Here is a 142,067-nt window from a genome sequence, read left to right as displayed (position 1 = left end):
TCCCTCCACCCCTGGCTTTAGCCAGCTCGGCTGCTTAAGCAAAAAACTACTAGCAGTGGTTCCAATGCCAGAAGTCAAAGCGCTGATACGGCCGGGTTCTGGTGAGCCCCTTGGTCCTGGCTGGGCAGCCACTGCAGTCTCACCACCAGTAGCTAGATCGGCCTCTCGGGGCACCTGTCCTTCATGACGGCCTCGTCCTCCTGACCATTCCCCAAGCCCCCACCTCCAAGCAGCCTCACACCAGGGTTAAGGCTTCAGTCCACAGCAGCCCCCCTGCCCTCTCCTCCAACCCCAGGCCTTGGGGCACTTACGGGTGTGTTTCCCAAAGGGAGGTGCGCCCAGTCCATGTCTTAATGGCCTGGATTCCAGTTCCAGCTCTGCCATATCATGCTTGAGGGACCTCGAGACAGTTGCTTAGTCTCTCTGTGCCCAACACTCTCAAATGCAAACCCGGGCTGAGGACAGCATCTCCCACCCAAGGTCACTTGGAGCCAAGTCAGGTGTGTGTGTGTGTGTGTGTGTGTGTGTGTGTACAGTGCTTAGAGCAGCGAGGGGTGTGTGAGCTGAGACATGGATGGGTCAGTCGGAGCTATATAACCTGCCGGGTACCCACCTCCTCACCTGCAAACACTGCCTGGGACCCACAGTGAAGGGCTCCGTAGTGGCGGAGCACTGAACAAAGGCAGGTATTTGCATGCCAAGGGGTGTACATGTGGGAAACGTCATTTGCAGGTGTACGGGTGTTTTGTGCATGCATCACTTGCCTGCGTGCCAGTAACAAGTGGCAGATAAGCGTGCTGGGGTCCCTGTGGTGTTTGTGTTCATCAGTGTCAGATCACCAAGGTGCACACGTGTTACTGGGAGGTGGACACACCAGGAACTGGACATGGTGCTCACATGAGTGCATGGTTCACAGTGTGGACACACATGTGGCAGTGTTATGTGCATACATGGAGCAACACTGGATGCATAGACCTGTGTGTGCATGTATGTGACATTGTGTGCACATCTTGTCAGGATGGGTCATGTGTGTGTCAGGGCTGTGTCTGTGGAGATGTGTGTCCAGAGCAGTCATGTGTGTGTCATGTGACTGTGTATCTATTGTGAGCAGTGTGTATGTGTCAACTTTGCATGAGAGTCCACAACAGTGTTGTGTGTTGTGTGTTGTGTGTTGGTAGGTGTGTGTATGTGTGAGTCCCTTCTGAGTAGATGAGTGTGCCCAGGAGGGCATGTGCGTGTTTCAGAGTTGAATGTGTGGATCTTGTGTGGATCTGTCAGTAATGTGTGTTTGTGTGCTCTAGCAATGCATACACATGTGTGTCACGGATGCAGGCACCCATGTCCATGTTGGGCATACTACATATTGAAGTTGGATTGTGTGTGGGTGTTGTGTGTGTGCTGCCTCATAAGCATGAGGTGAGAGTGTGTGTCAGTGTTATGTGTGTATGTCAGTGAAGGGAGTATATCTGTGTGTCAGGGGTGATTGTGTCAGTGTTGTGTGTGTGATGTGTGTCGTGTATCAGTGTTGTGTGTCTGCATATGTCAGTGCTGAGTGCCTATGTGTGTTAGTGTTGAGTGTGTGAATGTTGTACATCTGTTTCATGTGTTTTTACCAGTGTTGTGTGTGTCAGTGTTGTGTCTATTCATGTGTCAGTGTTGTGTGTGCGTGTCAGTATTGGAGTGTGCGTGTCAGTGTTGTGTGTCTCTATACATATGGTGTCCTCAATGTGTGTCCCTGTGTGTCAGTGTGAGTGCGTATATCGATATTGGGTGTGTGTATGTCAGTATTGGAGTGTGCGTGTCAGTGTTGTGTGTCTCTATACATATGGTGTCCACAGTGGGTTCAGATATGCACAGGTGAGGGTTCAATGTTCCCATGTACCGGCAAACTTGTGTTTATCTGTGTCAGCACTTTGCACATGCGCACAGGATTGTTCAAGTGTGTGTGCTGATGAGTGAGGGTGTGTGCCAGTGTGTGTACAGACATCACTGCCCCCTGCCAACTCCTGGGTCTGCCTTGAAGGAGGAGCCATGGCCCACACCGCCCAGCCCCCTTCTTCCCCATCGCCTCTCTCTGACTGGCACCCAGGTTAATAAGTGTTGCTTTTGTGCTATTCTGCTCAGGTCTGTGATGGAAAATCCTCGGGCTGGAAGTGAGCCCCGAATCAATAGTCCATTCCATTTAACAGGGTGCCTGTCACCATAACGAGATAAAAGTGGATTAGCTTCTGTGCTGCTGCCGCGTCCTCAGGGAGCCCACCTGCTCCCTGAAAGGCTGGCTGGGTTCAGAGCAGCCACACGGCCCAGCAAGACCTGACCCTGGGGGCTCCTGCCAAACCCCAGAATGGGCAGCCTGGGGTGTCAAACATGGCTCAAGACTGGGATCCACATGGCCACCATGAAGGGACTCAGAACAAGGTGGGGGGATCGGGTGTGCTCAGGATGGCACGGGGGACAGGGAGGGGCACAGCACAAGGTCAGGGACAGCAGTGGACCCGTGTGTTCAGGCCATTGGCTCCTGAGTCCTCTACAGAAGGCGGCACCCTCCTGGGTCCCCACACATTGGCTGACGCATGCACACACACCAGCACCTCCAGGCCTGGATGCCTGGGAGTCACCATAAGAGAAGGCCTTCGCCACTGCCCCGCAGACTAAAAGAAAAGAGACCCCCATAGCGGCAAGAGGAATGCAGGTAGGACTTAAGGCAGAACTTCCTTACTCCTGAAAGAGAGTGTGTTCACCATCAGGTGACCAGATGCTCGCATTGCCGGGATTTGTTCTGGCTTCCATGGACTTTTTAAGTCTATAACGCATTTGGTGTCAGGTACAAACTGAAGTGGAGGTTGATTCAGCTAAACCCACTCCATTTATTTTTCTTGTAGTGCAAGCTAATATATTTCCCAAATGGTCTGCCGGTTTTTAGGTTTATCTTAACTCTGGAATTCCCTATTTTTATTTTGCCATTCTCACCATTTTGTCTGTGGTTTCCTTGGGAAGCCCAGGTCATGCTGTGATGAACACCTGGCTTCTTCCGGATCTTTCATGATTTTGATTTCTACGTGGCCATTGTGATCCACCTGCACATGGCTGATGTAGGAGTCTTCTTCCCATTTGAATAGTTGACTGATTGGCCAAATCATTGCATCACTAACACACACGCTCATCCTCTCCATGCTAATCTGAAATGCCACTTTAATCAGATCTGAGGGTCTTTTCTCAGACCTGTGTGTCCATTTGCTTATTCTTTTTTTTTAAGATTTATTTTATTTTTATTGGAAAAGCAGATATACAGAGAGGAGGAGATAAAGAGAGAAAAATCTTCTGTCCGATGGTTCATTCCCCAAGCGGACACAATAGCCAGAGCTGCGCTGATCCGAAGCCAGGAGCCCAGAGCCTCCTCCAGGTCTCCCACATGGGTGCAGGGTCCCAAGGCTTTGGGCCGTCCTCCACTGCTTTCCCAGTCCACAAGCAGGGAGCTGGATGGGAAGCAGGGCTGCCAGGATTAGAACCAGCACACATGTGGGATCCCAGCACTTACAAGGTGAGCACTATAGTCACTAGGCTAACACACCAGGCCCCCATTTGTTTACTTTTGTGTTATCGCTTCTCAACCTTTTGGCTAAGATCAAGTGTTTATTCTTGTGTTAACCAATGCAAGCTGTGTTTAGCAGTTTGTGATATATGTTGATATCTGAAAGTATTTCCTTTTTAAAGATTTGCTTATTTTATTTGAAAGAACTACAGAGAGAGAGAGAGAGAGAGACAGAAAAGAGAAATCTTCCATCTACTGATTCACTCCCCAGATGGCAGCTATGGCCAGAAATAAAACCGAAGTTGAGAGCTGGGAACATCTTCCAGGTCTCCCATGTGGGCGCAGGGGCCCACAGATCTGGACCATCTTCTGCTGCCTTGCCAGAACATTAGGGAGCTGGATCAGAAGCAGAGTAGCTAGGTCACAACTGGGCACCTAAATGGGACGCCAGCGCTGCGGAAGGAGGATTGGTCTTGTGTGCCACTGCACCAGCTCCAAGTTTGTTTGTCTTTAGCATGGGTGTCTGTATCCCCAGTAATTGGCAGCTGTTTGTATACATACAGTGCAACACTTCATAAAAGCACACTCCATGCGCCCTGAGGTGACTGCCTTTGACATGTGCACGTCCGTCTCAGAATCGTGTCTGTGTGGCAGGTTGCCTAGTGCAGTGCTGAGAGCCCGGAGACCATCTGAGAAATGTCAGAGGGAGGCTGCTGTGTGTGCCCCAGGCTTGCCCTGACTGCAGGTGCGAGAGGAAACAGAGCAGTGCCTGCTTTCTCTGGGGTTCCCCTAGAGGCAGACTCCCGGACAAGGAGGGGAGGGGGTAGTGAGGCAGGGAGAAGAAGGGAGCAGGAGAAGGTGTCTTGGCCAAGGCGGTTGCTGCAACAAGGAGCTGGACGTCACCCACTGGGACCTCTGGGGGTCAGGATAGACCAGGACCTCAGAGAAAGAAGGAGGTGGGACACTGCGGCACCAGCTCCCATCAGTAGTGGCTCGAGAGGGGAGCCATCCAGCCCTTCCCATCTGCCTGGGCAGAGGGGGCAGCTACAGCCTTGGGAAAAGGGCAGGTGTGCCAGGCAGGGCACTACCCAATGAGGTAACAGATGTGGAGGCCCAGTGAGAGCAGAGGAACTGAAGAGGAGGACAAGGGAGAGAGGGGATAGCAGGGAGGGGAGGAGAGGGCAGGGAATGGAGGGTCAACAGGCTTTTTGGAAGCAGAATGGGTGGTACCCAGGCACCAAAGATTGCGAGAGTGTGCGAAGAGGGGCAGCAGGTGATCCTTGTAGTTCCAGTCTGGGCAAGGAAATGGACAATGATGCCATGGGGCACAGGTGGGAGATCAGAAGCACAGCCAAGGGCTGGTGCAAAGGAACGAGTTTGCTTGGGGTTGTGCGGGGTGAGGCGTACTTGGAACACCTCAGAGATGTCCCGGAGACAAGCAGGTGCAGAGGGCAGGGGCAGGAGATGGGCACAGAGCAGAAGTCATCACAGACACTGGGTAAAGTTGGAGATCAGCCCCCCAGGGGGACCCCAGGAACCTCCCACAGAGGTGCAGGTGCCTTGAAGAGTGAGTGAGAGGCTACTCCCACGCTCCTGGCCTGAGGAGAGTTCCAGCAAGGAGGATGAGCAGGAAGGGAGGAGCTGGGTACTGCACGTGCTAAAGGAGCTGACAGCTGTCAAATACCATAAATCCTCACATGTTAATAATTCTTACCGTTTTGCCAAAGACTTCATGGCTGGCTTGTCAAGAGCAGTGACAGAAGCTATTATGGAAGCAAGATGGAGATATTCTGGAAGCAGCACAGGCTAGGGTCAGGCCTCCTGCCCAACACTCCTAAGAAGCCCTCGTGCTGAGCCAGAGAGGAGCTGGGCCAGTGCAGATTCCAGCCACTGGCTGTGGATTGATCACCTCAAAGGACATTTTAATTAACCGCTGGTTCCCACAGCTGCCTCCTCCTGTCTGCCCTCAACCCTCACCCTGCTCTACAGCCGCGGCTGGCCCTAAGACCCAAACAGGACAAGATTCCTAGAGAGTTTTTGTTGGAGAAGGAGCAGGAAAGAGGGGCCAGGAATACGATTGGATAGATCTTAGAGATCACTTGCCAATTTTTGGGCACAGACTCAGGACCTGCCAATGAGACCCAGGCCTAAAGTTGATTGGCTGCAAGCGCTGGATCAACCTTCCCCTGCCCGATTCCTAAACACTTAGGACAGCCATGCTCAGGAGCAAAGATAAGGTCCCAGAAGCTGGGTAGCTGCACACCAAACACAAGTCTGTGGGCAAACAGGACAAAGTCACAGACCTACAAAGCAGAGGAGCTAAGGCTGTCACATCTGTGTTGACTCAAAATGGCCCATGGTAGCCAAGTGTAGCAAAGGCACCTGGCGTAAGGCAGGCGTTTGCCCACAAATGATGCCAGGGAAACCAACATGCTCTAGATTGCCCATCAGGGTCAGGAAGCAGGGAAGGCAAACCATGGTTGGGACCCCCCCAGCTTAAGCCTCCCTCGCATACCCCTGTCCCCTCACTACCCCAGGCTCCCATGGTGACTGTTCCCAGGCCACTGGGCTGTGCCAAGGCCGCGCTGTCTGCAGTTGCCTGCCCAGGAGCATTAATTGAAAATTAATCTGCTCAGTGCGTGCGGACGTGCAAATCAAAGCTAAGTGTCTCAATTAGGAAGAGGAATGGAGCTGGGCGCTCTTGTGGGGCGCCGGCTTATTTATGGGGATCATATCATTTGTAATGAGAGGTGCTACTAAAAGGCACAACAAATGCAACATTTAATAGGAAAGATATTACAGCATTCCATCAGCACAATGCAGCTGGTGGGGAGCGGGGCTGGGGAGGATGTTCCAGGGACACGTGACCCCAGTGTGTCTCCATGGTGGTGTGGAGAGGAGCCTGCACACACACATACACATACACACACACACGCACACACACACATCTACACATGTGTCTGCAGGAACATCTGTGTCTGGATACGCATGTGTGTCTGCATGTGTGTCCACAGCTGGACAACTGAATAGTATGTGTGTTAAGTCTGGGGCTGGTTTAAAGGAGGGGTGAAGTGTGCCTGTATTTTTTTTTTTTTTTTTTTTTGCTATAAAAGATACATTTCCCACTCACTGGGAAAAGTGTCCAATCCAGACTGGCCAGGTAAGAGTCAGGGTTTTTCCAAAACCAAGGGCAACCTGGTCTATTCTGCCCCTGGAGAAGCAAGTTGAATCAGATCCCTTGGCCCCAGCTTGGCCCCAGCTAGTCAGAACCAGACAAGACCCCTTGGCGCTTGGGTCCAGCCTCTCCCTTGAGCCTTGGCCTCACACTCGAGAGCCAAGGCCTTGGTTTGACATGCATGCCCAAGTTGCCGCAATGGTCCCCTCTCATGTCCATGTGCGACACAGCCTCAAGGCCAGGCCCTGTAGTCCCAGCGGCTGTGGAATGGAGAAGTTGCAGAGGTGAACAGTTCCAAATCGAGCCTGTCCACACCCAGTGGCCTCCTTTACATACCATGCCTGCCCTGCCTCGCCCTGCACACCTGTGCCACCACAGCGACAACCTGCCTGAATACAGGTCCCACGTCCTGCCCTATGGAAGCTTTGCTGACCATCCTCCACTGTCCCTAGCACCCCAAGGCTCAGAGGAGCTCTGGGCAACAACTGGCTTTGTCTGGGCCCGAAACAATAGCATAGTGGTTAAAGTCCTCGCCTTGTATATCTGGCTTTCAAATAAAAATAAATAAATCTTTTTTTAAAAGCTGGCTTTGTCACATTGCAGAGGCTGAGATGTGCACTCTGTCAACCCTCCACCCCCTACAAGGACTGTGGGGGACACAGAGGGGACTTTGACCTCCCTTTCTCCAAAGAGGCAGCTGCAGCTCAGGCTGTGGAGCAAGGAAGCAGGCAGAGGCCTGTGGAGGCTCCTAAGGGTGCCTGGATCAAGACTCGGCTCACCCCTCTAGGCGGAGTCTGAGGACCCCACACCAGGGGCCTCCGGGGAAACCCTGCTCCACCCTCCATCAGTTGAGCGATTTGGGACTTGCTGCATCACCTCTCTGTGGCTGTTTCTCATGAACAGAATGGAGGTGACAACAGCTCTGGCTCGGAGGTGGGGGAAGGTCAGAGATCAATGAGCCAGTACCCACAATGCACCTAGGCCTGGCACTTGAGGTATGTCCAGGAGGTATTGGGATGTAGTTACCAATATGAAGCCACTCTAACCCCAACTGTTTCTCCCCCAAGTGAAGCAGCAGTGAGCCTCCACCACTCAGTCTAGGGGGATGCCCAAGGCCAGCCTCTTCTCCCACAACGTCCAGCCTCGGGGGGAGCAGGGGAGGTGGCAGTCACCATATGACATCCATCTACTAACCCAAGGAGCAGATCTTCTCCTCTACCATGTCACCTGCAGTGCTGCTTGCTTGCTTCGCACACCTCTCTAGATGTGTGCTATAGCCTGAACTTACGTAAAATCACCATGAAATGGGGTAGGGACGGGGAGTGGTTAGTGCCGGCAGAAGGACATTAACTGGGTGGTGCTGCCGGTAACTACTCATTTCCTGTCTGCCTCTGTACATGACCTTACACACCAACACGCCACATGGCCACGAAGGTTGTCTGGCTCCTCCCACTCCCACTATGCAGCATCCCAGCACCTGGAGAAATTGTCTAAGACGTGGTCGATGATGAATTCTCATTAGAGAGCGAGCCACCGATGGCGATGGGAGCAGGGAGGGGAACCTAGGAGACCCTGGGCTAGGGAGTGATGAGTCTCTCCCCTAGGGTGGGGGGGGCGGCGGTGACTGGCATCTGTAGGGCCTCAATCTCAGGAGTGGAAATCTTTCCCCATATACATAACACATACACACACACACAAACATCCCACCAGGCCCCAGGGCATTCTCTCTCTCTCTCAGTATCCAGGTATCGCCAGATTGACCACACCTGACAGTAACATCCCACAAAAGTCACTCTCTGGGATTAATAGTTACTTCTTATGAAATTTAAATTTTTCAGTGTAATGAAATTTTTATTCACCATGAGTTATAGATAAAAATATTTATAACTTTCTCTTTCGTACCACTGAAGGCAAATCTTGGATGGAGCCAATTACCTTCTTCTGGGACCAGGGAAAAGGGGAGGGGGAGAGGTAGCCATCCCCTCCCCCAGTGCCAGGGCAGTGCCTAGGATCCAGGCAGGGGAGCCGAGGCTAGGAGGGGAGGGCCTCAGACCTCCACCACCCCAGGGCCTTAGCCCATTTGTGCAGTTGTAACAAAAACACCATAAACTGGACCAACAACAGATGTATATTTTGTATGGTTCTAGAAGCAGGAAGTCCAAGAGTCAAGGTGCCAGTACATCCAGTTCCTGGTCCACAGTCACAGGAAGAAATCCTCACTCCCAGTATGGTCAGTCCAGTTGTAATCTCCTCTGAACACCCCAACATCTGAGCCCTGCTTGCCTGAACCCTTCAAAAGTTTGTACAAGTCATGTGGAAATACCAAACCCAGAGACAGAGAGGAGAGAGATCTTCCATCCACTTGTTCAGTTCCCAAATGGTGACTGTGGCCAGGCCTGGCTCAAGCCTAAGCCAGGTGCCTGGAACTTCATCCAGATCTCCCACATGGGTGCAGGGCCCAAGATTTGGGCCATCTTTCTGCTGCATTCCCACGGCATTAACAGGACCTGGATTGGAAGTAGAGTAGCTGGGACTCAAACCAACACTGCAACCCCAAACATGCTTTCAACATGACTTCTGCCCAAAAACTTGCTGGCTTCCTAGGAGAACACTGACAATCCCCAGGATCCCCAATAACACCCCTTCCTTGAGAACACAAAGCGATCTAATGCTAGTTCTCCTTGTCGCTCCTACCAGGAACCAAAGAGTCCCAAAGCCTGGGATGCAGCAGCCCCCTTGCGCCACCAGGGCAAGAACCGAGCTTGTCCTCCTCACCTTGCTCCGAGCTGCACTTCGTGCTCACCAATTAGACCTGTCGCCAGCCCTGAATCATTTCCAGGCCGGGTTGGGGAGGCCATTAAGCCAGAGATGGATAAGTGCTAAGCCAGCCCCACTCTGGAGATTTACAAGGCTCAGGCTGGGGAGGATTTATAAGGTTTGTTAAATTTCTAATTGAGTTTAGAGTGCAGTGCCATAGTCTCGGTGACCAAGCCACATGGATGAGAATGAAAAAACAAGTGCGCCCACCTCTCATGCTCCGGGTATACTGTGGCCTCCCCCTCCCGTTCCAGCCTGGCTGCACCTGCTTAGCACAGCCAAATGCCATTCAAGCCCCTTGTCCTGCCAGTTCCAGACCCACAGACCACCCTGGCAAAGAGCCAGGTCCAAGGGTGCCTAGTAGCTTGGCCACTTTTTCACCTGGACTCATTGTTTATGTGTCCATTGTCTGGAAAAATTAAGTGGTTCAAAGTACAACACGTATAAAACGAGGGCCAGAGAAACTCTCCTGCTTTGTCTCCCAACCTGGAAGAAACCAATGATGTTACACATTTCTGGAAGATCCTTCCAGATTCAGGCACACAAACAGATGTGCACATGTGGTTTTTCTTACACGTAGTGTGTACTCAGATTCTTCTTTCCCTTGATGTGCACCATGACGCACCTTGCTTGATCATTTAATTCCCAATCTTAGGAATCAAGAACACATGCTTGCTGCTTCGTTAGCACCCAACAGGCTTGGGTCTTCCCCCACCCCCATTACATACTGCAGCTGGCTCATGGCCTGTCCCAACAGCGGATAATGAGCATCCCTCCCCAACCCCAAGTTCAGCAATCTCACGTCGGTAACTTGACATTCTATGAGCACTTACACCACAAACATGGCCGACACTGCACATTTGTTTCAAGAACTGGCTGTTCTACTCTTACCAGCCTTGCTAGCTATAATCTGTACAATACCAGGCAAGTCTTTATCTCTCTGAGCCTCGGTCTGCCCATGTCTAAAGTGAGTATGAAAACAGCTTCATGGGCCCGGCGGCGTGGCCTAGCAGCTAAAGTCCTCACCTTGAACGCCCCGGGATCCCATATGGGCGCCGGTTCTAATCCCGGCAGCTCCACTTCCCATCCAGCTCCCTGCTTGTGGCCTGGGAAAGCAGTGGAGGACGGCCCAATGCCTTGGGACCCTGCACCCGTGTGGGAGACCCAGAAGAAGTTCCTGGTTCCTGGCATCGGATCGGCGCGCACCGGCCCATTGCAGCTCACTTGGGGAGTGAATCATCAGACGGAAGATCTTCCTCTCTGTCCCTCCTCCTCTCTCTGTATATCTGACTTTGTAATAAAGATAAATCTTTAAAAAAAAAAAGAAAACAGCTTCATGGCTGAGCTGTGAGGATCAATTGACATAGCAAGTGTGTCTAATACTACGCAAAGCTCATGACAAGTCAGGTGCTGCTGTGAATGTCTCATTCTGGGCAGTCCTACTGGGGAGGTAGGTGGAGGAGGATGAGAACTGTGGGAGGAAGGGTCAGCCTGAGGCTTGAGATCACTGGAATTACCAATCAAACCATGCTAGACTCAAGGGTTGCTGGAATGGACAAGCCTTGTGGGCTTGCCCACAAGGAGACTCCAGTCCAATGAGAGAGGACAGACTTTCAAGAAAGAGTGTCAACATGTTGCAGACACAGGCTGACCTCCCTTGGGGGAGGAGCCCTGCTCCCCCCATGGCATGGAAAGGAGGAGTCACTTCCCAAGGGTGGTACCCTGCAGGCTGAATATTGGAAAGTAACCAGGAAGCCCAGAAGGATAGGCTGAGCCTGGGGATCCAGCTCTGGAGCCCCATCCTGAGACAGCACACTGCCCAGAGTTCACTCCTTGCCTCAGAGAGAGGAGACGGCTTGTCCAAGTCAACAAGAAAACTCCTTGTCCTGCTCCATCCATTGCCCACTCTCCACTCATTCTCCACATGGTCCTATTACTGGTCAGCACTCTTGGCACTGGGAGGGCTCAATAGAGCCTTTGGGGCTCACACACAGGACGCCCTCTGCATGTTCAGAGGGGTGAGCCCAGGTACTCACAAAGGTGATGGTCCCCATGCAACCCACACACATGCTTAGGAGAGTGAAAGCATCCCGTACCTCAGGCCTGTCCCCCAGCAGGGAGCTTCTCCCCACAGAACACTAAGGCCACCTGGCATCCTGGTCCTGGCTCTTCTTAAACTGAACAACCGAGGGCTTTCTGTGAGCAGGGTGGAAGGCTAAGAAGCCCTGAGCAGGTTGAGCCGCCTTTCAAGATGCCCAGTACCTTATCATAGGACGTGGTTCAAATCCCGGCTACTCCACACTGCTGATCCTGCTCCCTGCTGATGGGCCTGGGAGGCAGCAGATGAGGACCCCAACACTTGTGTTCCTGCCACTCACATAAGAAACCTGGATGGAGTTCCTGGCTCCCGGTTTCAGCCTGGCCAGCCCCAGCTGTTGCAGGTACTTGGGGAATGAGCTTCCAAAAGGAAAATATCCCTGTCACTCTGCTTTTGAAATAAGTAAATCTTAAATTTAATTTAAAAAAAAAAAACACAGGAAAAAGAAGCAACAACCCTTGGCCTCCAAGAAAGGGCCTGACCAACCCTGTGCTGTGGGGACCGCCCCCTTACTCTGCTGACCCACATGATTGACAGGTCACTTGTCATCCCCCTCACTCACTCATGGGTAACAGCCACAAGCCACAGGCACCACGGGACCCATCTGGGAACAAGAAGACCGGAGTCAGATAATATAGAACTTACTTTTCTTTTCTTAAAAATTTATCTGTTTGCTTGTTTGAAAGGCAGAGTTACAGAGAGTGGGAGACATAGAGAGGGCTTCTATCCACTGGTTCACTCCCCAGATGACCATAGTGGCCAGCACTGGAACAGGTCAAAGTCAGGAGCCAGGAGCACCTTCCAGGTCTCCCACGTGGATGGCAGGTGACTCAGCTCTTGGACCATCTCCCGCTTCTTTCCCAGGTGCATCAACAGGGAGCTGGACCAGAAGCAGAGCAGCCAGGACATGAACCAGCGCCTCTGTAGGATGCCAGGGTCACAGCTGACAGCTTTACCCAGCCGTCACAACATCGCCCCGGAGCTCTCCTTCTGACAGGGGAGACACAGCAGAAACCGGAAGCCAGGAAGCTGCCTTATTTCCTCTGGTGGTAAGCACCGGAGCTGAAATAAAGCAAGCTGGTGGGACAGCTTGTGGCCAGTGATGACATCTCTGAAAAGATGGTATCAGGCACACAAAAAAACAGCCCAGTGAAGAGCTCAGGAAAAGACACTCCTGCCAGAAAGCACAGCAAGGACAGAGGCTCAGAGGCTGCCCCTGAGCTGGAGTAAGGGTACTCAGGGAAGCAGGCCCTGAGCCCACCCAGCAGAGGCTGCAGAGGAGCCAAACAGACCCAGGCCAATCTGTCCCCTCAAGCTGCTTTCCTGGTCTTGGGAAACTCGGTTTCCCCAGCAACCTGTAAACTCACTGCAAAGTCACCCAGCTGGCCGAGAGAAACCCCAAGCTTGCTCCTGTGCCATGTGCCCCATGCTAACCCACGGCCTCCCTGTCGCAGCCCTTACGGGAGCCTTGAGGGCCTGGGCGAAATAGAACAACCTGCAGTGAAGGGGAACGGTGGCCTTCCCAGCCCCAGGGGACGCAATCAAGGGCCCCACCCTCTAGGGTCCAGTTTGCAAAGGCTGCCTCCTAGGAGGGGCCCGCCCTTATGTTGATGACAGAGGCTTAACTTGTCTTCTCCAGACCCACAGATTTGGCAGGTTTCCAGGGCCGGGGCAGGGGAAAAAGTCACTGAGCATCCCAAAAGAGTTCCTGTTCCGGTGGGTCCACTTCCTCCCCAACCCAGGAAACACAAGCGAAAACTTGCCCCCTCCTGGTCTGTCTCTGGATGGGGACAGACACAGGCCAATTTACTTCAAGCTGCTTGAGAGTTCGTGAGGATGTGCAACAAGAACCAAGATGGGGGGGGCCCCAAGCGGCTTGGCCCCGGGCCGCCATGCGGCCCGGGTGCTCGGGTCCCTGCCAAGATTCCAGCCTAACACAGCCAAGCTTTCCACCACGTACGTGCGTACATGGGGTGCGAGGCTCTCGGGCGGCCTGTGCGCCATTTGGAGCCAGGCTTCGCCTGCTGGCCGCCCGGCCAGGAAGTTCTGGAATTTGGTTTCTCTGATATGCTGCATGAGACGCTCCGTGCTGAACCCACAGTACTCTGAGAATGTGTATTAGTCCTTAAGCTTTTCAAAGGCATTTAATCTTCCTCTGAAGAACCTGTAGTCACTTTATAGTGCCGATCGCCAACATCAGCTCACTTAAAAGGCAAAATTCCGGGCTTGTCCAGCAGGATGCCCCATTACCTGATAGGATGAGGGATCAGCAGAGGGGTCACAGAAGGCAGGACTATGACATTGACTGGCATTCAAGAACCATACTCGGGGCTAGAATGTGTGAGGCATGCGTGGACCAATCCCCTGACACTCTGACCCCATTGGACGGTTTAGAAGGGCCGGTGGAGTCTATGCAGGAGGCATGACAGTCTATAGGGCGCTCTGGGCTGACCAGAGCAACCTCTGGCATACTTAACACTGGCTGGCAACAGGCCTGGTTGGAGAGCGTGGGGGAGGCCTTGGCTGCGTGGAGCCTACCACTAAGGGGCACAGGAACTGGAGGGAGGCTGAGTTCTGGTCGGGTCACAGTTGTAATCCCTTGGCACAAATATCAATTCGGCTTTGACGCACCATGCCGGATTAGACCACAGCACAGTTTGGTGCTCCGGAGGACCAGGATAGATGTTGGACGGGCTCGGCTAGGCCTCAACCCCATCTGAGCCATATATGAGATATACGTGGGTATGGACGAGCCGTGGCTGGGCTGAAACTCTCAACAGCAGGAACCAGAATGGATTGAAGAGCGGAGCTGGCCGAAGGACCTGCTGGAATGCGTGAAGCCAGACACCAGGAAGGAGTCGGAGGGAGGAACCTGAACAGATCCTCTGACAGGAAGCTGACTCTACAAATAAACGCAGGAAGCATGGAGGCAAATAACCCAGAAGAGGCTTTGGAATGTGACCCACTGGCACACACTTGGCTCGGGTTGGGGCAGACCAGGCTGAGTCGGTTCACGTCATCCACTGGCAAGCCCAAGTGCTGAAACTGTGTGGGGGCCTGGCCGGGTTTGGTTGCGATTAAAACAAACAAACAAACAAAAAAAAAAAACAGTACAAAACACAAAATGCCAAGGTGAAATGGCCTGTGCTAGTAGGGAATGCAACACCCGACCAGCACTCCTGCCACTGGTTTAGGTGAGGGACGAGAGTATGATGGGCAGAGCCGGGGAGAGATGCGATACTCATTGGTTCCAATAGAGGTCGGGGCTCAGAAGAGAACCAACCCAGGGGTTAAAACCATCAGCTGATCGGAGTGATGGACGGTGGCGGGCACTGTGCTTACTAGTAGTACATGTAGGAGCCTGGACTGGGAATGCCTCAAAGTTATTTTTTTAGGGGGATTCCCCTGAACAAAATGGAGGAATCAAAGCATTAACCAAGAAAAGATGGAAAATGGAGTAGATCAATCAACCACCTCAGCTTTATGCTTCCAGCGGAAAACTGGACAAGGGGAAACCCTAAGATGGACTATGTCAATCAGTGGACTCTGCACCAGCCTCATCATACCTGGACTGTTGCTGATGATATGTTGGAGCTTCTAATTGATCGAGGTGACGCTCTGCTGGCTCTGCCTACAAACCTGAGAGGGCCTCCCTAAGAGGCCGTTGAACTTGAACTGGACAAGTGGGATGCTGGACTCTGTATGGTGTAAACTTTTAATTAGGGAATCTCAACGGAACTTGAGCTGTGGTTATGCATCAAGGTGAAGGAATTCATGATGGGGGAAGGGTTTGGGGTGAAGGGGGGGAATCCCAGTACCTATGAAATTGTGTCATGTAATGCAATGTAATTAATGAATAAATGAATATAAAAAAAAATAACCAAGATTCCAGAACCTCCTAGAAGTGCCTCCCCATTGCCCACACACATTCTTAACACCAACACAGAGACTTCCCACCAACCTGAGAAGGGCCAGGTCACAGCCCCTTGGTCCATAACCCAGGCACTGAGTGCCCTCTGGTGGTTGTCACGACATCCAAACCCGGGAGTCACACCGCTGTAGGAGTGGGGGCAAGTGGGGAGGTCTCTGGACCATCCTCTTGCACTGAGGAGTGGGGTGAAGTTAACGGCTAAGACTACGTTCTTCCGGCACAGCATACAGTGTGAGAACACTGCCCGCTAGAGGACATGTTCTGAGCTGGCACAGGACTTGTCCAGAGCCACACGGTCAGTCCACCTGGACCCAGCCGCAGAGAAACACCGTCATTCATTCATTCACTTACCCGGTATACTTCACCAAGCATCTGATATATGTAAGGCATTGCCCTATACCCAGTGACCAACCAAAGGCCCTGTCCAGAACCTAGTTCTACTAGGGGAAAGAAACAGCAAACCCCCAAGCAAGTGCCGAAGTAGGGTGTCAGTTAAAGGCCTAAGCTGAAACATAGAACACAGTAATGGATAAGGAGTAGCAGAGACACCGTCTTGTAGCTCAGACTCTTTCGGGAAGGTCTCTGAAGAAGTGGCTTTTCAGCTGAGACCCAGTGGAAGTGGGGCCTCTGTGACAAAACAGGGCAGACACTGGGGAGAAGCATTCCTGGATGCAGGAAGATGCTTGGCATATGCAAGATCCTGCAAGAAGGCATGGGCAGCTACAGGGATGTGAGCAGGGATGAGAGGGGTGACAGAGCTGTACCACAGTGGGTTCTGTGCACCAACGGAAGACCTTGGAATTGATTCTCAGACATGTTAGAAGGCTGTGGAAGGGTTTTGAATGATCACGATAGAGCTACAAGTTTGAAGCTCCCTGGCTTCTGGAGAGAAAACAGACTGCAGAATGGAATAAGGAATGAAGGCAGCCAGGGAGGAACCAGGGAGCCACTGCAAGGCCCCAGGCGAGTGATGGCCACACCCTTAACTAGTGATTGTGGCAACAAGAGGGTCTTAGGGGTGAAAGACATTTTGGAGGTTTTGAAACTCCCTGAATTAAGGAGATTGAGTTTAGAGTTCAGTGAGATCAAGCAGGTAGAATCTTCAGGACAGAGTACTAGAGAGGAGAGACCTACACCAAGAAGACCTCAGAGACCTACAAAGGATCCCCTCCAAATAGTCATCAGAGTACCGGTCAGCCCATGCGCTTAAGGAGAATGCCAAGGCAGGGCGAGTAGCCATCCGGAGGTATTAAAGGGAGCAGCACAAGCACTCGCTAAGACTAGAAAACCTCATACTTCATGCAGCACTGGAAGGAATGTTCAATAGAGTCTTGCTTCAGTAGTGAAGCATAATTAGCCCTGGATTAAACACTGCTCTGGTCCCACTTCACAAATTGTAAGAAGCAAAACCTTAAAGGGCCAAAGCCTTCCTACAAATAAATAAATTGCATTCCAGAGCAAAGTTCAGAATGCTTATCAGAATGTAAAAACAACCCAGGAATAGAAAAACATCTAATGTATGGATAATTGGAGTACCCAACGGAATGCAAAAATACGCAAAAGGGTAAAGATCGCAATGTCTAGCATCTAATCAAAGATTACTAGGTTTGAAAGGAAGCAGGAAAATGGAATCCATAATGAAGAAAACAATCAATTAATGGAAACTCATCCAGAACTCACACAGATGCTAAGGTTAGCAGACAAGACCATTAACAATTAGCTACTGCAATTGCATTCCATATGTCCAAATAACTAAACAAAAACATTTAAGATACAGGGTTTTGGGGCCCGGCGCGGTGGCCTAGCAGTTAATAAATAAGTAAATAAATCTTTTTAAAAATACAGGATTTTTCAAAAATTTATTTATTTATTTATTTATTTATTTAAAAGGCAGAGTTACAGAGAGGCAGAGAGAGAGAAAGAGAAAGAGATTCTCTGTCTGGTGCTTCACTCCCCAAAGGGCCACAATGGCTAGAGTTAGGCCTGCCTGAAGCCAGGAGTCAGGAGCTTCCTCCAGATTTCCCATGAGTACAGGGGCCCAAGAACTTGTCCATTTTCTGCTTCTTTCCCAGGTACATTAGCAGGGAGCTGATTGGAATTGGAACAGCTGCAGTTCAAACCAACATCCATATGGGATGCCAGCTTGGCAGGTGGTGGTTTCACCCACTATGGCACAACATCAGCCCAAAGATAGAGTGTTACAGATATAAGTCAAACTTACAGAGAATCTGAAGTGCATGACACACTAGATAAAATTAATGGAAGACTGGATATTGCAGAAGAAAAGATGAGTGACCTTGAAGTTAGAGTAACAAAAATACTCAAAATGAAACAGAGAGAAAAATGGATTTTTTTTTTAACACTGATTTGAAAGAGTTACAGAAAGAAGGAGAGACAGAGACAGATCTTCCATCTGCTGGTTCACCTCCGAAATGGCCACAACACTCAGAGCTACACCAGGTCGAAGCCAAGAGCCAGAAGTTTTATCCGGGTTTTCTACATGGGTGACAGGGGCCCATACGGGAAGCCAGTATTGGAAGTAAGGAGTTTTACCCACTCTGCTACCATGCCAACTGCAACTTTATTTTAAGGAAGCATCACTAACGCGTGGGACAACTGTAAGAGTCTAATGCATGTGAGCCTGAAGTACCCAGGAAAATCAATCCACTGCTACAACTGAAAGCCCAGAAACAAAGATAGCAAAGACTATCTCAGATGGATAATTTAAAAATTCATCACCAGCAGACTTCCAATATAAAAAAAATATTCAAAAGGATAAGCAACTGCCTCACAGTTAAGATGTTGGCTAAGACTCTCACATGTCATATCAGAGTGCGTGGGTTCAAGTCCCAGTCCAGATCCCAATTCCAGTTTCTTGCTAACACAGCCCCTGTGGGGTAGCAGGAGGTGGCTCAGACACCTGAGTCCAGGTAAGCCACATAGGACAACTCAATTGAATTTCCATCTCCCAGATTCAGCCTGGTCTACTTTGGTCATTATAGACATTTGGAGTGTAAGCCAATCAATGGTGGGACTATTTACCTATCTTTCCGTCTGTTACTTAAAAGAAAAAAAATCTTGGGGGTCCCAGTGTGGTAGCCTAGTGGCTAAATCCCTCGTCTTGCATGCAGCAGATCCCATGCGTGTGACCTGGGAAAGCAATCGAGGACGGCTCAAAGCCGTGGGACCCTGTATCCATGTGACAGAGCAGGAAAAAGTTCCTGCCTTCCAGCCTTGAATTGGCTCAGCTCTGGCCAGTGTGACCACTTGGGGAGTGAACCAGCACATGAAAGATCTTTCTCACTGTCTCTCCTTCTCTCTGTATATCTGCATTTCCCATAAAAATAAATGAATCTCCTATTAAAATGCTAAAGGAAATTCTTCAGGCAGAAGCCAAATGATACCAGCTGTAGGTGTGGCTCTAAGAATGAAAATATCAGAAGTGGTAAACAGGTGAGGAAATACACATTTCACTATTATTTAAGCCACTTTAAAACATACTGATTATCCCCAACTGCAGGAAACTGTAACTCAGCAAGTGTTACGCTGCTGGGAGAAAAACAGCCAATGGTTGGCTGCCATTCTAGGCCCGGTTAATGCCAAAAATGTGTTAACTATGTCAGTGTGCCAGCACAGTTGCCTACTCCTTGCATTTTTTTTCTTTTTCAAAGATTTATTTATTTTTATTGGAAACTGAGATATACAGAGAGGCGAGGAAACAGAGAGGAAGATGTTCCATCCACTCATTCACTCTCCAAGTGGCCACAATGGCCAGAACTGAGCTGATCTGAAGCCAGGAGCCAGGAGCTTCTTCCAGGTCCCAAGGCTTTGGGCCATGCTCAGGACATTTTCCACCAACCACCACCCCGCACACACAGGGGTGTCTAAGGTGACATCAAATGTCTAACTCTGCCCCCTGGTACTGATGCAGTCTGGCAGCAAGGGGAGGTACATTTCTCCACCCCCACCTTGTGGACACAGAAGGAAAAATGGAAACATTTACCTCACCCATCTTCTCCCCAGCTCTGACCCTCTCCATTTTAACCAGAGGCCCACATGGCTCTGTAATCCTCCTCTCACATTTGTTTTAAAAAAAAAAAAAAACAGTGAAGTTAATTTTAAAAACATACTGGCAAGCAGTTATAATGCATATTGTAGAATTCATAGCATCTGGGCCCTGTGCCATGGCCTAGTGGTAAAGTCCTCACCTTGCATGCACCGGGATCCCATATGGGCACTGGTTCAAATCCTAGCAGCCCCACTTCCCCATCCAGCTCCCTGCTTGTGCCCTGGGAAAGCAGTCGAGGGCAGCCCAAACCTCTGGGACCCTGCCCCCACGTGGGAGACCCAGAAGAAGCTCCTGGTTCCTGGCTTCAGTTCGGCTCAGCTGCAGCCACTGCCGCTACTTGAGGAATGAATCAGCGGATGGAAGATCTTCTCTGTCTCTCCTCTTCTCTGTGTATCTGACTTTCCAACAAAAATAAAATAACTCTTTAAAAAAAAAAGAATCTATAACATGTATATAGAAAAGGGAATGAATGAGGCTAGTACAATAATGGCTGACAAAGTATGACAAAGTGCACTTTTGTAAGATTCTTACACCACAGATGCAATAATATAGTGTCATTTGAAAGTAGACTGATTCCTACTATGAGCCCTTGACATAGCCACTAAAATAAATTGTTATAGTGACCCAACAATGAAAATAAGCTAAAAACAAAAAATATTTCATTCAAAAGGAGGTTAAAAATGAGCAAGGACTAAAAGAGACTAAATAGAACAAATGTAAAACTGGATAGCTGACTCAAGCATAAACAAGACAGTGATCATACTAAGTGTAAATGATCTAAACACCCAAGTAAGAGGCAGAGATTGTCATAGTAGATGCGAAATCAAGACCCAGGTGGATGCTGCTTGAAAGATACGTGAAATATAGAAACATAAAAAGGTTAAAACTGAAGAGATATAAAAAAGATGCTCCCTACTATCTCTAAATAAAAAGAGAGATTGAATTGCTATAATTATATAACACAAAAGCTATTTCAGATCATAAAATTGCTAATAGCAATAAAGAAGCTGATTTCTCATCATCAAGGGATTAGTTAATCAAGAGGACATAACCTTTCAAAAATTTTCTGCATCTGATTACAGCTTCAAAGTGCAGAAGTGGATAAAACCGGAAGAACAAATAGATAATCACACAATTACAGTTGGAAATGTCCTTGTTTTTAAAGATTTACTTAGTTTCATTGGAAAGTCAGATAGAGAGAGAGGAGCCAAGACAGAGAGGAAGATCTTCTGTCCACTGATTCACTCCCCTAGTGGCCATTACGACTAGAGCTGAGCCAACCCGAAGCCAGGAGCCAGGAGCCAGGAGCTTCTTCCGGTCCCCCATGCACCCATATGGGATCCCAGTGTATTCAGGGCAAGGACTTTAGCCACTCGGCTATCGTGCCAGGCCCTGCAGTTGGAAATTTCTATACTCCTCCTGCAATAATTGATAAAAGAAGCAGACAGAAAATCACCAGGGATTTGGAAGATTTGAACAATACGATAAAGCAACTTGGTCTAATTGATGTTTTCAGAACACTCCATTCAACAGCATCAGAATACAGATTATTTTTAAGTAACCATGGAATATTTTAAAAGACAAATCATATTCTCAACCATAAAAATCTCTAAATAAGTTTAAAATAATTCAACTCATACAGATACTGTTTTCTGACCACAGTGGAATTGAATTAGAAAACAGTAATAAAGATATGTGCAAATCATCAACTTGGAAACTAAAAAATACACTTTTAGTAATCCCTTGTCAGAGAAGAAACCAAGTATTTTGAATAGAATGAAAATGAAAATGCAAAAATATTGGGTGCCTCTTCAACAGTACTTAGGTCACAGTGTTGAATGCCAGTATTGGAAAAGAAAAATGCTCTCTAATCAATGACCCTAGCATCTACCTGAAGAAATTCAGGAGGAGAGAATTAAAAAGAAGTAGGCAGAAGCAATCAACAAACAGAACAGGAAGTCAAGAAATAGGGAACACAAAATGATAGATGGAATCAAGAAGGAAATACTTGGTTCTTGAGGAAATCAATAAAATTGATAAGCCTCCAACTGAACTGATCAGAGAGACACAGAAAAGACATGTACTGCCCATCTCTGGACTGACTGCCCTCTGGTCACTGTAGATCCACAGACATTAACACACAATGAGAGTCTCTCAACAGCCAGGAGTCCGCAGCTGAAACCTTCCTGCAACAGTGACTTCTGAACCAAATGACCTCCCCTGGGAATGTGGAAAACCGGTAAGGAGGCTCGGAAGTGTGTACTTTGTCTTCATCTCCTTTGATGGCACACCGCGCCTGAAACTCTTGCAGTCTCCAGAGTGGTAAGCGTGTCTTTTATACGCTGGCTCATCTGTTTGGATTGCTGTAACAGAATACTTTAGGCATGGTGATTTATTTCCATAAGAAACATGTAAGATATCCACTGACTAAGGTGTCTGGAGAGGCTCTCTCGCTCCAGCGCTCGCTCGCTCTCTCTCTCTCTCTCTCTCTCTCTCTCTCCAGCTCTCACTTGCTCCAGCTCCCACTTGCTCCAGCTCTCTGAGCAACATAGATGCTGCCTCATTGCTACATCCCCACATAATAGAAGGGGTGAAGGGACCAGTTGGCTTCTTCAGCACTTTGATAAGGCCTCTAATCCCACCTAATCACATTCCCCCAAAGACCCCAGTGTTGGGAGCACTGCACAAGTGCCCTGCTCTAAAATAATGACTGGTTCAAGGCCAGGAGGCAGCAGGAAGACAGGAGGTCACAGGTGAGGCAGATCTGCCTCCTTTCCAGGGCCTGGCCAGTCAGGTAGCACCCAGTGGACCCACAGGAATGCAAGTGATGGGAGTGAGAGCTGAAATTGCTATGGCAATAAGTATAGTTATTGTTATTTTATAGGCTAGCCTGTTTTTGCAATTTTTTGGAGCATAGACAATGTAGCTGTTTTAGGATGCTTTTATTAAAGAAAAATGTTTTTGATTATTGTTTTATTTATGGGGTTGTAGAGCTTATAGTTGTAGGGGGATTTAATATTTGTAATTTTTGTTTTTAGATTTATATTTTTTCCCTTGTAAACTATTTTCCCATTGAATAATGGGCAAGTTGTAGAAATAGAAATGTGGTAGGAATGTACTACTGATTAGCAGGTAATCGCATGTGCCTTGGCCTTGGAGTCCTGGCTGCCACTCCATGGCTACTGTTGAAGAATGAATAATGGCTTGCTTTGAAGAATATGAATACAGTGTTTTAAAGAATTATCTCTGGAGACACCTGCTTAGCCCTGAAGTGCAGACGGAATGACCGAATGTCTGTACATGCCCCCTTAGTCTTGAAGTAAAAAAATAGAACAATTAGTTGCTTGTGCAGAAGCTTGTGAGGTTTTGAGTAAATAAAAAGGACAGTTTTTTCTTGGGCTGTTGTGAGAACGCACCAAGTGTCAGTGTTTGTGTCTTTCTTTATCGCCGACTCCACGCACCCTTCCCGAGCTCCGAACTCTCTGCTGGAGCTGGACTCCGGCACCCCAGCTCCTGATACCATCATCCTGGAGATCAGAAGGCCACAGATAGGTTGGAGAGGGGGACATCAATAGTAAACCAAGATAAGTTGGGGAAGGGGACAGCCTCTTCACAGCTTCAGGATACAGCTGGTTGCTAGAAAGAACCACACATGGTTAGAGCCCAATGCAGTAGCCTAGTGGCTAAAGTCCTTACCTTGCACACCCCAGGATCCCATATGGGTGCCGGTTCTAATCCCAGCAGCCCCACTTCCCATCCAGTTCCCTGCTCGTGGCCTGGGAAAGCAATCGAGGACAGCCCAAAACCTTGGGACCCTGCACCCGCATGGGAGACCAGGAAGAGTCTCCTGGCTACAGATCGGCTCAGCTCTGGCCATTTCAGCCACTTGGAGAGTGAACCAGCAGATGGAAGATCTTTCTGTCTTCCAGCAGATGGAAGATCTATCTGACTTTCCAATAAAAAAATAATAATAATAAAATAGGTCTTAGAAAAAAAGAAGAAGAACCACACATGGTCAAAAGAAAGGCTGAGAATTCAGGCTCAGACCCCAGCCTCCCAGGGAGTAGGGCGAGCAGCAGCTAAAACAGTTGCTCACCAGCAGTCAGTCATGTCATCAGTTGTGCCCCCACAGCGAAGTCTCCCATGGAGCCCCCAGGGACAGAGCTGGGCTACGAGCTCACGCAGGTGCCTGGAGGCTGGTGCAGGCAGGGAGGGCACAGACACCCTACCTCTTTCTCGGGTTCTTTCTTTTTCTCTCCGTTTCTCCCTACCTCTTTCAACGAAATGCAAAGATTTTACTTATTTAAAGTCAGAGTTAGAGACAGAGAGAAGTTTTCCATCCCCTGTTTCATTCCCCAGACAGAGGTTGCAACTGCCAGGGCTGGGCCAAACTAAAGCTAGGAACCTCAAACTCCATCCAGGTCTCCCCCCACATGGGTGCAGGGACTCAGATGCCTGGGCCATCACCCACTATTTTTCCCAGGTGCATTAGCAGGGAGCTGGATTGACAGTGGAACTGCCAAGATGCCAAGCAGCACCCATGTGAGATGGGCCCTAATTGGAATCTAGGCCTCACACTTCCTAGCTGGGAGACCCCGGTTGGGTTGTCACTTCCCATCCCAGCTTCCTGTCACACAGTAGTATCAGCTTCACAGAGCTGCCTGCAGAAGGAATCCATGAAATAACGCATGAAGGTGCTCTGCCAGCACCCACCATGGGGACTATCCAGTCTTTCCTGCCATTATGTGCTGGGCTATTTGCTGTCTGTCAGCTCAGTAGGATGCTGATGCCACCCACCCACCTGGAGCCTGATTTCCACAACAGCCAGCTCTGGGTTCAGAAAAACAGGAAAGGCCACAACAGCAAGCTGCTGTCTCCTCCAACTCCTGTATCCCCTAGCCCAGCCAGCACTTCAGAACAGTGGACATTCCCCCACCACACGATGATCAGCTCACTGGCAGGTATCTGGGCTGCTCAGAGACTGCCCACCCAGCTGCTGCCCCTCTCCCCTCAGGCCTGCTGCTCCCAGTTTGGGAATGAGATCAGACCTGAAGGGAGACAGACCCCCCCACTGTCTTCCTCAGGCCACATGGTCCAACAGCTTTGAGTGTGGACTGCCCGGCTCTGCCTCCTCCTGGCTGTGTGACTTGAGCCAGGTCACTTGGCCTGCATGTGCTTTACTTTCATCATCTATGAAACACAGCGTAGAACAGTCCCCAGTCTTAGTGCTACTAAGCTGATTAAGCTGTTAATAAATGCAAAGTGCTCCCAATGATGCTTGCCACCACTAATCACTACATAGGTATTTGTTGCTCCTTTTAAATTTGCTTCTTTTCATTTCATTTGAAAGGCAGAGGTACAAAGAGAGAAAGATTGGGTTTGTTGTTTTGTTTTTTGTTTGTTTTTTTTTTTACCTGCTAGTTCACTCCCCAAGTGCCATCAAAACCAGAGCTGGGCCTGGCCAAAGTCAGGAGCGCAGAGCCCAGCCTGGGTCTCCACGTGGGTGAGAAAGGCCTAAACACTTGGTCTATCACCTGCTGCCTCCCAAGATGCAAATTAGCAGGAAGCTGCAACAGCAGCGTTTTGACTTTGGATGCTGGCCGTCCCAAGCAACATACTAACTCATGGACCAAATGCCACTCCTGGTATTTGCCATTCTTAGCACCATTGTTACATTTAACCAGTACATGCTGCACTGTAGGTTTCCAGACTTCTTAAATTTTATTTTTAATATATTTGAAAGGCAGAGTTATAGATAGAAAGAGAGCTCTTCCATCCACTGATTCACTCCACAGTTGATTGGAATGGCCAGGACTATGTCAAGCCAAAGCCAGGAGTCAAAAGCTTCCTCTGGGTTTCCCACATGGATCCAGGTGCACTAGCAGGCAGATGGATAGGAAGCAGAGTATCCGAGACTCGAACTGGCACCCATATGAGATGCCAGTATCCCAGGCTGAAGCTTTACTTGCTATGTCACAGCTTCAGCCACCAAGCCTTGTTATTAAAGGTAACAGATGTATAGATCAATTAATGAATGAACCAACCAACCTCTAAGCCTCAAGAGTTGATGATTGTGGGGCGGATTACAAGTAAGTCTGGGCTGGAGGAACAGGTGCTTTCTCTCCCAGCTGCATGGTTGCAGTCAGGGGACTCAGGCTGGGTGGCCCGGGTGCCAGTGGTGCTGGGCAAAGCCCTTAGGCTGCCTGGCAGTGTGCTCTGGGAACTTAGGGGTGTGGGGTTGCGTGGAGTCTGAGAGATGGCACAGGTAGGGACAAGCAAGGACCTGAGGGTTCATGCCCTGGTGAGGAATGACTTCTCTGGGACATCCACGGACAAGGCCACTCTACTTGAAGGGCTAGAACATGGAAACCCCCAGTGAGTGTCAGAAAAGGGAACAGGTACTGTGAGGCTGCACCATGAAGCCAACAAATGCATGAGTGAATCAGGTCTGGGGGGTAGAATCTGCAGGGAAGTATGTGGGCTTACCCATGTGGAACAACAATCTCCATCGGCATGAGCAAGAACTGTGGCTTGGAATAGGCCTGGTTGGAGAGCTAAGAAGACGCTCCGACTATACTGGAATTTCTACAGGTGAGTGTGAGAGCCGGAATCAAGGCATTGTGCTGGGCTGGACATGGCTGCAATCTCCCTTGGCATGAGTATGAACTGGGTCTGGGGTGTGCCACACTGGGCTAGACTCTAGCACTCACTGGTACTTGTGAGAGTCAGAGTGGGTGTAGAACAGGCTGGGCTAGGTCTCGGCACCCGCTGAACCATGTTAGAACTGTGTCTAGGCAGACGAAACGTGGTTGGGCTGCAACAACCAACAGTAAGAACCTGAAAGGGTCTGCACCATTGTGCAAGAACTTCGTTCCTGCCAGGACAAAAGGTGGACAAAGTCAACTGGTATGCACCAGATCTGCCACTGGAAGGAGACTGGATAGAGGAACTCGGTGAACTCCTTTGTCTTATTGTATTCCTTACAGGTACGTGTAAGACCAAGGCAAGGAGCAGCCCAGACCAGGCGAGGTCAGAGTACCTGCCAGCATAGATGTAAGTCAGGTCTGAGGGTGGACCAGGCTGGACCAGTTCATAACAACCACTGACAGATCTGAGAACCATGCTGAGGTGCTGGAGGGACTGGGTTGGGCTGCATCACCAGCCAGTTTACACTGGGACCAGGATGAAGGGGGCTGAAGCACCCGTTAGTGGATGCTGAAGTGAGATGAGCTATGCCAGTCTGAGGACAGTAGGTGTCGGGTCCATAAGTCCCAGGAACAGAGGGGCCTTCAACCCACCTGCTAGGTGGTTGCTAGATCCATTAGCCCCAGGGATGGGGAGTCTGGTGGGGCTTGGGTCACCTGGTCTAGCTCCTGGGTCCCATCTACATGGTGGGTGTCAATTCCGTGAGCCCTAGTGGTAGAGGGTTTGGCAGGGCCTGGGTCATAAGGCCTAGGACTTTCAGCCCACCTGTGAGATGGGTGCTGGATCTGCTAGGAAGAGCCTATTAGATTCCTCATCTATAGATCGCTGAGATCAACAGCATTTCAGAACTATCACATCCACCTGGGCAGAACCCTTGGAGCATGCGTCACATTGGGACCATGGGTTGACATCAGATGGCCTTTCCCTGTCCTCGGGTACAGGGATGGTTGGGAGGCTGGGTATGTCCTATCTCCTTATCTCCCCTCTCCCCCCAGAAATAAGAAGAACCACACCCACTTCTCCCTAACCTTAGATCCTTCCCACCTTGATCAACTATGTAAACATCATCTAAATAATATTTTTAAAAGTTGATGATTGCCAACTACAGTTGTGGGTTTGAATCTAATAGGCTCTTCCTAGCAGCAATCAGGCCCCTAACGGGATCCCCACCACCACCCAGCGAAGCCAATGTCACTATGCTGTGTTTACAGAGAGGGAAATCGTCAGACTTAGAGGTTTACTTGTCCAAGACCACACAGCCATTTTTTTTCCTCCTTAATTATACACATGATGCAAAATCACTGGGGAAAAATATTTTAAATCTAAAGTGACAAAATAAGAAACAATTGATAGGCCCAATGTTGCAGCATAGCACGTTAAGCCACCATGCACAATGTCGGCAAGTTCCCAGCTACTCCACTTCCAATCCAGCTCCCTGCTAATGCACCCAGGAAAGCAGTAGAAGATGACCTAAGTGCTTGGGCCTCTGTGCCTACAGAGGTGACAGATGAAGCTCCTGGCTCCTTGGCTCGGCCTGGAACATCCCAAGCAATTGCAGCCACTTAGGGAATAAACCAGCAAATAAGAGATCTCTCAGTCTCTCTCTACCTGACTTTCTGTAACTCTGCCTCAATCTTTAAAAAAAAAAATCCATGCCAAATCACCTGAGATTTCACCCAAAACTGATCCTTGTGAAGTGTTTTCTGCCTACCCTTTATCCGGTCTTCAAACAAACACATTTTTTTTTATAACAAAGACAGCTGGCATTATGCAGACACTGCATTGCAATGGAGTATGACTCTTTCAATATCAATAAATATGTATCACTAGCAGCAGCTAGCCTCCCATTGTAGAGCCAAATCACAATTTATTTCACCAATTTGTTGTTGTGGGATATTTAGGCTGATCCAATTTCTCACCATTTTATCTGATGAATATCCTCTTAATCCATACAACTTCTAGAACTTGTCCAATTATTTCCTGGGGATGAATTCCTAGAAGTAAAATTTCTGAGTCAAAGACAATACACTTACACAAGGCTTTTCCTATTACACACGCTGCCAAATGGACTCCCTGAAAAGGTTGTACCAATTTACACTCCCACGGGTGGTGGCATGGAAGATGCTAGCCACTGACAATGATATACAAACCAAAGCCAAAAAGGGGCATTAGTCAGCAGAGGCTAAACCATGCTGCAATAACACATTAATCCCCAGCACCCAAGGGCACAGCACAGCAGAGATGAGTTCCTGGATAGGCAGAAAGGGGTCTGCCTTGCAGAGTGAATTTCAGGGTCACGGACAGAGTGCCTGTTTATGGCTGCACCATCTGGAACACTAAATCTCCAGGGTTGTTTTCCCTTGGGAGGCTGAACCTCCAGCCTCCTAAAGACCTTGATTCAGAAGTGGTGCACATCACTTCCACTCCTGTTTGACTGACTGGAGCCATCACACTACCCAAGAGCTGGAAAGGGTGGTGTCCTGAGCACCCAAGAAGAGAGAAAACCAGGGCAGACACTACACAGTGCTGTAATGTTGCAAGTCACAGCACAAGAAATAGACCTGAACCCTCTCACAATGCATATGGGCTCCAACTCACCTGGCTTGACTCAGCCTAATTAGGACAAAGGGGAGGGCCACACAGGGCGTAGAGCAGTGAATGACAATACCTCTCTTACCGGCAAGGCAGGCCACCCACGGACCCTCATGGATCCCAGGAAGGTTAGGATAAGGTACCCTATTTATGAAAGGCTGGGGGCAGCAAGGACACAAGAGAGAGAGAGAGAGATCCCTGAGAAGTCCTGCCCCTAAGGGCCTCACTGGGCCAGTCCTGACTCATCAGCAAGAGAGCAATGGGGGGTGTGTCCATCCCCACAAATAGAGCCCCAGGTGCAAATATTAGCCAGAACACAAGAGTGGCATGGCTGGGCTTGTGAATCCGTTAAGCATCTTACTCTTAGCATTTCTGTGAACCTGATTGAGTTGCTGTACTTTTCTGTGTCTCTATTTCCTGAACTCAAAATAGAACCCCTTGTAGCCAGGGGAGGTGCAGAGATGAGCAAAAACAGCCCCTACCCTAAGGGGTGTGCAGTCACTGGAGGAGATAAGCCACTATCTGGGCTGAGATTCAAATGAGACAAAGGGGAGAGACATGTAGGTGTTGAGAAGAGATGCTCAGGCAGAAGGGAGAATGATACAAAGGCCCTGGGGCAGGAGTATCCTCATGAGTATGAAGGCCGGCAAAAGGCTAGGATGGCTAGGATGGCAGGTGATCAAGGCCAACAGATGACTGAGCCAGAGAGGGGACTATGGGCGTCTTTCTCTCTCTCTCTCTCAATTCTACATTTCACGTAGATAAAATAAATCTTTTTAAAAGATAGACAGAAATCCAGGGAAGCACAAGAACAGACACATTTCCATGAAATCCATCTTTCCCCTGTCCACCTGCTGCCCTGCGTCCTAGTCTCATACCACTGAAGAAAGCCTTGGGAAGGAGGGAAACAAGGATTTGTCCTCCCGATTAAAGACTGTTCACCTTGGGAATTAAATGATACCAACAGTGAAGAACAACTTGAACACAGAACCACACACAAACCAAAGGCAAGTTGCTGATGGCTTTAACTGCCAGCTTCCCCAAGCCTTCCTTAGGGTATTGAAGGTGAGGGCAAGAGGGGAGGTGGAAAGGGCAGGCATTGGGCCCAGCAGTTACAATGCAGCCTGGGACACCCACTTCCCGTATTGGAGTGCCTGGGCTCACGTCCCAACTCTGCTCCCAATTCCAGCTTCCTATGAATGCACTTCCTGGGAGGCAGCAGGTGATGGTTCTTGAGTCCCTGCCCCCAGGTAGCACACCTGGCTTCTGCCTGGCCCAGTCTCAGGCTGTCACAACTGGGGAATAAACGATCAAGAGGCATGATCTCTATCTACAGCTCAAAAATAAATAAATCAATAAAAATGTTTACAACAGGAAGAAGGGGAGTGGAGAGTTTGCCGTGGTCCAGGGAAAGAAAGCCCAGAAGCCAGGAGGCTGATGTTCCCCAGGCCCAAAGGGGCAAGGCTGTGAGACTTTGCACTGACCTGAGCCCAGTGTCGGCCCTGCCCCCACCATAGCTCTCAGTATATGTGGGAGGAGGAATCACTGACACCTACCAACATCTAAACCAACATCTAAACAGAGATGGAGACCGGGAGCTCCTGAGAAGTTGACGGGGTAGGCTCTGCCCCCTGCTAAGGGTCCCAGCTCTGCTCTATCCCCACCTCTGATCAGCACACACATGCACATGCATGCACATGCGCGCGCACACACACACCAACATGCTTATGCCTGAGACACAGCAGCACCTGTCAGTAAAGAGCAAAACTTCAGAACTTCCCAGGGGCCGTGAAAACCCAGGACCTTGTCCACACATCCCCAAGAAGGTGGGACTTAGGGAGACATGCTCTCTAGGGGCAGTCAGAATTCCCCAGGTCAGCCCACAGGGCCCAGCGCCTTCACCTCCCCAGCAGGTGCCAACCCTAGGCCCACCCTCTGACTTCCCTTCAGCAGGCAGAATGGCCCCAGCCCACACTCCACAGGCAGATGGAAGGATGAGAGCTGACTGGTAGACCCAGAAACAGCAAGGGCAGCTTCCTTTCCTGATTCCACCACCACCACCACCTCCTCTCTCCCAGCATTGGAGACCCCAGATCACGCCCACCCCTCCCACTGAGCAGATCCCCGTTGTGACCCCGGCCCCTGACTGTCCAGAAGCTTCCAGGGGCTCCCAAGAGTGCGAGAGATTGAAAGTCACATCTGTACCCTGGTACTAAGGGCCTTAGGTCAGATTCCAGTCTGCTCGCCAGACTGTGTCTTCCCAGGCATTGCCATGGCCGGCATGGACTCCTCCTGGCTCCTATTCCCTCTGCCTTCCATCCCTGTCATTTCCCCACCCACCAACCCCTGAAGACCACGTTCAAATTCCACCTGTGCGGTAGAGCTCTCTGTAAGTCCTGTGGCTTACAGGACTTACAGAGAGCTTACATCACATCCCTCAGCATACCTCCACCACCTTCTCTTTGCTCACCTGCCCAGGTGCCTCGCTTACTCCTCCATGGCCCCTGCCTGCCATTGGGCTGCGTGCCCAAGGGGACATGAACCTGCTGCTTTGTGCTCCCAGATCTGCTGGTGGCAGAAAGTGCAACCTCACTTCTGGCTGCCTGGGGAAGAAAAGAAGGAAGACAGGGGAAGAAAAACACAGTTTCTGGGCACCATCAGAGCTGGCTCAGCCTCTGGGAATACCAGCCACCACCCACCGAGATCTTACGTGCCAGGCATGGTTTCCACTGTCTGTCCAGAGCAGTGGATGCTGATGGTCCTCTGGTATACAGAACAGGAAACAGACCCATGGTGGGTGCCTGGGCCCCTTAGCTAGGGAGAGGCCAGGCAAGGCCCACGCTGGGGAAATTGGGCCGGATCCTGCATATACCATCAATCTTGATTGCTTCTTGAAAGGTAGCTTCTTCTAGAAAACTCAACTGACTTGGGACAGGAAGAAGGCAGCAGGTTTATCTGCTTGGAAGTCACTCTAAGCTGAGCTAATAACCCCAAGGGATACACCACTGGGGCTGTGGAATGTGAGGGCCTGGACAGGACAGGGAAGCTGACAAAAGGGACTGTGGCAACTGACCAGGTCCTGCAGTTGCCACACAGAGCATCTGCCACTCTGCCTCCATCTGGCTCATACTCCACAGCACCATTAACAAGGGAAGGTATGTGGGGAGGGGGCAGACAGGAATGTTAGAAAGCCCCCAGAATCAGGAATCTGCTTCAGCGACTTTCAATAGCGTACAAGACTCCACCATCTGACTGGGAAGAGAGAAGGATCTCTCCCGGTATCTGGGTACCAGACTCTGTGAAGGATCCCCACCTGAGAGATCCTCCCTTTCCAGCTCGGGGGTCAGTGTGGTATACAGAGGCATGGGAGCGAAGATCAGAAAACAAGATGGAAGGTTCCAACCCAGTGGCCTGTGTTTGGTTCCTCTATAGCTACTCCCACTCCAAGGCTACTTAGAAGTCCCCCTCCCCTCAGTCAGTCATTAAAATACTAAAGGTACCTGGTGCTTAATCTCATTTAAATCTGAATCAGGAAGACAGATACTAAATATCCATCTCAAAGCATCACACTGAATAAATATGTTACCTCCAAGTGTCGGTGGGCCCAAAAAACTGCTGTCCCTCTCCAAGTTCCAAGGAAAGCTCTGTCTGAGCTTGAACTTTGAGCCAGAGTGTGGGTCTTGCTCTGTGCCTCAAGCCACCTCTGACGGGAGCCACATCAGGGCTCTCCAGCAGTTTCTGCTTGCCAGCTGCAGTTCTTGGGACTTCTTAGCCTCCATAATCACATAAGCCAATTATTCCTGCTAAATCTCCTCATACATAGAGAGATTTGGTGTAAGTAATTGGTTCTATTTGTGTAAGCAACTACAATGTTGGTTCTGTCTCTCCGGAGGGCCCTAGGAAAACACCCACAGGCGATTACAAGATAGTACAGATCTGGAGGGCAGGCCCCACGCAGTGTCTCCATCCAGGGCCCAGGGCCGAGACATAGGTGTCAGATTAAACCAAGAACTTGGGCCCAGTGTGATGGTTCAGTGACTAAATCCTCGTCTTGTAAGCACTGGGATCCCATAGGGGCACCGGTTCATGTCCCTGACTGCTCTGCTTCCCATCCAGCTCCATGTTTGTGGCCTGGGAAAGCAGTAGAGAATGACCCAAAGCCTTGGGACTCTACACCCATGTGGGAGACCCCAGAAAGCTCCTGGCTCTTGGCTTTAGATGGGTTCAGCTCTGCTCATTGCAGCCATTTAGGAAGTGAACCAGTGGATGGAAGATCTTTCTCTCTGTCTCTCCTTCTCTCTGCAAATCTGCTTTTCCAAGTTAAAAAAAACAATACGTCTTAAAAATAAAGAAAAAGAGACCAAGAACTTTCTCTTGGGCTCTGCATTATCACGTAGCAGGTAAAGCTGCCACCTGCCACACCAGCATCCCATATGAGCTGAGCTCTGGCTCATGTCCTGCCTGTTCCATTTCCCATCTGATCTTCCTGTTAACGCACCTGGGAAAGCAGTGGAGCACGGTCCAAGTTTTGGATCCCTGTACTGACATAGGATACCTAGATGAAGCTCCTGGCTCCTGGCTTAAGCCTGGTCCAGCCCTGGCCATTGCAGCCATGTGAGGGGTGAACCAGCAGATGGAAGATCTCTCTGTCTTCCCTGCTGTATGTAACGCTGCCTTCCAAATAAATAAATAATCTTCTTTTATAAGTAAATAAACAAACCAAGAACTTCTCTCCAGCACATGGAACTAAAGCCTTCTCCGCCCAGGACTTTCTGGAATGCTGAAGCCAGGAATCAGTCAGAAGGAACCGAGCCATCTGTTCTTCCAGACGTGGCCATGGGGAGCCACGTCCAAGTCTCTGCGGCCTCCTTAGTGCCTGCCCAGATGCCAAACATCTGAAGGGCACCTGTCCTCACTCTGAGCAGGACCATGTCCCACCTGCACCGCCCCCATCTTGCTCCGCTGTGGCTGTAACTGCCTGAGACTGGCCAGCGAGTACAGAGGCTTGTTTACTTAGCCCACAGTTCTGGAAGCAAGCAGCACAAGCAGCACAAGCATCACTGTAGGGCAGATGGTGTCACATGGGGGGAGCATGTGGGACAGAGGAAAGCAGGTGCATGTGGCAAAGCGGTTGATCCCCTTTAGAATCATCCCAGCCTCACCAGGAAGGCCTGGATCCCCTGAAAAGTCCTCCACTGCTTGTCAGCACCCACATCTCACTTTGAATACTATGGGCACAAGCCACATCTGAATAACAGCAGCCCCTCCTCCTGCACCAGCACCCCATCCTCCACTGCTGGTCTAGTACTTCCGGCAGGCAGGGCCGGTGGCTTGGGGATTCTGTCAGGAAATGGCCTGGCTCTTTCAGGGGCTCCAGAAGAGATCCAAAGGACTGCAGGGCTGGGGAAGCCCCCTGCTCCCTCCTAACAAGAATATCCCCTGGTCAGACTCAACTGCAGAGACCTGCAGGGGCGGAGATTGGGAGGGCAGGCAGGTGGTGCCCTTTGCAGAGGGCAGGCTTCTGGAGGCAGCAGGACAGGGGGCTCTGGAGGAAACCAAAGTATGTAGAGTTGCCGGTACCCGCCCCCCTACTGTATGCCCAGCACTTCCTGTATTTTTGTGGTTTCCAGGGCTGGGTCAGGGACTGGGCAAGAAAAGGGACTCTGTCCAGCCTGAAGGGGCTGGCAAGGACTGCATATGGAGACACTCCCAATCCTGACACCCCCAGGAGGTCGGAACCCTGCAGCTATGTACACCCCACTTCCTCTTCCACCCTTCTGATAGACCCCCATCTCCATGGACCCCTGCCTTACTCCATCCCTGGCTCCTCCCTCCCTGCCTTAATGAAGTTCTAGGGCTGACACCACCTAATTCCCCAGTGATTTACTTCCAGCAGATTAGAACCAGGACAGCTCTCTAATTAACATGCATGTTTGAGATTACTCAGCATTCATTAGGACTCCATGATTGACTTGTTCACACGTAAGAATTCAATTACAGGCCTGGCACTCAACCCCTGGCCTAGCGGCAATGTCCCATTTCAGTCTGAAGGAAGAGGTAGCCCTATCCCAGAAGAGCCCCTAGCCTGAGAGAGGAGACTCAACAAGCCCTGGGAAAACCTCAGAGGCTCCCAAGGAAGAAGACACAGCCCTGGTCCCCGAGGAGTCCCAGCCTGGGGGACAAAGGCACCTGCTCTGGCTTAGGGCAAATGTATCCAGACATTCCCCCCAACTCTTCCCCCAGGATCTTGCTGGGAAAAACCCAGCTTCTCTTTGTTGGTCAGGACAGAAGGACACACAGCCCTTCTCTTTGTGTTTTTATTGAGATTTTATTTGAAAGACAGAAAGAGAGGGGCAGGTAGGAAGAGACCTTCATCTGCTGATTTGTCCCCCAAATACCTGCACCAGCTAGGGCTGAGCCAGGCTGAAACACGGAGCCTGGCGTTTCATCTTGGTCCCCCTCCTGTGTGGCAGGAGCTTCAGTACTTGAGCCTTCGCCTGCTGCTTCACACAGCACGCACTAAAGGCAGCTGGAATTCCAAAGTAGAGCTGAGATTCAGATCCAGACACAATGACATGGGATGGCATGTCCCAAGCAGCGTCCTCACCGCAACATCAAGCATCAGCCCTGCCCCCATCTTTGGATGCAGGGATAGACTCAACCCAGCCCTGGAAGGCATCACACCTTGCCTCCCTCCCCAGGGACAGCCTGACCCAAGAAGGGGCTGGAAAAAAAAGCCATTGTCTACATATGGATAAGATAAGACATCCAGCTGGACTGCACACATGCAGGGCGGGACAGGGCTGTGTCTGGGAGCCATGTCCTCCCTTGAGAAAGAGAAGTCCAGAAGTTAGTGGAGAGAGGACCAGCAGAGGGAGGGAAAGCCCCTGAGAGGCCCCATCCAGACTGTGTCCCTCCAGGCTCAGCTGCTCTGCCCTCAATGCCTGGTCCCTCACTGCCTCGTTGCACCTGCCCACGCCCGGACACTCCAGGGTTGGGACCAAAACTGACATCCACAACTCCTGGGTCACCCACACCACCCAGCCCAGGATCTGAAATGTGTCACTGGAGAGAGACTCATTGAGAGACAAAGGGCCATCCAATGAGGTCAGGGCAAAACATATCCTTGACATGGAGCATTTCCCATTCATTCTCTTGACATAACAGGCCTGACAAGAGGGATTCCATGTTGAGCTGGGCTCCTTTTCAGGGGAGGTGCCAACCTCCGACACCCATGTGACCACAACCCAGCTTTGGCAAGAATGTGTGAAACCCCGGATAGGATGTTCAAACATGGCTAGGATAACAATGTATTTCACCTAGTACAGCAACAAAGGCTTGTGAAGTTAATAATTAGTAATTTGGCATTCCTAAGATAGTTCTGCATTAGCTCAGTTCCTCTGAATCCCCACCCCACCCCAGTTTGTGGTTTATAAAGATAAACCCCACAGTTCTGTAATTTGGGGTCGAGAGGTCTTTGGGGTATGAGACCCCTCTCCACCACCAACAATTAAAGACTTTCAGATCTCAGTGAGTGATGCGCCTGTGTATCAGTTCGCTTGGGTACAACACTTTCCTTTGTTCTCCCCAGTTAGAGATGAAGGAATTGAGGCCCAGAAAGGCTAAGGGCTTTGTCCAAGGATGCACAGCAGTAAGGGCTAGGACCTGGCTGGTAGTCCCGTTGCCTCAGTTCCAACCCTTGACTATGCTAGCCCCACTGTGCCCTGGGTCCTGCTCTCCATGATGTCAGGATGCACCCTGCCACTGGATTAAAATGCCACTGTGAGGGAAGTTACAAGGGAGGTGCAAGCATCATCTCACCCCCCCGCCCCAGCAAGGAGAGCTGCAGCAAGGGCTGTACCACTGCGCCACGTGGTGACCAGGAAGGGGCAGGGACTCTGTCCCAATCCCTGCAGGTGAGTAACGCACAGCTGTGTGGCCTCCAACAGGTTAACACACCTCTCTGAGATGGTTCCCTCACCTGCAAATTGAAGATGGTAATAGTATCTCTTTGTAAGGTTGTTGGAGGGCATGAACACTCTCAGGCATAGAAAGATCTCAAAACCATGCCTGGCAGGTGGAAGACGTACACCAGCATAGCCATCTGATGTCACAGCCAGGATCATTGGTTAACATCTCAGGAAAAATGACAGTCACCAGGAGCCAACAATGGTTTGCTTTTCAGAGGCAGGTTAAGCCATCACCTGCAATGCCAGCATCCCACATGGAGCACCACTTCAAGTCCCAGCAGCTCCACTTCCCATCCAGATTCCTGTTAATGCATCTGGGAAAACAGTAGATGAAAGCTCAAATACTTGGGTACCTGCACCCATTTGAAAGGCCCCAATGAAGTTCCAGGTTCCCAACTTCTGTCTGAACCAGACCCAGCTGTTGTGGCTATTTAGGAGCTGGAAAACACCTCTCTCTCTCTCTCTCTCTCTCTCTCTCTCTCTGTAAATTTGACTTTAAAATAAATAAAATAAATATCTATTTATGAAAGAAAGTTGTACCCTTCTAACATCTGAATCGAAGAACCTTGTTGAACCTTGCTGCATTGAGAAAGCCATGTAGACACAGCAGCATGAAGGCTGTCCTCAGGCATCAGGATCAACTTCTGCAGGGCGTCAACAGGGCCAAAAGCTGTCAAATGTTGCCAGAAGTCATCACAGGCATGTTCTGGAAGAGGGTCTCCACAGATTTGCACGATAAATGTATCTGAAGATGATCTTGGGTCAGGCTGGAGGGCAAACAGGAGCTTCCACCCTACCAGCCACACACAGTGTGGCTGATCCAGGAATTTCAGCCCGCCAGATGCTTAGATGTAGCTGGTGCCACCTTGGGTTGGGTGGCGCCAGTGGTGCCAGGTGAAGCCCTCTGGCTGCCCAGCAACAAGCTCTGGGGACTTGAGAGTGTGGGCCTCTAAGGGGCCTTGTTATTGGTACAAGTGGAAGCATGTAGAACCTGAGATTCCATGTCCAAGTGATGAATGACTTCCAAGAAACTCCCATGGACATTGCCACTGTTCTAGCAGGTGAGCAAGGGTACTAGACTGAGTTGTTTGGAGCAGGGAATGGGAGGAACTTTAAGGGTCAGACCAAAGTACCAGTTCACCTAGAAAGCCTAAGCTGGAGCAGTTAGCATCAACCATCACCAAATATCACTCATAGGCACATACTGAGGCTGCAATAGGGGCCCTTCTGTTAGGGTTGGATCAAAGTGCCCAGTGAGAGTTGAAACAGTGAATGGGTAATGCGTGGCTGAGCCATGACACTGAGCAGCACGTGAGTGAATCAGAACTGAAGACAGAATTTGTGGGGATATATGGGTTCTCACTCCTGTGGACTAGCAATCTCCATTGGCAGGTGCAAGCGCTGTGGCTGAGAATAGACCTGGTTAGGGTACTAAGGGGACATTCTAGTTGGGTTGGGGTTCCCACTGCTGAGTGCAAGGGCCAAAATAAGGGTAATGGTCTAGGCTGGACATGGCTGCGGTCTCCCTCAGCATGGGTGTGTACTGGGTCTGAGGTGTGCCAGACTGGGTTAGACTCCAGCACCCACTAGCACACATGAAAGCCAGCATGGATGTAGAACTGGCTGTGCTAGATAGCGGCACCTGCTAAACTACACAAGAGCTGTGTCTGGGTGTGGATCAATTATGGCTGAGCTGTAGCACCCAACAGTGATAACCAGAATGGTTGTGGGCTGGTTAGGCAAAAACATTATTTCCACCAGGACAAAAGGTAGACAAAGTCTACCTGGACCAAAGACCATCAGTGTGTGCAACATCTACCCTTTGAAGGAGACCTGATAGAGGAGCTTGGGAAACTCCTTTGTCAGAACACAGTGCTTACAGATGAGTGCAAGAACCAAGGCAAGGAGCAGTCCCATCCAGGCCAGGTCACAACACCCATTGGCATACTTGTAAGTCAGGCCCAGGAGCTGGCTAGGCTGGGCCAGTTTAGAAACATCCACTGGTAGACCTAAGAACCAGGACAAGATGCAGGAGGGGTCAGACCACAACACCAGCCAGTTCACATCAGGGCCAGGACTGGGGGCAAGCTGGACTGAGCCAGGATGCAGCACCCACTGGTGGATGCCAAGGTGAGAGGAGCCATGACAATCAGGGAAAGGTGGGTGCCAGGTCCATGAGCCTCTGGGGAGAAGGACATGGTGAGGCCCTGGTTGTCTAGCCCAGGTCCTTGGCCCGCTTGTGTGCTGGGGGGCGGATCTATAAGCCCCAGCAGTGGGTGTTCAGCAGGGCCCTGGTCACCTGGCCCAGGCCCTTGGCCCACTTATGTGGTAGATACCAGGCCCTTGAGCCTCAAGGATGTGGATCTGATGGGAACCAGGTTGCCTGGCCTGATTTTTTAGCCTATTTGTTTGCATGGGGGCAAGAGGGACCGGTCTGTGAGCTCCCGGGGTCAGTGGGCCCAGCAGGGCCCAGGTCACCTAGCCTGGGTCCTTGGCCTGCCTGTAGTTGGAGGGGAGGAGGGCCGGGTCTGTGAGCCCCAGGGGCTAAGGATCTGGTGGTGCCCGTGTCACCTGACCCAGGTTCTTGGCCTGCACTGCACTGCAGGTGCCTGATCTTTGATCCCTGGAGACAGAGAATCCAGCAGGACCCAGATCCCAAGCCCAGGTCCTTGACCTGCCTGAACGGTGGGGACCAGGTCCATGAGTCCCAGGGGCTGGGGGTCCAGCAGGGCCAGGTTGCCAGGTTGCCAGGTTGCCTGGCACAGGTCTTGGCCCACCTGCCTGGTGGGTGCCAGGTCTGTGAGCCCCGGAGATGGAGTCTCCAGTGGGGCCCTGGTTGTCTGGCTCGGGTCCTTAGCCCACCTATGTGGGGGGCGGGTCCATTAGCTTTAGGGGCAGTGAGTCCAGCGGAGCCCAGGTCGCCTGGTTAGGACCCTTGGCCCACCTACGACAACTGGTCATCCTCAATAGAAAAGATGGAGTAGTAGACAGCTAGCCCAGATCCACATGGAAGATATGACAGCACATTGAGCCCTGCAGAGGACATCCGTACCATCCTAAGGAAGGAGGACAGTACAAATTGGACAACTACCCCAGCCAAATGATGACAGCAATATCTGGGTGAATGGAGACTCTGGGGTTGACATTGTCATCCAATGGGCATTGGAAGCTTTCTATCATCGGATCAACGAGATTGGCAACATTTCAGAACTATTGGGACCACCTGGGCAGAACCCTCGGAATATTGGGACCCCAGCTTGATACCAAGTGGTCATTCTCCATGTCTGGGTTCTGGAGCGGTTGGGAGACTGGGTATGACTTCTCCCCTTAACCCTTCTCCCCCTCCCCAAAACAAGGAGAAACAGAAAATTTGGAAACAATAATGACCACACATACTTTTCCCTAAACCTTGATCCATCCCACTCAGATCAACTATGTTAACATTATCTAAAATTAGAAAGAATTTTTTTAAAAAAAATGTATCTGAAGATGGCAAGATGTCACCAAGCCCTCTACCCCCACTCTGCAAAGACCCCAGAGCAGTGCATTGGAACAACCAGAAGCCAGAGTGGTCTGCCCTTGGCAAATGGATGGGGAAAGCAGCCCACCATCTGTTGTTGAACAAACCACACAGCACACAAAGCAGCAAGGGGGAAGCATTTGCATCTTAAGATATCCTGGAAAAAATCCTTTCAAATGGCCTTTTAAAAAAGTCTTAAAATTGTAACTCGTACAGTGACATATCATGCTAATCCTCCGCCTGCAACACCAGCATCCCACATGGGTATCAGTTCTAGTCCCGGCTGCTCCATTTCAGATCCCTGATAGTGGCCTGGGAAAACAGCAGAGGATGGCCCCATGGCCGTGAGTCCCTGTACCTGGGAGAAAGTCCCTGGCTCCCAGCATCAGACTGACCCAACTCTGCAAAGGAAACCATCTGGGGAGTAAACCAGCACATGGAAGATCTCTATCACTCTCTAACTCTCTCAAGTAAAATGAATAAATATTTTAAAAAAAACTTAAAATAGCCTGATAGAACTTAAAATGCCCCCTGGAACTATATTAGGAAGTTAATGACTTTTTTTTAAATCTATGGGGAGCGAACCAAGGTTGGAGGTAGAGATGTGGGAGGGAAAATTTTCACAGAATGCTCTATTATAATTTTTAATTTTGAGCCTCACGAATGTACTGCCTATTCAAAAATTAAATTAAAGGATGTTAACACTAGTTATCTCCGCTGGCTGAGGTGATGAGTGGTTGTACTTTCTTGTTCGTATTTTCCTGTATGGCCTGAATTCTTTTCATGACCATGCACCACACTTTTAAATCAAGAAAAAGAATAGAGCAATTAACATCTTCTCCAAACAGGCTGCTAACTTGCAAAAACTCAGGACCTGCCTGTACCACAACTCCTATGGCGGAAGAGCTGCCAGGGCTGCAATCAAAGGGAAGCCATGTAGAAACAGGGGCAGGAGTGTCACATGGTTGCAGAGACACAAGAAGGGACTGTGGGCAGGATGACACAGGCATTTCAAGGGAGCACTCGGAAAGAAGTGTCAATCAAGGGAGCTGTGGGCGGGGATGAGCTCCCCATCATGGGAGACATGCAAATAAAACCCTGCAAGTGTTCCCCAGGAGTGGCTCAGCAGGAGTGGTTGAAGAGTCTTGGAACTCTGGGGGGGTTCAAGGTTGCGTCCGTGGGTGCACCTGCAGGTGTATTGTTTCTAACTTCACAGAGCTAAGCAGGAAACCTACCTCAGAGACTTGAACCTCACTCACCGTCCCTGCTTGCCCAGATCTCACTGGGTTCCTTAAGGTGCAGACTCTGGGATTCAGGCTTAAGCAACCATAAAGCTCTTAATCCTACATCATAATCAACGATGGCCTAAACAACCACCATTACCGAACATTTACTGGGTACCCTGCACTACCCTGAGGGATAGCACAGATAAGCAGATGTGACTTTCAAAGTAACTGTAGGAGGCAGGTGCAGTGGTTTATCCCCATTGTCCAGATGAAGAAATTGTAGCTGAATGGAGCCAGGGTCTTCTCCCCAGAGAGCTGGGTGCCAGGGGGTCTCTGTTCCCTGCATACCCTCTAGAAACTTTGATATCTACATTGTAATCTCCACCTTACAACGTGCTATATTTGGAGATGGAAGCTTTTCCTCGAGATGTATTTATTTATTTGGAAAGCAGAACAACAGAGAGAGTGAATATCTTCCGTGTGCTGCTTCATTTCCCAAATATTTATAACAGCCAGGAACTGGAACCCCATTTGGGCCTCCCACATGGGTGACAGGGACCCAAGACCTTGAGCCATCACCTGTTGTCTCCCAGGATACATGAACAGGAAGATGGAACAGAAGCAGAGGAGCTGGGAAGGCACCCAGGCACTGTGATGCAAGGTATGTGTGTCCCAAACAGCTGATGAATCCATTGCACCCTGACATATGCCCCTGGACAGTCATAAAAGGGGTGATGAAAACAGAGGCATTGCAGAGCGCCCTCTTCTGGTAGATAGGTGTTTCTAGAAGAAAGAGAAACAGAGGCAGTACCATGTGGAGATAGAGGAAAGCCATTTGCCAGCTGCAGAGGCAGGGCTCAGGGAAACCAGCCCCGGTTTGATCTCGACACTTTGATCTTGAACTCGCAGCCTTTAGGCCTGTGAGGGATCACATTTCCAGAGTTTAAGCCCCAATCTGCACTCTGTTATGGCAACCCCTGCAAATTAACACGCCGGTTAGCTAGAAATGGTCCTCCAGGGAACCGCACGTTCTCCAGGGTCTGTCCTTTGTAAGAGTGTGTCCAGTGTGCAAGCAGGCGTGAGTGTGTGGAGGGAACAGAGCTAGTGCCAGGCTGTGTGCATGTGCATATGTGTGTGCACACACCTGCATGAAGCCGTGTCACATGGGGCAGGTGTGAGCACATGAGTGAATGAACCTAAGTGTGACCATCCAGATGAGTGAGCTGTGTGCACATTCAGCCCAGTCTTGAACAGAATTAGAGACACAGCTGAGCAATGCACACACGCACACACACACACACACACACACACACACCCCACAATAGGCTCCCCTGGTTGTGTAAAGCCCTTGTGCCTCCCTTCGGGTCAGGGTGAAGTCTGATGACCGTAACACATAGTGAGCACTCATTACACCATCCCATTTATCACAATTTCACAAATAAGAAAACACAGAATGGCCTGCTCAATGTCACATCTGTAGTATCCTGTGAAAGAGGGGGCCCAGCTCACTGCAATGGTTCCCAGCAGACTCATTTTCATACATCCTGCTCTCTCGTACATGCTCCTCTACTTGCACGGGGCTCCAACACACACACACACACACACACACACACAGGGCTCTGTCACACACACACACCCCTGCCACACACACACACACACACACACTTCTGACACACACACAGGGCTCTGCCACACACACACACCTGCCACACACACACACACACACACACACCTGCCACACACACAGGGCTCTGCCACACACACACACACGCCCACACCTGCCACACACACAGGGCTCTGTCACACACACACACACACACCTGCCACACACACACACACACCTCTGCCACACACACAGGGCTCTGCCACACACACACACACACACACGCCCACACCTGCCACACACACAGGGCTCTGCCACACACACACACACACACGCCCACACCTGCCACACACACAGGGCTCTGTCACACACACACACCTGCAACACACACAGGGCTCTGCCACACACACACACCTGCCACACACACACACCTCTGCCACACACACAGGGCTCTGTCACACACACACACACACACACACGGTCTACACCTGCCACACACATGGGGCCCCAACACACACACACTTGTCCACACCTGCTACACATACACACAGGGCTCTGGCATACACAAACACACAGGGGTCCACACCTGCCCCCCACACACAGGGCTCTGTCACACACACACACACACACACACACGGTTCCACACCTGCCACACACTCACACACAGGGCTCTGTCACACACACACTTGTCAACACCTGCCACACACAGGACTCTGTCACACATACACACACACACACACACACACAGGGGTCCACACCTGCCCCACACAAGCACCCATCACACTCACACACACAGGTGTCTGCACCTGCCACACACACACAGAGCTGCATCGCATACACACACATAGGTTTCCATCACAAACACAGGCATTCACCAATACACATGCTCACATAGTCCCCATCACACATACACAAAAATGGTCACACACATGTACATGCAAACAGACACCCAAACATAACAATACAATCCTGGCTCATATTTTGCTGGACTTAGCACTTTAAATTCATATGCATAATCTCACTTCCCATGCACAAAATCCCTGGAGAAAAAATGCCTTTCTCGACTCACAGAAAGGGAAACTGAGGCAGGAGTGGCTAGGTAGCATCCAGGAGGTCTCCCTGCTACTAAGCAGAAACGCCAGGGCCCTGGGCTTTGGACCGCTCCGTGCCACACCTCCCTGCCCCGCATGCACTTTCACTGCCATTCATTCACTCCCTGGAGGTCTATAATTACTCATCACAGAATGATCTACTATTAAAATGAAATTAGCAGCGACCCAGCCATGGGTAGACACTTTCAAACTTGGCACCCTCCCCCACTCTCTCCCCAGGAAAGCCAGAGCAGTTTTAACAGATGAGACAATTGTGTAATGGCTTCCTTTTGCTCCCGCTAAATTGACCAGAATGTTTATCCCCGTTAAGCCTGGGGGCCTCCAGACAGGGCTCTCCCTTTTACACACCTCTGTCTATAAGCAAGGATCATTTTCCTTCTGTCTGGTGCACACAGTCTGGAATCTGCGCATTTTCAAGTTTTCCTTGGGGGCCCAATGGGTCACTAGATAGCCTACCTGAGGATTATTTGGTAGACGGATTGATATGAAAATCAGAGCTACAGAGAGAGACGAAGAGAGGTCTTCCAGCCATCACTCACCCTTGGCTAGAGCAACCATCTGCACATGCGCTCCCTAAATCCTGCAGTCAGACTCACACCCCTGACCATGCAAATATTTGATTTGGTCCAACTAGGCAACTCACCAAGTCTGCACAAGCTGGAAGTCCCGGTAAGTTCCCACTGTCACACTGTCCCTCGACCTGTCAATCAGAATTCCTAGGATGCACCGGCTTCATTTGGGACGCCATGAAAACATGGAAAAGGAGCTCCACATGGAAGCTATGGTGGTGTCAGAAAATTCCCAAAGCACTATCCCCCATGCACCACCCCGCCGTGCAAAACAGGCCAGCACTGGGAGCTCTCCCTCTCCCTCTCTAACTGGAGGTGCTACACAAGTCCCCAGTCCCTCCCTTTGGGCAACCCTCTGGCCCACTCATGATGAATATTTCTCAGTGTGTGTGTGTGTGCGCGCACTCACCTTTTGGGTAAATCCTGTTACCATGTTGTGCACCTGACACGCATCGGCACTTTGAGGTCTTACCTTTGTGGGAGACAAGAGCCCAAAGAAAAATCACAGTGCTGCCGCCCACTTCCCATCCAGGCACCAGGCTGGAGCCTCAGCATGCACCCTGTCTCAAGGGGAGTCTGGACATGCTCACGTAACAAACCCCTGCCCACAAGGGAGTGACAGTCAGAGGGAAGTGGAGCTGTGCCCTCAGGAGCTTTGGTCTCTAAAGGAGGAGGCGTGGTTCTGACCTCAGGGAACCTGGTCCAAGTGTATGAACTAGGGACCCACACAGCATGCTCGGCAGCTCCCCCTCCTGAAGGTCATGATGGATGAACAGGAAGGGTGGGGGCTCTGCTGAGTCATCTCCACCCTCTCCCCTTCAACAGGCTGTAGAAACAGGAGTCCCGGCTCTCCCAGCTGTGGGTCAGCCCAAGCGGACAGAGCCAGGCGGGCCGAGAAGCAGAGGCAGGCCCATGCTGTCACTCAGCACGGATCCCCAGGGACCATTTTACAACTTCACCTATTCTGCGTCGCCTGCTTGACAGAGCATCCAAAGCAATTCCAGGGCTATATTTCATTGTCACATTTATTTGCCAGGGGTGTCAGTCAGGCCCCAGACGCAAGCTGCCCTGCTGCTCCTTCCATTTTGCTGCACACACAGACACACACACTCATGGGCAGGAACACCTGCAGATGCACAGAGATGCTTGGAAATGCAGGCATGTGGAGTTACACACGCATGGACTCCAGGTCCACGTGTCAGGTTCCTTGCACAGTTCTAGTCACTTCATGATGGAGAGTGTCTCCTGCACACGGACAGTAACAGAGAGGCAGCCATAGCTGGAGGCCTAGTGCGCCACAGTCCCCGGGCACCAACAGCTGGCCTTTCCAGGCAGGCTAGCAGGAGACAAAGAAGAGAAGAGCAAGGAGCCATCTGAACGCTGTCCTATACTCTTCCCTTCCCCATGAATTTCTGGAAATGAGAAGGCCTTGCTACATACCCACTGCCACACACACTCACACACACACAGCAGGAGCCTCTTCAGCTGCCAAGTGGAAGCCAAACCATTAGTACTAATTACCACACTTGTTGGGAAAGAGATCTAATTAACTCTCCTCGGGGGCTCGGAGGGGAGCCAGAGCCCAGGGCAGGCCTGCCAAGGCTGGGCCTCTTCCTCACTCCTGTGGCTTTTCAGGTATAGGGGGTAGAGGGAGGAGTCTAGCGAGACATACACACGCATACACTGACAGTCGTGATGTATGTTCAGATGCACTCATGCATGTGCAGGTGCACACACATTCCTGTGAGCCACGAGAGACAGAGAGAGCTGGTGAGCAGATAAGTGCCTGGAGAGAGGTGGTGATGATGATGATGATGATGATGATGATGATGATAGATAGATAGATAGATAATAAATAGGTAGGTAGAGACAAGAATGGGTGGATGTGATAGATGAGTAGATGTAGAGATGGATGAGTGGGTAGACAGAAGATAATAAGATAAGTGGTGGGTGGGTAGGTGGAGGGATGGAAAGATGGATGACTAGGTAGATCAATAGATGGACAAAAAAGCGTGGATGGGTAGATCTATGAATGGATCAAAAGATGATAGACAATGTGGTAAATTGGTAGATGAATGAGTGGGTGGGTGGAAGGAAGAAAGAATGGATGGATGAATGAGTAGATGGATAAATGGATAGATGATAGATAATGTGATGCATAGTATGAGTGGGTGGATGAGTGCGTAGAAGATAATAAGGTAAGATAAGAGGGTGGGTGAAAGGGGAGAGATGTAGGAAGGGATGAGAGGGTGGGTGGGTGGGGAGGAGGGAGGAAGGGATGAGTGGGTGGGTGGGTGGGGAGGAGGGAGGAAGGGATGAGTGGGTGGGTGGGTGGGGAGGAGGGAGGAAGGGATGAGTGGGTGGGTGGGTGGACAGGAGGGAGGAAGGGATGAGTGGGTGGGTGGGTGGACAGGAGGGAGGAAGGGATGAGTGGGTGGGTGGGTGGACAGGAGGGAGGAAGGGATGAGTGGGTGGGTGGGTGGGTGGACAGGAGGGAGGAAGGGATGAGTGGGTGGGTGGATGGTTGTATAAGTAGAGAGATGATGATAGATGTAGACTTATGATTGGTTGATAGATAAACAGATGGTAACTAGAGAGGTTGAATATGGTAAGTGGGTGGGTAAATGAATACCCAGGGGATTACACATGGCTGTGTGCTATACCTAACTCCACACAGCGGTGTACCCACGGTCACTCACACCCCTGCCTGCTTCCCTTTCTCTTCTATATAGCACCCATGGCTCACTCGCTCGCTCTCTCTCTCTCACACACACACATACACACACACACACATACAGACACACACACCCTGCAGACCAGCCCTGGAGTGGGCAGGCAGATGTCCTGGGGATGGCTCAAGGCAGATGATCAGGCAAAGAAACCAAATGCGCAAGGGCAGTGGACCCCCCGCCCTGAGCAGTCAGCCTGGAGAATCAACCCCCAGGGTCCCCAAGCTCCCAGCCCCAAACAGTGATAGATACTTCCAATTTTCTCAAAGATTCTATATTTTCTGTCCCAGGCATGTGTCTTGTGCTTTTTGACCAGGATAAACTGAGAGATAATAGAATCCAGAGATGGGAAAGAGATACTGATTTGTCCTGCACTGAATGAACATGGGCTCGCCCCAGTGCCCCTCCCTTGGGGCCAAGCCACTGTGGGAAGGGGGGTGGAGCAGGCAGCCAGAGGCCCCCAGGGGCCTCCTCACAGTCCCACACAGGTGTCAATCTCCCTGTGTGGGCGCTTGCACTCTTGCTTTCCTCCCCTGCAACACGGGGCTGCTAATGCTCGGTGTCCAGCCCACAGGGTACGCACACCATATCCAGGAGCTTCACCTGGGAGGGCTAGGAGCTGGCACCACCACCCAAGGGGACAGCACCATGGAAGCTGGTGCAGGGGACCCACACCTGAGGGGTCCTGGCTCCCCACAGCCATGCGTCCAGGCAGGGCTGAGTCTCCCAAATGAGTGTCTGCTCCTCTCTGCAGATGACCTTGTCAAGTGGCCCTGACCTTGAATATCCCAGACCCAGACCCCTCAAGTAAACAGGTGCTTAAGAAGACAGCCACGTTGGCGCCCCTTGTGCTGAAAACTCATGAAAGAATAAATAGCACAGGCTTTAGAGTCCAGAGTCCACGCCTTTTGGGAAGTCCCTCCTGAAAGCTAACTCAAGTCTGCTCAGTTACAATGTCCTTGCCAGTTCTTCTGTGGGCTCCCTGAGACCCAGGCCTGGTTGAAGGGTGTTGTCATCTACTGGCGGCCCAAACCTTCCTTTTCCAACATTCTTCATGCAGAGAGGAGAATGGACAGTGACCTAATGCATAAAAACTGCGCTGAAGTTTACAACCAGGTATCAGCTCTGTCACTGGCTGGCTGTGTGGCCTTGGGTGGATCGCCTAACTCCTCTGAGCTTTGCTCTCCACAGAGCTCAGAATCCTGCCTTGCAGGGAGCCATGGGAGCCCTTGGGCAGAAATGAAGGTCCCTACAGCCTAGAAGGACACTTCACACACACACACACACACACACACACACACACCCCTGCCACAGCTTCCCCCATGACGGGACATTTAATCTCCCAGCAGCAGGAGGGAGGTGATTTGAAGGAGAGGAGAGCAGTGGTCTGCCCTGCACCCAGGGTAATTGGTGGTAATCCCGCACTCGGCTGGGCCTACCGCCCCATTCCTGGCAGCAGGGCACAGTGGCCTCATCATCTGTCATTAGCCAGCGCTCTCCTGGCGGCTCAATTGTAGAACACGATTTTAATAACCCTGGCAGGGGGCGATCATTTTTCTTTTGTCACTTAACTCCGATTCCATTTCTCCATGGGAGAAAGAGAGACAGAGACACAGAAAGAGAGAACGATGGGCTAATGGTGTGGCAGAGACAAAGGGAAAGGGGGGGACCACGGGAAAGCGTCAGGGACAAAAGACACCTGGACAGCCAAGAGAGGCTGGGCAGGTGGAAAAGAAGGAGCAGCAAGACACAGGGGGCAGGAGAGCAGAGTGGAGCCCCAGGACGGGGGCGAGGCAGAGAGAGGGGCCGGCAGCTCTTTCTTTTCTTTTTAAGGATTCATTTATTTTTATTGGAAAGGCAGATTTACAGAGAGAAAGAGAGACAAAGAGGAACATCTTCCATCTGCTGGTTCACTCCCCAAGTGGCCGCAATGGCCAGAGCTGAGCCTGTCCAAAGCCAGGAGCCAGGAGCTTCTTCCAGGTCTCCCACATGGATGCAGGGTCCCCAGGACTTGGATCATCCTCGACTGCTTTCCCAGGCCCCAAGCAGGGAGCTGGACAGAAAGTGGACCAGCCAGGACAGGAGCTGGTGCCCATATGGGATGCCTGTGCTTTGAGGTGAAGGATCAGCCTGCTGAGCCCTTTTTGCCCTGGCCTTTCCCACCGGGGCTCTCGCATCCCCACCCGCAGCAGACATGAGATGGTCAGGTTCCAACAGCCTCCCTTAGCTGTCCTGGTGTTTCTACTGAGAACCCTGAGTGATGGATGGGTAAAGCACCCCCATGTCATGAGGCAGGGAGGATGGATGGGGAGGGGGCAGGATTCTGGGTTTGAGGCTCTGCCCAAACTGGGATGCCTCCAAGACGAATCACAGTCCAGCACGGGTGCGAGTCACTGCTGTAAAGCACCGGTCAGCCATGCCGCACGCTGGCTGAGGGTTTTTGTTGGCTGGCTCTGAACTTGGTGCATCCACCTGCACCATGGAAGCAAATATGTGGTGAATCCTTGAGCTGCGGGATGGGTTGTGCCCACACAGAAATGAGAGGGATGGATCTGGACCGCCCAGACCTGGCAGCCAAAAGGGCCGTCAAGATACCAACTGGCAACGGTTAGGAACAAGGTAGGAACTTGGGTTCAGAATTCTCAAGATCTGGCTCAGCCACCCCCACCAAATATCACCGGCAAAGGCTGAAAGAAGGCCCTAAGCTACCTCGGCGTGAGCAGAGCGCCCGGCCGAGCCCCAGGGCCTGCGAAGCTGGGAGCACAGCGCCACCTACTGGCCATTGTGAGAAAGCGCCACGAGACCTTCTGGGGAGGAGAAAAGTAGCGGTTTTCAGAAGGAAAGCCCCCGCAGCGACCAGGCTGGGGTCCCTGGTCCCTCTGCCTGGCTCTGAGCTTGCCAAAGTCTCCAGAGCAGGTCCTGGTGACGGCGCATCACACTGTGCCCCACTCACAGGCCAGGAGTGATCGCGACGGCCGCTGTCTCCCATCCAAGTCTGTGGATTTCCAGGCGCCAAACGCTGAAGAAGGAACCTTCCTTGGATTCAAGGCTTGCCTGTGCACAGAGCCTGGGGAGTGCAGCCCTTGGACAAGACCAGGTCACTGAGTTTCTAACGAAGAGATAGGGATGAGGTGCCACAGCTGGGCAAGGCCCACAGCCCGCAGGGACTTCTGCCAAGAGCCCCACTGTGACTGTCACCAGCTCAGACGTCCTGAGCACCTAGCACATGAACAGGTGTATTTCCAGCTCTGATGGTAGCTGTAAATATCACCCCTCTGACCTCGATGTTCCCCATCCATGAAATGCGTGTGAGGGGACATGGTGTAGCCCCAGGTCTGAGTCCTGGATCCAGGACTTAGGCCAATGGCACCCCAGTGGTTTCTGCTCACTCGTGTCCAGGTGGAAACCACACTGTTCTCAGACCTTCCTCTTTCACAAGAACAGCAACGCAAGCCCAGCTGTGAGCTCAAACCTTGGGCAGTGCGTGAAGGTGGTCGCCAGAGGAGGGGACACGGTGACCAGCACAGCAGGATCTGGGCAGGGATGGCAACAGGGGAAGGGGTCAGCACAGCCTTGGGTAGGGAAGCAAAGGCTCTGGGGTTTGCAGCCCCAAAGGCCCCAATTCTCCAGGCTAAGACAGTTGGGCCAAGAGGTCCTAGGACCCTGGAGGACTTCACAGCCCAGTCTGAGAACAGGCCCATGGCCAACGGAGGCCTTGCCCGCATCACACTGTGCCCCACACTGCATAGCCCCACCCACATCCTTCCGCCGGAAGTGGGGCTCCTCTGGGCAGCTCCTCCCCTGGCCCGCTCTAAACCAGGGCCCAGTGTGGAAGAGCCTCCTGGAGAGTATGGTTGCTTAAGTCAGAGTCACTTCCTGTTCTGCTTGAACAAACTGTCTTATGCCATATGCCCTGGTCATGTCCAACACAGTGTCCGAATCCTGTGGGCTCTCCATCCTGGAATCCTCTCTCATCCATGGCACTCTCTTGTCCCCGTAGCCTGGACCACCTGCAACAGCCTGTGCCTCCCTCCACATCACAGCTTGACAGATGTGGCCCCCCCACCTCCAGCACAAGGGACAGCTCCTCTGCCACCTCCCCGGGCCCACCAGGTCCCCAAAGCCTGGGCAGGGTTAGGGCCTCACTCGTAGTGCCTGAGGACTCAGCATCCAACATTCTGATCATCGCCTAGCAGGAAGCCCAGCACCGCCAGCAAGGCAGGCTGGACCCTGGCCGAGGTTGCTGGCTGGACCCAGGTACTGGCAGGTCCTCCAGCAGCCCAACAGCAAAGGAGCCTACAAAACCGCTGGTGGGAGTCCGGCCCAGGCCTTGTCTGCCAGCCTCTTCTCCCAGAAGCACATTCTAGTTTTTCTCCCACTTTAGTCTCAGATCTGTTTGCCACCCCCACCCAGAGCTCACCCATGTTCTGCCCTTGCTACGCAGCAGGGCTGGCCACTGCACACTGCACCTGCTGGCTGGCTGTAGCTGGTAAGCGGCATTGGTGGCAAACAGCGGGGGAGGGAAGGAGGAGCCACGGCATTTCTTGGGCTCCTTTCCATGTCAGGGAACATCTGGTGACAAACACGTTCTACCCCATTAGACATTCTGCAGGATAACCCAGTGCCCCACAAGGACCGCCTCTGAAGAGGAGATTGACATGAGTGGCCCAGCCCGGACAGCTCCTAGACAGCTGACCTCCACAGACAGCTCCTGCCACCTGACAGAGAAGCCCTCCAAGGAGTGACAAGGAATTGGATCCTTGTCTGACCCAGAGTCTGACGGGTATTCCTTACTCCTCCAGGACCCCTCTGAAGCTGGTGGCTTGCTGACCCCACCCACGGATGAGGGAAGAGCAGCTGTGACTTCCTCAGCAGCAGTGCCCTGTGGGTGATGAGATGCCGTGGGAGCTGCGAGCACAGACCCGAGAGTTGAGCTCCCTGGATGCTCAGCCTGGTGCAGTCCCTGACCGACCAGCTGGCCATGACCCCTCCAGTCAGTCGTACACATCCCATGTACACCAACCCCTTGGAGCTGTCTCACAGACCGTTTTCTAAACAATTGATGAGGCGGGCAGCATTGGAGCGCCCGGGGTTCAATCCCCAGCTCAGGTGCTTGCTACAGTTTCTGCCAATGCAGATTCTGGGAGGCAGTGGTGAGGGCTGAAATACCGGGTCCTGCCACCCATGAGGGAGGGTCGAGTGCCAGGCTCCCTCTGGCTGTTGCACAAATCTGGGCAACGAACTGACACAGGGAAGCTCTCTTCCTTCTTCTCAAATAAACAACTGAACAAGTGGGAGGAGGGAGCTCCTTCCAACAGCCGGAGCAAGCTGAGAGCCGCCCTCCGCCACGTCACGCCTGCTCACTGCCCTCCTGAGACACGCTTGGGAGGAGAGGCCAGCTCATTTCTTTTTCTCCTTTCCACTTCCAGTCTCGAGACTTTGGTTTTCACGGGGTCTGTCCTCGTCATGTCTTCCTTGCAGCTGCTGAGTTTGGCTCTTGGCTTAGACAGGTCTTCTCCACACCCCGAAGTATGCCGTTTTCACAGTGTGACTCCAAGGCCAGATGAGGCACCTGCCTATGTCACAAGGGGACCCACAAAGCACTACCCAGGACATGCTGGGGGCCAGGCAGGACAACTTAGACATTGCAACAGAGTAATGATGCAATATGTAGTTCCAAGGGCTTGTTTGAAGGCTCTGGGCACTTCCCGCTGCCCCCACAGTTCCACTTGCCACGCACGCACACACACTCCATGTGCAGTTTGCCTTTCCGCTCAGCTCTGCTCTTACTCCAAGCTCTTCTTCCTCTCCCCTGGGCTTTGCCCTGCAGCAGCCCAGCCCCTGAGCTGGCACAGACCTCTGGGATTGTTTAGTTCTCCCGCATTACCAGCCCACCCTCCCCATCCTCCGATGTGCCACTGGTCAGAGCAGTTGGCCGCTACTCCTTCTGGATGCCCATCCACCATCATACTGTAAAGAGCTTGCAGCCACAGGGACTGACCGGAAAGCCCACACAGCAGCAGGCGAGGGCTGAGAACCGTTGAGACAGAAGCAAGCGGCGTGGCCCCGGCTCTCTCTCAGCCCTAGTTTCCATCCTCCAAACACCCAGCCATCCTAGGGGAACCAGCTGCAGTGCCTGCCAGCCAGGCAGGAGACCCACTCTGGGCCACACACACACACCTCCCCAACCAAGGATCCCTGTCACCTACCCACCACCAGCCCCCAGTGGCTTTTCTCTCTCCTACTCCCCCACACACTGTCCAACAGGAAGCCTACTTGGCATGGGTGCTGTTCTACCCCCAGGTGCCCAGGACATGAAGGAACTCAGCCAACAGGCCTCAAGCTTGTTTCCTCCTGTGCCAAGGGCCTGGGTCACCCTGTGAGCAGCATCCAGCATGGCCTCAGCCAACTACACTCTCTCAGGGTTTTGAAACTCAAACATGCTTCATTTTTTTTTCACAAAGGGGCATGAAATGGCTTTGCAACAGGAAAGATGAATTCATTCAACATGTTCTTATTACTCAAGAGGGAAAAAAAAAAGCAATAATCTTAAGGATTGCCATACATGCTGTGCTTCATCCTGAAATTCAGCTTTGAACTTCCTGGCAGTCAAAGCACAAACAAAACCAAAAAACCAACACAAAATTTAAAAACCAACACTGAGTTGCCGCCCTCTTGTTATCAGAAAAGAGGAAAGAGGTCATTTCCTCCACAGGGATCAGAGTTTCCAGAAAGACGTTTCCCAAACAGGCCCCACAGGAGGGACGGGATAGGACGTAGCAACACCTTCTAAGCACATGGGCGACTCTCTGTGTAAACAGAAGGGCACTCACTCACGCCTTCTTGGAAACAAGTCTCGCGGTCCTTGGCGTGTGGATTGTCTGTCAGCTGCAGCTCGGAAAGGCTGAAGGTTTCCCACATGTCTCAGCTTCAGGTGGAGTTCTGTCCTTTGAGAGCAGACACCTGCACTGTAGTTGGTTTTCTGACAAGTCCCAAAGTCCTACCAGGTGAGCCTGGGTGAGCCCCGCTCTCTGGGAACCAGGGACGCCCTGCGGAGGGCAAGCCTGCTCATGCACCTGTTCGCCTGTCAGATCTCGCTCAAGTGGAGCAGGAACCAGCAAAATGAATAATTCTCAATTCATGAGCAGGAAAAACAGTATTTTTGAGCACCTACTAGGGTGCATCTCATTTAATAATTCTTTTAAAAAAAAGATTTATTGACTTATATTTTGTTTTTATCAAAAAGGCAGATCAGATTTATTCAGCACAAGAGAGACAGAGAGGAAGATCTCCCATCCATTGGTTCACTTCCCAAATGGCCACCAAAGTCTGGAGCTGAGCTGATCCGAAGCCAGGAGCCCTGAGCCGCCTCCAGGTCTCCCACACAGGTGCAGGGTCCCAAGGCTTTGAGTCATCCTCTACTACTTCCCCAGGCCACAAGCAGGGAGCTGGATGGGAAGTGGAGTAGCCAGGACACTAACAGGCACCCATATGGGATCCCAGCACCTGCAAGATGAGGATTTAGCGATTGAACCATCATGCCAGACCCCTTGCTTAATATTTCTTAAGAATCTGTATAGTTAATATGGGGAGAGGTTTGCTGCTTAGTTAAGATATCACTTGGGAGGCCCAGCACAGTGGCTCAACAGGCTAATCCTCCACCTGCAATGCTGACATCCTGTAAGGGCACTGGTTCTAGTCCTGGCTGCTCCACTTCTGATCCAACTCTCTACTTATGGACTGGGATAATAATTAAGATGGCCCAAGCCCTGGGCCCCTGCATCCTTGTGGGAGACCTGGAAGAAGCTCCTGGCTCCTGGCTTCAGCTCAGCTCTGACCATTGCAGCCATTCGGGGAGTGAATTAGGTGATGTAAACTATCCCTGTCTCTCTTTCTCTCTGTAAAACTGCCTTTCAAATTAAAATAAGTAAATCTTTAAGAAAAAAAAAAAGGATACCACTGGGATGCCCACATGCCACATCAAAACTCTCAGCTCCCCTTTCAATACTAACTACCTACAGATACTCCAGCAGGCAATAGATGATGATGCGAGTGTTTAAGTTCATGATGCCCTCATGGGAGACACACACTGAGGTCCAGGCTTTGGACCAGATCAGCCCCAGTTATCACAGGCGTTTGGGGACTGAATCAGCAAGTGGAAGATCTTACTGTCTCTCCAATAAAATAACCAAACCTGATTATCACTCACCATAGCATAGGACCAGATGACAAATGAATTGAATCCACCCTGAAAGGCAGCATTCCCAACTTTGACACTCAAAATTTCCAAAAATTATACATACATATACACTTAGAAGCAATCACCAGGGGCCTGGTGCAGCAGCCTAGTGGCTAAAGTCCTCGCTTCGCACATGCCAGGATCCCATATGGGCGCCGGTTCTAATCCCGGTGGCCGTGCTTCCCTGCTTGTGACCTGGGAAGGCAGTTGAGGAAAACCCAAAGCCTTGGGATCCTGCATCCACGTAGGAGGCCTGAAAGAGGCTCCAGGCTCCTGGCTTCAGATCGGCACAGCTCCGGCCATTGTAGCTGCTTGGGGAGTGAATCATCGTATGGAAGATGTTTCTGTCTCTCCTCCTCTCTGTATATCTGACTTTCAAATAAAAATAAGTATTTTTAAAAAAGCAATCACCAAACACATGAGGTGGCAACTACTAGCAGAAACAACAATAAATTTACCTGATGAGTGACAGAAATTATAAAAGTTTTTAAAGAAATATGAAATTGTAAAAATAATAAAGGAATAAGATTTTAAAAGAAAGGATGTCAGATCTAGGAAAAAACCACAATGGAGAAAGGAAAATGGTAACTGATTATGAAACTGAATATTCAGGAAGTGGGTCAAACAGCATCTTAAGTAGATGCATTTAATGAATTGTGATCCAGAAGACAGAGCTGGAAAAATTACACAGAAAACAAAACATAAAGAAATTAAAAACAGGCAAAGAGTAGGTAGAAAGTTAATTCCAGAAAGAATAGGAAGAAAGATAAAAGTGATCCTGGAAGAGTCACCAGCTGGGAATTTTCCAGAATTAATGGTAAATATGACGTCACAGATATTGGAGCCTAATGCAGACCTAGTAAGGTAAAGAACAAGAAATCCACAACTGATGGCAGTGAGGTAGAACTGCCTACTAGCCACGGAGGGAAAGACGCAGCAGCTGCAAGGAGAGGATCATTGGAGAACCCCAGACCCCTCAGACAGCAGAGGGAGAGACCCTGGCGTCCCAGCACAGCAGGTTACGCCAACACCTGTGACACCACATCACATATGACAGCACTGGCTCAAGTTCTGGCTGCTCTTCTCCTGATCCAGCTCCCTGCTAATACACCTGGGGAAGCAGCAGAGGATGGTCCAAGTGCTTGGGCCCCGTGTGGAGACCCAGAAGTGGCTCCTGGCTGCAGATCAGCCCAACTCCAGCTATTGCAGCCATTTGGGGAGCTAACCAGTGGAAGAAAGGGCTTTCCTTCTCTCTCCTTCTCTCTCCTTTTCTCTCTCTAACTTTGCCTTTCAAGCAAATAAATGAATCTTTTTAAAAACCTCCTCAGAAGAAAAATAGCTTTCAGCCTACCATTGTGAATTTAGCAAAACTGTTTTCCAAGGCTGATAGCGAAATGGAGATATCTGGATGTGTTGTTCCGATAAAGAAAAACAGAGTTAGCCAACAGCAATTTTTGACAAAAGCAAATCCCTGAATGATGTGCTATAAGAAAAAGGAAAATTATCCCAGAGGAAAGGATTGGTGTGTATGCAAGAAAGAAAGATAAGCAAAGAAATTGATACGCCTGGAGATGAAATCTATGCAGACATTGTATAAAATAACAACATGAAAGAATAGGAAGAAAAAGCTAAAAAAAAAACTGAATAATATATATACACACACATATGTAAATCTGTGGGAAAAAAATCAAAGTCGAAAGTATTTGTATTGTTCAGGCAGGAGTTTCAGAAACCAATTACATTAGATTTGTTAGGTCCCTAAAAACAAACACTTTGTCAGAATTGCAAAGCAACTGCTAGAAACAAAGAGCATATAAATTCCAGATCAATAGGAAAGGATAGAATGAGAAGAAAAGTCAATACACCCCAATGGAAGAGAAGCAAGAATGTTGGAAGAGAAAGAAGAGGGGGGAAAAAATAGGAGAACAAAGATCGTAAACATCACACAAATCTATAAGCAATCACAATAATTTATACAAAGGTGGATAGCAATTTTGGATTTTTTTTTAATCCAGCTCTCGGCTGTATACAGTGTCACAAATGAAGTATGAGAAGAAAGATGTTCTAAGATGAGCCAAATGTGAATCCAACAACTTCCGGCAGGTGTACAGAGCAATGGCTGGCATGCTGTCTGAGACTCTAAAGAGTACAGGGTTCAAGTCCTGGCCACTCCACTTCCATCCAGCTTCCTATTTTGTTTTGGTTTATTTACATTTAAGACTATTTGATTTTTTTATGATATAGTCCCATAGGTTCTGGGGTTGCCTGCGCCCTTTTCCAGGTTCCCTCCCCCACCGATTTCCCCTCTAGTTTTACAAAGGATGTCCTCCATCGTGCTGTTATGCGAAGACAGCAGATAATGCCTCAAGTACTTGAGTTTTTGCCACCCATCTGGTAGACCAGGAGGAAGTTTCTGGCTCCTGGCTTTGACCCGGCACAGCACTGGTTTTTGAGGGCTTTTGTAGAGTGAATCAGAGGATGCAAATGCTTTCACTTGCCCTCTATCCTTTCTGTCACTCTTTCAAATAAATAAACAATTCATTTGAAAGAGATGAAAGACATGATTAGTGTTAGGAAAGGCAATAACTAAAGTTTAAAAATTCGCTCTTTTGGGCCCTGGTGTAATAGCCTAGTGGCTAAAGTCCTCGCCTTTGCATGCCCTGGGATGCCATATAGACACCGGTTCTAATCCCAGCAGCCGTGCTTCCCATTCAGCTCCCTGCTTGTGGCCTGGGAAGGCAGTTGACGACAACCCAAAGCCTTGGGATCCTGCATCCACGTGAGAGGCCCGGAAGAGGCTCCAGGCTCCTGGCTTCAGATCAGTACAGCTCCAGCCATTGCAGCTGCTTGGGGAATGAATCAGTGGACAGAAGATCTTTCTGTCTCTCCTCCCCTCTGTATATCTTACTTTTCAATACAATAAGTAAATCTTTTTAAAAATTCATTATTTTTGGAGATAGCATTCAAATTCTGTACGAATTAAACAAATGTCTTCAAAAATTAGAAAGAATTGATAGGATTGCAAAAGAGAAAAACCTTCTCCCATGGGGGCAGGTTTTTCCAAATATTTGCTTATTTATTTGTTTTTTTGTTTGTTTGTTTTTTTAAAATTTATTTATTTTTATTGGAAAGTCAGATATACAGAGAGGAGGAGACACAGAGAGGAAGATCTTCCGTCCGATGATTCACTCCCCAAGTGACCGCAACAGCCGGTGCTGCGCCAATCCAAAGCTGGGAACCAGGAACCTCTTCCAGGTCTCCCATGCGGGTGCAGGATCCCAAAGCATTGGGCCGTCCTCTACTGCTTTCCCAGACCACAAGCAGGGAGCTGGATGGGAAGTGGATCTGCCTGGATTAGAACCGGCACCCATATGGGATCCCAGCACGTTCAAGATGAGGACTTTAGCTGCTAGGCCACGCCGCCAGGCCCTGCTTATTTATTTGAAAAGCAGAATGACAGAGAGAGAGAGAGTTCTTCCATCTGCTAGCCAACTCTGAATAGTTGAAACAGCCAGGGCATGCCAGGCAAAAGCTAAGAGGCAGGCACTCCGTCCAGGTCTCCCGTGTGGACTTGGCCCATCTTCCACTGTTTTCCCAAGCATATTAGCTGGCAGCTGAGTCAGAAGTGTAGCAGCCAGGACTCGAACCAGCACTCTGATATGGGTTTCCAGCATTGCAGGTGTCAGTTTAATCCCCTGTACAGAACACGGGGGGTGGAGTTAGGTTTAATATATCATCTCCATGGCTGAGAGTCAGAAAATCAAAGAGGATTTAAACAACATTAACAGGAATGGCTTAAGAAAGTTTATGCAACTCTGCATCCAATCGTTAGAGACTAAACTTCTCAAACACCTTTTTAAAAATGTTTATTGACCATGTACTAAGTTGTAAAGTGAGTCCAAAGAATCATCATTAGACCGGTCATGTCTTCTGGATTCACTGCATTTAAATTAGAACCCATAAGAAACAGATCAATTTGACATTCACATACATTTGGAAATGTTAGTACTTTCTTCATGTAATTTTTTTTTAAGATTTATTTATTTTATTACAAAGTCAGATATACAGAGAGGAGGAGAAACAGAGAGGAAGATCTTCCATCTGATGATTCACTCCCCAAGTGACCGCAACGGGCCGGTGCTGTGCCGATCCAAAGCCAGGAGCCAGGAACTTCTTCCAGGTCTCTCACACGGGTGCAGAGTCCCAAGGCTTTGGGCCGTCCTCCACTGCTTTCCCAGGCCACAAGCAGCGAGCTGGATGGGAAGTGGAGCAGCCAGGATTAGAACCGGCGCCCATATGGGATCCTGGGGCGTTCAAGGCGAGTACTTTAGCCCCTAGGCCATGCCTCCAGGCCCCCCTCAAGTAATTTGTAAGTCAAAAAAAGAAATCATATTGGAAAATCAAAAACAGAGCAGCATGAGAGTGAGAATCGCTCCTATCAGAACGGGCGACCCACATGTGAAAGCTGCAACGGTTGAACTCAGGGAGGTAAAGAGTGGGCAGGCACCTGGCACAGCGGCTTAAGGGGCAGCTTGGGACACCTACCTCGCGAGTCCTGGCTCCTCCTATTAAATCCCACACAGAGGCACACTCCAAGAGGAAGGAAGTGAAGGCCCAGGCACCCTGGTCCCTGCCATCCGTGTGACAGATCCTGACGGAGTTCCAGGCTCCTGGCTTGGGTCTGACTAAACAAAGCCTTGAGGAGAGAGAATGATGACCACCCGGAACTGGAAAGACAGAGTATAGACAAGGACTTGGTGCTGGATACAAAATACCACACAGAAAATGAAGTTCTAATGAGTGCTCTATGGCACAGGTAGGGTGACCGAGATTTAACAATAACTTTCATTTTCTTTCTTTGAAAGGCAGTGACAGAGAGACAAACAGAATTTTCCATCAGTTTATTTGCTCCCCAAATGCCCACAGCATCCAGGACTGGACTGGGTTGAAGGTAGCAGTCCACAATTCTATCCAGGTCTCTTACAGGGGTGTCAGGAGCCCAAGCACTTGAGCCATTGTCTGTGGCCTCCTAGGATGCATCAACAGGAAGCCAGATCCAAAGCAAGGTATAGATGACATGAATGTGGGCAGCTCCAGTGGCAGCTTAACTCACTGTGCCACAACACCCACTCCTGGTTGATAATAAGTCATCATATCTTTCAAAATGGTTAGAAGCCGGGATTTTGAAAGTTCCCAATACAAAGAAACACTACATGTTCGAGGTGATGGATTTTCTAACAACTTTCATTTGATCATTATATAATCCACACATGTATCGAAATCTCACATTATACCCCATAAATATATGTAATCATGTGACAAAAATAAATGTCAAAATGTGGATGGAGCAAAGTAGTCCTTCTAATCCAAGACAGAGCCTTGAAATTTTAGCCAAAATATAAATAAACTAAGCCTCAAACTTAAGAAGTTATTAGAAGAATCATAGAATAATAAGCTAATAAAGCTAAGGAGAGGAATTAATTATATTGAAGCAGAGAGGCAATAAAAAAAATCAGCAGAGTCCTCAATTGGCTTCTTGAGAAGACTAATAAAAAGAAAAACCTCCGGCAAAATTGATCCAAACAGAAGAGAGAAGTCCCCGGAAAACTGTTATTAAAAAATGAAAGAGGAGCAAATATTCAGATGAGGAAGAAGCCAGAAAGAGGGGAAGTAAGGGCTGGGAGCCACATTCCTCCACTTCCAGAGAACAGCTCAGTAACAGCTTGCACAAACCCTTGCAAAAAAAACAGAAAAGCCGAGAACACATCAGCCCGCTCCACGGGGACAGCATAACCTTGTTCCTAATATCCAACCAGCAAGCAAGGAGGAAGGCAGTCACAGGCCAATTTCCCCCCAAGAGCATGGATGCCCAAGTCTACCCAGGGTAATCACAGCCTGTATCCAGTAGTGCTTCGAAGGGATGCGGCAAGGGACTTCACATGGCTGATCGATCCCCGTGGCACCCCGTTACAAGCCAACTGGAAAAAGCTACAGTGGCTTTTCCCTTCTTAAGACTTTTTAAAATATATATTTAATTGTAAGCTGACAGTTCTATCGCTGTGTATATGAGGTACAAACTGACATACTCAGTTAGCAATGACTTATGATTGGGAATAATTAAATCAATTGACATAGCCGTTCACATGCACACTTGTCATCTTTTAGCAAGAGTGCTTGAAATATGCACTTTCTGACATGTGCAATACACTATCATTCACTGTTCTCTTAGTAAATGCAGTGTGCTCATTTAACTCACGGTTTTCCTTTAAAACGCTCAGCAAACTAGGAATGAGAGGGATATTTCCTAAACAAGAAAAGCTATCCACCAGTAAAAGAAGAAAAAGGAGAAGGAGAAGAAAAGAAAATATTAGCATTCCTTTTAAAATAATGAGAAGACACTGGCTGAAGGGCAGGCCGCCCACATTCCCAGGCTGAGTGCCTGGGTTCAGGTCTGGCTCTGCTTCAGCTTCTGGCTAAGGAATACCCTGTGAACAAGCAGGTGACAGTTTGAGGTCTTGGGGTCTTACCGCCCAGAACAGAGACCTCAGCCGAGTTCACAGCTCCAGCATTTGGGGAGTAAACCAGAAAATGGCAGATCTGTCTCTTTCTCTCTGCTTATTAAATAAATATATAAATAAAATAAAATAATGAGTCTTACCCACTTCCTGTAGCCCTTGAACCTTTGTGCCCTAATTAACCATGTAAACATTGTAAAAAAAATAAAGTTATAAAATAATGGAAATACAAAAATTCCCACTACCGCTACTTCAAATCCAAATTAGCAATCCAAACCAATGCAGTGACCCCAAAAATGAAATAAGATATGTAGAGATTGAAAGAGAAGAAATGTGTGTTACTCAAGGATTAGATGTTTATTTACATAAGAGCCTAGTCAAAAAAAAATCTAAGAAATGTTAGAATAAGAAATTTAACCAAGTTAGTAGATTTTTAAGTCAATATAATAAGAAAAAACATTGTCTTTTCCTACAGAGGAAAAAAACAATAGGATTTAGAAGACGTACTTTTAAAATATGTATCATCTACAATTAAAACCAAAAAAAAATAAAAATAAAAAAATAAGGTACTCAGGGACAGGGGGGAAAAGCCAGCAAAAGATATATAGGAAATGGGTGCAAAGAGTCAACACTTTTTTTGAAAAGTCTTACTTATTTTTATTCGAAAGGCAAAGTTACAGAGAAAGGAGAGACAAGGAGAAAGAAAGAGAAAAAAAAATCTCCCATCCACTGGTTCACTCCCCAAATGGCTGCAACAGTAGAAGCTGGGCAGGTCTGAAGCCATGAGCCAGGGGCTTCTTCCACGTCTCCCACATGGGTCCAGGGGCTCAAGGACTTGGACCATTTTGCACTATTTTATCAGGCACATTAGCAGGGAGCTGGATTCGAAGTGAAGCAGCCAGGACTCAAACCAGCACCTAGATGAGATGTTGGTGCCACAGGTGGAAGCTTAACTTACTACACCACGGTGCCATCACCAAGAGTTATAAACTTTAAGGACAATTTTTAAAATCTTTCTAAAATCCTTCATCGATAAGGATTTAATGATGTATTTGACAATGTCCCTTTAAATTCATCTGATAAGTCAACTCCAATCACAGCAAAATTTTTGTAGACCTGGAAAAATTAATTGTAACATACCTTAGAAGAATAAAAACACAAGAGTACACACTATTGGAAAAAGGAAATGAGCAAAAAGTGCTTACCCAACCAAGCACAGATTTAGAGAGGTAAAATATTTAGGATAGTAAGAGACTGATACTGGGAGGGTCAGACAGATCAATGGAATAGCATGGAGAAGCTCAAAACAAACCCAAAATGTGGAGATTTGATAAAAGACACACTTAAACAGCATTGCAGATCACGGGGGATAGGAGGAACTCTCTGATAAGTGAACAGTGGGATATCCACACAGAAAACTCTAAAACTGAGGTCTTGGTCCAAACCATAGCTATTACCCATTTCTCAGAAGATTTCAAGTACCTCGTCAAAGGATGGAAAGAGGGACAGTTTGAACAATATTCCAGGCCAGGTTCTACAACAAATACCAAGGTGTGTAGTCACACTAAAGTAGACAAGGACAGCCAAATTAGAACTTTGTACCTCAGAATAATCAGCACCACTCAAGTAACACCCTTGAAACATTCTCCCCGCCCCAACCTTGGGACATCAGCCGTCTCCTCCCCAGGCACTAACATGGTGTGACAGCAAGGAGCCACCATCACCAGCTCTTGGTGGACATAGGAGGGAAAACTGAAACATTTATTCCTTTCACTTTCCCCCCACATTCCCCTGACCCTCTCCATCTTGATTGGAATCTGAGGTCCACATGGGTCTGTAACCCTCTCATCTTTGTAATGACTACTAAAATCAAAAGAACATATTACGTGTTTCAAGTGAATAAAAGATTTATATGTGGGGCCCGGCAGCATGGTCAAGTGGCTAAAGTCCTCACCTTGAATGCACCAGGGTCCCATATGGGCACTGGTTCTAATCCCGGCAGATCACTTCCCATCCAGCTCCCTGCTTGTGGCCTGGGGAAACAGTCGAGAAAGGTCCAAAGCTTTGGGATCCTGCACCTGCATGGGAGACCTCGAGGGGGTTCCTGGCTCCTGGCTTCGGATCAGCACAGCACCAGCTGTTGCAGTCACTTGGGGAGTGAATCATCAGACAGAAGAGCCTCCTCTCTGTCTCTCCTCTTCTCTGTATATCTGACTTTGTAATAAAAATAAAATGAATCTTTAAAAAAAAGATTTATATGTGGATGGCACAATTTTAAAGCTTGTAGAAGAAAATGCAGAACAATGTACCGATGTTTCACTCCCCAAGTGACCACAATGGCTGGAGCTGCGCCGATCCAAAGCCAGGAGCACGGAGCCTCTTCCAGGTCTCCCTCACAGATGCAGGGTGCCAAGGCTTTGGGCCGTCCTTGACTGCTTTCCCAGACCACAAACAGGGAGCTGGATGGAAAGTGGGGCTGCGGGGATTAAAACCGGTGCGCAAACACGATCCCGGCACATGCAAGGTGAGGACTTTAGTCACTAGGCTACTGTGCCAGGCCCAGGAGAGTATCCTTAAAACCTCAGAATAAAAAAGAGTTTCTTCAACAAAGGAAAATGGTATCCAACTCCTAAGCAATAATCTTAAATTCAATTACATTAAAATAAAGACCTCAGAAATAATATAAATCCCTCAGAAAATGAAAGAACAAACTACTAAGTGAAAGAAGCTACTTGCAACATGAACAAGAGCAAAATACATAAACAGGCATTTCTCAGGAGTGGAACATGAAAGACCAATTAACAGATGAGACGATGAGCTTCATTCATAATCAAGAAAATGCAAATTGAGACCATGTAAGACACTATTTAACTCCCACGAGATGAAGATGGCAAAAAAAGAGGAAGGCTGACACCATCAAGAGTTGGCTAGGATGTGAATCAATGAAAACTCTCACACTCAGCTAGTAGCAATGCAAATTAGCACAAGCATTTTGGGAAATAAGATGGTGCTACTTGTAAGTTTAAACATTTCCATCACCTGCTTACTTACACAGCAGTTCTCCTTCCGAAGAAATCTGGGAGCTTATGCATCAGAAAAGATGTATACGAATGTTCTAGAAGCAAAAAGAAATTGGATAGCATCCCAACAACTACTAACAAGAAATGAATAAAATTAACTTTTTAGTGTAACTACGCAGTGATCTATACGAACTAAAAATGAATATGCTTGTCAAAGGCAAAGTTACAAAAAATTAAATTGTACAATCCAGGGGTCTTTAGCATAATCACAGAGTTGTGCAACCATTACCACCATTGATTTTGCAACATTATTCTCACCCAAAAAAAAAACATTAAACCCAGGGCAGGCATTGTGGAGTAGTGGATTTAGCCACAATCATCCCTCATAGTAGCACCTTGATTCAAGTCCTGTCTTCAACACAATTTGCAGAAGATAGCCCTCAGAGGGGGAAAACAAAGCTTTCTGTCTTTCTGTGGGTGATTCTGCTCTGGACCAGAGCTGAACAGGCTGTCGGATACATCTTATACAAGAAAAGACCTCAACTACTCTGCTCGGCTGTGGGACCTCAAGGCAGGCAATGACAAAATTGGTTCAAATTCACATCACTGTGTTCCAAAGTTAACTTCCTGGTCTTTAGCTCTGTATTACGGTCATAGGCAAGAGAATGGTCTTCATTTTTAGGAGTTTTACAATGGAGGCACCTCAGAGTGAGGAAAGATCAAAGGGGACAGCACTGTGGTGCAGCTCCTTGAGCCTCAGCCTACAATGCCAACATCTCATACCAGCACTGGTCTGAGTCCCAACTACTCCACTTCTGATCCAGCTCCCTGCTTAGGGCCTGCAAAAACAGCAGAAGATGGCTCAAGGTCTTGGGCTCCTGCATCCATGTGGGAGACCCAGAAGAAGCTCCTGGCTCCCGGTTTTGGCTAATGTGGCCATTTAGGGAACGGACCAGTGGATGGAAGATCTCACTCACTTGCTTGTTCCTTCTCTCTGTTACTCAGCTTGCCAAATAAAAAAAAAAAAAGTTTGAAAATTTCTGACAGAGGAATGAAATGGGACAGGTAGGTAGATAGTTTAGGGTCGTGGGTTGGAAGTCACAAATCCCCTGCTCTTTGTAAATCCCACCTGCCTATCCATCAATCAAGGACCCCTCACCCAGGACACACTAGGGACCTAGGATATCATGAAACCACTCCTCTTCCCAAAACCACTAGAAGACTAGCAACACAGAGAGGCGATTTCTCTCTTCCCACAGGCAGAGAATGGAAGGCAGAAATGTTTCCCCCTCTCCCATCCTGCCCCTGCTGGTCCTCTCCATACTCGAGCATGTCCACAGGTATCCATAATCTCATCTTTTAAATTAATTTTTAAAAGAAAAAAAGAAAGAGCGAGAGAATGAGGCCAAGGGACTGGAGGGCAGCAAAAGAAAGTGATGGAGAGAGGAAGCAGATGACACACCTCCCGGGGAGGGCCCAGGGACCACATCTGAATGCAACATACTTGAATCAAGGGGGAATTTAACCATGATCCTGGCTGCTGCCATACCTGGAGCCAAGCAGAAGGAGGTGCCTGCATTCAAGAGCGCTGCAGGGACATGGTGTGGTGTTCTAAGAGATGGGAGGCACTCAGAAGTTCAGTGAAGAGGCTGAGGGTACGTCAAGTTTGCTTGTCAACAATCATAAGAACCTAGAGTTCAAGTCACATACTATCCCCAGGTCCAACTGCAAGGTGTTTCAGAAATGCTTACTGGGTTAAGGGGTGGGTGGGTGAGTGCATGGGTGGCAGATAGATGGATGAATGGAGGAGTAGGATGGATGGATGGATGGATGGGGTGGTGGGTCAGTGTATGGATGGATGAATGCATGATGAACATGATGGATGGAAGGAGGAGAAGATAACTGGAAGGAAAAGGGAGAAAGTAGGGCCTGGGTATGGGTGAATGAATAAATTAATGAACTGAGCATTCCATGAAACATACAAGAGCAGCCTGGGTAGTCAAAGAGGTGACAAATATGATACATCTGACCTTGCCCCCACAGTGTAGATCACTCACAAGAACAGCTATGACCACAGGAGGTTGAGAACCTCACCAACTCCCTGCTGTCCGGTGTCTCGCAGTCCAGACCTTAACTGGGCAGGAGCCCTCACTTAGGGTCCCCTGGGTCCAGGATACAGGGGCAGAGGCTATGGGACTAGAAGAGATGACTCACCACCCTAAGGAAACCCTCACCACCTAACCCCAGAAACTAGAGAGCACAGACCCCAGGTTCTTTAAAAGAGAGAGAGAAGAAAGAAAGAAAGAAGAAGAGAGAAAGGAAGGAAAAGAAAACAATTTATTTATTTATTTTCATTGAAAAGGCAGATTTACAGAGAGAAGTAGAGATAAAGATCTTCCACCTGCTGGTTCACTCTCCAAGTGGTCGCAACGACCAGAGCTGAGGAGCCAGGAAGTTCCTCCGGGTGTCCCACAGGGGTACAGGGTCCCAAGGCTTTGGGCCATCCTCTACTGCTCTTCCAGGCCACAAATATGGAACTGAGTAGGGACGCTGGTGCTTGAAGGGGGGAAGATTAGCCAATTGAGCCACTAGGCTGGCACGGACCCCAGGTTCTGACCACAGATGCTTTTAACCTGTCTTCATCTCTCCATAGGCTTCAGCATCTCATCTGGTTGCTCTTGCTGGCAAGATTTTTAGGGGAGATACCCATCTCCCATGCACCTGCCCACTCCAACACAAGAGACCTAAACCAGCTGCCTGATGAGGAAGGAAGGTTGGGATGAGGCCAGGAACTGCATGGCCTGAGACCTCTCCTTTATCCAGCTGCCCCCAATGACAGGGTACCAAAAGGGATAGGTTTTCTCCTAGCCATAAGAAGCCTGTGTGCTTTTATCTCTACCCACAGGGGCTGCCCCCCTCCACAGCAACACCATGGGCCAGGCTGGGACAGCAGAGGTAAGGCCCTCCTGGCCAGGCGCCCACAGGCGGGTAGGTGAGGGAGGGGAGAGCTTCCTCTGGCCCACTCATGGCTGGAAAGCAGCTTCCTTCCCCAGAGGCAGACCCCAAGAGAACAACCGGCAGCCAGCCCAGCCTCTTCGCTGCACTGTGATTTGCACCCCAGCACTCAGCCTCAATTATGTCCTAATTAATTCATTTCTCATCCAGGGGCACCAATCAAAGGCAGAAAATCCTGCCAATTGGAGCACCAGAGAAGCAGCACAATGTGGCACTGGCTGCCAGGGGCTGGAAAAGCCTCCTCCAGACTTCCTGCTGGGGGGCACTGGATGGACCCTGGGGGCCCCCAGATCGGCAGACCCAGGCCCAGCATCCAATTGTACAGCCAGCTTTCACAGCCACCTCCACCACCCCTGGACAGAGGCTGCATCTGGGATAACAGATCCATCCATCCCCACCTTCATGGAGCACCGAGGAGCCAAGGTAAGCAGCAACCAACTCAGCGTGAAAAACCTAGAAAGACCCCCAGGGGAAGGTGACTTTTCCAGCAGGATATTGAGGGAGAAAAACAAACTCTATAGGCACAGAAATAGGAGGAGACATTACAAGCAGAGAGAACAGTAAACAGAAAGGATCTGTGACTGTGAAAACCAGCATGGGATAAGACGGAGATGGGAAGTGGGATACTCAAGGTGGCAGGCTTGGGAAGCAGAAGGGAGATACAAGGGGACATATCTGGAGATTAAGCTCCAGGGTGGAAGAGGATTAAGGGGATGGTTTGTTTAGTTTTGTTGTTTTGATGTATTTACTTGAAAAAGAGATATCGTCCACCTGCTGGTTCACTCCTCAAATGCCTGAGCAACCAGGATCAAGGCAGGTTGAAGCCAAGAACTGCATCTGGGTCCAACACATGGGTGCCAGGCATCCAAGCACGTGGGCCAACATGTGCTGCCTCCCAGGGTGCATTGGCTGGAAGGTGGACTGGAATAAGAGTCGCTGAGATTTGAACCAGGGACTCCCATATGAAATACGTGTGTCGGGGGCCTCATGTGGTGACCTAGTGGCTAAAACTCCTCTCCTTGAATGCATTGGGATCCCATATGGGCGCCGGTTCTAGTCCCGGCAGATCACTTCCCATCCAGCTCCCTGCTTGTGGCCTGGGAAAGCAGTCGAGGATGGCCCAAAGCCTTGGGTTCCTGCAACTGCATGGGAGACCTGGAGGGGGTTCCTGGCTCCTGGCTTTGGATCGGCACAGCACCAGCCGTTGCGGTCACTTGGGGAGTGAATCATCAGATGGAAGATCTTCCTCTCTGTCTCTCCTTCTCTCTATACATCTGACTTTGCAATAAAAATTAATAAATCTTGGGCCCGGCGGCATGGCCTAGCGGCTAAAGTCCTCGCCTTGAAAGCCCCGGGATCCCATATGGGCGCCGGTTCTAATCCAGGCAGATCCACTTCCCATCCAGCTCCCTGCTTGTGGTCTGGGAAAGCAGTCGAGGACGGCCCAAAGCTTTGGGACCCTGCACCCGTGTGGGAGACCCGGAAGAGGTTCCTGGTTCCCGGCATCGGATTGGCGCGTACCGGCCCGTTGAGGCTCACTTAGGGAGTGAAATATCGGATGGAAGATCTTCCTTTCTGTCTCTCCTCCTCTCTGTATATCCGGTTTTCCAATAATAATAAAATCTTTAAAAAAAATTAATAAATCTTAAAAAAAAAAAAAGAAATGTAGGTGTCTCTAACAGTCCTAACCCTCCTGTACCACAACACCCCTCAACCTCCGTCCCACCTCCAAGAAGGGGGTTGAGGCATCCGTAGAACATGGCAGTGGTGGAGGGAGGGTACGGTCTACAGGGCAGAACTCAGAGATTCTGCTAAAAGGCACACAGAATCAGTGACATTCCTGAGGGGGTCTCTTCCAATCCCACCCCCACCATACCCAGGCCTCCTGCCTGCCCTTCCCAGCACACCACAAACTCTTCAGCCTTGCCCTTGCCCTGCCCTCCAGAGTCTTGCCTGCTCTGTGCACAGTGCCCCCATCGCTCAGGCCCCGGTAGAGACCCCCTCAACCTCAGGGCCAGAGCGAAGATCCAGGGTCGAAGATGGGTTAGTCTGAAAAGACAGTAGCGAGTGTGGCAGGAAGCGTGGAGGCCTGATCTACTGGCTGTGTGACATTGACAAATTGCTGTCCCTCTCTGGGCCTTTGTTTCTCCACCTTCCCATCAGTGTACAAAACAACACAACTCGGGGCCCTGACAGCCTAGAAAAACCATGGTGTTGACATGCTGAGGGCACTAACAGAGCATACACACAAGCACAGCACTGGGTTGAGCAGCTTTTTCTTTTTTTTTTTTTTTAAAGATTTATTTATTTTTATTGGAAAGGCAGATATACAGAGAGGAGGAGAGACAGAGAGGAAGATCTTCCATCTGATGATTCACTCCCCAAGTGAGCCGCAACGGCCGGTGCTGCGCCAATCCGAAGCCAGGAACCTGGAACCTCCTCCAGGTCTCCCACACAGGTGCAGGGTCCCAAGGCTTTGGGCCGTCCTCAACTGCTTTCCCAGGCCACAAGCAGGGAGCTGGATGGGAAGTGGAGCTGCCGGGATTAGAGCCGGCGCCCATATGGGATCCCGGGGCTTTCAAGGCGAGGACTTTAGCCGCTAGGCCACGCCGCCGGGCCCTGAACAGCTTTTTCTTTTTGTTTTTATTTTCATTTTTTTCCTGTGTGTGTGTGTGTGTGTGTGTGTGTGTGTGTGTGTGAAAGAGGCAGAGATAGATAGATCTCCCACCTACTGGTTTACCAGGGCTGGGTCAGACCAAAGCCAACTGCCCAAAGCTCTGTTCAAGTCTCCCTCGTGGGTGATAGGGACCCAGGCACTTGAGCCACCCTCGGCCTCTCAGGGGCCACATCAGTCAGAGCAGGACTAGGAGTCACACCGAGGCACTCTGACATAGGATGTATATGTGTCAAGCACTGAACAGCTGCCCCCTGGGTGGCATAGGGAGCCCCTCCATGCACAACGAGCGAGGCCCAAGGTGTGTCCAGGGAAGAAGAGCACAGCTCCAGATTCAGGTTTCTGTCTGAGTCAGTAGTTCAGATGCTTTTTGTAAACTTGCAGGCTCCAGTAAACACCTGTTTGCACAATCGAGGTCACATACAGGGACGTGTTTGCACAATGACCTGTTGCACAATCACAGCCGACAGCTATATTCCAGCCTCGACAGGCCCTGGCAGAGGAGCTCAACCTCCACTTCCTCACGCTGGCCCTGCCCAGCCTCCCCAGCCTCGGGAACAGCTGTGGCCTGACCCCACCCAGCAGCCCCACACCTCACAGGCATGGTGTGTTTTTCAGATCACCATGGGAAACACCAAGGAAACAGTTACCTGGCTCTGTTCCACAAGTGTTACATTCCACTCCCATTTCTCTCAAGAATCCTATGGAGGCAATGCTATTATTATACCCACTTTTTGATGATGTTTACAAGGTGAGAAAGATCAAGGGTTAGGATAAATTGGGTGTGATCATTGTTTTCAAATTTTCTATTTCTTCTTCCTGTATCTTGGGGAAGGAGGGAGAGAAGTGGAGAAGTCATAGCCAGCCTCCCAACCACTCCAGACCCCAGGGATAGGGAACGACAACCTGGTCACAACCCAGGGTCTCCAATGTGGTGCATGCTCCGAAGGTTCTGTCCAAGTGGTTTCAATAGTTCTGAAATGCTGTCGATCTCACCAATCCTAGGATGAGAAACCCCATGTGGGCACCAGCTCATATCCTGACTGCTCCTCCATTTGCCATCCAGCTCCCTGATTGTGGCCTGGGAAAGTGGTCAAAGACAGCCCAAAGCTCTGGATCCTGCACCTGCACGGGAGACCCAGAAGCTCCTGGCTCCTGACTCCTGGCTTTGGATTAATTTAGCTCTGCCTGTTGTGGCCATCTGGGGAGTAAACCAGCTGATAGAAGGTCTTTCTCTTTGTATCTCCTCTCTGTATATCTGGCTTTACAATAAAAATAAATAAATCTTAACTTTTTTTAAAAAAAAGTATATAATTTACTTGAAAGTCAGAGTTACAGAGAGGGAAGAGATCTTCCAACCACTGGTTCATTCCCCAAATGATCGCAATGGCCAGAGCTGGATCAATCTGAAACCAGTAACCAGAAGTTTTCTTCCAAGTTTCCATGTAAGTACATGGGCCCAAGGACTTGGCCATCCTGCTTTGCTTTCCTAGGACATAAGCAAGGAGCTGGATTTGAAGTGGAGCAGCCAGGACTGCAACTGACACCCATATGGGATGCAGGTGCCACAGGCAAATTAGCCTGCTACACCACTGTGTTGACCCCATAAATAATTTTTTAATTGAATTGTTCAGAGAGGATTTAAAAGAAACCAGTTTTGTTGAACACATGCTATGTTCTAATTACATGTCAGACGCCTCACCAAACCTCTGGGAGGAGATAGCATGCTGTGACAGACGAGGAAACAGAAACTTAAAGAGGATCAACAACTTCTCAAAGCTTCTACAGCCCCACAGCAGGGCACTGTGCTGAGGCCAGAGACAAAGACTCAAATACAGCTGCTGACCTCAAATTGTCCACAACCTAGGGGAGCAAACACAGATTACAGCTCACTATGGCATCACAAGATCAACAAGGAGCGAGGCTAAGATGCAGGCATCCGAGGAAGGTGCTCTGGCAGGCTGGGTGCCTGGACCAGGTTGGGAGCAGGCCTCAACCAAGCAGAGGGACAGGCATTTCGTGAGAGCGAAGGCACAGAGGGTGTCCCAGAACCTGGGTGGACAGAAAAACACAAGCCAATTCAGTGCGGCAAAGGCACAAGGTTGTACCTCTCAGGATGCTGAGGGGTGGGGGAGCTTAGTTAACCCATTAAGGAGTTGGGGTGCAGCAAAGGAGCTCTGCAGAATGGCAAGCAAAGGCAAGGAACACAAGAGTTGTCATCAGGACCCAGATGGGAGCTCCCTGAACAAGAACTGAAACCATGTTTCACACCGCTGTGTCACTGCACCTGCTCTAGGCACATCTCCAAGGGCGGAGCAGAACCCATTCTCCTTCAGCCAGAACTAGGTGGACAGGTGTGGGAGAGGAAGCACTCCTGGCCCCTGGGCTGGATGGATGAGTGGGGTGGAGGGGATGGGGATTAATCACCAACAGGAGGCTTTCTGGGATAGGGTATGGTGAGACTTGGGAAACACTGAGCAGAATCAAGATCATGCCCTCAATGGAATGTCCTTCCTCGGCGAGGGGTTGGAGCATGGCGTGGGGTAGGCGGTGAGCAACCAGTATCGGATAGAGAATCTAAAGATGGGGACAGAGAGCCAGGACTTTAAGGAGGTTTCGTTTGTTTGTTTGTTTGTTTTAGCTTTATGTTTCTTGAAAGGCAGAGTGACAGCAGGGGATGAGGATGAGACAGAGAGACAGAGGGAAATAAAGTCAGATCTTCCATGTGCTGCTTCACTACCCAAATGGCCACCACAGCCAGGGTTATGCCAAGCCAAAGCCAGGAGCCTGGGAGTCCATCTAGATCTCCCACAGGGGTGGCAGGAGCCCAAGCACTTGGGCCATCAGTTGCTGCATTCCCAGGCACATGTGGGGAGATAGACTGGAAGTAAAACAGCCAGGATTTGAATTGGAGCTCCAATATTAGATGCTGGCATTGCCAACAGCAGTTTAATTCTCTGTGTCATTTTATTAAAGTGTGGTCAAGGATGGATTTGATGAGGAGATATCTGAGCAAAGACTTGAAGAAGAGGAGGGAGGGATCCAGGTGGTTACTTAGGGGTAAGCTCTCCAGCATTAGAAACGGCACATTCGGGGGCTGGCACGATAGCATAGTGGTTAAAGTCCTTGCCTTGCATGCACCAGGATCCCATATGGCCACCAGTTTGAATCCCGGTGACCTGGCTTCCCATCCAGCTCCCTGCTTGTGGCCTGGGAAAGCAGTTGAAGGACGGTCCAAAGCCTTGGGACCCTGCACCCGCGTGGGAGACCCGGAAGAGCTCCTGGCTCCTGGCTTCAGATCGGCTAAGCTCCAGCCATTGCGGTCGCTTGGGGAGTGAACCATGGGACGGAAGAGCTTTCTCTCTGTCTCTCCTCCTCTATATATATCTGACTTTGCAACAAAAATAAAATAAATCTTTAAAAAGAAACAGCACATTCAAAGGCCCAGGGGCCGGAGGCAGCCCAGTGAGTTGGAGAAAAATAATGAAAACAGAGAGGAGCAAAGCAGTAAGGGGGAGAATAATCAGGGAGTGTATGGAGCTGCCAGGCATGTAGAGCCTCATGGGTCACAGAGAGGGCTTTGACCTTGGTTCTGAGTGAGACAGGATCCACTGAAGGGCTCGGGGTGGAGGTTGGCGAGAACCACACTGGCCACTGAAAAACAAGAGATGGGAAATGAGGATGAGTGCGAGCTGGGGAGCAATCAAAGCGAGAGAAGAGAGTGGCTTGGAGCCAACAGGTGTTGGTTTAAGTGAAATTGACTATTTCCAACCTGTTATCATGCAAATATTCTAACAGCAGAGGCATGCTGAATGTCTGAGAGCATACCTATCTACCAGGATCCTGGCTGTGTTTTGACAGAAATGCCAATGAGTTGTGCTGAGTGCACAAAGCCTATGGGACAGCCTGCGGGACAGCCTGTGGGAGCCCACAGTAGACAGGCAGGTCATTCCATCAGGAGCCTAGAGAGCAGCCGTCCATGGCCCCAGCTGCCCCAGCTGCCCCAGACCACCGCAAGCCCATGTTCCTGAAAGGTGTCAGGTGTTAACACTTAGCTCTTCTGTTGACGCTAACCTTTACCAATAAACTAGGAGCAATCTATGTGCTCAGAAAATGCTTTGCCCACAATTGCAGGAGGGATTGTGACAAGGCAAAGTAGCCCACAGCTGTGAGGCCAGCAGCCCATGTGAGCAGCAGTCAGAGCCCCAGCTGCCCCACTGCCAGTCCAGCCTGCTGCTAATGCACCTGAAAAAGAAGTGGAAGAAGGCTTGAGTGCTTGGCCCCCTGCACCCACATGGGAGACCCAGATGGAGTTTCATGCTCCCGGCTTCAATCTGACCCAGCCCCAGCTAATGCAACCACTGGGAAGTGAACCAACAAATGCAAGGTCTCTTTCTTTATCTCTCTCTCTAATTCCATCTCCCTCTTTGTGTAACTCTGCCTTTCAAATTAATAAATCTTTTTTTTTTAATGATGGAACTGGAGTCATTGCATAGTGGGTAAAAAGCTGCCATCTGCATCCCACATGGATACCGGTTCATATCCCTACTGCTCTACTTCCCATCCAGCCTCCTACAAACGGCCTAGAAAAAGCTGCAGAAGATGGTCGAAGTGTTTGGATTTCTGCGCCCACATGGGAGAGGCCCAGATGAAGTTCCTGGCTTCTGGCTTCAACCTGGCCCAGTCCTGCTCATTATATCCATTTAGGGAATAAACCAGCAGATGGAAGATTCTTTCTGTCTCTCTCTGTGGATGTCTCTCTCTCTCCCTTCCTCCTATTCCTCTCAGTTACTCTACCTTTCAAATAAATCTTAAAAAATAACTGCAAGGTGGCCCGGCACAGTAGCCTAGAAGCGAAAATCTTTGCCTTGAATGCACCAGAATCCCATATGGGCGCCGGTTCTGGTCCTGGCAGCTCCACTTCCTGTCCAGCTCCCTGCTTGTTGCCTGGGAAAGCAATCGAGGACAGCCAAAGCCTTGGGACCCTGCACCCAAGTGGGAGACCTGGAAGAAGCTCCTGGCTTCAAATCAGCACAGTTCCAGCCATTGCGGCCACTTGGGGAGTGAACCAGTGGACTGAAGATCGTTCTCTTTTTATCTCCTTCTCTCTGTATATCTGGCTTTCCAATCAAAAAGACATAAAATAAAGCTGATCTCAATCAATCAAAACCTACTCAGGGCACCAGAACTGTTGAGAGTCCAGTTCGTCATTTTCTGTGAACAAGCTGTACTGTCTGGCACTCAGAACACCCCTTTTTGCACCTGCCGGGCCTGTGGCAAAGTGAGGTGGAGAGGGGAGCATAGCCCTGCATGGGAACCACATGCTTCCCCTGGAACCCGGAGGAGGCCCCTCTGCGAGCTAGGGCTGCTTTCTAAAGTGATGCCTCCTGCAGCTGCCGGGGGGCACAAGGATGGCACTCAGCCAGGTTGGAGCCTAGGCCCTGCCAGCCTTGAAACTTCAAGCTCAGGAAATCCGGAGGCAGGGGAAGGGGAACACGGTTGCCACACCCCCAGCCGTGTAAGACCACCAAGGCAGGAAGGCTACCTGGGCCCCAGCAGACTCTTTCCTGGGAGGAAGGGGCTGTTGTGCCCACAAAGGCTTTTGGCTGGAGGGCGGGCAGCAGGAGGCTGGGAAGGTGTTGCAATCCCAGCCCCACAGGCTGTCATTAACGACTGTGCTCCAGTGGAGGAACTTGCCCAGAAGCCCAGAGGAAGAGAAGAGATGGGCAAGGGTCCAGCCACCAACTGCAGGGTGAGTACGGGACCCCCAGAGAGAAGCTGATGGAGACCTGGGGCCCAGTGCCTTCCCCCAACTCTCCCGAGTGCCCATCTCCATGGCCTAGGTTTGTGCCAGGTCCTGCCTTCCAGATTCAGCTTGGGAGTCCCAGACAGGGTCCCTTTGTCCAGAAATGCCCTGCTTTGTAGGGAGGGGTGGGGAGAGGACCTGGAAAATCACCCATTTCTCTCTGGGGACACAAAGCCAGGCTCAGGGACAGCCATGGTGCTGCCAGATCCCTGTGGCTCCATCTCTCAGAAGCCGAGTGTCTGTGTACTCCATCACCAAGGCTCTCCCTGTCCCCATCTCTGTCGGTTCTGCCTGGGGCTCCTGTCCTCACTCTTCAGCCCCCCTCAGCCTGCATTCTCCCTACAGTGTTTTTCCCCTAGTCTCTCTGGGCCTCTCTCTGCTTCTCCTGTTCCCCCTGAACCTGCCAACGCCCCCTTCTTGCTGGCTCCCGGTGCTTGTGTTTCTTGGGCTCTTCATCTCTTCTCTCAACATCTCTCCTACCTCACTTTCTCTGCAGGTCTCTTTCTGCCATGTCCAGTGGAAGCTCTCTGTCTCTCTCCTCTCTCTTTCTTTCTCTCTCTCTCTCCTCTCTCTTTCTCTCTCTCTCGCCGATGAGAATTCCTCTCCCTCTAGTTCATCCCCAGCCTCCTACCCCCTAACCAGCTCTTGCCACAGAAAGAATGAAGGTGAGACAGGAGCGTGTGAGCCAGCAAGGGAAGTGGAAGCAAGAGGGGAGAAGTTGGGTGTGGTGGGAGGGGACAGAGATGGGCACAGGGGGCACAGGGACTGTAATGACAGTGATTCCGGTTGGCATCGGGTGTGACCAGGTAAGTCGGAGGGTGGACCAGGGACCCTGTCCAGACCAACAGAAATGGCTGTAATGACAGAAACAGATGAGGGTGAGGCCGGTGAGAAGCTGGAAGGAAAGGATGCAGAAATGGGACTTTGGTAATATGTGGGGTGGTATAGACAAAAAAGGATAATCCTGGAGACCCTGCATCCTTCAAGGGCAGCACCAAGGCCTGCCCACTGGCTCCACCAGACGGTGGCCCTCTGTATGGTTTCTGAAAACCACCTGTGGTCACCCAGTGCTTTTACCACAGCCAACTCACAACACCCCTCTTTCACAGATGGGGAAACTGAGGCTTCAAAAGATGACCTAACCATGCAAGGTCACAAGCTGGTAAGTGGTGGGGCCCAAGAGAGATGATATTATCCCACTCAGAGCTGGCTCGCAACCTGTCTGCACACGGCCCTCCCACAGAAAGACCACACATTAACCAGAGAAAGATGGGGCCCTGGGGCAACTAGGGGGGCCAGGGACTGAGGCCAAATATGTCAAGCCCCAGCCTTCCAGGGGGACACTGCCTGGGCCTCTGGGGCTCAGTTACCCACTCTGGACAAGAACCAATCAGGACAGATATGGCAGGGCCTTATTGGATATAACCTGGGCCTGAAACTGACCCTTGCAAAGACAAACACATGGAGATGGGAACCAGTATCTATGAGCGAACTCTTTCCCAACTAGTGTGTGTTGCTGTGGAGGTGGGGAGGGTCAGCAGACTGGTAAGCCATAGCCAGAAGGTTACTCACCAGTGGTTGGTAACCTAGACAAGAATGCCCTGGACAGGTGCACAGCTGAGAGGTGACTGCTGACTGCTCTCCTGTTCTCCACCTGGCAGCTTTTATCTTGGGGTTGTATCTCTCTGGAGGAAGAGGTGCTTTTTCCCTGATTTGTATAAAGTTGACTTGGAGATTAGCTGTCATTGAGTATCCTGATCTCTGAATTAACAGACAGATAGACATATGGATAAGTAACAGATAAACAAACCAACAGCTAGATTAAACAGCCAGAAAGATAAACACTTAGATATATTTAGACAAAATAGGCAGACAGATAGATGGTCAGAGACACAGATATAGGCCAACAGTTAAGCTAACAGATAGATATATGGAGAGAAAGACATATAGACAGATACATATATAAACAGATAGATGATAGACAACAGATAGTTAATAAGCAGACAGATAAAAAGGGAGACAACATACATATAATATAGACAGGCAGACAGACAGATAAGCAAACTGACAAGTCAAGGTAAGGACTTTGCAAGCAGCACAACCCTGGGTATCTGAGTTGTTTTCGTGCGCACCTGCCTGGGAGGGAAAGATGATTCTCTGAGCTCTCTCCTTGTTGAACACAGGGACTCTGCTCAGACACCGCTTGCACATGTGTGTCCCTGATCCGTATAAGCAGGGGAGTGAATGAGTCCCACTCATAGGCCACCAAGAGCACCATGTAGTGCTGGAGGAGCAGGTATGTGTATGTGGCCCCAAGACCCCAACGGGAGCAGGGTGGCAGGTTAGATGTGATACTCATTCCAGGGGAAGAAACCTTGGCACAGTTCCTAAGACTGCAGCCACCATTTCCTCTGTCCAGGCTGACAGCCACTGCTCAGCTGCCGCCCTGTGGAGCTCTTCCTTTCTTCCTGCCAGCATTCCTTTATGCCCTGGGCATGGCTCACACAGGACAACCCGCTTGGAACTCACACATGTGCAATCTGCACATTCCAGGGAGCTAACACCCAAAGGGCATCGCTTGACCAATATCAGGCCAGCATCGATGAACGAACATTCCTGCCCGCTCCAAGCCCCATGAGGGGGACAAACCATAACAGTTCTGAGGAAAGTTCTACATGGCTCTTTAGAAGGTTCTAGCAATGCTGTGTCTTCATTGTCCACAATGAATGACCCAGCCTTGTGCTGACTTTCTCTGCCCTGTTGCGCTCTTCCCACATCCCCCCACATTTGTTCCTGGAATGCCCCCAAAATAAATCACATGCCCACAAGCCTTTGTCCGAGCAGAGCCAGCTCAGAAGGGGAGGAAAGGGGAAGAACACTACTCCTCACCACTTCATTCCTGGCTCTTTCCTGGAAGGCGCCTACAACAACAGCTGCAGCTGGCCCTTACGCAGTCATTTCCTATGTGTCAGGCACTGTGCAAGTCCCTAGGTCTGTGCCGTTTCACACCCTGCACAGGACAGGCTGCTGGGACCGCCATTGTGTGAAGAAACTAGGCTGCAGAGAGGTCAAATAACTACGCTCAGCTCTGACTCCCAAGTCCTTGACTTTTATCACCCTCTCTGCCTCCAGGTGAGCACTGAGTTGGCAACATGATGGCACTGAGAACCTGCTACCTGGCCGGAGCTGCCCTCCTCACCCTGCTGCTCCCCAGAAGTGAGTGTGCCAGTACTGGGGGTGCAATGGGAGAGGGGAGTTACAAGGAGAGACACTGGGAGGGGGGGTCAAGGGGGAAAAATTGTGTCCCTGGACAGCCACCCAATCCCTGGGATGTCTAAAGAATCCCAAGAGACTCAAGACCGAGCCACAAATGTGAGGCAAATGGGCTTCCACCCTCAGACCTTGGCAGGTAAATCGATGCCCAGGAGACATGGTGAGAGAACTGGGCTGGGCTGCCCAGTAAAGATGGCAGGGACCCAGGGCGCACCTGTGGATCACTGCCAAACAATCGACAGAACCTCTGGGTCCTGTGTGGCCTTGGTGGGCAGCAAAGGAATGGAGGTGGAAGCAGCAAGGAACAGGTTTGAGCCTGAAATAAGGAAGCCAAAGCAGGGCTCTTAGATCAGGGAAATGGCTTGAGAGGTAGAATAATTCCCATATCTAGGGGCAAGCACAGTCAGGACTGTCAGGGTTTGTAAGCTTCAGCTGATGTGTGACCTCTTACATATTCCTATTTGGTCTTTCTCTTGACTTATTTTCAGCTCTTGAAAATCACAGAGTATTCTTAGCTGGCAGGCTATACAAAAGGCAATCCATCTGGACCTGGCTGTAAAAGATGCCAACGTCAAATATTTTAAAGTAAACTTTTACACAAAGTTCCTTCCAGCCTGCAAATCTGGGTCTGTAGGACAGCAGGTGTCCCATGTTAAGGATCATTAACTTGGCTCTGTGATTCTGGGAAAATGGGTTCTTCTCATAGGACCTCAGCATCCCTGTCAGTAAAACGGGCCAAAGAACACCTGAAGGGGGATAAGTGCATGTCGAGCAGTTTATTCATTCAATGAACATTCACCAAGAGCCTCCTCTGGGCCAGGCCCTCCCTAGGAATACAGCCATGAGGGAGCAGTCAGCGTCTCTGGCCTCCCAGGCCTCCCAGAGTTACTAGGGGAGACAGATACACAGATCACCGCAGGACTATAATTCTGCAATTCCTAGGAGCTTTGGAAATGTACAAGTGGGCCTGGCCTGAGCCGGTCAACCAGACACAGTCTGGCTCCCCCAAGAGGCCTGAATGCTAGCCAGGGTGCAAGAGAGGCAGGAGGAGGAAACAGCACCCCCCCAAAAAAGGAATGTCAGGTGCAAAGGTCTGGAGATTAGAGAGACCATGGGGTTCTCAAGGAACAGCAAGAACAAAACAGAATGGCTGGAGCTGGGGGATGCGTTGACCCAGAACAGAGATAATTATCTGGTGTCAGGCCACAAGGACTGCGTGAAAAGCTTGGGTCTTTATCCCAGCTGCAGCAGCAAAGGCAGACATGCCAGGCACCATTCCTCAGCGTCGAGTATATGGTACCACCTCTCATTCCTCCAGAAAAACCAGGTAGGGACCATTTTTAACTCCACTGTACAGATGAGAAAACTGAAACACGGAAAAGTCTCTGTAACATTCCAGAGTGACTTATTCGTAAGCCTTAGAGCCGGAATTTAACTCAGTCCCTTTCACTCAGCAATATCCATGATTTTATCCGTCGTACCACAATGCCTTCCAGAGCAATAACATGACTGTGGGCACTGTGATCAAGGTCAGTTCCCACCGTGTCAAGCTATAGTGGCTATGAAATTCTCAAGTCCATCTTGCTTCTAAGGTTTTGTCATTATTTAATTGGAAGGCAGAGAGCAAATGATAGCGCTCCCATCTTCTGGCTTAGTCCCCAAACGCCCGTGACAGCCAGTGCTGGGCCAAGACCAAGCTGGCAGTCAGCCGCTTAGTCCATATCGCCCAGGTGGTAGGTGCCAGACACCCAATCACTTGCGCCATTCCCACTGCCTCCCACAGACCACAATTACCAGGAAGCTGGAATCTGCCATCAGAGCCGGGCATCAGGCCGAGGCACCCTGACGTGCTGTGCATCTTATGCATTAGGCTAAAGGCCAGTCAAGGTTCTTGTTTTTCTAATTGTTGCTTTGCCCATCCTGGCAAGAGCACTGTCTTACCAGCGTGCCGGAGCTGGCAGTGGGAGCTTACTGTGTACACCTCTCCCTGTCACAGGGGATGGCTCCTGGACCGCTGGGAATCAGCCACGGAGGAGATACAGCACAGAAAGCAGCACATGCTACAAACTGGCGTCTGCTTTCCTTGGTAGAACAGGCTGAGAACCACCTACTTTTGCTGTCTCCTCTCACTCACTGCAGCCGTTCACAGGGACCACACGCGCTTCCCAGCCAATGCTCATGGCTCCTACGGAGATGCAGGAAGGCGAGAGCCCAGGTTACAAGGAGCGGCAAGGCTCGAGCTTCCATGCAGGGCAAGTCATTCATGGCCCCTTCTCCCTCCCCCAGGCCTGGAGGGGTGTGGGCACATCAGCCTCTCAGCATCCACCGTCCGCCTGGGGGATCCTGTCACAGCCTCCTGCACCATCAGCCAGAACTGCAGCCACCTGCACCCAGAGTCCCTGATCCTGTGGAAACTGGGAACAGAGCTGCAACCAGGGGGCAGGCAGCAGCGGCGGCCTGACGGGAGCCAGGAGTCAGTCATCACCCTGCCCCACCTCAACCACACTTGGGCCTTCCTCTCCTGCTGCCTGCAATGGGGCAGCAGCCTGCAGATCCTGGACCAGGCTGAGCTACGGGCAGGCTGTAAGTCCCTCCAGCCATCCTCCCACTCTGCCCCACCCTGGGCGCCAACGAGAGCATGAGATCAGGGCGCCAACGGGCATGAGATCAGGTCATCACGTCCTGCCAGTCGGTACAACTGCTACTCAGTCCCATTTTTCAGAGGATGGGAGGAGGGCAAACGAGGTGCCAGAAGTCACACACTGAGAAGGCTGAGGTCAAGGCTGATGTCAGTGAGTGAGTCTAAAACCACCTGGGCCAGGACTCCATCTGAGGATCAAGAGGGACCAACCCCTGGGCCGGACATTGCTCCTCAGCTCACGCTCAGCTTCTCCTCCATCCCAGCTGTAGCCTTCTTTTCAGCTGGAGGCAGAATGGAGTTCATGCCAGGCTGACCCATAAGGGAAAATCAGAACAAGCTTTCAATTTAAGATTCAAAGGAGTATGGGCCCAGCGCAGTAGCCTAGCAACTGAAGTCCACGCCTTGCTTGCCGTGGGATCCCATATGGGCACTGCTTCTAATCCCGGCGGCCCTGCTTCCCATCCAGCTCCCTGTTTGTTGCCTGGGAAAGCAGCCGAGAACAGCCCAAGGCCTTGGGACCCTGCACCTGTTTGGGAGACCCAGAAGAAACTCCTGGCTCCTGGCTTCAGATCGACACAGTTGCAGCTGCTTGGGGAGTCAGTTAGTGGACGGAAGATCTTCCTCTCAATCTCTCCTCTCTGTATATCTGACCTTCCAATAAAATAAAATAAATCTTTTTAAAAAAAGATTCAAAGGGGTAGGCATTACGTCACAGCAGGGAACCAGCTATCTGGGATGTCCACATCCCATATTACAGTACATAATTCAAGTCCCAGCTACTCCATACTTTTTAAGATTTATTTTATTTTTATTTGAAAGGCAAATAGAGGGAAGAAAAAAGAGAAAGAGAAAAATCTTCCATCCACTGTTTTATCCCCAAAATGGCCACAAAGGCTGGAATTGGGCCTAGCTGAAGCCAGAAGCTAGGAACTTCTGGGTCTCCCACATGGGTGCAGGGGTCAAAGACTTGGGCCATCTTCTGCTGCTTTCCCAAGTGCATTAGCAGGGAGCTGGATTGGAAGTGGAGCAGCTGGGATGCAAATGGGTGCCTGTGAGGGATGTCGGTGTTACAGATGGCAGTCTGACCAATCATGCCACAAAAAATTGGCCCCTACTCTGAACCTCTGATCAAGCTTCCTGCTGAAGTGCCCAGCAGGCAGTGGATAATGGTCAAAATACCTGGGTTTCTGCTACCCAAATGGGAGACCCAGTGAAGTTCTTTTGTCCTTGCTTTGGCCTGGCCCACCTGGTTATTGTTGGGATTTGGGGAGTGAACCAACAGATGGAAGATCAATTCTCTCTCTCTCTCTCTCTCTCTCTCTCTCTTTTTCCCTCTCCTTCCCTCCCTTCCTCCCTCCCTCCCTCTCTCTCTGTCTCTCTTTCTCTCTGCATTTCAATTAAACTTCTAAAAATGTAAAGATGTATGTATTTTTTATTTGGGAGGCAGAGTAGCAATGAAAGAAAGACACAGAGAGATCTTCCATCTGCTGGTTCACTCCCCAAATGGCCACAATGACCAGAGCAGGGCTGATCCAAAACTGACAGCCAGGAGCTTCTTCCTAGTTTCCCATGTGGTCTCAAGGGCCATCCTGCACTGCTTTTTAGGCCTTTACCAGGGAGCTGGATTGGAAATGGAACAACCAGGACTCAAAACAGTGCCCACATGAGATGCTGGCGCCCTGGGCAGTGGTTTAGTCAATTATACCACAGTGCTGGCCCCAATAAATAATTTTTGTAAAGTTTTATTTGAGAGGAATATTTACAAGAGAGAGTAGGAGAAGCAGAGAGAATGTCCATCTACTGGTTCACTCTCCAAGTGGCCGCAACAGCCAAAGTTGAGCTGATTCGAAGCCAGGAGCCTGGAATTTCTTTCACATCTCCCACATGGGTACAGGGTCCCAAAGGCCATCCCTACTGCTTTCCCAGACACATTGGCAGTGAGCTGGGTTTGAAGTGCAGCAGCCAGACCTAGTACCAGTGACCATATGGGATGCCAACATCACAAACAGAGGTTTTGCCTGCTAGGCCTTGACACCAGCCACAATAAATAAACATTTTTAAAATAGCAATCAGAGTAGCCCCTAGCACCAAGCACTCACCTGTGGCAGACACTGCCCTAAAGGCTGTATACACAGTAAGCCATTTCACCCTCACAAGAAAAGCTTGGGGGAGAGCTCTACCATCATTGCCCCCACTGTACAGATAGAGAAACTAAGGTAAAGTGCTGGGCTGGGTAGCTTTGAGACCACATGGCTAATGAACAGCAGAACCAGAACAGAAACCAGACAGTACGTTGTCCATACCCAAGGGGCTAGAGTCGGGGATCTGGGAGGTGAGGCCCTTTGGCGATGTCCCTGGACATGCTTGTAACTGGGTGTCCCCCCTGACTTCCCGCTGACTGCCTCTCAAGCATCCTGCTGCAGGGAGACAAGAAAAGTGCAAGTAGCCCCAGGAGGGCCAACCCAGGGCACAGAAACAATGCCAACGGGTCCCCACCGGAGGTTCCTGGGTGGTCACACCCACTCACATAATCCCCCCCAACCACGTGCAGACCCCCCTGCCACACCACACAACCTGTCCTGCCTCATGAACCTCACGACCGACAGCCTCATCTGCCAGTGGGAGCCAGGACCCGAGACCCACCTGCCCACCAACTTCTCCCTGAAGAGCTTCAAGTGAGTAGCAGCTCCTACCTCCGTCCCTTTCTTTGGCTTGGGGTTGTGGGAGAGGGGAAGCCAAAGTTAGACTATGGGGGGGTGAAACATGCCACAGGCAAAGATGGGAGGCAGGAAGGGAACCCTGCTTTCTTCTGCTGCTTGGTACCCCAGCCTAGCCTGTCAACAGGAGCCGGGGTGACTGTCGGACCCAAGAGGACACCATCATGGAGTGTGTGCCAGAGCATGCACATAGCTCCTGCTCCATCCCACGCAAACACCTGCAGCTCTACCAGAACATGAGCATCTGGGTGCAGGCAGAGAATGCACTGGGGACCAGTGTGTCATCACAGCTGTGTCTTGAGCCCATGGACGTAGGTGAGTCATGCTGGGTGAGGGAGAGGAGAGAGGCCACCCAAACGGGCAGGCCCAAAGAGGCACAGAGAGAGAGCTGCAGGGCCAGAAACTGTCAAGGAGATGCAATAAGACGAGTGACAAAGGACAGAAAGGAGACAAAGGGGGAGGCAGCTGTGAACAGGGGTCAGGATCCCCCACCAGTCCTTATATCAGCACATTTCTTGAAATGCCCATTGCGTCCTAAGCAGATGAGGTTTGGACTACAAGAGTGTCCCCAACAAACACTGAAAATCCTGCCCTCAGGAGTTTCCTAAGGGACAAATATATACCACACAATCTCAGATGATGAAGAGTAGAAAAAAAAGAGAGAAGAAGGGAGAGGGGCAGTTGCTATGTCAATAGAAGGTGTCACTTAGGAGGTGACCACTAAGCAGGAAATGAGGGAGCACACCACCAGATATCTGGGAGAATCATTCTAATCAGAGGTGACAGCCAGCGCAAGGCCCTGGAGAGGGAGCATGGGATAAAGAACCAGCCAGAAGCAGACAGGTATACACAGAGACAACACTACAGAATCATGGGGACACAGACAGAGGCTGGGACCCACATGCATGCAGCCCCAGAGAGAAGAACAGGAGCAAAGGAGACAAGAGGAGCCAGGGCAGAGCACAGAACAGTCCTGACAAGCACACTTGTTTCAGTGAAGCCAGAGCCACCCACGCTGTGGGCCATGCACAGCAATCCCAAGCAGTCCTCGCCCCAGCCAGGATGCCTACACTTCCACTGGGAGCCATGGAAGCCAAGCAATTTTTTGAGACAGAAGTGTGAGCTGCGCCACCAGCCACAGCTCAAGGAAGCTAACTGGACACTGATGCTACGCCAGGAAACCCCAGAGCCCGAGGTAGGAGGCTGGAGAGTGGGGGAAACAGAGGCTCACCCCACAAGGGTACACAGATCCAGGTTCAGAGTTGCACCCCCAACCCATACATTCCAGATGGTGTCACTGCGCTCCACAAACCTGCTGTATGAACTCTGCGGGCTCCTCCCGGCCACCACATATGCCCTGCAGATGCGTTGCACCCGCTGGCCCCTGCCCGGCCACTGGAGTGAATGGAGCCCCAGCTTGAAGCTAAGAACCATCCAAGGGAGTAAGAGGCCCACAAAGGACTGGGCATAGCCATTCTAGTTCCCAGGGCTGTCCCTCACCAGTACCCTCCCATCTCACTCCATCCACAGTCCTTAAAGTCAGACTGGATACATGGTTGCAGCAAAGAAAGCTGGATCCCAGGACAGTAGAAGTGCAGCTCTTCTGGAAGGTAACTCCCTTGGAAGCCTCCCTCCCCGAGACCTCCTCCAACCCAGACAAACAACTGTTGCAAGCTAGAGCTCAGGATCCCTCCAATTCAAGGGGGGGGGGGGTGCATACATCTAAATGTGAGTTGCATGCACTTTGCATATACCCGGAAGTTGCATGGTGAGGCCACACTGCAGGAGGCACCCATGCACGAACAGGTCAGTTCAGTGGATGGTCATGTGCTTGCTTCCTCTCTACCTACCTCCTAGCACCTGGCGCAGGGAACAAGGGCAAAGAGGAGGGGTGGAAGGCCCAGCCCCAACCCATCCCACTTTGAGAGGCTTGGCCCCGCTCAGGAAGAGCTGTGTATCTGCCGCAGCCAACACTCCTGGATGAAGACAGCGGGCCAATTGAAGCGTACCTGGTCTCCTGGAGACCTTCAGGCCAGACCGAGGCAGCCCTACCTCTCTGCAATACTACAGAGCTAGGCTGCACCTTCCACCTGCCTCCGGGAGACGGTGAGGTGACCCTGGTGGCCTACAACACAGGCTGGATCTCCCAGCCCACCCCAGTGAGCTTCTCAGAACACAGAGGTATGGGGGTTGTGGGAAGGCAGGCAACGCCAAGAGCACATGATTAACCCAGACTGCTGGGTTCAGAGCTTGTTCTAGCACCTGCTGGCAATATACCCTAGACAGGCAACTTCCCCTTGCTGGTCTCCCTTTATTCATCTGGAAAATGGGATACTTGTGCACACTGAAGTCTGCTGTAAGGAGCATATTAACTAAGACATAAAGGTTGGCACATGTTAACTCATGTGACAATCGCAGGGCTAGGTTAAGCTGGCGGTGAATGTCTAGACACACACACATACACACACCATTCAGCCAGAACATCTCAGGCGACCAGTCCCCAGCACCCTCAGCTTCCCCTAAGCGGGCCCAGATCACAATTACACCAGCAAGAGCTAATCCTCACACCTACCAGCTGTGTGACCTTAAATAAGCCACGTCATCCAATAGGGACCACAGCAATTGCTCCCCAGTTGACTCGGAGTTAACAAACGCAAGGACTGGGCCCAGCACTTACCTAGCCTTACCAGTCCTCACTGCCCGGGACTGCTCCGCACGCATGGCTCCCAGCTAGGTTCAGCCTGTGCATCAGTTCACTGAACCTGCACCACGACTCGCTGGTTGAGGCAGGTGCTGTGGTCATCATTTCCACTTGACAATTAAGCCAAAAAAGGATCAGGTGCTGACCTGACCAGGCCTTGTAAAGGAGCAGAACTGGGACTGGTATGCAGGCTTCTGGCTCTGGGTTCTTTCCACAGTTTCCCACTCTACCTCCAGGCCCAGCCCTGGCCAGACTCCATGCTGTGGGCCAGGACCCTCACAGCCTCTGGGTGGGCTGGGAGTTCCCTAGCCTCCAACCTCAAGCCTATGTGATTGCGTGGGGCTCCAGTGACCCCAGCTTCAGCAGCAGCAATAAGACCTGGAAGATGGAACAAAACGGGAGCCTCACGGGGACTCTGTTGCGAGGTGAGAAGGGAGGCAGCCGTGGGGGCGGGGCAGTTGGGACGGAGCTCTGTGGAGGTGGGACGTGGTGGGGGCGGAGCCTTACGGAGGCGGAGCAATAGATTGAGCCGTGGTAAAGGCGGGGCTGGGGAGGGAGAGCAGCTGCTTTCCAACAGGAGGGACAAGCCCATTGGCAACGCTTCTTGAACCTTCACTGTCCTTGCACAGACCCTCATACTGGAGAATTTCTTCCCACACCCTCATGGCAGTCTCTTTCTGCATCCCTTCCAGCTCTTCCTTCCACTTTTCATCCCTCTCACCCCTCAAAGAATCTGAGAGAGACAGGTTTGACTCAGGTTGTGCCTAATTCAAGAGCTATCTCCATTTTCTCTGGACAGAGAACATTAGACCCTTCCAGCTCTACGAGATTGCCGTGACAGCCCTGTACCAGGCAGCCATGGGGCCCTCTCAGCACATCTATGCCTACTCCCAGGAGACAGGTTTGCCAGCCATCTTCTCCTGGTCAGTGCCCAGCTGAACCCCAGCAATCAGGAAAATGATGGGGGAGTGGGGAACATTTCCTTCCTGCCTACTTCTGGCCCCGTAAGGACCTAGCCTGATCCCAAGATCTTCCCTGGGCCTGTGTAGCTGGGCAAAAATCAGGTGGTGGGGTGGGAAAATTTGGGCAGCGTATTTGGCAAGATTCACAGAGCAAGTCTGGCAGAAACCAGTGAGGTGCCCTAACAGGCACTGAGCGTCATGTCTGGTAGAACTTGGACAGAGGACCTGGCAACAGCTCAGAGAGTGCATGGCGGAGATCAGCAGTGATCTGGGCATGGGAAAAGCCAGGGACAGAGGTTTTAATGGGACAAGGTTCAGCTCTCAGTTCAGATGCTTACTCTGTCCAACCCTGGGAAGCTGAGTCCCCTTATGCTTTCTTTCCTTGCCCTCTTTGCAGTGTTCCAGGAGCCACAGGGAGCTGGTCAGGATATTACCCTCAGCCCCCTTGCCTCTCTCTTCCTGCAGCTCCCTCTTGTGCCCCAGAGCTGCAGCTCAAACGCATTGGCAGGACATGGGCCCAGCTGGAGTGGGTGCCGGAGCCCCCTGAACTAGGGAAGAGCCCCCTAACCCATTACACCATCTTCTGGACCAACACTCAACACCAGTACTTCTGTGAGTTTATCCCAAAGCCCCAGAGGGATGTTCAATACCATGAAGACAGCTCTGGCCTCTGGGCCCAGCCTCACACCACCCCCCCACTTCCAGACACCACTCTGAATGCCTCTGCCCATACCTTTGTCCTCCACGACCTGGAACCCTCCAGTTTGTATCACATCCACCTCATGGCTGCCAGCCAGGCCGGAGCCACCAACAGCACAAGTCTCACTCTGATGACCTTGGCACTAGGTAAGTTGCAAAGGGTTGGGGCGACCGGGAAGAGACAACTGGCATGAGGGTCCCCCACTCAAAGGTTCCTAATTTTGAGATTAGATAAGATTCTGTCTTTGGATACCCAACCCTGCCCAGGGATCCCAGTCTCAGGGAAAAGACGCAGCCTTACACCCATGTGTACTATAACCTCTTCTGGCTTTCCTTCATCCCAGGGGAATCTGAGATATACATCCTTCTGGGCCTGTCTGGCATCCTGGTCTTGCTCATATGCCTCTGCAGGACTGCCTGGGTCTGCTGCAGTCCCAGGTGAGTCCTTCAGAGAGTCCTGACCCCCAGCTACTCCTGCCCAGAGGGAACAGCAGGCTGGGCTGGGCTGGCCTCAGTCCCTTCTAGCCATCCCCTAGACTGCAGAATCAAACTGAGAGACCCCGCACTCCATCTGTCTGCACAGAGGGGCAGCCGCACCTCTCCAGCTGTTGGGATGGCCGGGACAGAGAATGGAAGAGGAGGACTTTCCAGACTAGCCTGTCCTTACCTCCTTTTCTAGCAGGAAGAATCCACTCTGGCCAAGCGTGCCAGACCCAGCCCATAGCAGCCTGGGCTCCTGGGTGCCCACTGTTACGGCCGAGGTAAGAACCCTAGAGGGAGAGGAAGATGGAGTTGGGGGGTGTTGGCCCAGTCTCAGAGTGAGAATGAGCACACAGTCTTCTCCCCCATCTTTCTGGATGAAGCAGGCCTAGTTTGAAACCTCAAAGCTTCAGTTACCCCCTGTGAAATGTGAAGTTTTGCTGCAGAGTGCGAGAGAGATCACACTGGGCATAAGTATAGGCTGTTAGGAGGAGTCTTTATTGGCCAGGCTTGGTGACAGCAGCTCCCACTACACTGCAGGAGCCACTGCACCACACCATGGAAGTCAGGGATTTTTAAGCTCTCATCCTCCAATCAGCTTGAGAGCCACAGGACAAAGTTTTCATACAATCAATTAACTATGTGGCAGGAGGCAGAAGGGAACTTCCAGAGCCTGGAGTTTTCCTGTACATTAACCTAAAGTAGCACAGTAGGAGGCAGGAGGAGCCTTGTGTGAAGCCTCCAGAGCCATTTCTGCACTGTCAATTAACTTGAATGGCATGATAGGAGGTGGGGGAGGTGGCGCAGAAACTCCGTGCTGTCAATTAACCCGATAAGCAGGTGCTAGCCATCAACAGGAGCATCCTACCACAGATTCCCAGTGCTGTTTTCTGCATGTCTTGCATGGGTCCACATGTCAGGAACCTGCCAGGGCTTGGTCCATACGACACTTTGTGTTTCAGTGGACAGAAGCAGGAACATCCCCACAAGTGCCCCGTCTTAGACTGGTGCAGACATCTGGCATGAACTGTGCCCTCACCATTTGTCCTTGTGTCCAGGAGTCCTTCCAGCTGCCCAGCCTTCTCGACCCTGGCCTGCCATCCATCACCAAGATCACAGTGCTGGAGGAGGAGGAGAAGAAACCACGGCCCTGGGAGTCCAGTGGTGACTCAGAGATCTGCGGCCTCCCGGCCCTGGTCCAGGCCTACGTGCTCCAAGGAGACCCGAGAACAGCTTCCACCCAGTCCCAGTCCCTGTCCAGCACCAGTGACAAAGTCTTCTATGGGCAGGTGTTGGGCAGCCCCACAGGCCCAGGGCCAGGGCACTACCTCCGCTGTGACTCCACACAGCCCCTGTTGGAGGATCTCACTCCCAGCCCCAAGTCCTATGAGAATGTCTGGTTCAAGAACAGCCCCCTGGGGAGCCCAGGATCCCCACCCCCAGACCAGGAGGATAACTGTGCCTTTGGGCCACTGCTGGACTTCCCCCTCCTGCAGGGAATCCGGGTTCATGGAGTCGAAGAACTGGGGGCCTTCTAGAGCCCCCTGGCCTGTACCTACCTCTCCAAGCAGGAGCAGAGACACCAGTAGGGCCATCACTCAAAACCACACCAGGGCCAGGAGGGACGGGAAGGTTCCTAGTCCTCCCACACAACCTGCATATGTTTAAGGGCCACACAGTGCTTGATCCAGTCCTCTTCCATGAATCTCTTGTGTTTGGTTTTTATCATTTCCATGTATTAAGCTGATTTTGGTTTGTTATTGTTGTTAGAAAAATCACTTTTTCCTTTTTTTTTTTCTAGACCCTAATGGCCAAAGGAATAATTCTCAGAATTGTTAATGTGTTCATCTAATCATTTATTCATTCAGCCAGCTCGCATCTGACATCTAGGCGCTGTGTTGCCAAGTAGGGTTTTAAGAAGGCTCCCGTCCTAACTTGGAGCTTGGGGGACTGACCTGAAACTGATCATAAAGACATGGTGGCAGAGGCTGATTTAAACTGGTTGATTGCAACTCCTTGGTTGAGTTGCTCCGCCCTCCCCTCACTCCACTGTAATGTTTCAAGGCATGTTTTTCTTCTTTTTTAAAAATAAACTTACTTTTGATGATGTTTATATAGTTAATAAGTTTTCATGCCCATGTAGACCACCAGTTAGGGTGGGGAGAATTGAGGAATGGGGGAAAGTGGATAAGACAACTGTTTCCAATCTCCTTTTTTCTTCCTCTATCTGGGGAAAGTGGAGAGGGCCACTCCCAGCAGCCCAACATTAGTAGCCAGGGATGGGGGATGGCCACTCAATATCCCAAGATATAGCTTAGGTGGTTTTGATAGTTTGAGAGCTCTTGATTATGTTGCTCCAAGGCTGAAGAAACCCTTCCAAGGTCCACTGGCTGACATGGTGCACCTTAGAGTTTCCACTTGCCCAGGTAACTTGCTGTCAAAGTTGGCCAGGAGAGCTGTCCAATTTGTTCTGCCCTCCATGGTACTAGACATTCTCTGCAGGCCTCAATGATCTGTCATGTCCCCAGGGTGCATCTGGCCATGCCATCTGCTGCACAGGCTTCAACAACTGATGAGACCCAGTTCTGACACATGCATTCCTTGGTCAGACCATAGATCCTGTGATTTGCCCTGTGGTTGGAGTTCTGAGTTCAGTGGTTCTGCTGGAGTGTGCCCCAAAGAAACCTTGCCGGAAGTGACCCCAGACCTGACACCTGTGATGTCAGCATCCCACACTGAAGCTCCAGTTCAAGTCCCAGCTCACTGCTGTTGCACCTGGCAAAGCAGTACTTGATGGCTCCAGTGCTTGGAACTCTGCAACCTCGTGGCAGGACCCAGATGGAGTTCCAGGCTCCTGGTTATCACCCGGCCCAGTCCCAGTTGTTGCAGCCATTTGTGTAGTAAACTAGAGGCTGGAAGATCTCTTTTTCTCTGTGTGGCTCCTTCTTTCTGTCTCACACTGCCTTTCTTTCTTTTTTAAGGCTTTTTTTTTGAAAGGCAGATTTACAGAGAGAAAGAGAGAGAGGATCTTCTATCTGCTAGTTCACTCCCCAAATGGCTACAACAGCCAAAGCTAAGCTGATCTGAAGCCAGGAACCAGGAGCCTCTTCTGGGTCTCCCACATGGATGAAGGGACTCCAGAACTCAAGCCATCTCTGTTGCTTTCCCAGGTGCCTCAGCAAGGAAATGAAACAGAAGTGGAAGCCAGGGCCCAGCACCGTGGCCTAGCAGCTAAAGTCCTTACCTTGAATGCACCAGGATCCCTTATGGACACTGGTTCTAATCCCAGCAGCCCCACTTCCCATCCAGCTCCCTGCTTGTGGCCTGGGAAAGCAGTTGAGGACGGCCCAAAGCCTTGGGACCCTGCATCCACATGGGAGACCCGGAAGAGCTCCTGGTTCCTGATGTTGGCCCAGCACAGCACCAGCTGTTACAGTCACTTGGGAAGTGAATCAACAGACAGAAGATCTTCCTCTCTGTCTCTCCTCCTCTCTGTGTATCTGACTTTGTAATAAAAATAAATAAATCTTCTTTAAAAATAAAAAAAAAAAAGAAGTGGAAGCCAGAACTAGCATGCTGGCACTGCAAGGCAAAGGATTCACCTGTTGAGCCACTGCACCAGACTCCTCACTCTGTCTTTCAAATAATAATTGAGAGAGAGAGACACGGAGAGAGAGACAGACAGACAGACTCTGGTGTGATGGCTCAACTAGCTAATCCTCTACCTGCCAATGACAGCATTCCACATAGGTGCTAGTTCATGTCCCAGCTGCTCCATTTCCCATCCAACGCCCTGCTTGTAGCCTGGGCAAACAGTCGAAGGCGGCCCAAAGCCTTTGAACCCTGCACCTGCGTGGGAAACCTGGAAGAAGCTCCTGGCTCCTGGCTTTGGATGGTTCAGTTGTGGCCATTGTGGCCATTTGGGGAGAGAAGTCATGGATGGAAGATCTTTCTTTCTGTCTCTCCTTCTCTCTGTAAAATTGCTTTTCCAATAAAAATAAATAAATATTTTTTAAAGAGTTCACAATTAAGTAAATGCTCTGAGAAAGTTGAGGGAGAGTTTTTTTTCCCTTTTTGCACCAGGGAGAATTAAAAATTTTTCCTACTTTTGCACTCATTTCACAAATATGCCCAGGACAAATACTTACAGCCTGCCTCCTAAACCCCACGTGCTCAGCAAATGCTCTCAACAACCTAAAGGACCCAATCTGTTACTACCATCCCCACTGGGTTTAAGAAGGCCCGGAAGGGGCACAGGCAGGAAACAGCTGTCCAAGCCCAGGGCCGATTCCAAGATGTGCAACCTCGGTCTCTAGGCTACCAGGCGACCAGGAAGAAAGGAGGTTGAAGTCCAGGAGTCCTCACAGGTAAGTTAGGGGTGCAGATCCTGGGCCGGAGGGCAGAAGGATCCGGCAAGCTCCACGCAAGCCTCAGACCGACGCCCCCGGTCAATAACGCAGAGCGATGTAGCCGAAAAGTGACATTTTAGAACTCACAGAGCACCACACACCTGTACAAACGAGCCAACCAGCGCGACCCCACGAGCTGGCACGCACGCCGCCTAGACTCACCACGGGGCCCCGCCCACCGATCCATTCCCTCGGACCGCCTCCGCTCCGTTCTCTCAAGTGCCTCTATTGGTCGAGCCTGAGGCAGTATGGCTGCGCCCGCGTAAGCCGGGTCCGCTCCACGGGGTCAGACTGCACCATGCTGAGAGCCGCGTGCAGGACCCTGAGGTCCGTCCGACCCCGAGCAGCGGCGCAGACCCCCGTCTTGGAGCTGCCGAGCGTTGGGAGCGTCAGGCTTCCCTTGCATCCGCGGGGCCTGCGACCTCCAAGTGAGGAGCTGAGAGATGGGACTGCGGGGGTGAGGGCGGTGGGGTTCGGCGGAGACTGAGGGGAGAAGTGCGGAGCCACCATCGCACCGGGGGGGGGGGAGGGGGGGCGGATTAGAAGCTGGACTAGTAGTTATCGGGTCTCTCTCTCTCTCCCTCTCTCTCCGGCCTAGATCTCCTCCTCCAGGCCGCCCGCGGTCTTGCCAACCAGAAACCAGGTAGGAGGTTCCAGGGTGGGAGTTGGGGCGGTAGCCCAGAGATGGCCAGTTAGCGCCACTTTACTGCATGAGGGAGCAAAGGGGTCCGCTAGAGGTCCTTACCAGTAAGACGCCCGCCCCTCATCACCTGGGAGCCTGCCAGGGAAAGGGCACGGACGGGGAGAAAGGCGGCTGGAGCTTTCCAAGGGGCTCCGAGTGGAGAGCGCAGCTGGCCAGCCCAGCCCTAATAGACAGTGTTTTGTGGCTCCTTCTGGGATGCAGGGGTTGGTTTCCTACTCCGGGCATGTTGGGTGGTGGTGAAGACCCGCTTCCTAGGAGGGTGATGGGGGTGGGGGGGGCGAGTTACTTCTCCCTCTCAGCCTCATTTCTAACTAGAGTGTGGAAGGAGCCGTCTGGGAGGATTATTGTGGGGACCTCAGGACCACCCCCAGTAGACTGTAGTGTGTGTCGCTGTCAGGATTGTGTGCAGGGTCCAACTGGAGAGAACAGGTGGATGCCTCTTCCCCTCCTTGCTAGGAGGGATGTCGCAAATGCACGCCCCCCCAAGGCGGCCATCTCTGCTCGGGGCTGTATGCCAGCCATCCTTTTTCCATCCCCGTAGTCCTTTCATACAGCCGGTCTGGGGTGGGTGGGGAGGGTAGGGGTAGATTCACAGATATTCCAGACACAACACAAGAGAACCCATTCCTGTGGGGATTCCGATAACCAACGCCAGCCAGGTGTGTGACAGGTGGAAAAGGCCATCTCCTCCCAGGAGAACATATCAGGGCAGGTTAGGGTTTGGAGAGGAACAAGTGTGCCTAGAGATGCCCAGTGCTTGGCTTAAGGCCCTAGGTATCCCTGATCAGGTTAGGGCATGGGAGGAAGGCTGGCCTGTGAGAACTGACTGTTGTTTTCCATCCTTGCACTGGACAGTCCAGCCCATCCGAGACAATGACCCACCCCCCTCCACACTGCTTAAAGACTACCAGAACATTCCTGGGATGGACAAGTAAGCAAAACAAAACCTACTTGGGGTGGGGATGGTGGTTCCCTGGGAGAAGGGAGGGGGCAAAGGAGTGGCTTCCAGGCTTGAGCTGCCCTATCCGGAACTTACTTGAAGAATGAGGCAGAGAGCTATAGAGATCGTGTGTGTGCGGTGAGTGGGCAGCACTGACCTGTGGCACTGTGGGGCCCAACCACCTGCTCTTGGTGGCACTCTGCACCACGACATTCCCAGGATCTAACACACCTCACAGGTCTTTGTAGAAATCTCTCGTATCTCAGTCCTTACCAATACCTTGTGAAGGAAGAAATACTGTCTCCAGCTTAGAGCTTACCAAGCTGCCAGTGCTTCATCAGGGGCAGAGCTGGGTTCCTTTCCAGCACCGCCTGGTACCAGAGCCTGGCTCTTCCAGCTCAGCTAGGCTGTTCGCTTTGGGTCTCCCCTGTGCGATTTGACTTGAAGTGTCTTGAAGCAGATGGGAATCTCTGCTGAACCCTCCCTAGGACAACAGCACAATGCTGCAGCCAACAGCCCCAGTTTTCCATAAGTCATCACATTGTTCCATGTTCCCTATCCAGCAAGCCAGGGCCAGGCTCTGAATCCCTGGGAAACGATTTCCCCAACTCAAGAGAGATGGTATTCTCTTAAGCTGAAGGAATTCACGGTCATCTTTTTCAAACTAAAAGGAAGGCAGCATTGCTGTTCCGATCCCCTCCCCTCATACCTGTGTCTCTCTGCTGTGGTTTTCCCACAGGGTGGATGATGTCGTGAGAAGACTCTTGTCTTTGGAAATGGCCAACCGGGTGAGTGGCCTGTGTCCAGCTGAGGCCTGTTCCCTGGGACCCCCCCCCCCCAGTTAGCTGCCCCCTCCCACCATGCAGTGCTTCCCTAGTCATAGAACTCACTGGCATTTGGGTCCACTGGTCCGTACCTTCAGACAAAGCATCTCAAGGACAGGGACAGTTTGGCTTTGTGCCTGTGCCTCTTAGCTGCCGACAAACAGTGGACACTCCTAGGGATCTGATATGTGATGAAATATGCAAGCTTGTGCTCGCTTCGGCAGCACATATACTAAAACTGGAACGATACAGAGAAGATTAGCATGGCCCCTGCGCAAGGATGACACGCAAATTCGTGAAGCGTTCCATATTTTTAAACCGGGTGAGGCTTCTCCCTCAATATTCCCCTTTACCTCGGATACATGATGGAAACAATATGGACATAATAGTATTACCCACTTCCCTATACCCCCCGAACCTTTTTTTTTAACCGTAATTAACTATGTAACCATTGTCAACAACAATACAATAAAATAAATTAAAAAAAAAAAGAAATATGCAAGCTTTGGGGGCATCTGTTTCTCTTATCAGTGGTCATACCGTGCCCATGCAGTTGGCCATGGCCGTGGTGAGCACAGAGACATCAGACCCTATTTGCTGGAAGGCAGCCAGGGCCCTGGGGTAAGGAAAGCTTGTGGTTGGAGGGTGGCAGACCATGCGGGTTTCTCTGTTTTCAACAGAAGGAAAAACTGAAAATCGTGCAAGAACAGCTGATGAACAAGGTTGTGACAAAGCCTGAGGACACCAGATCCCTGGAGGCTCGAAGTTTGTTGGGGGTTCTTGAGGGTTGGGGTTGGGGGTGCTGCCACCTGCGCTCTTGACTGCAGGAGCACTCAGTGTGGCCTGGGAGAGGGATGGACACGAAGGACCTAGGGCAAGGATGGGGAACCTCTGGTTCATGGACTGTACAAGACACACAAGATCATCTGGTCTAGCCCTGCCAAGGCGCCTGCAGGTGGAACTCAAAATTCAGTACATCTATGACAAACTGATTTTTTTTTTCCCCTGAGCTGGGTCTATGAAAAGTGGCCTCTGGCACCTCAGCCCTGTTGCTGGAGTCACTTGGGTCCTACTGCATCCCTCTGGGCTTGAGCAGGTGGCCAGGGCTCACCCAGAGCCTCTGCTTCCTAGTCTGGCGGGGGGCAAGGTGTGGAATAGGCAGGGCGGAGATGATGTTACCTAGCTCAGTGCAGGACTGTGAGAAGTTAGGGGGTGTTTGCACATGTTGGAAATGGAAGCTGACAATAACAGTAAGACCAGTGTGCCCTGAACTCTGGCATGCCATATAGGCACTTGCAGATCTGTGGGTTACGCCTCCCTCCCCGCCATCAGCCTCCATAGCCTCTTTTGAGAAGACAAGTTTTCACTCCCCTTGGCCCCCTTGAAGCCGTGATTGGCTTGCGGACTGCGTCAACCACAGAAGGGCTGCCTAGTCACCACATCTGTGTCTATAGGATCACAGCTAACATCACCCAGGTTGGCAGGAACGTGTGGCCTGTTTATTAAGACCCTAGTACCACTAGAGTCCCCTTGAACCACAAGAGTCACAGCTGCCTGTTCACTAGGACTCGGTTTCACGCGAGTGGCCAGTTGTCTCCAGCAGAGTGTCTGCTCTAGCGAGACCCTCTTTCTACTCTGCTGCTAAGAAGTGTGAAGGAGCCGGGGCTGGGGCGGGGCTGTCCCTGCTGTGCTCCCAGCACTGGGTGTACATTAGGGGAAGGGTCTGTCTAAGGCACAGCCTTCGCTTTTACCCCCATCCTTGTAACATAAATGGATAGGGAGACTACTTCAGGGTCTTAGGAGACAAGTGGGGGCTGGTCATTCTGAGAACTCATTTCTGAAAGCACAGGCATGAGTGGCAGCTGAAAGAGGACCAGCAGATGTCCCAAAGGGATTCTGGACAGTTTGGGCATCTTGTCTTACTTCATTGGCTAGGCCCTCTCGTGGAATGTTGAATAGTGAACATTGACAGCATGCATCCCCATCTGAATGTAAGAGGCATGCTCTACGGTTATACTAAGAAGACTGCCGTTTGCTATGGTTTTCAGATGATCCCTTTATAACAGGGCTGGGAACCATCTGGCCTGCAGGGCTTATAAGGGAATATTTGGTCTGGCCCTGCCAAGGCAGTAAATCCGAAGCAGGCTAATATTTTAGTTGATCATTTTATAAAGACCGCAAATGATGTTATAAATATCCAAATGGCCCTTAGCAGGAAAAAGTCCCCTCCCGCCCCCCGCTTTACAAACAAGGGAGTTCCCTTCCTTACACTTTACTTTCTAAAAAAGAGGATAACTCCAAGTTTTCTGAGATCTTGCAGTTCTGAGTACTTTGGGATTTGTAAAGAGCTGTTATTCTTTGATTTCCTAAGACACACCCCAAGTCTAGGCCCGTCCTTCCTCTGTCCCCAGTTCTCATCCTCTGTGGTTTGTGGTTTCAGTTGTTGCCTTAACTGTCAAGATCTGCAATTATGAAGAGCACCTGCAGAAACATCGAAAGGTAAACCCCTTGGCATCACTGCAGCAGTAGCAGCCTGGCTCAGGAGAGGCGCCCAGGAGGTACAGGACTCTGGATGCAGAGAAGCCGCAAGGCACACCTAGGGGCTGCAGCAGCAGGTGCCTCTGTGCAAGTGGGGAGAATACTGCCGCCACAGGAGGAGGGGAACCTTGCAGGGCTGTGCTGCATTGCATGTCCCTGTACCTGAGAGCAGTTGGCATGGCTGGCACACAATGGGGATCCCACGAGGAAGTGTGGGAATAGTCACATCCCAGTTCTGCAACTTCCACCCCATCCGCTGGTATGACTTAAGGGAAGCTAACAGGGCTGAGCCTCAGTGCTGTGGCCTGTAAGATGGGGACACCTGGGTGGATCACATGAAATCCTAACAACAGCCAGCGTGAGGTACATGAAGTGTTTAGACCCCGTGCTTGCACACTTGAGATATCCGCTTCCTTCCATTTTCCGAGTAATGATTGAGTCATAAGTGACTCAGTTGTACCTTAAGGCACGCCACTAGGAACTGATGTGAGAAGACTTAAAGCAGTCTCACTCCGGGGCTGATATTTGTTATCTCAGCTACAATTACTAGCGTTTTTAATAAACATGTGATCATGGACAGAGACTGGTCGGCACCCTGCATGCCTGGCCCTTCAGTTGTTCACCACAACTTGCTGAACCTACCCCTGGAAGATCACAGTTTTGTCCACTTGGGGTATGAAGGTCCCTCGAACAACAGTACACAGCTGTGGGTAAGAGTCTTCCAGAAAAACACATGGCCTACCCACCTCTCCTCTCCAGCACACCATTTGCTGGGCTGTCGTGGTACAGGGAAAGAGCCCATACTATAAAATCACACTCAAGAACCAACATCAGGGCTCTGTGCAGTGGCCTAGCAGCTGAAGTCCTCGCCTTGGACGCACCGAGATCCCATATGGGCGCCGGTTCTAGTCCTGGCAGCTCCACTTCCCATCCAGCTCCCTGCTTATGGCCTGGGAAAGCTGAGGATGGCCCAAAGCTTTGGGATCCTGCACCCACGTGGGAGACCTGGAGAAGATTCCTGGTTCCTGGCTTTGTATCGGCTCAGCACCAGCTGTTGCGGTCACTTGGGAAGTGAATCATCGGATGGAAGGTCTTCCTCTCTGTCTCTCCTCCTCTCTGTATATCTGACTTTGCAATAAAAATAAATAAATCTTAAAAAAAAAAAAAGACCCAGCATCAGCACCTACATTTCTCAGGACCCTTTGTGTATCTTAATATCTTTTTTTTTGAGAGACAGACAGATCTCCCAGCCACTGGTTAGCTCCACAGCCAGGGACAGAACCAGAAACTTGACCCAGGTGACCCACATGGGTGGCAGGAACCCAATTCCTTAAACCATCACTGCCGCCTCCCAGCGTCTCTATTAGCAGGAAGCTGGAGCCAGCAGCCAGAGCTGGGAATTGAGCTGAGGCATATCTGAATCACTAGGCTAAATGCCCACCACATACTATCTTTGAGCCTTTGTTTTCACATCTGTAAAATAGGAATAACCATGGCGAAACCTCCCTCCGAGTTACACCAGAATTTGTCTAAGGTTGTTGGGAAATGCGAGTGAGATGACGAAATGGCCATCTTTTGTTCCTGAGAACTACAGTGATTCTTACTTAATACTGAAAGTAACGTAGACTCTCTTACAGGACAAAGCTCACAAGCGCTACCTGCTGATGAGCATTGACCAGAGGAAGAAGATGCTCAAGCAACTCCGCAACACCAACTACGACGTGTTTGAGAAGACCTGCAGGGAGCTAGGGATCGAGTACACCTTCCCGCCACTCTACTACCGAAAGGCCCACCGCCGCTTCCTCGCCAAGAAGGCACTGTGCATCCAGGTACGTGGCCAAGTGCTGCTCACTGCAGCTGGCCTCCCCCTGGCCCTGGGAAGGAGGGGTGGAGGGGTAGGGGCATCATCTGTTTCTGATAGAACTGACCTAGGACCTGGGGCAGACCTGGGGAGGTTGCAGGCCACTGTCCCCAAGAAGGAGAGAGTGCTACCCCTTCTGGCCCAGGGCAGATCTGTTGCTTACACTCTTCTCCTGCTCCTCTTGCCCCCCAGGTTTTCCAGCAGGTGCAGAAGCTAAAGAAGCAAAAACAAGCCTTGCAGGCGGCAGCAGCCGCAGCCCAAAAACAACGAGAGCAGGAAAACCCAGAAAGCCCTTCCACAGCCTGACCTGAAACAGTGCCGAGAGAACCAATAAAAGTCTATTCAGATCTTCCTGTGCGCCTTGGGAAATAAACAGAAGAAAGATGAGGCTCCTTCTGGCCTAAGGAGGAGGGATTCATGTTTTCAGTCAGCTCTGGGATCCCGGGGCAACCTTCACCTACCAGAGGCCTCATTCCTAGAAACAACCACCTGCCATCCAGGTGGCAAGCGTTTGAGGGGAGGTGAGACTGATATGTGACAACAGCATGGAAGGAGGGCTGGCCAATGGGAAAGCCGACTGGAGAGGCTGCCTTCTGGACTGGGCCCCAGAAGAGGAGGAGGTGGAGAGAGGGAGAGTTTCCCAGGCAGCAGGCGGAGGAGGCCACGCTTATTGGCAGTGTTCACAGAGCAGCGAGAATCAGAGATGCAGCTTGAGAGAATAGGCATCCAGCTTAGTGGGCGAAACACCGCGTCCCACGTTGGAACGCCCCCATGCCTAAGGGCAGCTGGACAGCATGACCAACTCCAGCCCTAGCCCAGCCTAGCTATTTGTGGCAGGCATTTGGGGGACTGATGGATGGGATCTCTCTGTCCCTGAACCTCTCAAGTAAATAATAAATAGAAATATAGAAGAAAAGCTTGGCAGGCAAACTGAAGTGGGATTGGGAGGCTCTGCATCCCGGGCAGAGAAAGCTGCACACCACCCCCTAGGGAGCAAGAGCCACTTAACGGTCCCAAACCCAAGCAGTGATGGGAACAGTGGGTCTCTGTTTTGGATAGGTAAGTGACAGCTGAGTGAGGGTAGATGAGGGCTGGGGACAGAGCAGCGAGTTGGGGTTAGGACTGAGAATCTAATTAGAAAAAAAACAAAACTACAAGTTCTATCCCAGGAAACTACATACACAAAACATCACTTTTAAATTCTGGGGGTTGTGGCTCACCTCTTCCCTCCCCTACACCTCCACCCCCTAAAACCCTCCCACTGACTCCAAATGAGATGCCAAGGCCTCCAGCTGGAGCAGGCTTGGTTTGAAGAACAGGAAGTGTGCTGGCAACCGAGCCAAGTGGGATGTAGGCAGAGAAGCCCAGCGGGTAAGCAGATACTAGATCACTAGATGGAATTTTCTGGGCAGAGGGGCTGGCTGCTCAGGAGACCAGGTGACTTACGCAAGGGAAATTTGTTCCCTCAGTTCCAGAGACAGTGAAGGCCAGGATGGAGCTGCTGGCCGCTTCCTTTTCTGCCAAGGAATGCCTCCCTGGCATGCAGGAGGCCCCCTCAGTGTCTTGATGCGGGTCTCCTGTGGGGGAAATCTCCGTTTCTTCCTCATGTGGCTACTGATCCTCTCAGGAGGGAACCACTCTGGAACCCTCATCTACTCGCAAGCCCTCCCAGCAAGCCCCATCCCGGAACACTGTAACATGGTGTGAGGGGCGGGTTGCACACACCCAGTGCCAGAGGCTGGAGATCTTATGCCTCCTGATAAGGGCATCGCCCGCCACCTTTAGAGTGCTCTCCCAAGAGTGGTTGAAGAGGTCTGTGCTACAGGGGGTTGGGAGTTGTTAGGGTGACTGAAGCCAAGAATGTGGGTGCAACTGTCCCAGAGGGGAGTACATACTGGGAGGGAGGGCAGTCAGCAGGAGTGCACAGGGTGAGGACCAGGCGTGAGGCTAGAGCAGACTTGGGATTCCGCAGAATCAGGATCAGGAATGGTTGGGAAGGCCAGAGAAGTGGGGAAGGGGTTACAACGGGGTTACAACCCTCAGGGGCAGAGAGGGTTGCAAGGGCCACAGCCGGGAGGGAATTCTGCGAGCCAGACAGGCCTGCCGCTTCGCTTTTAGTAAGCCTGGAACCTGGTAGGGCTCCCAGAAGACTAGAAGGAGGCAGTGCAAGCGTCTCCAGGGAACTTGAGAAGGGAGTCCACCCCCACCTTAGGCACGTCCGGTGGAGTTTTCCACGATTTCCCTGATTTCTCTCAGCAGCCCTGGGAGGTGCTGAGAGTCCAAAAAGCTCTGCCCAAAGTCATCACAGCGAGCCAGGATTCCTCCCATCCTGACCGACTGGCCGCGACTCCAGACGTGCGATGTCAGCTCGACCGGCCGATCGCACTCGGGATCCGGTGGAGAACCTCAGAGCCCACGCAACCCCGGAGGACACGCCCCTTCCGCCTCGGACCAATCCCTGGGCCGGTCCCTCGCCACTCAGCCCAGTGAACGCTCGCCTTCAGGACACCTTCCACCAAACGGCCTCCTGATTGGCTCGCTTTCCCTGTCCGCGGCGTTGCCCTAACAACCAGGCCCCGGGGACGCGCGGCCAGGCTTGTGGGTTCCCTGGACTGTGGGCGCCTCACCAGCCCTGCCCCGTCTCCAGCACCATGTCGGTGCGGACGCTGCCGCTGCTCTTCTTGAACTTGGGCGGGGAGATGCTTTACATCTTGGACCAGCGGCTGCGGGCCCAGAACATCCCAGGAGACAAGGCCCGCAAAGGTGAGAGGCGCCCGGCCCACCCCCACCTCCCGCATACTTAACAGTCAGGGACCCTTCTCAGAGGACCCCGTGGGAGACACCGTCAGGAGTTAGATTCTCTCAGGATCCTTCCACAGCAGAGGAATTCCGTGTCCCCGTGGGAGATCACTGGGGTATCTGACCCCCACTAGTTCCCTCGGCTTTAGGTTGGGAGGGGTGAGATCCTGGAACAGCCGGTCTTTCCAAATGTGGAGGTCCAGCTGCCCCCCTGGATCCACCCTCCTCTTTAACCAGCCAGGAGCAGGTTCTGATTCCCAGTTCCTCCAAATGATCCTCCCACAAGGGACAGGTTGCAGAAGGAATCTCTGGAAATGCCAGTTCACAAACAACACAGGGAAAGTAGGAAGCCACAGGCCCTTCCTTCATCAATGTTGGGGCATCCCATTGTGAAAATGGGCGTGTGAGAGCTTCTGCAGTGTGGCCTGGGGCTCCCCTTCCCTGTACAGCACATCTGATCCCCAGGCAAGCAGCCACCCAGAACACTTCTTAGCAGACAACTGCTTCCCCTACATGACTTGGGCTTAATTAGAAAAGGTTCTATTTCCAGGTGGAAGAGGAAGCGTTGCTGTAAAGGCATCTATGAATGGCCGCTGATGAAAGCATGTTTTCTCTCCAGTCATCTCTGGAGGTTTCGTTGCTATTAAACATACATGTTTACTCAACCACTTTGTCTGTGGGATAAAATCCGAGGCCACGCATGAAGAGGTAGAAAGAACGGCCTGTAGCATTCTCCCTCCATCTATGCTACCCACTGCTGCCAGGAGCTTTTCTTTATTTCCTCCCCCTCAGGATGTTTGCATTTGAAAGACAGAGTTAGAGGGAGGCAGAGAGAGGTGTCTTCTATCCGTTGATTCAGGTCCCTAATGGCCTCAATGGCCAAGTCAAAACCACAGGCCACGGACTGCATCCCAGTCTCCCACATGGGTGGCGGGAGCTCAAGCACGTGAACCATCCTCCACTGTTTTCCCAGATAAACAGACAGGGAACTAGACAGGAAACGGAGCAGCCAGGATTCAAACCAGCGCCCATATAGGATGCCCACATTGCAGGTGGCATTTAACCCATTGCATTGCCATTGAACTTTCTAAAACACAGCTTGATCCAGGATACCTCCCTGCTTAAAATCCTCTGTCAGCTTTCCACTGTTGTCTGGGTCAAGGCCAAGTCCTTGCACAGGACACTTCAGGGCCCTTCCTAACCTGATTCCTGGCCACCTCTGCAGTCCTCTCCCCTCCTCCTTTGCATCCCAAAGTTACCAAGTTCTTTATAGATATCCGCTCAAACGATGTTCATTCATGTTTCCCTGCTGCTAATCCCCAACCTTCCTTTCTTCTCTTTCTATCCTGCATTGTTATGCTTTATAATCCCAGGGACCAGCACCATGGTATAGTAGGTAAAGCCTCCGTTATGGGTACTGGATTGAGTTCTGACTGCTCCACTGTTTTTTTTCCAAGATTTTTTATTGTAAGGTCAGATTTATAGAGAGAAGGACGGACAGAAAAATCTTCTGTCTGCTGGCTCATTCCCCAAGTTGCTGCAACAGCCAAAGCTGAGCTGGTCTGAAGCCAGGAGCTTCCTCTGGGTCTCTCATGTAGGCGTGGGGTTCCAAGGCTTTGGGTCATCCTCTACTGCTTTCCCAGGCAACAAGCAGGGAGCTGGGTAGGAAGTAAAGCAGCCAGGACATGAACCAGGGCACCCATATGGGATCCTAGCGTGTGCAAGGCAAGAATTTAGCCACTGAGCCACTATGCCAGGCCCCAGCTGCCCCACTTCAAATCAGCTTCCTGCTAATGCACCTGAGAAAATGGAGGATGTCCTAAGTCTCTGGGCCCCTGCACCCACGTGGGAGACCTGAAAGAAGCTCATGGCTCCTGGCCTCTGGTTTGGAATCAGTCCAGCTCTAGTCGTGTGGCCAACTGGGGAGTAAACCAGCAGATGAAGGATCTCTCTCTTTCTATAACTCTGCCTTTCAAATAAATACATTTTGTAAGAAATAAAAAGGCTTACTTTAGAAAGAGGAAGAATCTCAGCAGCCTCCCGGTGTGACTAGGACCTGCCCATACTCTGTGAGTACCCTATGTTCCCATAGCAACCCATGTGCACTTTGCTTATCACTGGCCCTGTAATGCTGAAATGATCTGTGTGTATGTGTCTGTCTTCCCCACTGGATTGTCTGGGGCTCCTGGTGCGACACCGAGGCCAGAATACATCTGCATGCAGTCAGTGCTGTTGAACTGATGATCTAAGTTGGTGGTTTGATATGGTATGATCGTTACTTCCCTGAGAGGATTCTGTTGTCCTTGGTACCTGTGTGATCTGATGCATCTGGGCTCATGGCCACAGTGAGCTGACAGGCCAGGTTTCTCAGAAGGGACATCTGACCCTTGGGAGAAGAGGAGCTGTACTTGGAAGAAGTACGAGCCTACTTTCTAGAGTCACAGACCTGGGCCCCGGCTGCAGCATCACCACTTGAACTGCATGGCCTTGTGGGGGGGTTAACCCCATACGCCTGTTTCTCCAGAAAACAGTGGTGATAATAACAATGCATACCTCAAAGCCAAGTTGTAGGGCTGGAGTAAACTACTGTATCTCACGTGTTGAGCACACATGATAGGGTTTCTCTTTCCAGAGGAGGGACAGGCCAGACCAGGCCCTGTGAGGATGATGTGGCCAGTCTCGTCTTAGGAAGCTGGACCCCCCTCATCTCCTGGTCTAAGTGCAGCTTCAAGCACTTTTTCAGCCATCTTCAGCAATGCACGTGTACACTCTCACACACCCGTGAGATGCTGAGCAGCATCCCATCCAGCCCCGCTACAGGTCACTGGAGTGAAGGCTTCTGCTCAGTGCAGTCCAACAAATGACCCTGATCCTCCTAATGACACCAGCCATTGTAACAGTTTTAAAACATTGTAAAAGTTTTAAACACTTACTATGTCTCATCCTCTCCCATTCAATACCTTACACCCCACAACCATCCCATGAGGTGGGTAATGTTACTATCCCTGTTTTATAAAAGGAGAAACTAAGACTGAATGACATTGGATTTGAACCCAGGTCAGCAGGCCATCCTCTTAACCATACCTGGGAGGACTAGCCCAATGTCTTTGTTAGCTCCTGTTAGTTCCACAGGAAAGGAGGGAGGTGGAGTTCAGGAAGAGATCCAGCACAGCCAGAGGATTCACGGGAAGTGGTTGGCCATGGGAGGAGATGTGTAGGTGAGAGAGAGGCAGCAAGCAAGGGAGACTTCAGTGAGTCAGAGAATACAGATCGATTCCATGCTTGGGACTTGGCATGATAGCAGATGTGTATATGCGCAAACTTGTCAACCCAGACAGGGGAAGCTTTGATTGGAAAGCATATTTCTTCTAGATGTTTTCATCATCTCACACAACTAATTGGTCTCTAGGAGGCCACCAGTATTGGTTCCCACGAGAGCAGGGCCAACATTGCAGGCACACACACACACACACACGTTCACAGTGTGCCTCCTAGGTTGGCATTCAATGGAAAGGAAGGGCTTGCTTCTCTCTGGGGCAGTGTCCGAGTGTTACATAGTGAATGTGGTCCCACATTTTAAACAACAGCAAGAATAATAAATGTTACTTTGCCCCCACTCCTGTCCTCTTTTATGTTCAAGATTTGTTTATTTTATTTGAAAAGTAGAGTTATAGAGATAGAGAGAGATCCTCCATCCACTGGTTCACTCCCTAAATAACTGCTGGGGCTGGGCCAAGGCTCAAGTTAGGAGTTAGGAGCTTCTTCCGGGTCCCCAACATGGGTGCAGGAGCCCAAGAATTTGGGCTGTCTTCCATTGCTTTCCCAAGAGCATTATCAGGGAGCTGGATTAGAAGTGGAGCAGCCTGTACTTATATAGCACTAATAGCCTCAAACCTGCACCTATAAGGGATGCCAGTGTTGCAAGCAATGGTTTAACTTGCTGAACGACAGCACCAGTCCACCAACTCCTGTCCTGTTAAAAATGTTCATAAGTAAGACCCCATTTCCTTCTCTCTGCCTTCATTTTAAAGCAAAGACATCAAGGCATAAGACCATGAGTGACTTTTCCAGAACATGGTGATCACCATGTGGTGCACAAGTTTCTCTTTTTTATTCTTCAAGTTCCAGTTTAACAGCCAGCTCTGGATAACCTGGGCATGCCCTGCTCCCCTGAGACAAAGACACACACACAGTGTAACAGAAGTGGGACTGTCACAGACAAGTCCCCGGAATAAGCACTGACACTGGATAAAGGGGCACGGGCACAGCTTACCTGGCATGGATCTCCAACAGAACAGCCCTGCAGGGGCCTTACCTGACCCTGAGCAGGTGTGGACCAGAGCCATTTTGTCAACAGCACACAGTCAGTCACTGTTCCTTGGAGACCAGGAGCCCCTCCTGGCACCACAGCTCCCCTTCCATGTTAAGAGGATCCCACCTCCCTGAATCACCCCCAGCCTCTCCTTAGAGGGACAGCCAGTGACGCAAATGCCACAAAAGAGTGGAGGAACAGTGTGCCCAGATGACTCTTCCTACGCTCTCCCAGTGTTTTCTCTCCAAAAGCCTGTGACTATTGGGAGAGGAAAATGTTACAGTTCCCCAAAGGGGATTATGAAGGCATGGTGCTGGGTATTGCCCAGACTGGCCACTTGGTTGTTACAAATCATGCCTGTGTGTGTGTGTGTGTGTGTCAGGCATGTGTTTTATCTGATTATAACTCCAGAAATCACCCAGGAAGCAGTCTAGGGCCAATGTTAACACAATTACCAATTTTGGAATTACAAAACATTTTTTGAAATGTGGGTGTGTAGAATCTGTCTGGAAGGGATTTTTCTACATTGAAATCTCCCTCATCCCCCCGCCAAAAAATTAAGGACAAAAAAGAAAAGAAAAGAAAAAAACTCTCACCTTTTATGTTCAATAAGTGTCTATGGATTTCAGCAGAGGTGAAACTCGAGGTAAGAGTAGAAACTCAAGGACAGCCCCATGTTGGGTGTGGATTAGACACTGATTGCCATGACATTGACATCTCCAAGGCAGGTGGTATTTAGATTCCTGGTTTCCAGGTGAAGAAATGGAGATTAAGCCAGCTGCGGGGAGTCCATAGAGCTAGCAAGTACAGCACCACATCTCAACTCTTGAAGGGTCCTGACATAGATTTCTCCAGCCAAGTACATTTTCCCCTAATTTTTGGTCTCCTGGCATCTCCCTGTGTATCTTTGCCCCCAGGATGGAGAAACGAGTATTGACACATCTTGCTTTTAACTCACATTTCGGGTTTTCTAACTTGATGGGTTTCACCTATACTCAAAAAGGAAATCTAAAGAAACCTTTCTCTACCTGTGCTTGAAATTGTTCTTCCTCATAGATGGTGGTGGTTTGTTTATTTTTTACAACTATATGTTTTATTTATTGTTTGTCAAGATAACATCTTTAATTTACATTATAGTAAATAAAAGGAAAGAGATTAAATTTCAGGGTACTGTTTGAAGGAGGGATCTTTGGAAAGTGATTGGATGGGATTTAATAGCTGGGATGCAGTCCCCAGGATCAAACCCTGGTGGCTTTACGCCAAGAGGTCAGTGGCCAGGGAGGACAGGGCATGTGCTCCCTGCCTCTCCCGCCTGACTGGCCCCTGGAGCCTCCCCTTCACAGCCATTCACTCCGCCATCCTCCATCCTCCATCCTCCACCTGTTCAACTCTGCCAGAAGCCTGCTTCCTTACTAAGTTACAGTGATGAGAATCTGACCAATACAAAACATGCAACTTCCAGAGTCCTCAGGGTGCACCTCGGAATGACTAGACCTCCCCCTCAGATGCTCTCTAGCAGCGAAAGCCACTCCTGGGCTTTTTTAGGGGAACTTGTTACTTACCGGTCATCCTTTTTGAAGTTTCAGACAGAAGGCAGAGTGTTTCCATTAGATGTTAAATACAAAGATGGAATATAACATTGCATAGACCAGATCGCTAGAGCTGGAATTTGTAAAGCCTCCTCAACAGTAATGTTCTTGCTTCCTGAACCAGTGTTTTCTTTTTATATGCTTCATGTAGATGCATGGACAGAGGTGGACAGAAAACGAGGTATGCAATCTCTGGGCTGCATGTGTTTAGTCTGCATCGGTCCTTTATCAGCGGGGCTTGCAGTGGGACCACTTAGGATTCCTAAATGAGAAGACAGGCATGAGTTTGGCATTTGCTGAGATGTTGGTTACATATCTGAATCCTTTGCAAAAAGTGCATAAACACCTGGAGCGGGACAGAAACCAAGCTAACTCTGACAAAAGAGCTGTGTAGTATCTGAGGGCTCCTTCCTTTATTCAGTATCAAATTGTGCGGGGACCACCAGGGCAGTAGCCACATTTCTAGTGGTTTGTTCTATCCGGTAGTTCTTCTCTGTATCATTTCAGTTTTTAGTATATGTGCTGCCAATGCAAGCACCCAGTAATTCTTAAAGCAACTTTGTTCTAGTGTCATGTGGCCCAAGAGCTGTCCCTTCAGCATGAACAACCCTCGCTTAGCGCACAGGTCTCTGTTGAACATTGGAGAAACATGGAAGCATGTATGACTGCATGGCCACCAGGACCATGGGTGGAAGGCATGTGCCATGCATGCAGTATGGCCTTCTCATGCTACATCAAGCCTGGAAATGTTACCAACTCCTTGGAATCAAACCTTAGCCTCTCCCAGCCTTGTGTGGTATGACAGTTGGGTATGTGGATGCCATACCTTAGCACATGCAGTATTTAAGAACACAAGCATTAGAATCAAACAAGCCCCATTCTGTTTTCTTTCTTTTTTTCTTTGTTGCCCATTCTTTTTTTTTTTTAAGATGTATTTATTTTTATTGGAAAGGCAGCTTTATAGAGAGAAGGAGAGACATAGAGAAAGATCCTCCATCCACTGGTCCACTCCCCAGATGCCCACAGTGGCCAGAGGTGAGCCAATCCAAAGCCAGGAGCCAGAGCTTCTTCCAGCTCTCCCATGTGGGTGCAGGATGCCAAGGCTTTGGGCCATCTTTTGCTGCTTTCCCAGGCCACAAGCAGGGAGTTGGATGAGAATTGGGGCTGCTAGGACATGAGCCAGGTCCCGAATGTGATCCTGGCACTTGCAAGGTGAGGATTTAGCTGCTGAGCCATCATACCAGGCCTTGTTGCCCCATTCTATTTTAAACTCCACTGCAAGCTGTGTTACTCGGGGGGGGGGGGGGCGGTTATTTATTTGAAAAGCAGAGTTTACAGAGAGAGGGAAATATAGATCTTCCATCTGCTGATTCACTTCCCAGATTGCCACATCAGCCAAGGCTGGACCAGTTCAAAGCCAGGACCCAATGTGGATGTAGTGGCCCAAGTGTTTGAGCTATCTTCTGCTGCTTTCCCAGGCACATTATCAGGGAGCTGTCCAGAAGTGGAGTATTCAGTACTCGAACTGGCACCCGGTTGGAATGCCAGCCCTGCAAGCAGCAGCTTTACACAGTAAGCCACAGTGCTGGCCCCCATGTTACTCTTAAAGGGTTCAAAGTCCTCTCTGATACTCAGTTGTCCTGCTTGATAGAATGAGGATACTAACTCAGAATTGTCTTAGGTTTTTCTTAAATTATGTATGTATCTGAAAGAGATAAAGACAAGAGAGCTCTCCCATCTGCTGGCTCACTCTCCTTATGCTCACCACAGCCAGGGCTGGGCCAGGCCAAAGCCAGAGAGCCTAGAACTCAATCTGAATGTGCTCCGTGGGTGGCAGGGACCGAAGTGTTTGTTTTTAGTATCAACAAGAAGTTAACATCAACAGTAGAACTGGGACTTGAACCCAGGCCCTCCAATATGGGCCCACCCCAGCCTTGGAGTATAAATGAAATGATGCAAATGTAGTTTCCAAGCCCAGTGCCTAGAACATGGAAACTGCTAACTGTCCATCTGGGTTTGCTAGTTTTGGCTCCAAATCTCGTAAACAAGTGAATTCAGAGCAAGGTAATTGGTAGAATCTTGATTGCTTTCATCAAGATAATTATTTCATCAGATCATACTCAAGAAAAGCCCAGTTGGAGTGCTTGATATGCTCTTGCCTTTCACAATCACCTTTTGACACTTCTCTTGAGCCATTTTTGGCCTACCTCTTGCTGCATGGCAGAATTTTAGATGTGAAGTGTGGATTTCAAGGGCTTTTCACCTACATAATTAGATCGCTAGAGTTCAACTTAAGTGTTCAGAAACGATGAGCAGAAAGTGACTTCATAACCTGAATGCAAGACTAGATGCCTGATATGCCGAGAGCCCAAATACTAACCCTCCTGAGACACCTGTGGAAAAAAATTCTTTCCCCTCTTGCCTCAGCCTCTTCAGATGAAATCTGGCCCCTAGGACCTTCCTACTGGTGCAAATAATGCAGAGCTCATTTGAATGCCCCAAAGTAACAGCCAAGAGTAGGTGTTGGTGTCGATGCTTAGCCCAGCACTTAAGATGCTGATGTCCCTCAGTGGGTGCCCAGGTCCCAGTCCTGGCTCAGTCCCCGACCCCAGCTTCCTGCCAGTATAGACCCTGGCAGGCAGTGATGATGGTTCAAGAAGCTCAGTTCCCGCTCCCTGTTAAATTAACCATCAGGTTGCCGACTGCTGGTGCAAAGAAAACATCAGCCAATAGTTAAAAACGTAAAAAGAGCCTTTTATTCGGGAAATCCATTTCCAGACTTTTCCCCATGTAGCAGAGGATAGAGAGAGACAGACAGACAGACCGCAGAAACAAATGCTGCAGGAAAAAGGGCAGGTAGGGGGCGTGCCAGAAGGTTTTAATATCCCTTCCAATACAGAATATGAAACAGACTCTGTTTAAGTCCTAACTAGGTAAGGAATGTCAACCTAGGCTCATCATTGGCTAGCCAGAACCCTACTAATCAGGCTCCTGCAGCCCTTTCTGATTCCCAGCTAAAGTCTGAGTGAGGTGTAGATTAGTCCAACCCCCCTCCTGCACCCAGGCTGCCATCACCACCCACGTGGACAATTTGGCTTGAGTTTCTGGCTTCCAGCTTCAGCCCTAGCACCCTAGCCCAGCCATCAAAGCATTTGGGGAGTGTACCAGTGGACAAATATGCTCTCACTTAGTTTCTCTGCCTCTCAAATACATGAAAAAAACTTTAAGTAACACTGAGACACACTGATGGATCTGATTAAAACAGTTTCCGAGGCTTTATTGAAATACTGTGTGGGCTGCTTTTCTAGGACAACCATAACAACTCCCTCTGTTTTGTGCCTGGAGTGTTTATCTCACTGTCTGGTACATAGAAGGCCTATTAGCCAGGTGCTAAGGGAAGTAAATTGTGAGAAGATATGTCAGGGGCCAGCGCCATGGCCCAATAGGCTACTCCTCATCCTTTAAGCACTGCCATCCCACATGGGCACCTGCTCCTGTCCCAACTCCTCCAATTCCAATCTAGCTTCCTGCTTCTGGCCTGGGAAGGCAGTGAAAGATGGACCAGGTCCTTGAACCCCTGCACCCATGTGGGAGACCCAGAAGAGGCTCCTGTTTCCTGGCTTGAGATAACCTCAGCTCCAGCTGTTGTGGCCATTTGGGGAATGAACCAGCAGATGGAACATCTTTCTCTGTCTATAAATATGTCTTTCAAACAAAAAAATATATATCCTTTTAAAAAAAAGATGAAAAAATATTTTTCCTTAAAAAGAAAATATGTCAACATGTGCCTTCATGTTCTTTGCAAGGAATGAAATGAGAGGTGGGGTCCCTGGGGGCCAGAATACCACCATGTTCTCTGCAGGCATCCTCTAGTCCTTTCTTCCTAACAGGTGGACTTTCTGCTCATTCTTGTGCAAGGGGCCCACGTGATCTAACTTGGCTGTATGTATTTGGCTTCTTTACTTCCCCAGGGGAGAGCTGCATTTCCCTTTTCACTTCCCCAGAGTAGCTGGCAGTCACTCTGGGGCTTGCTTTCTCATTTTGAAACAGATTCATTTGGGCCAAGCTGTTTTCCTGTTTCCTGCTTACCTAGTTGAAGGGCAGCTTGTAGTAGCATTGACATAGGCTGATGTTGTGGTATAGCAGGTTTGGCTGCTGCCGACAACGCTGCTGGCATCCAATGTAAACAATGGTTTAAGGAACACTAACCTAGTCAGCGCTGCTGGGGATCTAACTAGAACTCTTCCTTTCTGGTCCTCCTCTGGGACCTGCATAACTTTATGGAACATTCTTTAGACTCTGTGTTCTGAGGTAGTGAATGTGACTTCTCACTTTCCCCTGGCAAATTCTGCACTTGATACAGGTTGTGGTTAGAAAACAGTTTATTGAAGATCTTTTCTCAGTGGAAGGATAAGTCCTGGCATGAGGCAAGCTGGCAGAGTTCTGTATCTCTAGAGTGTCCACAGCAGGGAACTAGGTTGTCCATTAAGAGGGATAGCCCATTAGGGAATAGATATGATAGACTCTTGGTCCAGTGCCATGGTGTAGTAAGCTAAGCCTCTGCCTGCAGTGCCAGCATCTCATGTGCTGGTTGCTCCAGTTCCCATCCAGTTCCCTGCTTGTGACCTGGGAAAGCAGCAGAGGGTTGCTCAAGTCTATGGGCCCCTGCACCTGTATGAGAGACCCAGAAGCTTCTGGCTCCTGGCTTCAGACTGGCCCAGCTTGATAACCTAGTGGTTAAAGTCCTCACCTTGCATGCACTGAGATCCCATATGGACACAGGCTCATGTCCTGGCTGCTCCACTTCTCTTCCAGCTCCCTCTTTGTGGCCTGGGAAAACAGCGAGGACGGCCCAAAGCCTTGGGACCCTGCACCCATGTGGGAGACCGGGAAGAAGCTCCTGGCTCCTGGCTTCGGATTGGCTCAGCCCCGGCATTGAGGCAGCCTGGGGAGTGAAATCAGCAGATAGAAGATCTTTCTATCTCCTTCTCTCTGTACTGACTTTCCAATAAAAAATTTTAAAAACAAATCTTTTTTAAAAAATAATAGCTATTTAAAAATAAGTATCTGATGTAATCTGGAGTAAAATCCGAGGGGCAAGTGTGAGTTTAACACTTTCGTTTTGAAAGAATACATTTGGAAAGCAGAGAGAGAGAGAGAGAGACAGAGAGACAGAGATGGACAGACATGAGAGATCCTCCATCCACTGGTTCACTCCCCTAATATCTACAAGAGCCGAGACCGGCCAAGTTTACCTGAGGAGACTGAAACTCAAGCTGTGTCTCCCACAAGCACTGGAGCCATCATCAGCCATCCTCTAAAGTGTGCTTTAGCAGGAAGCCAGAATCAGAAACAAAACCAGGACTCCCACTCTTCCATGAGAACTCCTGTGTCATTGTGGGGGGTGGAATATATCCATCCTTAAAAAAAAATGATTAGAAAGGCAGATTTATGGAGAGAAAAATCTGTCCACTGGTTCAATCCCCAAGTTGCTACAGCTCCCGGAGCTAAGCCAATCTAAAGCTGGAAGCCTGGATCTTCTTCCGGGTCTCCCACGCAGGTGCAGGGTGCCAAGGCCTTGGCCCATCCTCTACTGCCTTCCCAGGCCACAAGCAGGGAGCTGGATGGGAAGTGGAGCAGGCAGAACACGAACCAGCACCCACATGGAATCCTGGCACTTGCAAACAAGGGTGTAGCCGCTGAGCCGTCATGCTGGGCCCAGAATATTTCCATCCCACCTTTTCTTCTTAGTCCTTCCATGTAAGATTAAATATAGCTCCACTTTCTCCCCATAAGATGCACAGAGATGTTTTAAAATGTTCCCATGAACCGGCAAGGTATTTCCACTAATTACTTATAGGTCATGGTGCCTGAAATAATAATCTCACGGACCTTCCTTTAAAGATACAATACCATAGCCGATTAACTTGGTACACCCTTTGTGTGTGGCAAAAGGAGTTTAAAACTTTAGTACTAGAGGTGAGTGTGTGACTCAGAAGGTTAAGCCACTGCCTGCAACACTGGCATCCCATATGAGTGCCAGTTTAGGTCTCAACCATCCACTTCTAATCCAGCTCCTCACAAAAGGTCTGGGAAAGCAGTAGAAGCTGACCCATGTGCTTGGGCCCCTGGCACCCGTGTGAGATATCCTGATGGCGTCCCAGGCTTCTGGCTTTTATGGACATTTCAGGTGTGAACTATCTGTCTCCCCCTCTTTCTATAACTCTGCCTTTTAAATAGACAATAAACTTTTTAGCTAAATAAAGGCTTAGTAATAATTTCTCATTTTAATACTTGATTTTGTGTAATTAAGTAATTTCATTTTCTCTCCCAATTTTAATTACTATGCATGTATATTCTCATCACCTACATCCTCTCATCTTTAAGGCAGAATAAGTGGCTTAATTAGGAAGAATCTATATTCAACCAGCCCTGTTCTGTATCTCAAACCAGTTAGTGTTATTCAACTGAGTTGTACAAAATAGCTAAATGAACGAAGACCTGAAATTATAGGCAATTTGGTTTGTACTCCCCTTTTATTCCCACAAGATAGAAATTTCCCACTTGAACAACAGTATGAACTATATATTCTTATAGTGTAATGCCAATATTATGGATTAAATGTAGAAAACACCGCAGTCGCAACTTGAGCTGTGTCAGGTGCACGTCTTAAAGAAACATTAGTATTCCTTCAGTCTCTAACCAGACTTTCCTGTTTGTATAAAATGTTGTATTTCCAAAAGAGCCAATGACTTATGAGATTGAAGTTTAAAGTGTTTAGATATATTTTTAAGAGTGACACTGCTTCTCATTTTTAGGAAGTATCCCAAAATGTTTAAGTGGAATCTCTTAAGTATTTTCCTTCGGGCCCAGCATGGTAGCCCAGCGGCTAAAATCCTCACCTTGAACGTGCCAGGATTCCATATGGGCACCGGTTCTAATCCCAGCAGTCCCACTTCCCATCCAGCTCGCTGCTTGTGGCCTGGGAAAGCAGTCAATGACAGCCCAAAGCCTTCGAATCCTCAACCTGCGTGGGAAACCTGGAAGAAGTTCCTGGCTCCTGGCTTCAGATCTGCTCAACTCCAGCCATTGCTGTCACTTGGGGAATGAATCAGTGGACAGAAGATCTTCCTTTCTGTCTCTCCTCCTCTCTGTATATCTGACTTTGCAATAAAAATAAATAAATCTTTAAAAACTAACAAACAAAAACAATAAGTATTTCCTTTCAAGTCTGTGCAGTGGTTCACAACCTCTGAGCACAGCCCGTTTGGGGTCACCTTTGTTTCTCTTTGCCCCCAAGTGGTGTCATAAATGATGTGTCTGGCACCACTGTGCCTGCCTGCTCCACAGGAAGCTGCTCTCAGCAGGCACCTGCAGCCTCCCAACTCCAGCTCTCCCTTTCCGCTGCAGTGAGCTTTTGCATGTAAAGCAACCTGCAGGGACCTTGCTCAGCTTGGCTTGTCTCTTCTCTCCGCAGTTCTGAACGACATCATCTCCACCATGTTCAACAGAATGTTCATGGAGGAACTCTTCAAACCCCAAGAGCTCTACTCCAAGAAGGCCCTGAGGACTGTCTATGACCGCCTGGCTCACGCCTCCATCATGAGACTAAACCAAGCCAGCATGGATAAGGTGAGCACAGCTGCTGCCTCTGTCATCTAGGTTGCCTTTCTTTTACCTTTGGTGGGTGACCATAGAGGATGGAGAAAGGCAGGGACTGGCAAATATTAGCAGTGGTGGTGGAGTTTCAGAGCACCGGGAAGGCCCTCAGCAGCCATGCACACCAAGCCCCCTGTTATATGTGTCGTTGCAGCTGCCCAAAGTGTGGCACACTGGTTTTCATGGCCAGGTTTATCAACCCCTAGAACACAGGCCTCCACCCCATAGAAGCACTTACCCTTGAAAACGTGGACTCAGCCTTGGTCTTAATGGGTCTCAAATCTACATTGAAGAACCTAGGCATTTTTTTTTTATTAATTATTTTACATTATGTGACAGTTTCATAGGCCCTCTCCCCTCCCCCCTGGTGGATTCTTCCACCTTGGTGCAGTATTACAGTTCAAATTCAATCAAGATTCTTTCCTTGCAAACATATACCAAGCATAGAGTCCAGCTACTTATTGTCCAGATGGGTTGAACAGTTTTTTAGGGAGACCATTTCTGGTCCAAAGTTAGAGCTGGTAGAATATCATCCCAGTCAATTAAGAGTCCCAATATTACATCAACAGCAATTTGCAATATTATGGAATTGACATGGTTTTGAGTAACCAGTATGTTAAAAAAAAAAGCAAGTCCTAACCACAACCTATGATTAGCTCGTTGACATTTGAATTTTAGTTTATATACAGGACCGGTTGCTATATACCTTAAAATGGCTATAAGGTACCATTCAGCTGTCTCGTGTCTATTTCATTTTAGTATTTAGCCATTTGTTGTGTTGAAGTATAATTTTGGCTTGTAACTCTAACAAGACATTTGTCAACATTTAAGGTGCAGAACATTTTTGAGGCGGGGGCTGTGCAGGAAAATCCTCAACACCATGGTGAAGAGTAACTAATCTTTGTGTCCCACCCAGAGAGGCATGAGCCAATCCACGCCAGCTCTTTCCTGTCAGATTTCAAGCTCTACTTTCTGTTATTTGTCTATTTATTTTAGGTTTTTTTAGTTTGTATGATTGTTTGTTTGCTGTTTTTCACAGTCTTTTCTGATGTGAACATATTGATTTCTTTGGGAAAAATTATTGGCCTACTCGCATTTTTTTCAAAGATAATAATTCTGTGTAACTGAAGGGCAGAAGACAGACTAATGTGTTAGGAATTTAAATTAATATGTAGACAGCTGCCCTCGAGGAAGCAAATATAACCCCATCCCTGGAGTGTGGGCTGCACTTGGTGACTTCCTTTCGAAGAGTGGGATGTCAAGCAGAGGGAGAAAGCATTAGCTTTCCACCAAGGAAACCAGCCAGGCAGCCTCAGCCAGGCAGCCTGGGGACCCATCAGCAGGGAGAGGTCACATGGATGGCATGCGCCAGTGTGATGTCATGCGTGACATCTCCATGCACTTCATCTCCATGGTCTTCCTCCCCAAAGCTTATTGCCAGTTTAACCAAGAGAAAAACGTCAGACAAGTACCAACTAGAAGCCATGTTACAAAATACCTGAGGAGTACTGAAAGCTGTCAAGGTCACCAAAACCAGAGAAGCCGTCACAGCCACAAGAGGAACCCAAAGGGACATGGCAGACACATGACTGACATCTTGGAGGGGATCCTGGGACAGAAACAGCACACTGGGGAAAACTATGTAAATCTCAGTAGAGTGTGACCTTCAGTTCATTTGAAACATAGCCTTTCCAAGGGTGGGCTTGCAGTGCAGCGAGTTAGGACAGTACTTTGAGTGCCTGGGTTCAAGTCCCAGGTCTGCTAATGAGCGCCCTGGAGGACAGCAGATGATGGATCCAGTAGTTGGGTCCCCACCTGCCTCATGACAGACCTAGACTGAGTTCTGGGTTCTTGGCCTCAGCCTCATCCACCCCCAGCTATTGGGGGCATTTGCAGAGTGAACCAATGAATGGAAAGACCTCTCTCTCTTGCCACCTTTCAGATAAATGTTGATAATAGTAATTCTTTTTAAAGTTCCTTCCTTATATGGATATCTAGTTAGTTAATTGACAGGCAGAAAGAAAGCTCCAATCCACAGATTCAGTCCCCAGATATCTTGGCCAAAGCCAGGACTCAGAAAACCACTCCAGGTCTCCCACACGAGAGGCAGGAAGACACTTAACTTGAGCCGTGACCGTGGCTTCCCCGGCTCTGCGTTAGCCAGAGTCCAAGCAGGTGCCCTGATGTGAGATGCAAGCGTCTGATGCCAGATGCCCACCCTTCCATCGTGGGACTGCTTTACAGCCATGGGGGGTAGAAGCTGTGCAGCATCAGCACTGACTTGTGACTGGTGCCTGGCAGCCCACGCAGAAGCAAGGTGCCCATGCCCACTTACCTCCTACCACTTAGCTTTGGAAAGCTATTTATCTCCCTGCACTCCACTTTCTCATTTATAAAGTGGAGATAATAATAGCTACAGATCAGTTATTGGGAAGACAAAGTGGGAAATGTAGATGTTCAGTAAATATTCTTTATCTCCTCTCTGCTCTTTCTTCTCCCTCCACATTGAAGGAAATTTAACTTTCCATGGAGGAAGTATATAAAATTTGAAACTGAAAAAGAACCTGGGTTTGAGTCTTCTTTTGTTTTTTACAAGTCTCTAGATTTGAGATCCAATTTATTATATAACTGAATTTTTATTTTTTTAAAAGGTTTATTTTATTCAGGACCTAGCACAGTAGCCCAGCAGCTGAGGTCCTCTTCATGCAGGCACCAGGATCCCAAATGGGCACCAGTTCTAATCCCAGAGGCCCCCGCTTCCCATCCAGCTCCCTGCTTGTGGCCTGGGAAAGCAGTCAAGGACAGCCCAAAGCCTTCAGACCCTGCACCCACATGGGAGACCTGGAAGAGGTTCTGGGCTCCTAGCTTCAGATTGCCTCAGCTCCAACCATTGTGGCCACTTGGGGAGTGAATCAATGGACAGTAGATCCTCCTCTCTGTATATCTGCCTTTCCAATAAAAATAAAAACAAATAGAAAAGGCAGATATACAGAGAGAAAGAAAAACAGAAAGAAAGGTCTTCCACCCTCTGGTTCACACCCCAAATGGCCACAATGGCCAAAGCTGAGCTGGTCCAAAGTCAGGAGCTTCTGGATCTCCCACATGGATACAGGGGCCCAAGGACTTGAACCATTTTCTGCTGCTCTCCCAGGCCATAACAGAGCTGCATTAGAAGTGGGTGCAGGGCCCGGCAGCGTGGCCGAGCGGCTAAAGTCCTCGCCTTAAACGCCCCGGGATCCCATATGGGCGCCGGTTCTAATCCCGGCAGCTCCACTTCCCAACCAGCTCCCTGCTTGTGGCCTGGGAAAGCAGTCGAGGACAGCCCAATGCTTTGGGACTCTGCACCCGCGTGGGAGACCTGGAGGAGGTTCCTGGTTCCTGGCTTCGGATCGGCGCGCACCGGCCTGTTGCAGCTCACTTGGGGAGTGAATCATCGGACGGCAGATCTTCCTCTCTGTCTCTCCTCTCTGTATATCTGACTTTGTAATAAAATAAATAAATCTTAAAAAAAAAGTGGGTGCAAACCAGCACCCATAAGGTGGTGCCACAGGCCTACTATGCCATGGCACCAGCCCTCAAACTTTTATTTTTTAATCTTGCACTTGTTTTCATCCTTTATATCCATCATGGCATCGTGTATACATCAGGCACTCAGTGTTTAATAAGGATGGCAGAGACACTGCAGTCTCTCCTCCCACTGCATACACACCCAGTGTCCCTGCCACCTTGTACCTGGGAGCAGTTCACTGCACATTGGAGCAGTGGGATCCCATAGCGGTTCTAGAAGGAGCATCCCAGCCCTGAGCTCCGATTTCACTTGGCCACCTGGGAGCTACGTGAAACGAGACAAGTTCCCTCATTTTCACACAGGCATGACACCCGCCTCATAGAGTTCTTGTGACAACAGAGTGGCATCAGATGAGCTAGCGTATGTGCCTGTGCCTGGCACAGCCCCTCACCTGGTAGCAGTCTAGATTCGCAGTTTCCTGCCTCACACATGTCCATCTTCTTCCCAAGTTCCTCCTGCCCCCTGACCCTCCAGCAGTAGCATCATCCTTCTCCCAGACACAAGGATGAATGTGTCCTTCGCTTGAATAACACGTGAACTTCCTTCCCTTGCCTTCCGTCCCCTTCATCTCTAATCCAGGCCACACATCCAGATTACTCCAACATCACTTCCATTCATAAACTCAGTAGGTGTTCATTGCAGATGTCTTAAGCCGGGTGTTATCTGATCTCCCTGGCTCCAGTCTGCCCTCTCTCACTGCCGTATTGACCGATCTTACCTCATCATTACTTCTCCATGTCAGCAAACCCCGATTCCTGCCGCATCTAGTTTGCATTGTTTGCCTGTCTTTCTTTTATTCTTGTTTCTACTTCCTTGACTGTCTTTCTTTTTTTAAAATTTATTTTTTTTATTGGAAAGTCAGATATACAGAGAGGAGGAGAGACGGAGAGGAAGATCTTCCATCTATTGATTCATTCCCCAAGCGGCCACAATGGCCAGAGCAGTGTTGATCTGAAGCCAGGAGCCTGGAGTCTCTTCTGGATCTCCCACGTGGGTGCAGGGTCAAGGCTTTGGGCTGTCATTGATTGCTTTCCCAGGCCACCAGGGAAGAGGGGCCACCAGGATTAGAACTGGTGCCCATCTGGGATCCCGATGCGTGCAAGGCAGGCACTTAAACTGCTAGGCTACTGCGCCGCTCCCCACCCCCCTGGCTTCCCCCACCCCCCGAATGGAAAGTCAGATTTACAGAAAGAAGGAGAGACACAGAGAAATCTCTTCCATCCACTGGTTCACTCCCTAAGTGACTGTAATGGGTGGAGCTGAGCCAATCTAAAGCCAGGAGCCAGGAGCTTCTTCCAGGTCTCCCATGCCAGTGCAGGGTCCCAAGGTGCCTGTCTTTCAAGAACTTGGAATGCCTTTCACCCTGCCAGATTTCACCCGACCTCATTTCCCACCCTCTCCAATAGGAACTATTCTTCAGCCACTCCCCTCTTCCTCCCAGGAAAAGTGTAAGCCCATTGCTACCCTCGCACTCTCCCACGCAACACTTTCCTCTAGAATGCATGCTGTCTGCCCACAGCCAGACCGGGCCCTGTCACTGTCCCAAGGTCCTTCTCAGGACCCCTTCTGTCACGCACCTGTGTTGACCACTTTGGTCCTCCATGCATGGTCATATCACATACGAGACTTGCTGATCTTGGTAAGTATTAATCATCATTTGACATTGTTGTAGAGGGCCTGGCACAATGGCTCACTGGCTAAATCCTTGCCTTGCAAGCCCTGGGATCCCAAGTGGGCACCAGTTCATGTCCCAGCTGCTCCATTTCCCATCCAGCTCCCTGCTTGTGGCCTGAGAAAGCAGTCGAGGACGGCCCAAAGCCTTGGAACCCTGCACTTGTGTGGGAGACCCAGAGGAAGCTCCTGGCTCCTGGCTTCAGATTGGCTCAACCGTGGCTATTGCGGTCATTTGGGGAGTGAACCAACGGATGGAAGATCTTTTTTTCTGTCACTGCTTCTCTCTGTAGATCTGCCTTTCCAATAAAAATAACTAAATCTTTATAAAAAAAAAAAAAAGAGAAAACAAATTATTGTGAAACAATTCATGTGGCCACATTCACAGGTATCATCTTTTAAAAAAAAAATTTTTTTAGTTATTTTTATTGGAAAGGCAGATCTACAGAGAGGAGGAAAGACAGAGAGGAAGATCTTCCATCCGATGATTCACTCCCCAACTGAGCACAATGGCTGGAGCTGAGCCAATCTGAAGCCAGGAGCCAGGAGCTCTTCCAGGTCTCCCACGTGGGTGCAGGGTACCAAGGCTTTTGGGCCATCCTCGACTGCTTTCCCAGGCCACAAGCAGGGAGCTGGATGGGAAGCAGGGGCCTCTGGGATTAGAGCCGGCACCCATATGGGATCCTAGCGTGTGCAAGGCAGTGACTTTAACCACTATGCTATTGCACCAGGCCCCACAGGGATTATCTTATTGGCTGCTCTCAGCAGCTCCTCACTGTTGAAAAATCAGGGAGTCCTTTTTTTTGGGTGGGGAGGTGTTTTTTATTTTTCAGATGAGAAACTCAGGCTCAGAGAAGTGAAGTTGGCCAGGGCTGTGCAGTAAGTTAGCATCCACAGAGTACCTGACCCCGAGCTGTTTTTCTCCAAGTCTAGAGCCCAGAGCTGCCAGTATTGCATATGGTCCTAGCAACAATAAAAATATCATGACCAGAAGTCCTGATTTGCCCAGGAATGTCCCAGTTCACCGGTGGTCCTGGCTGCCTCAGCATCACTAACTTTTTTTCTCACAGTGTCCTGGGGTGGGCAGTGACAGACGAGGTCGCCCAAGCAGGACAGTGAGCCCAGAGTGGACTCTCAGCAAACACTCGGCTGCTTAGTCATCAGACAGCTCTGACTTCTGCTGTCCTGGTCTCATTTATTTTATTTGTGTGTGATTTGGCAGCTCTATGACCTGATGACCATGGCTTTCAAATACCAAGTTCTACTGTGTCCCCGGCCCAAGGACGTGCTGCTGGTCACCTTCAATCATCTAGATACCATCAAGGGCCTCATCCAAGACTCCCCAACCATCCTGCACCAAGTGGATGAGACTTTCCGACAGCTGACAGAAGTAAGTGTCACTGGTTCTGCTTTCCACTCCATCAGGAACAGATGGGACCGGACAGGGGGAACAGCAGCAAAATCTCACCGCTCTACACCATCTGAAAGCTCAACAAGTAGGGCAGGCATGTGGTACCATGGCTGAGATGCCACTAGGAATGCCTACAGCCCATATCCAAGTACGTGGCTTCAAGTCCCAGCTCTGCTCCAGATTCTAGCTTCCTGCTGATGCACACTCTGAAGTGTGATAGGTTCCCGCCACCTACCTGGGAGGCCAGATTGAGTTCTCCACTCCTGCCTTGAGCCTGACCCTGCCCTGGCCTTTCGTTGGTGGATTTTGGGGAACGAACCAGAAGATGAGAGATCTGTTTCTCTTTCTCTCTCCCACCTCCTTGCTTTTCAGGTAAATATTTAAATATATATAAAACTCAAAACCTACAAGTAAATTGCTAAGGTGCTAAGCATTATTATCCTATGCCTTCATACTGCTGCCTTCAAAATTCAGAGTAGAGCAGGCATCAGCCTAGTTGTTAAGGTGTTCACGTCCTGCACTGGAGTTCAAATCCTGGACCTGGTTCTGGGCTCCGATTCCCTGCTGATTTAGATCCTGGGAGTCCACAGTGATAGCTCAAGTAATTAGGTCCCTGCCACCCACATGGGAGACCTGGGTCGAGTTCTCAGCTCCAAGCTGTGGCCATGGCTCAGCCCCAGCTCTTGAAGACATTTGGAGGATGAACCAGTTTACGCCTCTCATCTCTGCTTTGCTCTCAAATAAAAACACAAAAAGAAATCCTTCAAAGAGCAGTGATGCAAAGCAGAGCCTTTTTCTGCAGTTTTTCTTAAGGGGAGCTGGTGGGAATGTTCTCTAACACCCGGGGCTCAGCCTTTCCAGGTGTACAGAGACTGGGAGGGACTAGGGTCACCCTGCTGAGCTGGTCCGTTTGTCTGTCTCCTGCAGGAGGCTCCAGCTCTTGTGCAGCCCCTCTCACCACAGCCACTGTGTCCTCTCCTTGTTTATCTGACCTCCGTGCCTGAGCCCCCACTTACCCCTGCTTGACCTTTGGCAGGTGTACTGTGGCCTGCCTGCCGGCGAGTTCCAACTGATCCGTCAGACGCTCCTCATGTTCTTCCAGGACCTGCACATCCGGGTAAGTGAGGGCGCTTACCCTGGGGAACAGAGGGAGTCCTCGGGGCAGACAAGGGAGGGCATTTTGCCCACCAGTGATGTTTTCCCCCGGGTTTGGGTCCATAATGATCACTGAGTAGTCCAAGGAAGACAGCAGTGTCGTCCCTCTCTCCCAGTCACCCTACAAGATGTCGTTGAGATAACTTCCACCCCAGCTTCTCCAGAGCGGAAAGAGTGCTCCTCAGCTGACCTGATGTCAGATCTGGAACCTCTCTTGTAGTCTCATCGTCCTTAACTTCCCTGGTGTCTGACACTGCCAAGGGCTGCTAGTCTCCTCATAGGCGTTCTTGGCCTCTCACCTTGCTGGCATTTTCATGGCTGCATGCCATCCTGGTCTTCCCTCCCCTCTGCCACCTCAACTTCCTTCCTTCCTGTCTCCAGGCCTTCCTCCCCTCTCACCACTCAAGCTTTACTCACCAACATCCTCTTTTCATCCCAATACCTGCTACTCTGTCTGTGACTTCTGAGCCTAATCTCTACTCTGCCCTGGCCCCACCCACTGCACTGCAGACCCCACCGCTGTTACCCACCAGGGCCTGCAACCCCATGTCTGTGCTGATTTCTTTTCAGAGCAGCACCTCTCATCCACATGCTCAGCTCAGGACCAAAGTGCCGTCTTTGATTTCCCAACTTTGATCTTTGTCCACTTGCAGCTAAACCCATTGGGTCTGCCCACTCTCTCACTCCTTTGCCTTCCTAGGTCAAGTCCTCATACTTCTTATGGCATGGCTTCTTGCCTTGCCCTCCTTCCACCTTCCATGCCTACTCCTGATAATTCTACACCCTCACTCTGTTTTACATTTTTATTTTATTTGAGAGAGAGAACATTACCATCTTCTGGATCACTTTCTAAACTCCTTACAGTGACCAGGGCTGGACCAGCCTGAAGCTAGAGGCTAAGAACTCTGTCCAGTCCTCCACATTGGTAGCCAGGATCCCACTGCTTGAATCATCCCCTCCTGCCTCCCAGGGTGCACATTAGCAGGAAGCAGGAATTAGAAGTAGAATCTGGACCCAAACTCATAGAGGTTGCGGGCATGCCAAGCAGCACCTTAACCAGTGGGCCAAACACCTGCTCTCATCCCAACTTTTAAAAAACACATTCTGAGCTCTTGAATTTGGAGCCTGTCTCTCTTACACAAGTCTTTTTTCCCATCCCATAGCACAACAGTCTGATATATGAAAAGCTCCAGGCCCTGGAGTTCAGCACTCTCATGTCTGAATCCCATCTCCAGCACTAGCCCGCAGTCCTCGGGCAAATTGCTCATCTTGAGCCTGGGTTTCATCATCTGCAAATCGTAACAACAGCATAAAAACTCCAATAGCCAAAACTTTACTAACTAAAGCTGAGTCTATAATAAATATGTACTGGCTTCCAGAGGGATGTGAACACAACTGGCCATGGTGGTTGCCTCCTGGGAATGGAGAACTGTATAGAGGACAAGGGCAAGAGAGACTCACTTCCCATCAGATAGATCGCTTAGAAACTTTTGCATTTTGTACCTATGTATGCATGACACAGTCACAAAATAAAGCTCAGGCCAAAAGAAGAAATTGAAAACGTTTCATGCCTGACTGCATTCCCCACCAGGAAAGAGGCAAAATGTTGATTCTAATGCCAAATTCAATTTTTAAGCCTCATGAGTAATTTTATTTGCTATAGATGGAGCAATAAAATTCCTATAAATTAAGGTCTCTAATAGCCATCGAATATCATAAAAAATATGAAAGTACAAATAGGACAAAGTTTTGCATTAAATTTAAAACACCAATTTGAAAATATTGAAAGTTCTGCATTGTATTGTTATGAAGACCCTGCGAATTGGGGCATTTCTTTTATGGGTTGCAGTAATACGTGCAGTCACATTGATTTCACAATTCTGACAAGATAAAATTCAGTGTAATGAGTAGACTTTCCTAATAATAATTCTATAGCAAAATCTTTAAAACGTATTAAACTGCAAAACATATTAAGTTTTAATTGCTAAACAGGCAGGCAATAGAACAGCAGGTATTTATCAAGAAAAATAGGAATCCTATAAACTGACAATATTCTGCCACTGATCTGGAACAGCCAGGCTGGTTTTCCAAATCTGGTCTTTAATGGTATTTCTGCTCAGCTGCAGTTTGTGATTGCCTACTCAGATTTTTCTCCTCTTTCAAAATACTCCTGATGGTTTTTAGATCTGTTAGCAAAATCAAGTACATCAGGAAAATACAACTCTGCTCTAATAGCTCCTTACTCATTGTTTTTTTTTTTTTACTCTTTTTTTTTATTGTTTAACTTCATTAATTACATTGTATTATGTGACACAGTTACATAGATACTTGGGTTCTCCCACCCCTCCCCAAACCCTCCCACCATGGTGGATTCCTCCACCTTGTTGCATAACCACAGCTCAAGTTCAGTTGAGATTCCCCCATTGCAAGCATACACCAAACATAGAGTCCAGCATCTTATTGTCCAGTCAAGTTCAACGTCTTCTTAGGTATACCCTCTCTGGTCTGAAGACAGAGCTAGCAGAGTATTATCCCAGTCAATTGAAAGCTCCATCATACCATCAGCAAAAATTTACATCATTATGGAATTAATTGACATAGTAATGAGTAACCAACATGTTGAAAGTAAATGCGAGTTCCCAGCCACCTTCTGTGACCACCTCACCTATACTTCAATTTAGTTTATACACAACATATAACATTCAAAACATAACATGTTATACATAACATCATATCATCTTAAATTAAGGCAAACATGTGGTATTTAACCTTTTGTGATTGGCTCATTTCCCTTAGCATTATGGTTTCCAGTTTGGCCCATTTGGCCACAAAGAACTGCATTTTGTTTTTTTTAATAGCTGAGTAGTATTCCATGGAGTAGATGAACCATAGCTTTCTTATCCAATCCTCTGTTGATGGGCATTTTGGTTGCTTCCATGTTTTTGCAATTACTGATTGTGCTGCTATGAGCATAGGAGTGCATGTTAACCAGAACAAATAGAAACCTGCTCATCCGGTAACCAAGCTTTCTCAGCTCACAAGTCAAGATGAAATGACCCTAATGTAGCCAAGGGCCTACCCTTCTGGTCAGCATCTGGACAGAGAGCAATCCCATCTGCAGTCCTTATCGGTTACCTACAGCATCTCTAGTCCCCACACCCTCCAGCCCTGCACAAGGCCTCCAGCATCACCTGCTAAAGGTTGGGCCCTGAGTCATCTCCGTCTCCCACACTTTCACTCTCATTCATGCATCTTCCATCACAGGCCTTCTTCTTATTCTTTCTGTTGTTTCCATTCATATAAATATCTGTCCATCTTAGCTGCTTCCTGGGACGTTCCTTACACCTCCACTCTACGTGCTACTTGGAAGCAATTCACAACCCAAGCAGTCTAGTGAATGTTCATCAAATGCCTACTATATGCCAGGTGCTGTTTTAAGTGTTTGAGCTTAAGTGAGCAAGGAGAGTTCCATCCCTGAAACAGTTGTGGGTCAGCAGGGAGATGCAGGGGAGAGCAGATCGGCCTTGGTCCTGCCCTGGGAACCGTTAGGAAGATGGTAGCACAAGGAAAAGCTGTAGAGGGCAGCCAGCACCAGGCGTTGCTTGCATTAGACCAGCATTGTCCCACTGAACCTGCTACGACAATGAAAATGTGCTCTCTGAGCCATCCCAGGAGCCACATATGGCCTGGGAGCACTTGGAATATGAGACTGAGAAACTGAATTTGCAACTATAGAGCTCCCTTTAGCTGGTAGTCGCTGTACTGGACAGGAAATCTTCAGACAAGTGAGTCAAGAGCAGCCTTTCAAGAGATGGATACATAGTTGAAAAATGCATCCTACAGAGAGCCCGGGGAAGAGCATCTAAGCTGAATGGAGAGCTAGGTAAAGCCGCTTAGATGGGACCAAGAATGACATGCTCCTTGGACAAAGAGAAGCTGCTGTGGCTAGCGCATGCCCTCCTGGGCAGGCGTGAGGCCCCCAATGAATATACCTATGTGGTGCGACCCTGACTAAGCAGAAGAGGTGCCAGTCTCAAGTCAGCTGGTACTGCTCCATCGGCTTAGCTTTAGGCCCTAGGAAGAGGTTTGTTCTAGGAGCAAACAAAAGAGAATGAACATTTTGGGGCCAACACTGTGTTACATAGGATTAAGTCATCACTTGGGATGCCTGCATCCCATGTCAGGATGCCTGCTGTGAGTTTGTTCCTCCATGTTTCTGATCCAGTTTTCTGCTAATGTGCACCCCGGAAGCAGCAGACTGGCTCAGATCCTTGGGTCCCTGCCACTCACCACTGTTGGAGACCCAGCCAAGTTGCAGGTTCCTTGTTTCAACCTGGACCAGCCCCAGCTGTTCCAACCGAAGCAATGGATGCAAGATCTGTGTGTGTGTGTCCGACCCTTTCTTCTTTTCGTTCTCTGCCTTTCAAATAAATAAAAAGTGAACTTAAAAAAGGCTGGGTATAAAAATGAACAATTCTATTCCAATTTGCTTTGCCTGCTAGACATCGCAGTAACAATGTGACAAGGAGTTAAACCTGCCAACCTAGACCTGAGAGGAGAGATCCAGGTAGAAACTGTCAGCATCCAGCACAGGAGATGGCTGACGTCTTCTGGCCCATTGATGACTAACAGCGTCTTGGCTTTGTTCCTCATGGCCTCAGGCATTACATATATGTATGTGTGTGTATGTACATATATGTACACATATATACATCTTAAAAGGTTTATTTACTTATTGGAAAGACAAAGTGACAGAGTCACTCCCCAAAAGACTAGAACAGTTAAGCCCAATCAGATTCAAGAGCCCAAAGCTCTTGACCGCCTAGATCTTGTCCCCACAAGCCCACCTCCCGCCATGGGGGCTGGGGTCGGAAGACAGCAGTGCAGGCCCCACCCTCCCTGGCACCTACTAGCTTGCTGTTCTGCATCGCGGGAGTGATGGCTGCCTGGGACAGTCGTGACCTGGGTGTGACCCTAGTCCCCTGGGTATGGCCTCTGAGCAGAGCCTCAGTTAACAAAATGCCCTCCATGACCTGAGAGCAGCAAGCTGGGCGCTCCCTGGAGGATTAAGGTATAGGCGGTGGACACTGGGCCCCCATCCCTTTCTTTTGCACTGCTCTGGGGAATCAGGTCACAGGTCACAGAAAGAGCACATTGGGAACCCTGTGCTGGCCCCTGAGCTGGACTGCCCACAGCACTCTGCCTACTTTCCGCAGCGTCTGTGAAGCCAACAGGGGTGACTGACAGACCTGGGTGCAAGTGAGGAGGTTGCCAGGGCTTAGCCACCACTGCTACCTACCCACACCTCCCTGTCTCCCAGCCCACTGTCCAGCTTCATCTGTGTTGGTTCCCTTGCCACTGGGCCTCCGAGCCAGGATCCTGGGTGAACGCTCAGTGCCCGGGAGCCAGCAGTGACCCCTGGCCTTGGCCAGGCTTCCCGCAGTCCAGACCTGCAGGCCCGATGTACAGTCTTGTGTCTGGAGTGTGAGTGTGGCTAGTTTGTGTGTGTGTGTGTGTGTGTGTTTTAATGGAATACAGGATTAATATAAATAGCTTTGGGGGAACAGACTCTAATCTGTTACGAATGTGACCACGTAGAGTACTTTACGGTGCTGATGCTATACTAATAAACCCGGTGAGGCACTCCCGGAAGGAAAAAAAAAGGAACACTGTGTCTCCATAAAGGAACACTAGTATCGGAGTCATCGTCTGCTGCTTCCCAAACACTTCAGCAGGCAGTGGGATTGGAAGCAGAGTAACCAGGACTTAGACCCATACCCCAGTACAGGATACAGGCAAAATGGAATGTGGGCATCCCTCTTGAAGGCTTAACCCACTGCACCACAATGTACTCTGGACGTTTTGTTGTTGTTGTTGTTGTTTTAATGGGTTTTCACCAGGACAGTGAGAAAATAGGGGAAGGATCAAAAAGGACACCTTAGGTAGTGGGTAACATCTCGATAACAGCATGAAATACATCCCTGCATGGGTGGGAATGGGGGAAGGCATGGGCAGGGCGAGCAATTGAGCTTGGCTGGAACAAGGTGCAGAGAAGGACCAGGCCGGCTGGACACTGTCTAGTAGACAGTGGAGAGCCAGTGAAAGATTTCAAGCAGGAGAGAAACATGTTAGAAGAGTCTTGTTGCAGTAGGAGGAAGGATGAATTAAAAGCAAGAAAGAAGGCAAGGAGAGCAGGTAGGAGGCTCTACAGTGGGCCAGACAGCAGGTAAGGGAGTCTGCCATTGGTAACTGTAGTCGAGGCAGAGAGGAATAACCAGATACAGGGAGTAACCACTGTTAGAGTGTCAGCGCCCAGCCTCTGCCGGGATCCAGCTGTGGGAACGGGATGGGCTGACTTGATGTGCTGGCAGTGGCATTCGCTGAGACTGGGAACTCTGAGGAAGAGCAGGTTGGGGAAGGAAAAGACAACCCAACCTGTGTGTAGAGCGGGGCCGCTTTGGGCTGTGTCTACTGGAAGGTACGGGTGGGCCTATCTACAGACAATAGGGTAGTGGGTCAGATGCCCAAGGAAGAAAGGCAAATTGGAACTCAAGATCTGGGAGCCATTAGTACTGGAGTAAGATAGTAGATGAAATCAGGAGGGAAGGAAGGAAGGAACAAGAAGAAAAGGGCATGAGAGAGTCACAGCTACAGCTGGTGTCTGCAAAGGGGCAGGACAGGCACAGACATAACGCTCCTGTCCTGCCAAGGGCAGAGACACAGGTCAAGCACAGATGTACATATGATCCACATTTGTGTACTTTAGATCTACCAAACCTTCATAACCTTGTTAGAATTTCCTTCTCCATTGCCAAACTCACATGGTTCAGCCACAGAATCTCAAGGTTAAAACTTTTTTAAAAGATTTATTTATTTTTATTGGAAAGTCAGATTTATAGAGAGTAGGAGATAAAGATCTTCCATCTGCTGGTTCACTCCCCAAGCAGCTGCAACAGTTGGAGCTGAGCCAATCCAAAACCAGGAGCTCAGAGCTCTTCCGGGTTTCCCACACGGGTGCAGGGTCCCAAGACTTTGGGCCATCCTCGACTGCTTTCCCAGGTCACAGCAGGGAGCTGGATGGGAAATGGAGCCACCTGAATTAGAACCGGCGCCCATATGGGATCCTGGGACATGCAAGGCAAGGACTTGAGCTATTAAGCTATTGCGCCGGGCCTAAGGTTAAAAACTTAAGGGGGCCTGGTATCATAGCCTAGTGACTAAAGGCACCGTGCATGCACCAGGATCCCATATGAATGCTGGTTTTTAATCCTGGCTGCTCCACTTCCCTTCCAGCTCCCTGCTGTGACCTGGGAAAGCAGTCAAGACAGCCCAAAGCCTTGGGAACCTGCATGTCTGTGGGAGACCCAGAGGAGGCTCCGGGCTCCTGGCTTTGGATTGGCTCAGCTCCAGCCATTACATCCCACTTAGGGAGTGAACCAGCAAATAGATCTTTATCTCCTTCTCTCTGTAAATCTGACTTTCCAGTAAGAAAATAAGTAAATCTTTTAAAAAAGAGAGAACTTTTTAGGGAATTGATATTTTTGCATAGCAAGTTAAGCTGCTGCCTGCCTCACCAGCATCCCATATCAGCATTGATTCAAGTCCCAGCTACTCCACTTCCAATCCAACTCCCTGCTGATGTGCCTGGGAAAGCAGCAGAGGATGGCCAAGTGCTGGAGCCCCTGCACCCAAGTGGGAGACCTGGATGAAGTTCCTGGATTTTGCCCAGCCCAGCACTAGCTGTTGCAGTCATTTGCTAAATGAACCAATCAGTGGATAGAAATATCTTCTTCTCTCTATCACTCTGACTTTCAAAGTAAATAATTAAAGAATTTTTAAAAATAAAATAAAAGCAACTAAATTGAATTAATGTAAGTAACTAAAAATAAGACTAAACCCATTTACTCATTCTCCCTGAAACATGACTTGTACGTGCCTGTCTGTTGCTGAAGTGGCTCTATCCACATCCACCTGCCTCCTCCAGGCCCAGCTTCAAGCCCATGGTCTCCCCTGCCACGCCACAGGCCTGTGCTGGCTCTCCTTCGTGAGCTCAGATGCACCTGCTAGTTACCATGTCCTGCTCTAGTGTTACTTCCCTTTTATGTCTGTGTCCTGGGTCTAATTACATGGTAATCAGAATGTTAACTAGCAGTTATTGAACTCTTAAGACAAATCAGACTCTGCTTTTATACCCCAGCCAATGTAAGTCAGACCAATCCATTGAGTAGGCACCATTATTATCCCCAGTTTACCCAAGAGAGACTTGATGCACAGAAAGGCTGTTTTGTTTTTGTTTTTAACCAAAATCTCAGGCTCGAGGAGCAGCCAAGTTGTTATTTGAGCCCACTCTAGCATAAGTTGGCCAAACTTTAGGTTACAAATTCTTAATAGTTGACACTTTGGCTGTTTGCACAGGACAGAGGCTTATTCTTTAAAAAATTTTTGTTTTTATTGGAAAGTCAAATATACAGAGGAGGAGAGACAGAGAGGAAGATCTCCCATCTTCTGATTCACTCCCCAGGCATCCGCAACAGCCAAGGCTGTGCCAATCTAAAGCCAGGAACCTCCTGGCAGGTGCAGGGTCCCAAGGCTTTGGGCCTTTTTCCACTGCTTTCCCAGGCCACTGGGATTAAAACCAGCACCCATATGAGATCTCAGCAGGTGCAAAGCAAGAACTTTAGCCGCTAGGCTACCACACAGGGCCCAGAGGCTTATTCTTGATGACTGCACTAATACACAATGGTAGAGTTTTAGTGCCGGAAGTTTATCTCATTTCATAGATGTGGAAGCTAAGATCCAGTAGAACTGATGAATTGGTCTAGTCTATATAGGATTGCGTCTGTGAGTAACCATAACGTCCACAGTTGGTGCCCACACCAGGGAGTGAAAACAAGAATGTGTTTCAGTCACGTAAAAGACCTTCAAATTCTGATGTCAGTGGGATCCACCTGCTCTGCCCAGAGTTAGAAACAGGAATTTGCATCCTTAGCTCCTCCCCTGGGAACTGGCCAGAATGAGGCTCTGCAAGCTTAAGGCTTACAGCTCAGCTCCATGGCAAGTCAGCAGGGAGTCAAAGAACAGCTGTGGAATTTGGAGTCAGACTGGTCTGGAGTTGGTTTTGAATCTCAGCCCTGCCTCTTATTTGTTCTGTCTGAGCTAGTGGCTTCACTCTGACCCTCAGCTTCCTCATCTTTAAAAGCGGGTAATACAACTCATCTGGAAGGTTTGCTGTCATTCTGTTTGTGAAAGCGTTGCCACTCTGCAGGTAGGAGTTGTGATGGGTTTCTTCCTCTCTCCTAACTGTTAAAAACTCACAGAGTAACATTCCCAAACCATCACACCTATTTTCCAACCTCAGAATGTTTGTGTCTATGAAAGCATACCTGGAAAAAAAATGATAATGAAGTTGCACTTCTCCCCCAAGGTGTCCATATTTCTGAAAGACAAAGTGCAGAATTCAAACGGCCGGTTCGTATTGCCAGTGTCCGGACCCGTTCCCTGGGGAACCGAAGTTCCAGGCCTCATCAGGTGAATTCCCACCCAGCAGGACTACCTGGCCAGCCCTGGGGCGCCAGGACACCAGGATGCGCAGTGCTGCTAAGCCCCTGGGACCCTGCCCAACCACTTCCTCTCCCCTCAGCAAAGCCACGCTGTTCAGGGGGTCAAGGGCTTGACACCAGCTTTACACTTAGCAGAGGAACTCGAGAGAAGCCACTGGGTTCTCCACAGCTCACTTCCTCATCTGCTAAGTGGTCACCATACAGTGAGGAAGCAGGCAGTGCTCTGGCATGCTCATACAATGCTTGGCTCAGTACATGTGGCTGTGTCATCATTATTATGATCACTGCTAACGTTCTGGTTTTGAGGGAATGTGTGAGTTTCTTGTTGGTCCTATAGTACCAGGTATAACGAAGGGCTCCCTGTCTCCCCGAACCTGGAGAACATTCCCTCATGTCACGCTTTGTGTTGTATTGTAGAATGTTCAACCACAAAGGTGAAGAAGTAAAGAAGATAAAATTCAAGCACGGCGGGAACTATGTCCCTGCAACCAGAGAAGGTTCTTTGGAACTTCACGGAGACCGAGTCCTGAAACTGGGCCTGAACATGTAAGCGAGCTCTTCCCTCCCTGCGTGAACTCAGGGGCAAGTCTGGGAGGCCACTTCCTTCCGAAACCCAGCCTGGCCTCGGCTTTGAGAATCCCTGCTGACAGCTGGAATCATTTCCCCTTAGATCCATGCCCACAGAGCCCTGACATTTTCAGAGCACACCCAGGAACTCTGAACACAAGGCAACTCATTTCATCAACAGATTGGAAGGATGTATCATCTTATTGGTGTGGGAAGAGTTATTTACTATTTGTTTGAGGGGGAGAGAGCTCCCATCTACCTGGTGCAGTCCCCAGGCTGGGGCAAGAGCTAGGAGCCAGAACACAATCCAGGTTTCCCCATGAGTGGCAGGAATACAGTTCCTTGAGCCATCAGCAGTGCCTCCCAGGGTCTGCATCAGCAGGAAGTTGGAGTCATAACTGGAGCCTAGACTCAAACCCAGGCACTCTGATGTAGGATACAGACATATATATATAGAATGTATCTGAATATATATACATTATATACCATATATAAGTGACATGTATATAATGTGTACATTACATACACAAAATATATTTGAATATATGTACATAATGTATACATGTATATATACATTATATATATCATTCATATATAATAAATGATGTATACATTATATATATAAATAATTTATGTGAAGGAATAACTTAGGGCCCGGCGCAATGGCCTAGTGGCTAAAGTCCTCGCCTTGAATGCCCCGGGATCCCATATGGGCGCCGGTTCTAATCCTGGCAGCTCCACTTCCCATCCAGCTCCCTGCTTGTGGCCTGGGAAAGCAATCGAGGGCAGCCCAAAGCCTTGGGACCCTGCACCCACAGGGGAGACCGGGAAGAGGCTCCTGGCTTTGGATTGGCGCAGACCGGCCGTTGCGGCCACTTAGGGAGTGAGTCGTCAGACAGAAGATCTTCCTCTCTGTCTCTCCTCCTCTCTGTATATTTGACTTTGCAATGAAAAATAAATAAATCTTTAAAAAAAAAAAAAAGAATAACTTAGAGAGATCTTGCATCTGCTGGTTCACCCCCCCCCCCAAAAAAAATAGCTGCCACAGTCCAGGCTGAGCCAGGCCAAAGCCAGGCTGTCCCATGTGGGTGACCAGGGTCCAGCGTGAGCCAGCACCTGCTGTTTCCAAGAGTACTCATTAACACTGACCTAGAATCAGAAACAAGTCTCAAATCCGGGCACCACAGGAAGGGCTACAGGCGCCCCAAGAGGCTACACTAGCCCACTGCCCCCTCCCAACAAACACCTTCTTGGATACTATTTAGTGTCTTAAAACAGAAGACTTGACCTCTGTTTCCAAGTTAAAAGGAAGTCAGGGGAAAGGCCTAGATAACATGGCCATTTCCTGTTGACACCAGGTACAGCCTGAACCCGCCTGTGGACACCCACACGTCTGGAGCATCAAAGAAGTCCGCCTCACGAGCCCAGGTGAGTCTCTGCCCCACCTCGACCACAATCCTCGCAGCTTTTTTCCAGATGCAGAAATCTGCATAGGGAAATGGGGACAAATGGCCAAATGGGGACACTTGAAATGTCAAAGCCAGCTAGCATTTCCCACATCAGTTGCAGTTGTCTCTATTCATCCTTACAACTACACAGGATTTGTCTTTTAATGTTTGTTTATTTTCATCTGCATGAAGCGGAGTAAGAAAGCAAGAGTCCGTCTCCTATCCACTGGCTCACTCTCCAAATGTCTGCAACAGCCAGACCAGGGCCAGACTGAAATCAGAGCTTTTATCTGGGTCTCCACATGGACGGCAGGGACCCAAGCCCTTGGCTACATTATCCAGTGCCTCTCAGGACACATCAGCAGGAAGCTGGAGAGGAACAGGGTAGCTAAGTCTTAACTAAACGCTCTGATAGGCAATGCTGCTGTCCCAAACAGTGGGGTAAGCCACTGTATACAACACCTGCCCCAACACAAGTTTTAATTGTAGCTTTTCTTTCTTTTTTTTTCTTTCTTTCTTTTTAAAGATTTATTTCTTTTTGGGCCCAGCACAATGGCCTAGCGGCTGAAGTCCTCACCTTGAACATGCCGGGATCCCATGTGGGCACTGGTTCTAATCCCAGCAGCTCCACTTCCCATCCAGCTCTCTGCTTGTGGTCTGGGAAAGCAGTCGAGGACGGCCCAAAGCCTTGGGACCCTGTACCCGTCTGGGAGATCCAGAAGAGCTCCTGGCTCCTGGCTTCAGATTGGCACAAATGGGAAGATCTTTCTCTCTGTCTCTCCTCCTCTATATATATCTGACTTTGCAATAAGAATAAAATAAATCTTTTTTAAAAATTATTTGTTTTTACTGGAAAGGCAGATTTACAGGGAGAAGGAGAGATAGAAAAATCTTCCATCCACTGGTTCACTCCTCAAGTTGCCACAATGGCTGAAGCTGGGCCAATCCAAAGCCAGGAGTCAGGAGCTTCTTCCAGGTCTCCCACATGGGTGCAGGGTACCAAGGCTTTGACTCATCCTCTGCTGCTTTCCCAGACCCCAAGCAGGGAGTTGGGTGGGAAGTGGAGCTGCCAGGACATTAACCGGTGCACATATTGGATCCCGGCGCTTGGAAGTAAAAGATTAGCAAGTTGAGCCAGCACACCAGGCCCTAAATGTAGCTTTTTGTGGGTCTGCCTAGTGTTTCAGACTTGGCTCAGCAGTGAAATAGCACTGTATCAGGGCCATTAGGTTTGTGACTGCTGAGCCCAGCACTTTCCAGAATTCTGATCATTAAATCTTCCCTCCTCCATGCCTCCCTGCGTAGCAGTGTGGCAGCTCCATTCAGATGTGGGGTTGTTTCTTTTTTTTATTTTTTCTGAATTCGTTCTTTACAAACATTCATTGCATTAACACCCAGTTAGCCGTAGAACAATCCAGTTATTCAGCACAGCACGTGCTTCTTGAACTGCTCCTGGGGGCTGGGCATCCTGGGCCATAGCACCGACACTGATGTGGTCCCATCCTGAAGGGACCGAGAGTACCCTGGGAAGAACAGTGACAGAAACATCACTGTCACAAGGTGGGAGACAAGCCTGCTGGTAGTCTGACCACAGAGCTGTGCCGAAAGATACCTGCTGCGTCCAGAGAGGCAGGAATAAGGATCAACAGGGCTCTTCAGGGGCTGGCACCTGGCATAGTAGGCTAAGCTGCAGCATGAGCATCCCATAGGAGTGCTGGTTTGAATCCTGGCAGCTCCACTTTTGATTCAGCTCCCTGCTGATGTACCTGGGAAAGCAACAGAGGACAACCCAAGTAGCTGGGCCTTTGCATCCACATGGGAGACGTGGAAGAAGCTCCTGGCTGCTGACTGCGGTCTGGCCCAGTCCTAGCTGTTTTGGCCATTTGGGGAGTAAACCAGCAAGTGGAAGATCTCTCACTGCCTTGTCTCTCCTATCTCCATAACTGCCTTTCAAATAAAAATAAGATGAATTATTTAGAAAATAAAAAAGTTTTCCAGAGGAGATGACATTCAAGTAGGGTTCTCCAGTGGGTAAAATGGTAAACAGCAGAAGCTGAGGAAGGGGTGCACAGAATGAGGTGACTAAAGATGCTAAAGAGGCAGAGACACAGCAAGCTAGGAAGCATCGCCGTAGTGTAGCCAGGGCAGGCTTTCACAGGCAGGGCCATCAGGGCCTGATTAGGGGAGGGGCTTAAACAACCATAGACTTTGCTCTTTAGGCAGGAAGCACAGGGGTTTGTTTCCAGCAAGGAAGAAATGAGACAAGACCTGCATGCATTTCAGATGATGTGATGCTGTGGATTTGAAAGCCCTGAGGGTCAGCATGGCTTTCCTAATGTAGGAACCGTAGGAGCAGGGAGGGTCCCACGAGTGTGTTCCCGGCCATCACCACGTGGGGGCAGTGTAGTAGCTCCTCCTTAGCTCTCAGGCCTGACTGAGGCCGCACGTCATGCCCAGTGACCTGGACAGGCTAAAGAGGAAATAACATTGTTCTCCCTTCTGGCAGTATGGAGAGATCCCTGTTGCAGACCTGGGTGGCTTTTCTGTTAAGTCTGCTCCCAGACCCAGAAATCCTGGAAAGAATTTTGCATTTGCCCTGTGTGGTCATCCCTCTCTGGTTGTCTGGGGTCCCAGCTGGCAGCAAGGTGATCACTTTCTTGTGGTTACAGAACATGCCCTTGCTTCTGCAGGAGAACATCACTCCAAATCCACTCGCTAAGGAAGAGCTGAATTTCCTGGCCAGACTGTTGGGAGGGATGGAGATGAAGAACCCCTGTGGCCCTGAGCCAGGGTTCCGGTTGAACCTCTTTACCACAGATGAAGAAGAGGAGTATGTTTTCAGCCTGTTTCTCTAAAGACAGTAAAATCCCAAGTGTGCGAAGGACCTCAAAATGGCGATAACAAGTCAGGGATACTAACAGATAACCAGATATGAACCTTGTAAATGAAATCCCAGCCCCATCCAAAAGCCTTGGTGAAGAACCTCCCAGGATTCAAGGGTCTGAACCTCCTGAAGCCATTGCAAAGCAGAGTTCTGACATCGTATTTAGCAGAGCATAACAGAGTGATGTGTATTGGACACCAACATAATTGTACTAGAAAGTTTGTTAAGAAACCAGATTGAGACCGGACCTTGATGTCTGGGATTACAAAGCCCAGTACCAGAGCCAATAGCAGTAGTAGTTTACCAAGATATCCACAGCTCTCTGTGGCTTATCCAGCATTCTACGTGCATCAGCTCATACAATCCTGTGCACAACCAATGGTCGGATCTAGGACTGTCTTCTGTTTCCCACTGGTTGTACTTTCCTGTGTGGCAGGGATGATGGGAGGTGCTAGGGACACAAAATTAGCATGTAAGACCCAAAGCCCTGCCCTCAGAGCCTAAGTTATTCCATTGCTGTGTCATGAATGCCCCACTGGAGGGCACAGTGACTGACTGGGCCCTGGCACACTGAAGGAGCTGGCATTCTATCTGGGCCTTGGAATTTGCCAAGCAGAAGGAGAAAAGCGTTGCAGGCAGAGTTGATTATGTGCAGTGGCACAGGGACGTACCAGGACTTGACTTTGTGGGGTATGGATTGCATAGTTCAGGGATGAGCTGGAAAATTGGCAGGAATCAGCTGATGAGGCAGAAAACATAGATCCCTGTGTTATACCAAGAGCCAGTTTGCTGGGCTAGCGTGGAGTAGACCCAAACCTGTTCCTATCTCTTTACTCTCTTATCCAGACAGGCAGCGCTAACCAGGCCAGAAGAGCTAGACAACAAAGTTATCAACATACAAGCTACCCAGGTGCGTACAGGGAACCCATGGATCTAATTACTCCCCTCCTCCTCACCTGTCTCCCTAATCGGCCTGCAGCTGGACAGTCCTCGTCCCGACAAGCGGGCAACCGAATGGCATTCCAGAATTGGAATCAGCAATGATTTAGCAATGACTGAATCATCAACCCTGCTACACACAGAAGCGTCTCTACCCACACATCCTCCTCAGCCCATCACCTCTGCTCTCTCTTCCAGGACCAGCAACGGACCGAGGAGCTGGCCCGCATCCTGGGAGAGCTGGAGGTCACCGAGCAACCAAGGTGGAGCACCAGCAAAGGAGATGACCTGCTGGCCATGATGGATGAGTTATAGCCACATGGCCATCCAGGCACACCCCTCTGCCCCAGGAGGGAAGCCGCTGGATGAGGACACGCCTCCACCGCCAACCCCACCGCTGCCCCGCACTGGGGAAGGGTCAGGGTCCAGCCTGCTGCTTCTCGTTCTCTACAAAGCAAAACCATTTCTTGCACTGCCCATTTCTGTGATGAACTCTGAGACTTTGCCTGAGATGGTACCCTGCGCTTGAAGGCCCCCACATACACTGTATTTTCAGCAAAATAGAGTCTGGCTTTCAAACTACACCCTCACCGTGTTCTTCCTGAGTCCGTGGCAGCCAGCCAGGGTGTCCCAGCCTGGGGGTCTGAAAGGAGCCGCTCCCAGGGTCATTTCCATGTTCCATGCTCCCTCCACTTTCCTCTGCAGTACAGACCTCTCACAGACACCTGTGAGCCCTCCCAGAAACATCACAGACTCCTGAGTGCCTTTCTGCCTCATGGATGAGTTTGAAGTCAGGAAAAGAGCAGAGGGCTCCCACCACCTGCGACCTCCCCGGCCACC

General features: G+C 50.0%; 3 protein-coding genes, 1 long non-coding RNA gene and 1 other non-coding gene across 8 annotated transcripts; 4 read left to right on the top strand and 1 right to left on the bottom strand.

The window, feature by feature from the left end:
* Positions 1-71,876: 71,876 nt before the first annotated feature.
* LOC131482898 (uncharacterized) lies at positions 71,877-80,509 on the bottom strand. The gene is made up of 3 exons (XR_009247391.1): positions 80,405-80,509; positions 73,005-73,163; positions 71,877-72,112 (listed from the first exon to the last, which is right to left on the bottom strand). It is a non-coding gene; the product is annotated as an uncharacterized LOC131482898 (long non-coding RNA).
* CSF3R (colony stimulating factor 3 receptor) lies at positions 76,706-92,229 on the top strand. Of its 4 annotated transcripts, none has more exons than XM_058678972.1 (17): positions 76,707-76,863; positions 78,027-78,079; positions 80,050-80,133; positions 82,477-82,773; positions 85,383-85,506; positions 85,676-85,863; positions 86,544-86,743; positions 86,837-86,990; positions 87,079-87,158; positions 87,516-87,729; positions 88,486-88,674; positions 89,049-89,150; positions 89,677-89,823; positions 89,917-90,057; positions 90,255-90,348; positions 90,593-90,671; positions 91,449-92,168. In XM_058678972.1, the coding sequence occupies exons 3-17, from the start codon at positions 80,070-80,072 to the stop codon at positions 91,926-91,928; spliced, it is 2,553 nt and encodes an 850-aa protein (XP_058534955.1). In that variant the 5' UTR covers positions 76,707-76,863; positions 78,027-78,079; positions 80,050-80,069; the 3' UTR covers positions 91,929-92,168. The 4 variants fall into 4 exon arrangements, with proteins under 4 accessions (XP_058534937.1, XP_058534945.1, XP_058534955.1 ...); XM_058678966.1 differs by having other exon boundaries at positions 90,590-90,671; XM_058678954.1 differs by lacking the exon at positions 90,255-90,348 and having other exon boundaries at positions 76,706-76,863; positions 90,590-90,671; positions 91,449-92,229.
* Positions 92,230-94,977: 2,748 nt separating this feature from the next.
* On the top strand, positions 94,978-102,072 carry MRPS15 (mitochondrial ribosomal protein S15). The gene is made up of 8 exons (XM_004591703.3): positions 94,978-95,227; positions 95,398-95,442; positions 96,358-96,433; positions 97,182-97,230; positions 97,947-98,031; positions 99,707-99,765; positions 101,442-101,633; positions 101,858-102,072. Exons 1-8 carry the CDS (start codon positions 95,098-95,100, stop codon positions 101,969-101,971), a joined length of 750 nt encoding a protein of 249 aa, XP_004591760.3. The 5' UTR covers positions 94,978-95,097; the 3' UTR covers positions 101,972-102,072.
* On the top strand, positions 97,475-97,581 carry LOC118758646 (U6 spliceosomal RNA). The gene has a single exon (XR_004995747.2). It is a non-coding gene; the product is annotated as a U6 spliceosomal RNA (small nuclear RNA).
* A 2,147-nt stretch (positions 102,073-104,219) lies between the features above and the next one.
* On the top strand, positions 104,220-141,811 carry OSCP1 (organic solute carrier partner 1). Its single transcript, XM_004591576.4, has 10 exons — positions 104,220-104,428; positions 117,843-117,997; positions 124,486-124,653; positions 125,711-125,791; positions 135,254-135,357; positions 135,807-135,935; positions 137,315-137,384; positions 140,095-140,234; positions 141,135-141,198; positions 141,426-141,811. The coding sequence occupies exons 1-10, from the start codon at positions 104,317-104,319 to the stop codon at positions 141,540-141,542; spliced, it is 1,140 nt and encodes a 379-aa protein (XP_004591633.2). The 5' UTR covers positions 104,220-104,316; the 3' UTR covers positions 141,543-141,811.
* Positions 141,812-142,067: the final 256 nt, after the last annotated feature.

This window comes from Ochotona princeps, chromosome 2 (genome assembly GCF_030435755.1).
Source record: "Ochotona princeps isolate mOchPri1 chromosome 2, mOchPri1.hap1, whole genome shotgun sequence".
NCBI classification, from domain to species: Eukaryota; Metazoa; Chordata; class Mammalia; order Lagomorpha; family Ochotonidae; genus Ochotona; species Ochotona princeps.
This window is presented reverse-complemented; position numbering and strand designations above follow the sequence as displayed.

Excerpts from the sequence above, each read along its gene's own strand:
- OSCP1 (XM_004591576.4), top strand. The coding sequence starts at position 104,317 with ATGTCGGTGCGGACGCTGCCGCTGCTCTTCTTGAACTTGGGCGGGGAG. Across the intron at positions 124,654-125,710 it reads CTTTCCGACAGCTGACAGAA|GTGTACTGTGGCCTGCCTGC; the intron begins GTAAGTGTCACT and ends GACCTTTGGCAG. Across the intron at positions 140,235-141,134 it reads ACCACAGATGAAGAAGAGGA|ACAGGCAGCGCTAACCAGGC; the intron begins GTATGTTTTCAG and ends TCTCTTATCCAG.
- CSF3R (XM_058678962.1), top strand. The coding sequence starts at position 80,070 with ATGATGGCACTGAGAACCTGCTACCTGGCCGGAGCTGCCCTCCTCACC. Across the intron at positions 80,134-82,476 it reads CACCCTGCTGCTCCCCAGAA|GCCTGGAGGGGTGTGGGCAC; the intron begins GTGAGTGTGCCA and ends TCCCTCCCCCAG. Across the intron at positions 87,730-88,485 it reads GAGCTTCTCAGAACACAGAG|GCCCAGCCCTGGCCAGACTC; the intron begins GTATGGGGGTTG and ends CTCTACCTCCAG.
- MRPS15 (XM_004591703.3), top strand. The coding sequence starts at position 95,098 with ATGCTGAGAGCCGCGTGCAGGACCCTGAGGTCCGTCCGACCCCGAGCA. Across the intron at positions 99,766-101,441 it reads ACCTGCAGAAACATCGAAAG|GACAAAGCTCACAAGCGCTA; the intron begins GTAAACCCCTTG and ends ACTCTCTTACAG. Across the intron at positions 101,634-101,857 it reads AGAAGGCACTGTGCATCCAG|GTTTTCCAGCAGGTGCAGAA; the intron begins GTACGTGGCCAA and ends CTTGCCCCCCAG.